Source organism: Capsicum annuum, chromosome 12 (assembly GCF_002878395.1).
Source record: "Capsicum annuum cultivar UCD-10X-F1 chromosome 12, UCD10Xv1.1, whole genome shotgun sequence".
Lineage (NCBI taxonomy): Eukaryota > Viridiplantae > Streptophyta > Magnoliopsida > Solanales > Solanaceae > Capsicum > Capsicum annuum.
Genome location: NC_061122.1, coordinates 68,575,695 through 68,719,873, shown reverse-complemented (window position 1 = coordinate 68,719,873; position 144,179 = coordinate 68,575,695). Strand labels below are relative to the sequence as shown.

At 36.6% G+C, this 144,179-nt stretch overlaps 2 protein-coding genes and 1 non-coding gene across 4 annotated transcripts; 1 reads left to right on the top strand and 2 right to left on the bottom strand.

The window, feature by feature from the left end:
• The first annotated feature begins 74,500 nt into the window (after positions 1-74,500).
• LOC107850317 (cyclin-dependent kinase C-1) lies at positions 74,501-112,136 on the top strand. Of its 2 annotated transcripts, XM_016694743.2 has the most exons (12): positions 74,501-74,852; positions 87,956-88,037; positions 88,165-88,255; positions 88,351-88,380; positions 88,474-88,589; positions 88,686-88,758; positions 88,859-88,979; positions 89,084-89,201; positions 101,014-101,153; positions 101,243-101,300; positions 111,071-111,141; positions 111,354-112,136. In XM_016694743.2, exons 1-12 carry the CDS (start codon positions 74,743-74,745, stop codon positions 111,877-111,879), a joined length of 1,536 nt encoding a protein of 511 aa, XP_016550229.1. In that variant the 5' UTR covers positions 74,501-74,742; the 3' UTR covers positions 111,880-112,136. The 2 variants fall into 2 exon arrangements, with proteins under 2 accessions (XP_016550229.1, XP_016550228.1); XM_016694742.2 differs by having other exon boundaries at positions 74,509-74,852; positions 88,351-88,589.
• Positions 112,137-112,797: 661 nt separating this feature from the next.
• LOC107850319 (ubiquitin carboxyl-terminal hydrolase 3) lies at positions 112,798-134,832 on the bottom strand. Its single transcript, XM_016694744.2, has 6 exons — positions 134,497-134,832; positions 123,693-123,809; positions 119,921-120,019; positions 118,834-119,022; positions 113,604-113,785; positions 112,798-113,457 (listed from the first exon to the last, which is right to left on the bottom strand). Exons 1-6 carry the CDS (start codon positions 134,611-134,613, stop codon positions 113,052-113,054), a joined length of 1,110 nt encoding a protein of 369 aa, XP_016550230.1. The 5' UTR covers positions 134,614-134,832; the 3' UTR covers positions 112,798-113,051.
• Positions 124,316-124,396, bottom strand: TRNAL-AAG. The gene has a single exon. It is a non-coding gene; the product is annotated as a tRNA-Leu (tRNA).
• Positions 134,833-144,179: the final 9,347 nt, after the last annotated feature.

Sequence of the window (144,179 nt, the reverse complement as noted above, 5' to 3'; positions counted from 1 at the left end):
CTAGTAAATGCCTTTTCCTTCCTGTTTTTGACGGTTGAGTGTGATAGTCCATCAAGTGTACCGTCGTAACTTTCCAGTAGCTCAAATGTACCCAATTTTCCTTTTTACAGCACTTCTGGTCCTGCACACTTCATAAACACATCAAAATTTTCCAAAAACATAAAATAGACTCTACTTATGTTACAACAACATGTTACGGGTTGCCTCCTACTAGCACCTGATTTAACATCGTGGAACGACATAGTTATCTCGAATACTCATACTTCATCGAGGTAAAAGACATCGACACTTTTTATTAGGTCTCTTGGACGAATATAAAGTTTGATTCTTTGCCCGTTCACTTTGAAGACACTACCATCTTCGTTTTCAAGCTCGAATACTCCAGATGAGTAGACTTGGCTAATTTTAAATGGTCCTAACCATTTAGACTTTAACTTACCCAGAAATAGCTTCAGTTTAGAGTTGAAAAGAAGGACCAAATCACCTTTCGTAAATTCTCTCTGTGTAATCCTTTGGTTATGGTACTTCTTCATCCTTTCTTTGTACAAGTCAGCTCTTTCATAAGCTCTGAGATGGAATTCATCCATCTTGTTAATCTGCTCCAATCTTAGATCAACTGCTTCCTTCCAATGCATATTCAGCCTTTTTAGAACCCACAAAGCCTTATTTTCCAGCTCAATTGGCAAATTACATGCCTTCCCATAAACTAGTTGATAAGGTGACATGGCAATTGGTGTCTTAAAAGAAGTTCGATACACCCACAAGGCGTCATCGACCTTTCGAGGCCAATCTTGTCTACTGGCATTCACCGTTTTAGGGAGAATGGCCTTGATCTCGCGATTTTACACCTCCACTTACCTACTAGTTTGTGGGTGGTAAGGAGTTGCTACACGGTGTTTTTCTACTCCGTACTTCGCCAGCATAGCCCTGAAGACTTTATTACAGAAATTGGATCCCCCATCACTTATGATTGTTCTTGGTACTCCAAAGTGGGAGAATATATTCTCTTTCAGAAATACCACAACTCTCTTTCCTTCATTGTCATCTAACGCCATAGCTTCTACCCATTTTGATACATAGTCTACAGCTACTAGGATGTATTTTAACCCATACGAGCTTACAAATAGGCCTAAAAAGTTAATGCCCCATAAATCAAATAACTCTACTTCCATCATCTTGGACATTGGCATCTCATGACGTTTGGAGATTGATCCTTGTCTCTGACATTGATCACATCTACGAACGAGCTCATATGCATCTCTAAATAGTGTGGGCCAATAGTAGCCACTCTGCAGTACTTTCTGAGCAGTGCAGTCGCCTGCATGGTGACCACCAACAGGTAAAGCGTGGCATGCTTCCAAAATATTCAGCATATCCACATCTGGTACACAGCACCTAATAACACCATCTGCACATCACCAAAAAAGATAGGGCTCATCCCAGAAATATTGGGTAACATCATGAAGGAACTTTTTCCTTTGATGAAAGGAAAGATTATCTGGCATCACTTCACTTACCACGTAGTTTGCAAAATTAGCATACCACGGAATCTGCTCGAACTTAGAAGCTAGTATCTTCTCATCTGGAAAGGATTTATCAATATCTAACTTATCCTTGATTGCTTGTTCGCATTCAAGTCTGGATAAGTGATCAACCACCTGATTTTCGCACCCCTTGCGATCCTTTACCTCAAAGTCCAATTCTTGAAGAAATAATACCCACCAGATCAATCTTGGCTTCGCATCTTTATTATCCATTAAGTACCTCAAAGATGTATGATCCGTGTGGACCAGCACCTTAGCAAATACACCCTGAATTTCTCAAAGGCATAAACCACAGCCAAAATTTCTTGTTCAGTGACAGTGTAGTTCTTTTGTGCCCCATTCAGGGCTTTGCTGGCATAGTAAATTGGATGAAACAACTTATCCTTTTTCTTTCCCAACACAGCTCCAAGCGCCACCCCGCTAGCATCGCACATTAGTTCAAATGGCTTTGTCCTGTTGGGAGAAATAATAACTGGAGCCTCCACTAACTTTAGCTTAATGCATTCAAACGCCTGCCTGCAGTCATCATCAAAAGAGAACTTGGTCTCTTTTTCAAGAAGTTTGAACAATGGGTTTGCAACCTTCGAGAAATCCTTTATAAATCTGCGATAGAATCCTGCATGTCTAAGAAAGCTACGTACCCCTTTTACAGAGAGGGGGGGAGGTTTTTTCTCGATAATATCAACTTTGGCCTTATCTACCTCAATATCTTTCACAAAAATTTTATGACCGAGAACAATGCCCTCTTTCACCATGAAGTGGCATTTTTCCCAGTTAAGGACCAGGTTAAACTCTTCACACCGCTGTAATGCTTGACCTAGATTCAGCAAGCATAAGTCAAAAGAATCTCCAACCACTGAAAAATCATCCATAAACACCTCCAAGGCGTCTTCAACCATATCAGAGAAAATCGACATCATGCACCTCTGGAATGTAGCTGGTGCATTACATAATCCAAAAGGCATCATTTTAAAAAAATGTCCTATATGGGCACGTGAACATCGTTTTCTCCTGATCCTCAGGAGCAATGGAGATCTAATTATACCCGGAATACCCATCCAAGAAACCGTACCGGCCTCTTCCTGCCAATCGATCAAGCATCTGATCCATGAATGGCATGGGAAAGTGATCTTTTAGTGTCCACGAATTTAGCTGTCGATAGTCCATACACACCCTCCAACCTGTGACAGGCCTGAGTGGAATTAGCTCATTCTTCTCGTTGGCCAATACCTTCATGCCCCCTTTATTGGGCTCACACTGTACAGGACTCACCCATTTACTATCAGAGATTGGGTACACCACCCCTGCATCTAGCCACTTGATGATTTCTTTCTTCACCACCTCCTGTCAAACCACAGACAGTTTCTTCGTACTCATCAATATCCTCACGATCAAAGTTTATGAGAACAGCAGCCAATGGCTCAACAGTAAACTACTCCTCCAAAGATAATTCCAACTCCTCCTCATAATAAATATCAACTATAGAGAACACATTTATTTCTGTGGGATGCTTCATTGATTTACATATATCAAAACGCACCACTTCATCGTTCATCCGAAATAAAAGCTCATTTGCTCGCAGATCAATAAGCACACTTCCAGTTGTGAGGAAAGGTCGACCCAAGATTATGGGCACCTCAAAGTCCACCTCGCAATCCAAAATAACAAAAGCTGCAGGAAAAATGAAGGTAGCCACCTTCACTAATACATTATACAAAACCCCAACAGGCTGTTTTACTGACCTATCTACCATTATAAGCCGCATGTTAGTTCGTGTAGGATCTCCCAACCCCAACTATTTATAAATGGCTAGCGGCATCAAATTAATGGTAACCCCGAGATCACATAAGGCCTTGGCAAAATCCAAAGACCCAATCGTGCAAGGAATAGTGAAAGCACCCGGATCTGCCTTCTTCTGTACTAAGGACCTTGTAGCAATCACATTGCAATGATGGAAATTATCTGCAGGTTCATAGCTTGCTGCCCTTTTCTTTGTCAAAAGGTCCTTCATGAATTCGGCATACCCTGGCATCTACTCCAGTGTCTCCACCAAAGGCATATTTATATTCAGCTACTTCAGCATAGTTATGAATTTACTGAACTTAATATCATCGGCCTTTTTCTTCAATCTCTGAGGAAAAGAGGGTGGTGGTTTTGGAAGAGTTTTCTCCATCACTTTCTTTTCATTGTGCTTCCCATTATCAATCTTTTCAGACTGTTGACAGCTAGGTGTAGTATCATGAATGACCTCATCTTAATTTTTAACTTCTATAGAATCATCATAATCCACTTCAACAACATTCTCCTCCATATTATCAATCACAGACTTACCCTTGCATGTATTTTCCAACACCTTACCACTCCTGGTAGTAATGGCCAAACATGATCCATCTTTCCTTGGATTTTGCTCAGAGTCACTTGGTAAAGTGCCAGCTTTTCTTTAATTGAATGCCGCCGATAGTTGACTCATTTGTTGTTCCAACTATTTTATTAAAGTGGAATGCGATTCAACCAATTGATTCATTGAGGACAAATTATTTTTTACCTCAGCTACTCCCGTGTTAGTTGCCTCCACTCCTTTTAACAGCTTGGCTATCATGTCCTTCATGGATATCTTCCCAGAGCTAGATGCAGCAGCTTCACGATTTCCGAGAGGGACATACAAACCGCTCCTATCATTCTTATTCTTCCAATTCCCTTGGTCTCGGTCCTTGTATCTGGATTTTTCATAATAGTTCCGACCTTGGTTTCCTTAGCCACTACCTCAAAAACCCCCTGATTGTTTAAGTAATTTTCTTCCTCTTTAGAATTAGAGTCAGCTCTTCCCTGTGTTGCAACAGCTTTAACCTTCTCTGTCTTTCCTAATAAATTTTTAGTGAGAAGGTCCATCTGTATTCTTATATAAGCCATATCTTAGTCACATTCCTCTTTCCTTCGCCTCTGTTCTACAGTCATACCAATTGATACAGTAGAACTTGTTATCCCTAAATCCCTAGTATGCCTAGCTCTACTCTGCTTTGTGATACGATCTATCATCTCAGATGCCTCAATAAAGGTGAGATCCATAATGACCCACCCACAACATTATCTACCACTGGCTTGGTCACCGAATTCAAGGCTCTATATAATATCTCCATCAAATAGACATTTGTCATCTGATGATTTGGGCACCGCATAAGCTTCTTCTTGAACCTCTCCCAAGTTTTGTGGAGAGCCTCAATTGGAAGTTGTCTGCAATTGCTTATCTCATCTCTTAATTGTGCTCTCTTGGATGGCGAAAAGAATCTTTCTAGGAAAGCGTCTTTCATTTGCCTACAATTGGTGATAGAGTCGAGAGTTAGCCCATTCAGCCATAGAGTTTCCTCTCCAGATAGAGACAATGAAAATGGGCGCAGATGAATTGCATTCTGACCAACCCCTGGATTGTCAAACAACTTGCATGTTGAGATAAAATTAATCAGATGCATATTTGGATCATCTCCTGCAAGTCAACCAAATAACCCTTTGAGTTACAGCAGCTGGATCATAGTGCTAGTAATGTTGAACTTGGCTTCGGGTGCTAAAGGTGGAGGAATAATAGCCCATGCGGCACCAGCCCCATCTAGTTCATCATCGTCATTATCAAAAGTAAACTGCACAGCTTTGCGTTTGGGTCTCATTCTAGCATGGCGATCTTTGTTGACTGGTGCAACCAAATCATCTGCATGCCTTGGGTTTAATAGCTTATCATCACCCAAATCTTCATCATCAGGATTTGGTGCCCGACCTGGGTTATCAGCGTTCTGCTGATTTACTTACACAGCTGCCAATACAACTAACCTTGCCTGCTCTTATTGAGCAGTTATTCTTTTAGGGTCTCATTGCGCATCCATTCTGCCAATGAGATGTGGTTCAGTATTTATAGGTAATAATGGTTGACTCGATCTCCATATATTTGGCATGCACAAGAGTCAACCTGTTCAAAACAAAAACAACAAACAAAAAGTAAAGTTTGAGAATCTTTGACCAAAGGGTCTATTAACTATCACAAACTTAGTTGACAACCGTATTCCCCGGCAATGGTGCCAAAATTTGATACGCCCAAATTACAACTCTCAGTAGAAAGTGTAAGCGGTCCCTGTCAAATATAGAACCCAACTCGGTTGGGTGTAGAATCCCATAGGGAATACTGTACTCACTAAGTGTCGTAATTGTTATTAGACTGTTGATTAGAGTTTCTTAACCAAAATAGGGGTTTGGTTTTTCTTTAAGTTGTAAAATGATAAATTGTAATAAGATTTGTTCAACTAATGATTTTCTCCATATTTCGTAACTTTATGAGATTAATCAAACCAGGGTTATGATCACTATAATGCCAGCATCATTTGGGTTGTGAATTATTTATGAGTTTCACTTAACAAATTCAATTGCAAGAAAGGTTGAATCCTATTCTATATCCATTAGTTTCTCAACCTAAATATATAGATTATCCTATAATTTTCTTAAACTCATAGGATGCCTTATTCTTTTAACCTAGTTCTCATATAAGCTAATCCTTTTAGGGCATTATCTATTACTCTAAAGGTTAAGGCCCTTAGAATTCATGTAAACACCTTCTTTCCCCCACAAACACTTTCCTCTCAGATAAGTGGTATTCTATGGCTTACTCCTTAAGTTTGCAACCAAGAAAAGTCATGAAATTGAAAAAAGGTTTATGCAATGTTATTCAATTATGGAACTCAAATTGATTCCCAACCCATAGATGCATTTCACATTAAGAATCCCATAACCCTAGTTATGAGATTTAGCCACAACACTCCATAGAAGATAAAGAATTCATTCTTGTATTATTTATAAATAAATGGAAAGTTTACTTACAAAGAATCCCAAGAATTATTTCTTGAATCTTCAATGATCAGTTATTTGATACTAAAATTCCCCAAAGTACTTGGATACCAAGAAGTTCAATAGATGAAAAGAAAACTTGTAAAAGCTAAAAGATGTGTTCTTAACCCTAAAAGTTGGTATTTATATGTCCCAACTAACAAAAAGAATTTAAAATTTAAAAATAGAAAAACCGCATCCCATTTAACGGACCATATGATGGACCATCAAAGATCTGACGGTCCACCATCTTTCCCGTCACTCGATTCATCCGAATGGCAGTTTCTGGATAACATCTGACGATCCACCTAGTTATCTGTTGATGCACTGACGGTCCGCCATCTTTACCGTCATGGAGTCCTTTTGGAAGGCAGCTTCTGGATAAGCATTGACAGTCAATCTGGTGGTCCGTCCCATTTCTGACGGTACGCTATATTGTCTGTCACTCAACTCCTCTAGAGGCCTTATTCTGGTTCAACTTGACAGTATATATGGCGGTCCGTCGTAAACCTGACGGTCCATCATTTTGACTGTCAATTCCCCTTTTCTGCTATTTTTTCTAGTTTTCTTCTGTGGTTATCTTCACTGAAACACTAAAAACCTTCATTAAATATCACTTTGGTTGATTGAGAACATACAATTTTCCTAAGAAAATGATGTTGAATGTTCCGTAAAACACCGGAACATCATTAGTAACTACATTCTTTTTACCCCAATATCAATCTTTATCTGAGGACGAATGAACCCAAGGGGGAAATATTATAATGCCCTACAAACTCCTAGCTAAGTTTCTAACCATTCATCAAATATTTAAAGATCCAAAAATAATTATTTTAATCATATATAAGTTTCATGATCATTTACTTAGTGTGTAAAGTTCTTTCAATGTGAATCAAGGTGATAGAAACTTTTAGAGCAAAGTTGAGTTGAGAACATTTGTTATCAATTAAGATTTGGTATTTGATCCTACAATGGTTCACTTTCAATGAGTATAAATTCAAGAATATATAGATTTTTGGATCTGAAGACCCTCAAAATGAAAAATCTTTGAGTCTTATTTCTAACGCATCTGATTATACCTTAATTTGAGATCGGAGTAGAAAGTTATGCTCTTTTTACCTGAGAGTGTAGGTCTGCATGAGATTGATGACGGAAGTTGTGAGCAGTCAACTAGTTGACGGGCTGTCAACTAAAGTCATCAACCTTAGGCAGTAACGCTCAAAATCGGCCCTAGATTGACGACGGGAGTTGACGAGTCATCAACTAGTTGACGGACCATCAACTTAAATCATCAACTGAGAAATTTCTATAACTTTGTTAAGTTTTCTTAGGGATTTGGTCTTTTCCTTAACACAAACCCTACCCCATGACATAAATCACCCTATCAATATTATTTTCTTATCATTTATAAAGATTTCAATGCTCACTCTCTTTTCCACTCTCAAAAGAAAAGTAGTTAGAGTTTCTTCCCAAAGCTCAACTCCCAAGGCTCCAATTCAAGTTTCCTTCAAGAAGTTCACTAAGTTCAGGTATGTGTGGTTTGAAAAAGGATAATCTTCCATACTTGTGTCCAAAAGTTTAATTTTTTCTTGGATTTAATAATTTAATGATTAGGGTTCATATCCACTTTTCTTATGCTTTGAATTTATGATGCTTCCTCATGAGTTAAATTTTATTTAGCACAAGATTTCATGTTTACTTATGTTTATCCACAAAATTGATCTTATGAAGTGAATTTTGGTATTTTTACATGAAATTCTATTAGTAGAAAATAGATATATGATTTAGCATGATTTACTTAGTTTACAAGAAGTTCAAGCATACTAATTTAAACTATAGAGTATTACAGCATTATTAAAGTTTTAATTTTGATATTATGATCTCAAACAAGATGTGAAATTCATACAGTTATTTTAGAATAAGATTTAGCAACAGAAACATAGTTGGTTTTCAGTATTATAAATACATATGCTACTTTAAGGTGAATTTCATAAGTATGAGCACCAGTATATATATTTTGGGAGTAGTATTTAGCACCAAGGGAAATGTGGGTTCAGTGCATCCTATCTCTCAGGAACTACATATAACCGTATTTTTATTACTCAACTTGTCTAAATGGACATATATCTTGTCCAAATGGACATGTATAGGTGATCACCAAAGTAAGGTTCTATATCAATTGTAAAGATAGAACAACTCTTCTCAACGCGGGTAAGACATTGGACTCCATCCTAGCTCACATGGTTTATGCGATTATAATAACCTTCCACAAAAGTAAAGATTTTAGAAACTAAGTGTAATGGCTCACAAGCTTTATTCAGATGTTGTTTTATGATTATGCTTATGTTATTTTAGATTTCAATTTCTTTTATGATCAAGGTGAGTTTATTTATACTTGTCACGCATGTTTTATGATTATACATTTATTTAATTTATTTATTGCATTCACCCCTAAATATTCAGTACATTTTAGAAGTATTAACCATATATATATATATATATATATCTATGTGGCTACATTGTTTCATAATGTAGGTATTAGTTGTAGCCCACAACATCTTGATCAGGAAGTTCGCAGTTTCCAACCAGTAGGTGATGATTTCTCTTTATTTGGGACTCAAATTAGTTTTTAGATTCAATATGTTATTTTATTTAGTCATATTTATTAGGGATAGTTAGGGTTCTTGTCCCGGCTGCCTATAGTTAGCATTAGTAGAGGCTCCATAGACAGTAAGTCAGAGTTGATGTATTCAGTTTTATTTTTAAGTTTTCTTTTGTATAACCAGTATTGTAAATATATTAAACAGTATTGTATTGAACAAGTTTAGTCAATTACATTATTTCCACTTAATATTTCTACTTTTATGTATTTTCATTTAGTTGCTGAAGAATAATGCCAGTTTCATGGGTTAGCTTGGGATCACTTGTGGTTTTAAGCATCTTGTGACATTCAGGGGGTAGTTTTAGGGCGTTACATGGACAAAAACTTGAAATATCAGTATTTTCCCTCCTACCTTAGGATTATATTAAGGAAAGAAAAGCAGTATAGGAGTAGGGAGTGGGACTCAAAGTGGCGGCACCAACTAGGGTTACAGTACTACCCCTCTATATCTGCTGAGGTTGTTCAGTAAGTATTAGTTTATCTGAGTGAGTTAGCGAGGACTGGAGCCATACCCATGATACTTTTCAGGCTCTAGTTATTCATCCTACTATTGCCATGGATCCTAGAATGGATAAAGCTTCAAGAAACGATGTGTTTTCTTGTTTAATTTTTGATTCAATGATGACTGGTATTGAACATGAGCTATTGATAAAATTTTTAAAGATGAAACCACCTACCTTTCAAAACATTGAGTTTGAGGATGTTTTTGAGTTCATCATTGATTGCTATGAGAGTTTAGACAAGATAGATATTATGAAGTAACATGGAGTTGAGTTTGCGACCTTTCTGCTGGAAAAAGATGCTGAGCAATAGTGGAGGTGTATGTAGAATATCAGTCACCAATTTTTCATCCATTGACTTGGGATCAGTATCATGCTTTATTCTTAGAGAAATATATGTCTCATGCTCTCTGGGATCACAAGAAGAATGAGTTTTTGGCATTGGAGCAGGGTAATATATTAGTTGCAATTGTTAACTACTAAGGAGTAGAGGATTCACATCTTTGTTAAGGGTTTGAATTATGATCTTCAGGTTTTGTCTATGCATATAACTTCTGCTGGAAAGAGGTTCAATGAAGTTTCTGAATATGTGAAAAAGTTGGAGGGGGTAACGCAAGCAGGTCAAGCTAAGATTTTATCCAAGAAGTACCACTGTTGACACCCAATTTTGACTTTTCAATACCTTTCCTAGGCTGTTATTTTACAGAAAACTATTAATTTTGAATATTAATATTTTTTACTTATGATTTTGATATCAAATAAATACCGACATGTCATATTCATGATTCGTAAGTATTCAATTTATTTTATCAAGTAATTCTATATTTTATATATAATTTAAATATAATATTTTACATAATTTTATTAATATTTATTAAATTACTTTTTCAAATATGCACACTCATAATCTACAAACACTATCTATCTATCTATCTATCTATCTATCTATCTATTATTATTATTAATATTATTATTATTATTATTATTATTATAATTTACAACTACTTTTATTGTATCATTTTCTTAAAATTTGTACCTAATTTATTTTAGATTTATTATTTGTAATTTTATATAATATTTTTATGTAATATTAATTTTACACGTGTAGTTTATTTTCAATAGCGACATCTTAATATTTTCATTATTACATTTATTAAAATAGAAGCTCAAACTTAATTGAAATTCTCAATTGTTATTCTAGCCATTTTTGTACCTGAATCATGTCAATTTTATCCTAAATTGATTTTAATTTGACCCTAAATTGATTTTAATTTGACCCTAAATTGGAATTCCCAAATTAACATTCCAATTCTTTTTTAACCCAATTTCTAATTGACCCAATTTCTGACCCTACTTGACCCAACTCATCTTTAATTTCAATCTCAATTGTTCATGCCTTTGATCTGATGGTCAGAATTAAATCCTTATTCTTTCCTATTTTTATTAACAAAAAGGAGAAACCCCTAATTATTTTTACTATTCCCCAACCATCTCTCACCATCTTCTCTCCCCTTATCTCTCTTTCTCCAGTCACCATCTCTCCGGTGAACCACGACCTCCAATCCACCACCCAGTGTCCTTCTTCTTTCTCCTCAAACCCCCGCCACCAACTCTCGCCACTGCTCCACCATCAACAAACCCATCATCGGCCTCTTCTCCTTCTTTCTCTCTCTCTTTCTCTTTAAACTGTATCAGTCACCACCACCAACTGATAATTCTTTACAAACAGCCGCCATCAACTCTAAAACCACCTCAATCCAGAAAGCAACAACAACAACCGTTAAAAAAGCAACAACAACAGCTGCCGCTGCTCAACCATCAAGCATCTCTACTCCACCATACCGCCTTTTTTTATGAAATCCACCACTTTTCTCTCTCTCGCTTTCTCTTTGATTCAAAAATTTTTAATCCAAAATATTCTTTCTTCATGGAAATTTGGCAACCTTTGATGAGTTAAGTTTCAGATAAAGCACAGATACCCCATAGATGATATCTTCATTCTGATTTTAAGACTAAATTGTTGTGACGTTGTCCCTGGTATGATTTTTGTTCGTACTCATTTATTATCCTAATTACTATGTTATATAGTCATTAGTAATACTCATAATTTTGGTAAATTTGATTAGAGACAAACATGGTAGATTCTATGGTGCTATATTAACCTAACTGGTTTGTTCATCACCATTCTCTTGGAGTTTCAATTTCAATGATGGTATGATATTTTGGTGTTAATTTTTGTGTTTGATTAGTTATTCCTCCTTCATAGACTTGATTCGGTACGAATTTAGTGTTACATTTTATTGAATACTTTTCTCATCATATTCTTATTGCTCTATATATTGTTACAAATGAATCATCCTGAATCATGGTCTAGTTTGATTCACGTGTTGACTAAAATCTATGTTCTTATTTTTTCTGTATCGATTTCGAGTATTGTAATTATATTTTTTCCCAAATCAAGTTAGAGCTTAGTAACTTTTATCTGTTTATTTTTTGTTTTCTTGAATAAAAAATCTTGTGATGGTGTCTTACTATTTTTCTCGGCTAGCTCAGCTTATATATTTTTTATTAAATAGAGATCGGAGATTATGGTAATTAATAGAATTACATGTCTTGATTCAAAATTATGTGGTATCCTTATATTTTTGGTATATACATGATCATCTGATATTATTCTTGTATCTTTTTATATGGACATACTTTTATCAGTTTATTTATGGTAAATTTGACAAAATTTTCTCTCCTAATTGATTTGTCTAAGATAATTGCATCTTCTAATTACTTTCTCTCCTTTAATAATCATCACTTCTTCACTATATAAAGAATGTCTCTCCTAACTATTCCTGACATACTTTTGGGGCTCCTCAACAAAACAACATTAATCTTCTCTACATTATAAAAATATTTTTTTGCTTTTAATCTCAAGACTTCGGTTGCTACTATTATCATGAATTTTACATTAAAAGCACGATTTTCTTATTTGTTCTTTATTTCTTTCGGCTTCTAATCATTTAGTTTTCTGTAATGATGCATTCATTTCTTTTGTATTAATTCTATGTGATTATGATCTTATTTTTATTTGCATACTTTAAATATTTGATGTCATAGTCTCCAACTTTTTTTCTCTTATTGGGTTTTTATGTTATTTGCTTTTGTTGGTTTGACGTATTTTCCTTCTATATTTGCAATTAAATGTTTGCCCCCACTAGAGTATTGTTGTATCTTAATTCAAAACTATCTTTGCTCATCTCATAACCCCTTCAGCGTGAGCCTGCCTAGGATTATTGAGACCCTTTAGGATCTCGACGGCGCCAAGAATTGATTATGGATCGTCAAAGGTACGTTTCAAATCCTAGGAGTGATTGGTGTTTTTGCTCATGTTCAATGGTTAAAGACACTTATTCAGAGGAGAGTTTCTTTGGAATTTTAGATTTTGGAGATTTTCCAATCTTTACTTTATTATACCTTGTTTATCTTTCATTTATTTGACATGGTGTAATAATATGTATAAAATTATATAATAAAAATAGAGAAATGCTTATGGGGGCGAATGTTTGATAAGAACTGCTTTATCACTAAGGCACGAATTCTAGGATCATTAATTAAATTCTATCACCTAGAAATCATGCTTTAGGTTTTCTAATTAAAGTTCAACATATAAAAATTAATTTCAAGAATTCCAATATAATTTATAGTATGTTTAGTTCATTTTTGCACATTCTTAATCCCTTTATGCTTCTTTAAATAATTTTATGCACATTACTAATTTTTCTGCATTAAAAAATAAATTTCTGCACTTTAAAAAGTAATTATTTGCACTATTGAAAACTATTTTTGCATTGTTTATTTAGTTTTCTACACTGTTTAAATATTTTTTCTGCAGTTAAAACATTTTTTCGTATAGTTTGAATATTTTCTGCACACTGGAAATATTTTTTTGTACAATTTAAATTATTTTTCTGTGTAGTTTAAATTAGTTTTCTGCATAGTTCAAACTTTTTTCTGCACCATTTAAATAATATTTTGTATAGTTTAATAAACTTTCTGCACATCATTAACAAATCTTTTGCACATTATTATTAATTTACTGCATATTTTTAGTCAAATTTTTGAAATACTATAATGAATTTTTCGCACATTTTTAATCAATTTTTTGCAACCCTTTTTGAAATTAATTGTAAGTTTGTTTACTTGTTTGGCTAAAAAAAACAATTATTTATCACTTAGATATCATATCTATAGGTTTAATCATATAAAAATAAATAATTATTTATTTAGCATGCTTGTTGCCTAACCAACCTTTAATTAATCAAGAGACTTGTTTGAAATCCATTGCATGTTACTTGTTCGTCTAATGTGTTTTGCTTGACGCAAATTTTGAGTCTAATTAGGTAACCTAGCTTTCTTTTGTCTAGATCAAATTCATAATAGTAAGTCCAACACCTCTTGGGCATTAAGTTGGAATGCGTAGGCATTTAGGAAATGCTAATTTTTGTCATTTTTAAGAACATCTTTAGGCTTAAATAATCAAACTATGTGGGAGTGGTTAGACATTTAAAAAATTATGAAAGTTGACCCGATCACAATCCAACAATGCGACATACAACATTATCACCTGTTAATAAGTCGGGCGCTGATCAAACAATAAAGAATAATAAATTCTTGTCCAACCTTTTGAATTTATTTCCTCTTTATTTACTTTGCATGGTTCAATTGTTTGGAGTAGTTTAGATTCTCTTATTTGATAAAAAAATTACTATATTTATTATGTCATCTTCTATCTTCTTTCTTATCTGAGTTATTTTTATTTTTAATGCATCTTGTCATCACCTAGATAATTAGCACTTAGAAATAATTAAGTTATTCGTCTTGTTTATTTGTTATTTTCTTTTACTTAGTAACATTAAGTTAATAAAATAGTCGACTTTTGTTTAGCATATAGAATCTCCATGTAATATACGAATTCGGTCGGGATCCACATTTGTGGACCTCAAAAGGTGCCAAACTAAATTTCTGATGAACTAGACAAAATAATAAAAATAATTCATAATAGAATGGTGTATTAACGCACCTTAATTCATTAGGTGGCGACTCTTCATTCTTTAAATTGTTGGGTTCAATTGGTGTGAATAAAAAATGAAAAGTTGCTTGAAAGGTATACAACTCTTCGAGTAAAAGACACACAATTTTGGAAAGAGGTATGACTATTTGGATGGGTGTGGCAGTTCAAAAAAGACACACTCTTTCGAATGAACAGACATGACTGTTCAGAAAGGATACACCTTTTCGGTGAACCATTGCCACCTTTCAAATGGATAACTTAATGGCTATATAAACCTACATTTTTCCACAGGTTTAGAACAAATTTTTCTGCACTTGAAAATATTTCTTTTCTTCTAAAATACTCTGTATGATCATCTAACTGTTGAGTGAGTTCAAAGAGAATTCGATTGTTTGAGGTACCACTACAGTCGGATTATTAAGCCATTTTATCCTAGGAGGAAAATTTCACAACCTCGGGCACTTAAGGGGAATTATTTCCTTAATTACACTCCGTGAATTTAGAGGGCTTGGCTTTTTCTGCTTTATCTAATTTTCTTTAAAATACTGAAAACACACTTCTCTGAAAGATCATTTTTGATCTTGTGTTGAAGGTGTTGGAAACTTCATAAGTGTTCTTGATTTATTTTTGAACTTGCGTTGAAGTTGTTTTTCCAAAATACAGATTTTTGTGTACCCAAAAAATAACAATCTTAAGGAAATAATTGCAGAGAATTTTTTTTTTGCTTGTTTGGTGAAATTTTCTTTTTAAAGTTTTTTTTTTCATAATCTGTTTTATTGGGTTTCTGGAGATTAAAGTTTTAATCTTTCTACTCCGTTTGAACTTAACAAGTGGTTTGAAGAAATAAAATACTCATCACAAGTTAAAGATCACTCGGTTGACGATTGTAAGTCATAAAAACTTCATCGTTAAACTAGAAACAGGGGGTGTTTAAAGTTGCTACAACTTTATAAGTAGTATTTTCATATACTAAAATTTACTATCTCATTGTGACAGAAAAATAACTACGGACAATCATGTGCATGATACTGCAACAACTGTACTAGCAACTAATGTTATCACAATAAGTCGTACGAGTGCTCCACAGGAAATGGTACCAGCTGATAAACCCAAAAAATTCCCAAGTGTTGATTTCGAAAGGTGGAAACAAAAGATGTTCTTATACCTTACAACTTTATGTATTCAACGATTTACATCTGAAGAAGCTCCAGAGGTGCCCGAAGGAACTTCGAACCAGGAAAAATTTGTCATTATGGAGGCGTGGAAACACTCAGATTTCCTATGCACGAATTACATTCTAAATGGCCTCCAAGATGAACTATACAATGTTTATAGTGGAATGAAGATGACAAAAGAGTTATTTGGGGCGTTGGAAAGAAAATACAAGACTGAGGATGTGGGAATCAAAAAGTTCCTCGTTGCAAGATTCCAAGAGTTTAAAATGATTGACAGCAAATCTGTAATATCTCAAGTCCAGGAACTGCAAGTAATCATCCACAATATCCTCGCGGAAGATATGAGTTTAATGAATACCTTAGTTGAACATGTTAAAAATGTTCTTAATGTTCACAAACTTTATTGTAGGTATGGTTGTGAATGAGGCATTTCAAGTCACGGCAACAATAGAGAAGTTACCACCTATGTGGAAGGACTTCAAGAACTACTTAAAACATAAGAGGAAGGAGATGACAGTCAAATATCTTATAGTAATACTGCGCATTGAAGAAGACAATAAAGCCGCAAAAGAAGGTCAAAAGGAAATTCTAAAATAAGTGGAGCAAATATTGTAAAAGACAACCACAACAATTCCAAAAAGTGGAAGAAAGTTGGACAGGAAAGCAATCATCCCAAGAAGAAATTCAAGAAAAAATGCTTTAATTGTGGTAAGATTGTCACAAGTCAACAGATTGTCATGTCCCAAAGAAAGGAAAAGTCCAAGAAAAAAATGGACGATCTGTGTGCTATGCTAACTGAACATAACTTGGTGGGAAATTCTCGAGAATGGTGAATGAATTTTGGTGCCACCCAACACATTTGTGCTAATAAGGGGTTATTTGTTGTTTTTTCTACGGATCAGGGTGAAAATAAAATATATATTGCCAACTCTGCAACTGCAAAAGTTGAAGGAACAAGAAAAATCTACCTGAAAATGACCTCAGGCAAAATGTTGACTTTAAATAATGTCCTATATGTACCGAAGTTATGAAAAAACTTGATTTCTATATCAATTCTTGACAAAATGGATTCAATGTGTATTTGTTTCTGGAAAAATTGTACTTAGTAAAAGAGAAGTGTATGTAGGAAAAGGCTACCTCACGAGGGTCTATTCAAAATGAATGTAATGCATGTTAAAATCAATAAAAGTTAGTTTCTTCTTATTTGCTTGAGTCTTATAATTTATGGCATGAACGATTAGGACATGACAATTACAAAATATTGTGAAAACTAATTAACTTAATAATTTTGCCAAAATTTGAGTGCAATAAATCAAAATGTCAAACGTGTATGGAATCAAAGTATGCTAAGCATACATATAAGTCCGTTGAAAGAAATTTCAATTCCTTAGACTTAATCCATACTGATATTTGTGACATGAAGTCAACACCATCTCGTGGTGGAAAAAAAGTATTTTATAACTTTTATTGATGATTACACTAGATATTGTTATGTCTATTTTCTAAATAGTAAGGATGAAGCAATATATGCATTTAGGTAATATAAAACAGAAGTTGAAAATCAGTTAGAGAAAAAGATCAAAATGATAAGAAGTGATAGGAGTGAAGAATATAAATCTCCCTTTGCACAAATATGTGTAGAGAATGGAATTGTCCCTCAAACTACGGACCTATATTCACCTTAATCTAATGGAATTATAAAAATAAAATAACAAAACTTATAGGAAATAATGAATGTCTTCCTTATAAGTTTAGGTTTATCACAAAACTTGTAGGGAGAAGCTATCCTTATAGCTAACCGAATACTCAATAGAGTGCCCCATAGTAAGACACAATTAATTCCATATGAAAAATGGAAAGTAAGGAAACCCAACTTGAAATATTTCAAGGTGTGGGGTTGTCTAGTGAAGGTCTAAGTTCTTATGCCTAAAAGGTAAAGATAAGACCAAGGATGGTGGACTGCGTGTTCATTTGATATGCTAAAAGTAGTAAAGCATATCAGTCTTTGGTTCATAAATCTGAACATCTTGATATCAATTAAAATATGGTAATTGAGTCAGATAATGCTGAATTATTTGAACACATTTATCTGTATAAAACTAGACATGAATAGTCTAATGGGAAGTCTAAATGACCTCGAGATGAACCAAGTGAGGATGTACATAATGATGAGAATTCAAGATGTAGTAAACATCAAAGAACGTCAACTTCTTTTGGATTGGATTTTGTAAAATTTCTCTTATAAAATGAGCCTCAAATATTTAAAAAAACGATGTCGTCGTCAAACTCATCCTTTTAGAAAGAGGCAGTTAATAGTGAGATTGATTCAATCTTAAGCAACCATATGTGGGAATTGGTTGATCTTCTTCCAGGAAATAAACCTTTAAATTCAAAATGGATCTTTAAAAGAAAAATAAAAGCAGATGGTACTATTGACAAATAAAAGGCAAGACTTATAGTAAATGGTTTCAAATGGAAAGAAGGTCTCAAATGGAAAGAAGGTCTTGATTACTTTGATACATACTTGCCAGTAACAAGGATAACGTCAATTCAGATGTTAATTACCTTGGCGACGGTATATGGTCTTGAAATCCATCAAATGGATATAAAAACAGCATTCCTGAATGGAGAATTGGAGAAAAATATATATGGAACAACCCGAGGGTTTTGTTGTTCCAGGAAAGAAAAATAAGGTGTGTAAACTTGTTAAGTCATTGTATGGACTAAAATAAGAACCTAAACAATGGTATGCAAAGTTTGACCAAACCATGTTGGTAAACGGATTAAATATACATGAATGTGATAAATGTGTATACATTAAAGACACTCCAAATCACCAAGTCATTAGTTGTTTATATATGGATGATATGTTGATCATTAGTAGAGACATTTCTAACATAAATGCTACAAAATGAATGCTCGAGAGCAAGTTTGCTATGAAAGACCTTGGAGTTGTGGATGTGATCTTAGGAATAAGAATCCATAGAACTCCACAAGGGTTGGCATTATCATAGTCTCATTACATCGAAAAGGTACTTGATAGTTCAAGTATTTGGAATTTGAAATTACCAAGACTCCATTGGATGTGAGCTTCGTACTTCTAAAGAATGAAGGTGAAAGTGACTCACAATTGGAGTATGCAAGAGTGTTGAGATATTTAATGTATATAATAAATTGTACACGACCAGACATAGAATATGCTATTAGTAAGTTGAGTTAGTACACGAGTAATCCCAACAGAACTCATTGGATGGCAATGAAAAAAGTTTTGGGGTATTTTAAATATACTCAAGACTATGCTTTACATCATAATAAATATCACACGGTAATTAAAGGATATAGTGATGCAAATTGGATCACCGAATCAAATAAAGTAAAATCTACGAGTGGATACGTATTTACAATAGGTGGAGGAGCAGTCTCTTGGAAATCATCCAAACAGACATGTATTGCTCTCTCTACGATGGAATCAAAATTTATTGCATTAAATAAAGCCGGTGAAGAAGAAGAATAGCTCCGGAATTTCTTGAAAGATGTTCCTTATTGGCCCAAACCATTGGCACCAGTATGCATACACTGTGATATTCAAGCTGCAGTAGGTATGGAAGGGAGCATGATGTACAACGGTAAATCTCATCATATAAGACGGACACATAATATCGTTAGAGAACTTCTCCCTAGTGGAATTATCACTGTTGACTATGTAAAGTCAAAGGATAATATGTCGGATCCACTTACAAAAGGCCTATCTAGAGAAGGAGTTGAAAAGACATCCAAGGGAATAAGTTTAAGACCTTGGACAAGTCAGCATGGCGGTAACTCTACCTAGCAGACTGGAGATCCCAAGAGCTAGGTTTAAGGATATCAAACAAAGTTATGTCAGACAAGTTCAATATTGTCAATATACCCAACCCATTCTCATGAGGAAGACAATGTTTACTAAACAAGGATAATACTTATGGTGTGAAGTCTTTTAATGATTATCTAAATTTGGCAGATTTGACCAAATAGTTTAATCTATAGGACTGAACATTTAGAAATCACCTATTTGAGGGCGAAGTGGAAGCCTCTTCAAGGAGAATATTAGTAAAGGCTTATTTTCTAAGCTCTCACGAGACTGGGATGTGTTCATGGATGAAACGAACAAAATTGTGAGAACCATAAATGGTAAAAGGATGATTGTGTGACATATGTTGTCTAGGTATACATTAAATCTCGATCGTTCAAAGATATCAAATCTACTGATTGACCGAGTGCATCCGATGCATGTTCACTATGGAAAGTTCAAAGGAAAACCCACTTATCCGGATGCAATCAGTCTTTTCTTGGTGATCACATACTTGTCCGTAAAGTTTTACAAAGAGTATCCATTTTCCATTCATGTGGGGTATTTTTGGGTTCAATTGGTGTAAATGGAAAATGAAAAATTTCTTGGAAGGGACACAACTCTTCGAGTAAAAGACACTATTTTGGGAAAAGGTATGACGGGTTTGGATGGGTGTGGTTGTTCCAAAAAGACACACTCTTTTGAATGAATAGACATGATTGTTCAGAAAGGATACACCTTTCTGGTGAACCATTGCCACCTTTCGGAAGGGGCACTTAATGGCTATATAAACCTGTATTTTTTCACAGGTTTAGTACAAATTTTTCTACCCTTGAAAACATTTCTTTTATTCTAAAATACTCTGTGTGATCATCTAACTATTGAGTAAGTTCGAAGAGAATTTGAACTTGTGGGTGCATGGTTATGGTGGATGAATTAGGAAATTATGATTTTACAAAACTTGCGACTTTTAAAATGGTTATGACTCCAACCCATAGTGTGAAATTGGTTTTGAGTTATGAGAAAGGTGGGAATTTGTAAAATCGATCTAGTCTTGATATATTACATGATATAAAGAGGTATTTGAAACACAATGGCCAAATTTAATAAACAAAGGGAGTTGGTGTTCCCCCACCTTGTATTAATAAACAAAGGGAGTTATTTTCGCTAATTTAATAGAAAATTGTCTTGGCATGTTATTGTTACCTTACAAGTGTAGTTGGTATGACGATACGAATAATGTATGCGTTAATTTGAAATGTGGTTCATGAATAGGATTGTATGATAAATGTTTTAGATGGTCAATAAATAGGGTTGTGTAGCTGAGTCATGAAAGTGAAGGTCCGAGTAATTGACACTAGAATCTGTATTTGCCGACGCGGGGGTCAAAGTAACTAGGGAGGTTTGAGTCCTCTTTATTATTATTTCATGATTAGGGAGGTTTGAGTCCTCTGTAAATCATTACATGATCGGATGCTTAAGTCACCTTAGTAAATGTTGGGAGGTTTGAGCCTCCGTGTCGATATATATGAGATTATTCTCTGATTCATATGGCTACACGCTTTGGGTCCCGACCAGTGGGGGTGAGAACTGGGGTCTATATAGCTCGTGGGTACAATTAATATGACAATTGAGCTACACAATCCAGACTAAAGTTTTAAAAATACATGTTAAGCCTTGTTCCCTATCCCGGCATGTGATATATATATGTGTGTGTGTATATGCATCTGATTATGTACATTGGTTTGAATGATGTTAAAATGATGATCATGTCATTATGTTATCCTTATCCCTGAGTTACATGCTAGCGTTCACCCCGCTAACCATCTTTGGACGTTGTATCCCCATGCGATGCAGGAATTGGTCATACTTCTACTCCTCCTTCTTAGTGATTAGGATTCAGGATCAGCTCATGAGTTGACATTATAGTGGTGAGCTTCCATACATTGAAATTCTATATTTTGTGTTTTGTCCTTCTTATGTCTTAGACTTATTTTTGGCTATTTTTAGGGGCATTTCCCAAGATGTTATTGAAATTCAATTTGGATCATTGTTTAGAAGGCTTTGTTTGGACTACTGTGGTTATTGGGCGGGGTCGATCAATTGTTTGTCCAGTCATCGATTGTTTGTTATAGATATGCATTAATTTTTTCTTAAGCCATTTCATGCTATCTTATTATATGTTTGAAATTCATTCGACTTTGGGGTGTGTTGTGTTTGGGTTGGTTAGGTGTAGGAGGTGATCTCCGGTCCACGTGGGACTTGAGATACCAGACATGACCAAGCCTTGGTTTAGGTCTTGTCAGATTGGTAATAGAACCTAGGTTTTGTGTCATTGGGTGTCTAACAAAGCCGTGTTGAGTAGCGTCTCTTTTATGAGTGTGTAGCGCGCGATACTTATAAAGGAGATGACACACCCCAAACTTCGGTCCATGTTGAATGGGCACCGCAAGCACACTTGTACTGGGGGTCGCCCCATAATCCAACCTAAACACCTCATCATATCATAGGAGTCGAAGGAACTCCAATGAATAAATTAAGATCATAGAATAATATCATAAGTCAACATTAGATACATTATAATAACTATGCCCAAGTTCACAGTTGTTCACAACACCTTATACAAGACCGAGTCAATGAATGAATATGTCAAGACAATCCCCCGACTATAGCCAAACCAAGTCTTAAAAAGACTTAGTCTATAGGTAGAGAAAGACTTAGTGTAAAGGTAGAGACGAAGAGATGACGTCTTCCAAAGTAAGGAAGCTCACCACTTCAAGCCAATGCATGAACTGCTTGATCGTCTAATCACTATGCATGAAAAGAAGAAGATGCTCCAGCGCCTGCGCCGTATGTGGACGTAGCGTTCGGAGACATTTAATGGTTGGAACGCTAGCATGTAACTCAAGGATAAGTGATAAGATAACATCATCAATCAACAACAAGTTAATATATCACATTTTATCACATTCATACACTTCTCCATACATATGCATATACCATATACCAATCAAGATATCAAGGCTCATCAACATTCATAAGCATTTATTCATTAAATGTAAAGTGGAGGACTACCACCTTCCACGCTGATCGATTCACCATGCTTAATACACCAAGGACTTTAGCCACATTCACATTATAATTAGACTGGGGAATTTACCTACGTACGCACATTCGTTATGCTAAAGGCTTTAGCCACACATACCACCATTCAAACAAACGACTTTAACCATACACATTCATCTAGGAGAGGTACTCCAACCTCATTCATGTTTGTTAGACAAGGGACTCTAGAAACATGCCATATTTGAACTTTACCACAAGCCTTTTCATGAGGCGAGGTACTTTGACCTTAAGAGATCTTCTTAAGCAACGGACTTTACCTTTCATTCACATTGGGTGAGGGACTTTAACTTCAAGCCATATCATGGGGCAAGGGACTTTGACCTTAAGCCATCATGTGAGGTAAGGGACTTTAACCTCAATCCATCACAACCATCATTAGTTGACATTTGTGACTTTACCCTCTTGTCTATGCATCAACACATATTCAATACAACATTTAGGAACTTTAGCCATTTAGCTAATTCAACACTATACAAGACCTCATGGTCATTATGGGAGCCTCAATTGATCAACTATCTCAATAGGCCAATGCCTTCATTCAATTCTTCACACCATTCTTTTTACGGTCCTCAAGACCCCCACAAGACATTCACATTTTAGTAGCATTTTCATGCCATACTTTAGTTTAATACACTATTTAAGTTCATCTTCATCTTAAGGGACCTCAACTCTCTATTGATCATTTAGCACAAAAAAGTTATCATCACACCTTACATAACTCACCATACTTTTATCATAACATTTATCAAACATTCATACTCATTGGGCCATTTCCCTTGTTCAACACATCATCAACAATTGACTAGACAATTCACTTAGACATTTTCACAAACACCTTTTGTGCATGCTTATATCAAGGTCATTTTCATGGTAGATATCATCAAGACTTGGATTACTCAAGACACTCATAGTAAACAACATACAAAAAGCACCCACATATGCAATCTACCATCAATAACATGTATTAACACAAGTATAAACAAGAATCATCATTATTTATTGTTAGATAGTAAAACTCTTTTTATTTAATTCAAAACCACCATGGACACTTACTAATTCAAGTGTGAAATATATGTGTTTAGAGTTATTTAAATAGGAAAGATATACAGCCTTAAACAAGATGACACACCAACGATCTTGACTCCTTCTCTTGCCACTAGATGAATACCTCCAAACCCTAGCCTCCAATCTTGCTTCAAAAGCCTTTAAAGTGTTTAAGATGTTTAAGTCTTGTAAAATGAAGACTTAAGAGGATACTATGCCATATATAGTGAGAGGGTTTAGGGTTTTAGGTGTGGGAAATAACCAAAAGGTCCTTGGATAAAATTTGGAAAGTCTACACGTGCAGGGGTACGACTCCTCCTCACTATTCAAATAACAATCGTGACCTAGGGAATGAGTCATAGCCTAACTCGTACCCTAGGATTCTCCTAGGTCAACCACACTGTTGTGGGTATGAAAGGGCACCCTTGAGCCGTGACCAAGGGTATGACTCATGCCCCAATCATGAGCTCCATTCCTGACCAGAACAGCCCACACAATTTGAGACTTTACTCTATACTGTTGGGTAGCATATGACTCATATGCATTGGTTGCGGCCAAGGGATGGCCTTGTCGTATGGAAGATAGTATACTACCTTAACATACTGCCTAGGATATGAAAGAAGAGAGGGAAAGGCTATGAATCATGACCAAGGGTACGACTCAAGCCCCTCAATTGTGACCACTCTAGAGACATCCAAAGTTGTTGTCTTCTTAAGGGTCCAAGGTCTAGGTGTTTCAATTCTCCCACACTTGGGATCATTCGTCCGTGGATTAAGGGTAAGGCAAACATGAACACAAGTTAACACATCTAACATGCATGAAAGCAACTTTACCCAAGTTACAACAAGCACACAACAAGGATTCAACACAACACATATCATAACTATCATAAAATCAACCATTTCATTTCATTTCATTTGTCTCGGGACTCCAACCTATTACTTACCCAATACTTACTCATTTCAAAACTTAGGGACTTTAACCCATCAAAACATAAAAGGTATGGATCATCTCAAAGCATTAGGGACTTTACCCCTTGTCTATCAAGACACAAATCAATTCACAGATTGGGAACTTTAATCCATTGTCTAATAAAGACATAAATCAATTCAAAGCTTGGGGACTTCAACCCATTGTCTATCAAAGGCATACATCAAAGTAAGGAGATTAACACATACCTCCATCACAAGTTTCTAGAATGGAAAACAAATGCGGGTACTTGGACTTCATGTCCTCCTCCGCCTTCCAAGTAGCTTCCTCGGACTTTTGGTTCCTCCATAGAACCTTCACCGAAGCCATCTCTTTCGTTCGCAATCGGCTAACTTGACGATCTAAGATCCTCACCAGAATCTCCTTATAGTACAAAGAGTCCGAGATACTAATCTCTTCCGAGGGAATAACCAACGAAGGATCACCCACATATTTCCGCAACATAGACATATGGAAAACTGAATGAATGGAGTTTATACTAGGAGGCAACTCCAACTCATAGGCAGCATTGCCAACCCTCTTCTCAATTATGTAAGGACCAACATAGTAGGGACTAAGCTTCCCATTTTTACCAAACCACATCACTTCTTTCATGGGAGATACTTTCAAGAATGCCTAATCACCGACACTAAACTCTGAGTCCCTACACCTTACGTCTGCATAGGACTTTTGGAGACTTTGAGCATTTTTTAATCTATCACGAATCACTTTCACCTTCTCTAAGTCTTGGTGAACTAAATCGAGGCCAAGTAACTTGCCCTCGCAAGCTTCGTACCACACAATAAGAGATCGACATCTCCTACTATACAATGCCTTAAAAGGCGTCATGCCGATTCTAGAGTGGTAGCTATTATTATAGGCAAACTCGATTAAAGGCAAGTGGTCATACCAACTACCACCATAATCAATTACACAAGTTCGTAACATATCCTTTAAAGTTTGGATAGTTCTCTTCGCTTGACCAGTCATTTGTGGGCGAAAAGCGGTGTTAAGGCACACCTTAGTTCCCAAACCTCTTTGGAACGACTTCTAAAATGGGATGAAAATTAAGGACCACGATTCAAGATAATAGACACCAGAGCACCATGCAAATTTACGATTTTCGCAAGAAATAACTTAGCATAATCTTCCATCGAGAAATTAGTCCTCACGGGTAAGAAATGAGCACACTTGGTCATTTTATCAATAATAACCCAAATAAAACCACATTGGTTCTGGGATCTAGGAAGACCGGTAACAAAATTCATATTAATCAACTCCCACTTCCAATCGGGCAACTCAATCTCTTGGTATAGGCAACCAGGCCTTAAGTGCTCAACCTTTACTTGTTAGCACACCATTCACTTAGCCACTTGGCTAGCAACATCACGCTTCATATTATTCCAGCAATAGAACTCTCCAAGGTCATTGTACATCTTGGTGGAACTGGGGTGAATAGCATAACGAGCTCCATGAGCCTCGGCCATGACCTTTTTCCCTTAATCCATCGACATCGGGAATGCATAGCCTACCTTGGTACCTCAAGATACCATCACCACCAATCACAAAGCTCGCAACCTTGTGTCGACCCACATTACTCTTGATCTTCATCAAGTCAGGGTCTAAGAGTTGCTTTTCCTTTATCTCAACAACAAGACACGATTGAGATAACAGATGCACAAATACACCACCATCCTTGGAGTCCACAAGTCAAACTTCAAGATTCTCCAATTGGTGAATATCTCTTACTAATTCCCACTTGTCCTCATCAACATGGGACAAACTCCCCATAGATAATCTCTAAGAGTGTCGACGACTACATTCTCCTTATTGAGATAGAAATGAAGACTCATATCATAGTCTTCAATAGCTCAAGCCACCTTCTTTGTCAGAGGTTCAAATCCTTTTGGGTAAATACATATTGAAGGCTCTTATGATTGAAAAATATATCAACATGAACACCATAGAGATAATGCCACCAAAATTTCAAAGCAAAGACCACGACTAATAATTATAAGTCATGAGTAGGGTAGTTCTTCTCATGAACTTTCAATTGCCTAGAAGAATAGGCCACCACCTTACCATGTTGCATCAACACGTAACCAAGACCGACACGAGATACATCACAATAAACCAAAAAACCATCACTACCCTCGATCAAGGTTAAACTTGGAGCCAAAGTTAATTTATCTTTCAACTTATTAAAACTACCCTCATAAGCATCGAACCACAAGAACTTGACCTTCTTTTGGGTCAATTTGGTCAATGGGGCAGCTATGGAGGAAAATCTCTCGACAAACCATCTACAATAACTGGCTAGACCCAAGAAGCTCTGAATATCGATTGGATTCGTAGGTCTAGTCCATTTCTTAACCACCACAATCTTTTGGGGATCCACCATGATCCTTTCACTAGAGATGACATGACCAAGAAATATTACAGCTTTCAACCAAAACTCACACTTGGGGAACTTGGCATACAAATGATGATCCCTCAAAGATTATAGCATGGCATAGAGGTAATCTACACGATCCACCTCACTCTTAGAATACACTAAGATATCATCAATAAAGACAATGACAAACACATCTAAGAATAGATAGAAGACCATATTCATCAAATCCATGAATGCCGTCGGGGTATTGGTCAACCCAAAGGACATGACAAGAAGCTCATAGTGACCATATCAGATTCTAAAGACAGTCTTAGGTCTATTCGCATCCCTAATTTTAAGTTGATGATAACTCGATCTAAGATCAATCTTAAAGAAATACTTTGCACCCTGAAGTTGATCAAACAAATAATCGATCCTAGGAAGAGGATATTTATTCTTTACGCTCACCTTGTTCAGCTGACGATAATCAATGTACATACAAAGGAAACCATCCTTCTTGCGTGCAAATAACACGGGAGCACCCCAAGGAGACACACTAGGCCGGATAAAACCCTTATCTAAGAGGTCTTCCAGTTGCTCCTTAAGTTCTTTTAGCTCCGCCAGATCTATTCTCTAAGGAGGAATAGATATCAGATAAGTGTCCAAAATAAAACTGATCCCAAAATCAATTTCCCTATCGGGAGAAACACCGAGGATATCATTAGGAAACACATCAGGAAACTTATTAACCACGAGAACAGATTCTAGAGAAGGCTCTTCTAAGTTAAAATCTTTAATTCAGACCAAATGATACAAACACCCCATTGAAATCAACCCGAGCTTTAAGATAAGAAATAAACCTTCCCTTAGGTACTAAAGGACCACCTTCCCATATAATGAACGGCTCATTAGGGAATTTAAACATGACCTACGATTCCAACAATCTAAGAAAGCATAGCAAGAGTGCAACCAATCCATTCCCAAGATGACATCAAAATCAACCATGTCTAACTCTATCAGGTTAACAAGAGTATCTCTATCACCAATAGATATCACATACCCTCTATAAACCCTTCTAACAATCACAGGGTCTCCATCCGAGGTAGAAATAGAAAATGGAACCAATAGACTCTTGGGACCATAATAAAAATACACAGCCATATAGGGGGTCACATAAGAAAGGGTAGACCCTGGATCAAGAAAACAATACACATCATGGAAGAATAGTCTTATCATACCAGTGACAACATCGGGAGATACCTCAAAATCCTGGAGAGTAGCAAGTGCAACAAGTGGTTTCGGCCAGCGTCAGTGCCAGAAATAAAAGAAGCAATAGACATAGCACCCTTTGGTATGAGAGCAAAGAGAGTAGCAACAAAGGCCCTGTTGGCCTAAGAAGTTTCTAGAGTGGGGCACTCACACTACATGCGCCCAAACTGATCATAATGAAAGCATCTGCCTCTTCCTTTCTCATACTCACCATGATGACTCTGACCATAAAATCTACAAGGTTGGCAGGGTGGAGCCGATTGGGCACCACTAGTCTGAAATTATGCATCTTGTGCCCAGGACCCACTACTGAACTAAGATCAATAACTACCCGAGAACTTTAGGTAAGGAGAGCGAACACTAGGTGGGGAGAATGAACTCGAACTCCTCCACTTATTTTGTGGCCACTTGCCACTATTTCCACCACTACCCTTGGGAGGCCTAAACTTTCTTCCTTACTTCTCACTAAGCTCAACTTGCTTCTTTTTCTCATCTTCCACTTGTTGCATATACATAACCAATCTAGAAATATCCATATTATCAATCAATAAGGCCATCTTGCTTTTAAAAACTAGCTCACGGGTCAATCTCGAGACAAACTTATGCATTCTAGCCCTCATGCTAGAAACTATCTTGGGAGCATATCTTAAAAATTGATGAAATTTCAAGGCATACTCTTGAACGGGCATCCTCCCTTGCTTTAAGTCCATGAACTCTTTCGTCTTTACCTACCTTAACTCTTGAGGAAAGAAGCGATCAAAGAAAGACTTAGAGAAATCCACCCAAGAAGCTGAACTAGCATCAATACCTCTAGACAACTGCCACCCTTCATACCACTGGTAAACCACGTCTTTCAGTTAGTAGGAAACAAGCTCAACACCCTTAATTTTTGAAATATGCATGATTCAAAAGATCTTCTCCATTTCATCAATGAAACCTTGAGGCTTCCTCAACCTTTGTACCAGAAAACATGGAAAAGCTCAACCTCATAAATTGGCAAATTCTTATAGCCTCAATAAAATGGTAGCCAGGGCACCACGCTCTTCTTGAGAGGCTACCTATTGAGTTAAGAGGTTAATAAAGCGATGAAACTCGACATTAGTAGCATTTCTTTGAGGTAACTGAGAAGGGATACCACTCTCATGATCAGGGTTAGTAAGTGGAACCCCACGAGGATGGCCAGATGCCACAACCCTAGCCTGGGTCTGAACTTGAGAAGTTGGATGAGCTTCATTCATGGGACCCTTAGTAGTGTTTGCCTGAGTTTCAAATCTCCTTTGAGGCGTGATCTGAAAGATAGCAAAAGGAATCAGAGAAATTCAAGACCTTATACTTTATAGCTTGAGATTGAAACACAAGAAAGGGAAACATTTCCTAAAATATCTCATAGCTTCTCTTTTATAAGTGTGGCGCGCTTCACACCCATGAAAGAGACTACTTGACATGGTATTATGAATACCCAATTGACTATGAACCTAGGCTCTGATACCAAGTTGACATGCCCCAAACTTTGGGCCATGTCGTATGGGCACCTCAAGCACACATGTATCGGAGGTCGCCCCATAATTCAACCTAAACACCTCATTATATCATAGGAGTCGAAGGAACTCTAATGAATTATTTAAGATCACAGAATAAGATTATAAGTCAACATTAGATACATTATAATAACTACGCCCAAGTTCACAGCTGTCACAACACCTCTATATAAGACCGAGTCAATTAATGTATATGTCGGGATAAGCCCCCAACTATAGCCAAATCAAGTATTAAAAAGACTAAGTCTAAAGATTGAGACTAAAGAGGATGCTCCAGCGCCTACGTCGCATGGGGACATAGCATTCGTAGATGGTTAAAGGTTAGAACGCTAGCATATAACTCAAGGATAAGTGATAAGACAACATCATCAATCAACAACAAGTCAATATATCATATTTTATCATATTCATACACTTATCCATACATATGCATATACCATATACCAATCAAGATATCAAGGATCATCAACATTCTCAACCATTCATTCATTAGATAAAAAGTGAAGGACTACCACCTTATACGCTTATCGGTTTACCATGCTTAATACACCAAGAACTTTATCCACATTTATATTATCATTAGACCGGGGACTTTTCCCACATTTCCACATTGTTTATGCTAAAGGCTTTAGCCATACATACCACCATTCAAATAAGGGACTTTAACCACATATATTTATCTAGGAAAGGGACTCAAACCTCATGCCCATTTGTTAGACAAGGGACTCTAGATGAGGTGAGGTACTTTGACCTCAAGATCTCTTCTTAAGTAATGGACTTTACCTTGAATTCACATTGGGCGAGGGACTTTAACTTCAAGCCATATCATGGGGCAACGGGCTTTGACTTCAAGCCATCACATAAGGCAAGGGAATTTGACCTCAAGCCATAACAACCATCATTAATTGACATTTGGGACTTTCCCCTCTTGTTTATACATCAACACATATTCAATACAATATTTAGGGACCAGTTATTTAGCCAATTCAACACTATACAAGACCTCGTGGTGATTAAGTGAGACTTTATTGCTCAACCATCTTAATAGGCCAATGCCTTCATTTAATTCATCACACCATTCTTTTTACGATCCTCAAGACCCCCACAAGACATTCACATTTTAGTAGTATTTTTATGCCACACTTTAGTTTAATACACTATTCAAGTTCATCTTTCTATTAAGGGACCTCAACTCCCTATTGGGCATTTAGCACAATAAGGTTATCATCATACCTTACATGACTCACCATAATCTTATCATAATATTTATTAAATATTCATACTTATTGGTTTATTGCCCTAGTTCAACATATCATTAATAATTGACTAGATAATTCACTTAGACATTTTCACAAACACCTTTTGTGCATACTTATATCAATGTCATTTTCATGGTAGATATCATCAAGACTAGGATTACTCAAGACCCTCATGTTAAACAACATACAACAAGCACCCACATAGTCAATCTACCATCAATAACATGTATCAACACAAGTATAAAGAAGAATCATCATTATTCATTGTTAGATAGTAAAACTCTTTTTATTTAATTCAAAACCACCATGGGCACTTACTAATTCAAGTATAAAATACATGGGTTTACAGTTATTTAAATAGGGGAAGAGATACATGCCTTAAACAAGATGAAACACCAATAATCTTGACTCCTTCTCTTGTCACTAGATGAACACCTCCAAACCCTAGCCTTAAATCTTGCTTCAAAAGCCTTTAGATTGTTTATGATGTTTAACTTTTGTAAAATGAAGACTTAGGAGGCTACTATTCATATATAGTGAAAGGTTTTAGGGTTTTAGGCATGGGAAATGACTAAAAGGTCCTTGGATAAAAGCTGGAAGTCTACACGTGCAGGGGTATAATTCCCCCTTATAGTTAACATAGCAATTGTGACATAGGGTATGAAAGGTACCCTAAATCGTACCCTAGGCTTCTCCTAGGTCAACCACAATATTGTGGGTATGAAAGAGCACCCTTGAGTCATACCAAAATAGTCCACACAGTTTGATACTTTACTCTATATAGCTGGGTAACATATGAATATTATGCATTGGTTACAACCAAGGTTTGTCCTTGTCATATAAAAGACAATATACTACCGTAATATGCTATCTAGGATACGAAAGGGGAGATGGATAAGGCTATGAGTCATGACCAAGGGTAGACCCAAGCCCTTCAATTATGACCACTCCAGAGATATCTAAAGTTGTTGTCTTCTCAAGGGTCCAAGGTTTAGGTGTTTCAGGAGAGGCTATAAGGCATTTAAGAATTCTTCTCTTTCTTGATATCTAATTTCAAGCTATAAAGTCTGAAGTCTTGAGTCTCTCTAATTCCCATGTATTCTCTTTTCAGATCATATCTCCCAGATGATTTGAAGCTCATAAAAACTCTTTTGTCCCACTTGAGGACAATGCTGATGGGACACCCCCTGCTTATGGGGTATAAACCCGATCTAGAGGTCTAGTTTCCAATTTCCCTTCTGGAGTTCTACCGGTCCCCTCTAGTCCTTCTCGAGCTCCTTAGGTCGATGTGTCAAATACAGAATTTTGTTAGTCTATTTATATGTTGGCTCAGTTGGTAGCTTCTTAGTCTGAGTGTACAGCTTTTGTTGCTCTATCTTATGAGGCCACAAGGGTTGGACAGTTTATGAGGTTGATTCCTCTTGTATTCACAAGTTCTAAAGTTGAGAAAGATCCTCAAACTTTATCGATGAGATGTAAAAAAATCTTCTGTGTGATGCATGATTTTAATGTGGAAGGTGTAGAATTTGCTGCCTATCAACTTAAGGATGTAGCATGCCAATGGTATGAGGAATGGGAACAGTCTAGGGGAAACAATGCCAATTTCTCACTATGGGATGATTTCTCTAGTGCTTTTCTGGACTGTTTCAGTCCTCATGAATTAAAAGGGAAGTGAAAGTGGAAAATTTTGTTAATTTGAAGCAAAGTAGGATAAAAATCAAGGAGTATACCTTGAAATTCGATCATTTGTCTCGATATGCTCTTGAGTTAGTGTCTAGCATGAGGGATAGAATGAGGAAATTTGCTTCTGGGTTGTCCCGTAATTTGATTCTAGAGAGTAAGGGTGCCCTATTGAACATAGATATGGATATCTCCAGATTGGTTATGTATATACAATAGGTTGAGGAAGAGAAGAAGAAGCAGACAAAGATAAGATAAAGGCAGAATAAGAAGTTTAAATTTTTCGAGCAAGGTGGAGGTCAGCAGTAAAGAGGTAGAGATAGTGGAAAGTGGTCTAAGAAGAAGCGATGGAGTTCTGGTTCCTACTCAACGGGTAGTGCTCCGTATCCAAAGTTGTTGGGTGATCTTTATTCTTGATGTCACCCAAAACTCACCTACGAGGAAGTATGTTGTGGTTGATACTAAATATAGTAATCCAACTAGGTTAGGGTCTGATCCATAGGGAAAACGCTGAACAGTCTCTTAAACTTGACAAAATCCATAAGCAGTGCGGAAAAGTAAATGGGGGAAATAAAGTAAATAGTAAGTGGTACCCAAACTTGAATAATTTGAGTTTATAAACAATAGAAGGCAAAACTAGGACTGTGTTCCCCTGGCTTTGAACTCCAAAAATTTCTCGTGTTCAACCAACCTATTCTGCTGCTCTATATGTAAAATTGCCAATTTTTGTATTATCAACCGTCTTGTGAATATGTTGATAAATCTCACCCTTTACCTTATGAATCTCAGGGTGTTACCTTATTGCTCCTTGTCTATATTTAGTTCAACTCTCATATTTTTAAGCCTCGGTTTGATTAGAGTAGATGGCAGAATAATAAGATATAAGTGAATCTCAAATTACTGTCTTAATATTTATTTCGTAATCTCAAATTTTCTTATAAGGAAGTTCTCGAATATAGGCAATCCTCAAGCTTCTGCAGTATCTCTGAGATCAATTAGTATGAAAAAGATTAAGATACATGCAACTACTTTAGAATAGATGAATCTCCCACTTTATTTACATAGTTAATCCACTAGGGTTCCCACAACCCTAGTCAAGGAAACTAGCCACTCATGTTCATAAAACAATCAATGATAATCAATAGTGAAAGAATGTAATTAATTACATAAGAATAAGAGAAAGAAAATCCGAAGTCTTCAATTGAATCAAAACCCAAAAATCTCAAGAACAAAATCTCAGTGATGAAAGTATGTAAAAAGTAGTAAAAGTATTGTAAAAGTGCATAAACTAATATAGGAATAACTATAAGGTATTTATAGTATCTCAAAATAACTCAACAATCCTAATTAAAATGGAATAGTAAAAGTAAGTCAGCATAAGGTACGACTCGCGTCATTCACTCTTAAGGTATTCTTACTAGTCGTACTGTGCTAGTCGTATGCTTTCCAGTAGCTAAGCTCCTGGACTTCAACTTTTTGTTATCCTTATGACTCAGCCTCATGAGTCATACCTATATCATATGACTCATAGACTTCACTCATTACCACCTAGGGATTTGTCTTTCAAAGTTTAGGACACTGGTATCTTTATGATTTGTCCATAAGAGTCATACTCAGACTTTTGACTTATCTTCCTCTATGACTTTAAACTAAATAGATGTTTGAGTTTCTATTCTCTTTATATTACCTTGTCATGACCTGTATCCTCAGCTTACAATTCATATGCTCCAGTCATATTTTTTTTCACTTAGCTTTTTTGCTTAGCTTTTGTCACTGTTGTCCTTATGACTCATCCTACGAGCTGTATAGTGTGTTGATGACTAGTAAGGTAACTCATATGATACTCCGATTCTATCTTTTTAATAACTTTTTCTTTCTATTTCATACCAAGACTTTTATTTACCTTTTTCACCTGCAACAATCACCAAACCACATCATATCTGAAACACCCGAGAATGTGACCTTGCAAAAATTTTAGTTGAATGGCAATGATCATGATATGTGTGTTGTGTTGTATCTTTGTTGTGTGTTGTTTCCAACGTATGAAAGGACTTCTTAGGTGAATATTGGGGTGTTAAATTGTATATATACTCACTTATCCATATGGGAAAAACTGAAACACTTAGACTTGATCCCTTGAAGAAGACAACAACCTCTTTGATATCTCTGGAGTGGATATGGTTGGGGGTACTTAAGTCATACCCTAGGTCATGATTCATACCCATCATGACCTACCCTATCATATCCTAGATAGTATTTTAGGTTATTATAGTGTCCATCAAAAGACAAGGTCATCCCTTGGTCGTAACCATGCTTACGAGACATAAACTACTCAACCGTATAGAGGGAAACCTAACCTAGAAGTGGACTACTTTGGTCATGAGTTGAGCTCACGATTGGAGGGTGATTCATACCCTTGGTTATGACTCAAAGGTCCCTTTTTGTACCCATACAACAGTGTGGTTGACCTAGGAGAAGGCTAGGGTATGAGTTAGGGTACCACTTGTACCCTAGGTTACGATTGCCAAGTAAACCGTGAGGGGGAGTCGTACCCCTACACGTGTGTGTTTTCCAGATATTAACCAAGGACCTTTTGATCATTTCCCTTGACTAAATCGTAAGTTATTGACCTATATAAGTCTTGGTAGACTTCCAATTCTTCATTTGCTAGACTTAAACACTCCTAAACACTCTTAAGATTATTTAAAGTAAGATTGGAGGCTAGGGTTTGAAGGTGTTCATCTTGTGGCAAGAAAGAGAGTCAAGATTGTTGGTGTGTCTTCTTATTTACGGCATGTATCTCTTCCCCTCTTTAAATAAATCTAGACCCATGTATTTTAAACTTGGATTAGTAAGTGTACATGGTGGTTTTGAATCAAATGAAAAGGGTTTTGATACTTAACAATAAATAATGATGATTCTTGCTTGTACTTGTGTTGATACATATTATTGATGGTAGATTGCATATGTATATTCTTTTTATATGTTTTTGAACATGAGGGTCTTAAGTAACCCTAACCTTGATGATATCTACCATGAAAATTACCTTGATAAAGGTATGCACAAAAGGTGTTTATGAAAATGTCTAAATAAAATAATTAGATGTATGTTGACAATGTGTTTAGCTAGGGAAAGGGCCAAAATGAGTATGAATAATTATTCAATGATATTATGAGACATGCATGGTATGATTATAACCGTATTGTGCTAATGACCAATAAGGGGTTGAAGTCCCTCAATGTGAAATGAACTTCCATAGTGTATTGAACTAGAGTGTGATATAAGAATGCTATTGAAATATGAATGTCTTGTGAGGGTCTTGAGGATCGTAAAATGTATTACGTGATAAATTAAATGAAGACATCAGCCTAAAGAGATGGTTGAGAAATAAAGACTCCTATAAGTACCTTGTAGTCATAAATAGTATTGAATTGGTTAAAGTCCATTGAATGTATAATGATGCATGAGTAAAGGGTTAAAGTCCCAATGTTGGTTATGATGGTTGTGATGGCTTGTAGTTGGAGTCCCTTGACTTATGAAATGGATTGGGGTTAAAGTCCCTTGGTTAATGAAATTGTATGTGGTTAGAGTCCCATGCCTAATGATATCTCATGAGGTCAAGGTACCTCGCCTAACAAAAAGGTTTTATGGTTAGAGTCCACGTGTGATATGAGGTTAGAGTCCCTTGTCTATTGAATGGGCAATAGGTTGGAGTCCCTTACCTATATAAATGTGTGTGGGTAAAGTACTTTGTTGCCTATATGAAGGTGTATGGGTAAAGTCCCTTGTTGAATGATGAATGTGTGCGGGTAAAGTCCCTTGCTTGAATTATTGTGAATGCTGTTAAAGTCCCCGGCTAATGAATGTGTGTGCACGGCTAAAGTCCCTTATATAATGATAATGTGATTGTGGTTGAAGTCCTTAGCATATTGAGAATGATGAATCTATGAGTGTGGGAGGTGGTAGTCCTCCACTTCATATCAAATGAATGAATTCTTGAGAATGATGACGAGCCTTGAGATGATATCTTGATTAGCATATGATATATCTATATGTATGGATAAGCGTGTGAATGAGATAAAATGTGATATATTGCCTTGTTGTTGAATGGTGATGTTATTTTATCACTTATATTCTAGCATTCCAACCACTAACCATCTTCGGACGCTACGTCCCCACGCGATGTAGGGCTCGGAGCATCTTCTTGTTTACCTGCACAGTAATTAGTAGATCAAGATGGTCCGTTCTTGAACTGAAGTGGTGAGTTTTCTTATGTTGGAAGACGTCATCTCTTTATCTCTACATTAGGCTTAGTCTCTTTAAGACTTGGTTTGGCTATAGTCGGGGGCTTGTCCCGACTTATACACTTATTGACTTCGATATTGTATAAAGGTATTGTGAACAACTGTAAACTTCGGCGTAGTTATTATAATGATTATAATATTGACTTATGATATATTTCTGCTATGATATACGAGTTGGAGTTCCTTCGAATCCTATGGTATGTTGAGATGCTTAGGTTGGTTTATCAGGGCGACCTTAAATTCATGTAAGTTTTAGGTGCCCATACCACATGGTCCGAAGTTTGAGTCGTGTCAATATCTACCAAAATAACCTAAGTACAAGCATAAATTCTTTGTTTTAAGAATCGAAAGTACCATGTTTCGACGGCGCATCACACCCTCAACTTTGAAAGTTTGCGTGTCCTCAGGCAAAACAAAAGTCAAAATTTCTAACACAAAATTGATGCTCAAACAGGAAGATACTAAGATGCCTATGGCAGTGACTTTTTAATTCAGTTTTCAATAACTTTATTCCCCCTCCTAGTTTTAACCTGTCAAGCCTTCAACTGTGTATATCGATTTGGCACATGGAAAAACATAAAGAAATCCAATGATGGCATTATATTAGTAACAGACAATCAGGCATAGACACAAATCTCATTAATCGAGCAGTCTAGCAACCTAACAACATAACCCATGTGCGCTCACAATTAAATAAATCTTATTCACTTAGTTTAGATCAATCAAGTTATTCAGGGATATTACAAAAAATGCTCTTGCTCACAAAGAAGTATCGGCCGGTGTATACAGAATACCATAGGCTTGCCCATATGCACTTTTCCTGGGTTTTTGGACAGTCAGGATAGGGTTACTAAAGGACTTTATCCGACTTGTAACATAGGTTTGGGGCTGGTATGGTATATTTTTAGGATTTTTTAGTGACTACGCCTCCTTGACACTACGCTTTACTTGGGGTCCACTTTTTCTTTATTTTGTTTCCGCCCTTATGTCTTTTTTTCTTTTAAAGCACATTCATACTAGACCTGGTGTGGTTTTCTTTTCTTGCTTTCTTTTTCTTTCTTTTCGTTCTCTTTTCTTGTAATTTTTCTTTTTCTTTTATCATCTTTTATTTTTACCGCACCTGTCCTTGTTTTTTCTTTCTACCCGTCTTTCTTCACACTTGTTTTTTCCCTACGCACCTCTATAATAGTCACCCTCAACTTACGCGATTTTCCTGAGTTAAGGTACACAGTGTCCAAGGAGGACCAGGGCCAATACAGGCTCATTGTAAGTGAAACGGGAAGGGAAAATCGGTGTATTCAACTAAAATGGGTCAATTAGGCTCAACTTATTGGATCAAGGGATTCATAATATGTTTCATTTGGCATTTAGTCTCAAGTGGATTTAAAATAAAAATGGCCTATGGACATCTCCTATTCAACTATCCTGAACCCTAGGTTTGAGCAACCGGTCAAGTTCTAGATTCCGACACACTGGGAACTGGGTAACACCTCACACACACTCGCACAGGGTCATATTGCTCGGTACTACATATCCAGTTATACAATTGTTTCCCATAGTTGTTATATCCTTAATTCTAATTCCTTATCAGATTCACAGTCGTCCCTCATACATACATATATTACACAATCAACAGAATTTTTGGAGGGGTATCCATTTTTCAGCACAACTTCTCAAAATCAAAACTAATTCATCATAGTCATTTAAAACCACATCTACTACCACAAGTAAAAATTTTCTTCCTATTTTTAGTTATTCCAGCACGCACACAACAAAAACAACACATCATCAAAACATGAAAAACATGTTGGTTGCTAGATAATTTTTTTAGATTGTGGCCATGGGTTTTGAAACACAACAAGTATAACTCGTGATGACCTTGGTATACCCCCACCCATAACTTAATTCCTATCTACTATCCCCAGTGCATCTAATAATGTAAATCAGGGATTGGGGATATACCTGGGTTCTCATAGTGTCAGTTCATGCAATATCATCATGTGGGCCCTCAGATCGGGTCCCACTATCCTCAATAGTAGTCCCATCAATTGTGGGGACTATCCTGCAATACTGGCACCGATTGTGGATGGTAAATTCAGTTGTACATCAGGTGTTAGGGAAACATCACTACCCCCTAAACAACAGCACTTGCCAATTTTAAGCTACCGACACCAATTTGCATCTCTTGGACTAGCACTTGCCGGTCCCTTTCACTCTATAGGCTATATTTCTTAGCTTTCTTCAGATTCTCCTTTTCGATGCTTTGGTACTTCCTATTCTTTCTCTCTAGACTTTCCTTTTAGGGTTCTGGGACTCTCCAGGTATTTTCAACATATATTTCAGGCTCAATTTCCATTACCACAGGTGCTGGGATAAACGGTCAGTCATACCGCTCATTAACCAGCTTATTTATCTCAGCCACCTCAACCTTTACTTCCACAATTTTTGGGATTCGAACACTTCCCGATTGATGGGTTATCCTTTGCTTGAAAGCATCCAAATTACCCTTCACCCGTTAGATTTGTTCTGCCAACTAGTTTTCAACCCAGGGTTTCACACCATCATCCATCAACTGGACTTTTGCTTTCATTATTCCCAATCTGTGCATAATCTCATTTAAACTAGACTGGGAAATAAGTATGTACCCAGGTGGTGTAGATCTATTTCTATAGCTCGATCTACACACCTTGACCTGTGGTGTCATCCATCTCATCCTATCCTGCAGCCTCTGAATGTCCACCTTGAATTTTGTATATCTCAGCTATCATGTCAGTTCCTCGCCTAGCTTAACTATCCATGGGGTTCGCAACATCCCGAATCAACCCTAAATCTGTAATATTTGTAGGCTCAGTGAATTGGTCGATCCCTAGATGTTCCTGCACCCCTGCAGCCAAACAAATCTAAGTCATCATACATGGATAAGCTAGAAATAGATTTTCTCCAACCACAACTCGATCTTATATTTCTCTTGCTAAAAATTCACCCACATCAAACTCATATCCCGCCATCAAACGAACTATCGATGTCGTACAAACTGGACTTAGCACGTTGTCCCCAACAGTGGGACACAATCTATGTCGGGCTAGTGTCCACCATGCCTTGGTCTCAAAATTCAGTGTATGCTTTTCAATTTTTTGTGAGGCCACTCCTGGGCTACCTATCACCCAAATGGCTTTTTTTTCATTCAATGCAATTAGACTTGCGATCCATCAAAAATATTTCATTTTGTCTTTCGACCCCAACTGCTTCTGTGTAATCTTCTGCATTTTATCCATGTGGTAATCTATCTCACCGGTGTTTACTAGTGGCTAGAAGCTTGGTCCATTCAAGAATCATGAAATAGTAAGTGGGTAGATGCTCACCCGCACTTCTTGAATTGTCAATGATGTGATTGGGTTACCACCCCTCCACTAGTTTCCTTGCGGATACTGCCTATTTAACTCTTCCTTATACGCTGCATAAACTCCCGCACTAATGCAGGACTATATTTTCCTAGTGCTATAGTCATCCATTTAAAACCAGACTATCAGAATCTAGCTTTGAATCTAGGAAACTTAGACATGCCGGTGGTGGTCAACCTTTTTTCAAGGTAGAGACTCTTCTTGATTCTTCCATTATCAGGGAGGATGCTCAGCCCATCCTTGTACATTTCCAACATACCGAGGTAACCCCACTATTCAACGATGGGCACCGAAGTAGGTTCGATAGGCAGTGGTGGATCCTGTACATCAATAGGAGTCATATTCTCCTCAGCCTCGCTTGCATATTCAAAATATACTTTATGGAACCTCAACTCTTCTTTCCCTGCATCACCCCTAAAACTTGATTCAACTTCCTTATTATCATCACTATTATCCTCTTTAGACTGGGACAGTATTTGGGGTGTGCGGTATGAGGATTCTTATTTTTGGGCCCCTGGGAGGTGTGTCCTCTGGTATGACGACCTTCTTTACCCGAGGTCATTTTTCCTATGGGTCAACTTTCTTTTTCATGGGGTACTCAATGAGGTCCCCATTACTACTGGATGATTTTGTGTCCTCGTTACCAACTGATAGTTATATTTTGGCTTCTTCTTGGTATTCTTCTTGTATGAGTCACCATTTGGAGACATAGTACCTATATGTATACACTTATTTAGTAATTACTAAGTAAAGTAAAGAAAAACAAAGAAAATTAGGTATTAATGTACAGGTTCCATTCATGTTACGACTGGGGGATAAGAGTCGTATGAGATGGGTATGACTCGTATGCCTAAGTCATAAGATAAACAGTGTATATAGGAATGTTCCCTAATCAAATTATGAGTCCTCCTAACCAGTTGAAAGGATAGTTTATGACTCGTTACCAATAGTCGTAAGTAGCCTAGAAACAAAACTATAATATGTGCTAACTCCCCAGGTCATTACGTCTTATGTTTACGAGTTATAGGGGTTAGACACAACTTACATAGGCAACTCGTACACATATCAGAACCTATACTCAGCTTAGACTTGTATGTTGTTAGTGGTTACGAGTCTCATCATGACTCGTTACTTGTAGGAACGAGTCGTAAGGAGTCTCATATCCACTGCAACATAAAGGTTTAGATTATGAGTTGAGTCCAATATGCAATCCTTAATTTACCCTTCAATGTACAACAATACCTCCCCATATCAGTCCAAAACATACATTTTCTGTACAAATTTCAAGTTCACCCTCATATCCTATTTCAAACTCAATTTCTAAGCACTAGGGTTCAAAATTTCAATACACATGGATATTCAACTCGATGAAATGCTAAGAACTCAAATTATTTTCAACTCAAAATGTACAGAATTTAATTTTAAAGACTTACTTTAGTGTTGAGATTTTTAGGTTTCTTTAATTTCACCAAGTTTCCAACCCAAATTCTTGCAAATTTCGTGAAATATGAGAGGACCCAACAAATTTGTGTGTGTTCTTGAGTGATTTCCTGCTTTAGGAGCATAAGATTTGGTCTACAATGGAGTAGAATTGCATTTACGATATTGGGTACCCGAATCGGGTGCCCTCTTTTATTTAAAATAAGGTGATCTGGGTTGAGTTGACACAACCCTGGATCTGGTATATTTATTTACGAGTTATGTGTCTGACTCGTAACCAATGCTTATGGGTCTTTTTCCTCCTTCTTAAAGACTGTGAACTTCTTACCTGGTTCTTGGGGTCGATACGACTAATGTGATGAATCATAACCTAAGGTTATGACTCATTCTAAGAGTCATAATGACTTCAGAAACTTTTACCTAGATCTGAATCAACTCCCAGGCCCTTACGACTCTTGGTCATGAGTCATCACGTTAAGGTATGACTCGTGAAGAGTCTATATGACCTTGTTTTTTGGAATTTTTGGCTCTTGTCAGCAATCTTTAACCCTGCACACTGAACACATATATTACCTTATAAATTTTTAAGTACAAAACATGGGTTGCCTCCCACGCAGCTTTTGATATAACATCGTGGCACGACGAACTATGTTGGATACTAGATTTCACCAACTAGCCGCATGAGTTGCCTCCCATGCAATGCTTGATTTAACGTCTCGGCAAGATGCAATTTCCCTGGTTACTCAAACTTCACCAAGGTCCATCTCAAAAATCACATTAATTTCCTTATTGTTACCCAGATAGTGTTTTACCCTTTGCCCATTCACTTTGAACAGGTCTTCACCATTACGTTTCAATTCCAAAGCACTATATGGAAACACTCTTGTTACCATAAATGGACCATACCATATTGACTTTAACTTACCTGGAAACAAGCGAAGCCTTGATTTGTAGAGCAATACCTGGTCACCTTTCTCAAATATCCTTTTCTCAATTTTATGATCATGATGCAACTTTATCTTTTCTCTGTAAAGTGAAGAACTTTCATAAGCCCGGAGTCGAAATTCATCAAACTCATTCATCCTTGACTTTACTGCATTCTGCCACTCAAAATTCATCTTTCTCAATGCCTGTAGTGCTTTATGTTCAAGTTCCACAGGCAAGTGACATTTCTTTCCATACACCAACTGATAAGGAGAAACACCAATGGGGGTCTTGAAAGCTGTTCGATAAGCCCATAATGCATCATCTAACTTTTGTAACCAATCAGTCCTATTGGTATTCACTGTCTTCGCCAAGATGGACTTGATTTCTCTGTTGGATACCTCAACCAATCCAATAGTCTGCTGGTGATAAGGTGTTACCACCGTGTGATTCACTCCATACTTCTCAAGCAAACTTTTGAATAGACGATTATAAAAATGTGACCCACTGCCACTAATGATTGTACATGGCATGCCCAATCTAGAAAAAATATGTTTTTTAAGAAAGTCATAACACTTCTTCCTTCATTATTGGGGAGTGCAACAACTTCCACCCATTTAGAAACATAATCTACAGCCACAAAGATGTACTTCCCAAAAGAACTAACAAAAGGTTCCATGAAATCCACACCCTATACATTGAACGATTCCAATTCTAAAATAGGAGTCATAGGAAATTCATGGATCCTAGAGATATTACCTTGGCATTGACAATGATCACAAGCTAAAGCAAAATATGTGCATCTTTGTAAATTATTAGCCAATAGTACCTATATTGCAAGAATTTATGGTTTGTGCGGGTTCCTTCATGATGAACCCCAACTGGTGAAGAATGAAAAGCCACAAGTACTCTCATATCTCTACCTCAGGTACACATCTATGAATAATCCCATCCGCACAAATTCTGAATAAATAAATCTCATCCTAGAAAAATTTCCTTACCTCATGCATAAACTTCTTTCTCTATTGGCAGGAAAGATCTTTTGGGATTAGATCACTTGCTAGGTAATTTGCATAGTCAGTAAACCATGGAATTAGATCTTGAGAATTTACCAATATCTGGTCATGTTGAAAACTATCATCAATCTCGAGTCCATCTTCAACTTTTTGCATAGCTTCTTCTTCAAGTCTAGACAAATGATCTGCAACTTGATTTTCAGTGCCTTTTCTTTCCTTGATCTCTATATCAAACTTTTGCAACAAAAGGACCCACCAAATCAGTCTAGGCTCTGCATATTTTTTGCCATTAAGTACCTCAATGCTGCATGATCTGGGTGTAAAACTACCTTCATCCCAATCAAATAAGACCAAAATTTTTCAAAGGCAAAAACCACTCCTAACAACTCTTATTCAGTAACTGTGTAGTTCTTTTGAGCAAGGTTTAGTGCCTTGCTGGTATAATAAATGGGTTGCAGGATATTTTATTTTCGTTGGCCTAGTACAACACCTAAGGCCACTCTACTTTCATCACACATAATCTCAAATGGCAAGGACCAATCAGAGGATACTATGATAAGAGTTGTCATCAACTTCTCTTTAAAACATTTAAAAAACTTCAAGCATGCTTCATCAAAATCTAAATTCACCTCTTTCTCAACAAGCCTACAAATAGGATTGACAATCTTTGAGAAATCCTTGATGAATCACCTGTAAAGTCCGGCATATCCTAAAAATCTTCGGATATCCTTCATAGAAATTGGTGGAGCAATTTCTCGATCACTTCAATTTCATCTCTATGTACCTCTATACCCTTTCTCAAAATCTTGTGCCCAAGCACAATACTTTCTTTAACCATGAAATGACACTTTTTCCAATTAAGTACCTAGTTGCATTCCTCAATCTTCGTAGAGCATTAGCCAAGTGAACCAGGTAGTCACCAAAAGAATCACTAACTACTAAGAAATCATCCATAAATACTTCAATGGTGTCTTCTACCATGTCATAGAATATCGACATCATACATCTCTAAAATATGGCAGGAGCGTTACATAACTCGAATGGCATATGTCTGAATGCAAAGGTCCCATAAGTACAAGTGAAGGTTGTCTTCTCTTGGTCTTCGGGCACAATAGTGATCTAGTTGTAACCCAAATACCCATCCAGAAAACAGTACCATCCTCTATCCATAAGTCTATCCAATATCTGGTCCATGAAGGGCATAGGAAAATGGTCCTTCAGAGCCCATACATTCAGTTTCCTGGAATCCATACACACTCTCTATCTTGTCACTGGCCTCATCAACACTAGCTCATTCTTCTCGTAAGGCACGACAGTAATACTTTCTTTCTTCAGAGCACATTGTACCAGACTAACCCACTTATTATCATCAATAGGATACACTACACCAGCATCCAACCACTTGATTATCTCTTTCTTTAACACCTCCTTCATAGGAGGATCGAGTCGACGTTGATGTTCTATACTTGGAATACAATATGGTTCAAGTTGAATTTTATGAGTATAAAGACCAGGCGGGATACCCATAATATCTGCAATGGACTAACCAATGGCCCTCTTGAATTTTTGAAGCACTGATAATAAAGTTTCCACTTCTGTATCCCTCAAATTATCTACAATAATTACCGACAAAGTGTTGTTGTCCCCCAAAAATGTATATCGCAAATAAGAAGGGAGGGCTTTCAACTCTAAGATGGGTGGCTCCTCAATAGATGGGCGAGCCGGCGAAGTGGTTCTATTTTTTAGATCTAAATCAAACTTCTTTGGTGCATAAGTATAAGAACCACTCCCATAGAGTGAATATACCATCTAATCATAGTCATTAATACCATTACTGTCGAAGTTCATGATCATGGCTGCCAAAGCTTCAACACCCAACCTTTTTTCAATAGGAACAACATCAGAAGCATCATCCTAAATAGTCGCTGAATCAATATCATAGAATGAATCCATCTCTTCATCATACACATCAATCACGAATATCACTCTTAACTTATTTGGTTGCTTCATGGATTTGTATACATTAAATATCACCTGTTCATTATTGAGTCTCAATATCAGATGTCCAAGCTCCAAATCAATCAACGTTTTACCTGTAGCCAAGAATGGTCTTCCCAAAATAATTGGAACTTGAAAGTCCACTTCATAGTCTAATATTATAAAATCTGCAGAAAAGATGAAAGTAGCCACCTTCACCAATACATCATATAAAATACCAACTAGTTTTTTCACCATTCAATCTGCCATTACTAGTCTCATGGTGGTTGGTTTGGGAGCTTCCAACCCCAACTATTTAAATACTGCTAATAGCATGACGTTGATACTAGCACCTAAATTAGATAATTCTTGAGTGAAGTGGAAAGATCCAATAGTGCAAGGAATTGTGAAAGCACCAGGATCCTCCTTCTTCTCTACCAATGATCTAGTAGCTACAACACTGCAGTGATGAATAATGTCGACTGTATCATAACTGACTGACCTCTTTTTGGTGATTAGATTCTTCATAAATTTTGCATATCCTGTCATTTTCTCTAATGCCTCTACAAGTGATATGTTGACTAATAGCTCCTTTAACATAGATAGAAATTTCTTATACTTACCCTCTTCTTGATTTTTTTCAGCCTTTGAGGAAAAAGAGGAAGAGGTCTTAGGATGGACTTCAACACAGGCTCCTCAACCTTATATTTTCCTTTAACTTACTTGCTGCTACTCTCCACATCAATAGGATCATGATCATTTTTTTTCTCATCTATAGTGGGAACAGGTGGGTCAATGGTAGTTTTACCACTCCAAGTAGTAATGGCATGGCAGTGACTATCATTTATTGGATTAACCACTGTGTTACTAGGGAGAGTGCCAGGTTGTCTTTGATTTACTGTGGTTGGCATTTGACCAAATTGCATCTTCAACTATTTGATTGCGGTAGCATGTGATTCAATTTTCTGGTTTAGCCCTGACAGATATGGCTTAATCTCCTTAAGCCAGCTTTCTTAACTCCTTTGTCCTTTGACTAATTTTGACAACATTGCCTCCATTTTGGATTCTGAATCAAGACCACCTGGTGGAAGATACCTACCATTCTTCTCCTTGTAATCATCTTTCTACTGCCAATCACCATCTCTCTCTACTTCTATCTCTGTATCTATCATTGTAATAGTTCTGACCTTTATTCCTTTCCCCTTAGGCTCGAAAACCCACCAACTGCCTATCAAGATACTTTGCTTACTTATAAAATTTAGCCTTGAAAGTCCTAGAAATAGAACCCTGTGCCCCAACTGCATTTACTTTCTCAACACTCATTGTTGCAAATTACTTCGTAAGAAGCCTAATGTCTATCTGAAGTTGAGCAACCTATTGTGTTTCCAAATTATGACCCACTCCATAATCACTATGTCACGACCCAATTTCCGAGCTATGATAACACCTACCATAACCCACGAGTAGGTAAGTCGACACCGTAACCCGGAGCTAATGTAATGGGTTACTTTGGTGGAAACATCCAACACGGACCCTATATAGGAATACAATACAATAAAAATATTCCATAAGAGAAACAATTGACTTTCGAATACCAATCCCATGACCTGATAGTATAAGTATAAGAGCAACTCTAAATCCGGCAACAGAAATTACAACTCGAAGTCTAATAAACTTAAATGTCTTAAACGATCTCATACATTCTTCTCGAATATAAAACACAGAATAAGATAGAGGGGAAAAAGGGAAACTCAAACTCTAAGAGCTTACCCTATCTCCTGATGATCAACAAGCATGATCTCGACTCAACGGCGGCAACTAGAACTTGGGTCGGCCCCAAAAAGGTATGGACGTGTAGTATGAGTACTAAAACATGGGTACTCAGTAGGCATTATCAGCCGACTGAGTTAAATTATAAAATAAGGATGATATAAAGTAAGACAATAACTTAAAGTCAAGGTATAGGATCGAATCTGCAGGGCAATAGCATAACGTATCATATCAACATATACCATAATCATCATACAAATGAGTAATTGTTTCGATAGCGTAAAGCCATATATATACAATAACAACCATGTATTTACTATAATCAACACCAACCATCATTATAATCTAAAGTACAAGAGCTTACCACGATGTCCCATACTGTCGGGAAGTACACGCAAAAGAACACAACAAAAGAACTCATCACAGCGTCCCATACCATCAAAGAGTACACCAAAAGATCAATCCATCAATACATCAAGGTACAATTACACAAGCAACTTACTAAAGCCACGGGTTGTACATTCCCGCCATAGCCTCTTACCTAGGTCTACAATCATTATCAATACCGCAATTTAGTACAACGAAATCGATATCACCACAGCATAGTTATATAGTTACTTATTCTCTATTTCATCAATTAACTCCAAGTCTAGTCTATATTAGCTAATCTTCATATCCATGAAACACTAGTTTACAAGTCTTATAGTTTACTAGTTATCAAATAAGGAAAAGCTACAAGTTACCAACACTATTATTTATCCACCTATCTCAAGGCCATTTTCTAGTTAGTATCCACATTATATAAGTCGTCAATGAAGCCACCACGGTATCACTTGCTAGATGCCAACTTAAGTATTCATCATACAATACTAAGTCCAATATCATTAGACATTTTACAACCTTAAGGACTAGTTTTCATATTTTAACCAAGTAAGGTTCACAAACTAGTTTACTAGGCTTCTAGCGCACAAGTCATAGTCATTTATTAGAGATAACTAGTTATCACATAAGGCGCTTTATTAGGCAAAATTCTATAACATGACCATTTATCCAAGCCAAGTAGATTTACTAGGTGAGCCCTTAGTTCTACACAAGATTACACATCTTAATTAGCATTACCCTAACACTCGATATAATCCACTTCTAGTTACTAATTAGAATTAATATAAGCCACACCTCTTAACTAGTGATTAGTGATGAAGAATGATTAATAATCTACCAAGGAACGCATCACGTCCTAAGTACATAAATAGGTTTATCCACACACGTCATAACCCCACATATGTCCATATATTTATATATACTCACCACACATGGTATTGTTATAACATTGTTACCTCTTTCGGATTAACCGGGCATCATCACAATAACAACATATCCTCTGGATTCACAGGGCATCATCATAAAATCATTATATCCTCTGAATTCACCAGGTATCATCATAATATCACTACCTTTTTTCGAATTAATTGGGCATCATCATAACATCAACATACCCTTCGGATTCAACGGGCATCATCATAACATCATTATATCCTCTAGATTCAACGGGTATCATCATATTATTTTTACCTCTTTCGAATTAACCAGGCATCATCATAACATCAACATATCCTCCAGATTCACTGGGCATCACCATAACATCATTATATCCTCCGGATTCATCGGGTATCATCATAATATTTTTACCTCTTCTGGATTAACTGGGCATCATCATAACATCAACATATCCTCCGAATTCACCGGGCATCATCATAACATCATTATATCCTCTGGATTCACCAGGTATCATCATAACATTTTTAGCTCTTCTAGGTTAACCGGGCATCATCATAATATTAGCATATCCTCTGGATTCACCGGGCATCATTGTAACATCATTATATCCTCCAAATTCACTGGGTATCATCATAATATTTTTACCTCTTCTAGATTAATCGGGCGTCATCCTAATATCAATATATCCTCCGGATTCACCGGGCATCATCATATTATTATCACATCTCCCAAGATAACCAATATTCACATACATATGTAGTCAAATCAATGAAAATGTACAAGCCACAATAATAGAGTATAAGTGATGCAAGGTAACACATATCACATACTTTACAATTAGTCATTACTACATAATATAAGTAGATGCATGAGCATGAATGTCTAAATAATATACGCAATCACCACTTTTCCAAGGTTATCATGTTTATTAGCAAGTCAATTATAAGTCAAGTGCATGCTTGCTAGATGCATCTTTTATTCCCATATTTCACAATACTAACCCAAAAAGGGAAATCGTTCACATAAGTATTAGCTTAATCATTACACTTGGTTCATAGCAAGAGTGGTACATTAATTAGAGGTTCACTTGGTGAACTAATCGATAAGTCAAGCAATCACATAACAATAAGTTTAATTCACAAGACTTTACAAGGCTATCCATATCATGACAACAAGATAATCAATCAAGTATACATATTATCCAACAATCGACCACATACATAGACCGACAATCGAGTTTAACCATTATAATTTTAATAATGTGATTTAGATATTCGTCAAATATCTATATCACTAGGGAATTTCATTGTTCAAGCTTAAGGTGGGTCAAGTCCCATACCTAAATCCCAATAATGCAGATTTCACTTCTATAAGGCTAACTTCTACTCGAAATTAGGCTAGGTTATCTAAATCACACCAGAAAGGATTATCTATCATTACTAGGCCTACGAGGGAAAATTCTCTTCAAGTATTCTTTCTAAGTCATCTCAACACTAAGGCTATTCCAGAACTAGTCATATCTAGGTCAAAATACTCTTAAGGTTAGCCAAAAACATTATTCTCAACTATTAGAGCAACGAGAGTATCTCATACTATTTATGAGACTACAAGTAAAACTACCCAAGGTTCTAGGCTAAAGGTCAAACATATTTTACAAGTTTAATAGCCTACAAGAATCAACTAATCCCAAGTATCACAAAATCTCAATGATCATACTACAATCAAGTTCAATCTATCTACAAGTAAGCCTAACCTACCTCGAGTCTAATTGCTCACGAACCAACAAGCTTTGCCTTCCCTTTTATTGAAGCTTCTTCTTTCACGAGTCAAGCTATCAACAACATAATCTAAACATCATTACAAGAACAACAACACCCATTATGGCACCATTATGCCATGGGTCCAAAATAACACCAAACTCCCAAGTGGGTCCCATCTTTAGAAAATGAGTTTCTGAGACCAACCCATTGTTCAAACATCATTAGAGAGTTATAACCCTTAAAAAATTTGAGTAAATCAATCAAATTTGTGGCTACAATTTAACCTCAAGGACTTAGGATTTTTGGGTCTAGAAATCAAGAAATTAATACCAAATTTGAAGGAATCTTACCTTAGATTTGTAGCAAAAATGGATTACATAAGTTATTCAGGCTCCTAATCAACCCACAAGACTAAATTTTAAGTCAAAAAATATTTTATGGATTCTAGGGTTCTTAAAAAAGTGAATAATGCCCAAAAATTGGCAAGAAGGGCCTTTTATACAATGGGCCCGCAAGGTTAAAACTTGTTTTTGATCTCCCGAACTCACTCGGAATCTGTTTTTTGTAAGAGAACTATATAAACCCACTAAATTCGACATTTTAAATGCATTGGTGAAGTGAGTGTTTCCATCTGAGGTTATTTATTCCACTTGTGAGTTCCACACCCATATATTTTGATATTTTACTTTTCGACTAACAGGTCGAAATAAGCTCGGGCGCTGTGGGATACAAACCAAGGGTCTACCTATCCTAAAATTGATATTACATAGCTACTGGAACAGTCAAAATTTTGCATCCAAAATCATTTTACTAAAGTTTTCACTCGGCGGCCATTTGGAATCGACGAAGGCTTCTAGATGGGAAATTAGCTCTAAAACCAAATGAACTTCCCAGTAAACTAGCTGTCAATTAGAATCTATGTATGAGGCATGGTTTCGATTTACGAAGAGGCTTAGTATGGTAACCAACCACCGAATATCAGGGATAACCTTATTGGAGATATTCTATATAGCCCTGACTACCAGTTCTAGAGCAATGGCACACACTATTTTTGGATGAGCCTTTATGAGATCATGATGGGAGATAGCTTCGAGAATTTTGGATCATATCTCATTAACTAATCAAGGGTGGCAAGCTCAAAAGTTAAGGAAGGTTACGATATTTTTGCCATTGAAGCTTCCGGCACACAGAGAGTAGTTGAAGACGTTGTAGTTCAGGAGATTTCATTATTATGGATGGAAATTGATGAGTTGGTCAAATAATTTACAACCATAAATTATTCTAAAGTGCATAAATTATAGATATCTGAGGAGGCGAAGTATATGGATCGTCAACTGGTGGGTTCCTAAGCCCAAGGATAGGGGAATAAAGGTCGAAACTATTATGATAAGAGGGAAAAGTACATTTCACCTAGAAAACATGAGGCTGAGTCGAGAATAGAAGAAATGTCGACCATGTTGATGAAGTGTCCAGAGAGCCAGGAGGCTTGCCTCAAAGAACTTAAAGCTGAAATTTCTGAAATATCCCAAAAAGTTGAGTCACATAAAACTACTATTAAGCAGTTGAAGTAGCAGTATAGGCAAATATCTATCACTTTGGCTAAGAGAAAGTCAAAAGCAGTACTTGGTGATAATGTACAAAATCCCACTACACTTGTTCATTGTATCACCATCGTCACGAGTGATGACTTCTAACCTGATGAGTACTATTTGCCCACTATTAATAAGCCAAAGAAGAAGTTGGTTGTCTATGACGATCCACCTGAGACAGAGTTTAAGAAGCTGAGTTATATTGAAGATGATTTTAATAGTGACTGTAATACTGACTGGATTGGAAGAGCTCAAAAACATAGTCAACAAATTTAGCTCGAGTTTTCACATAACTTGAGTTGAAAAAAAAGGCATCCAGGTGCAGTGACCATGCCATGTTTTATTGGGCCTTATGATATTAACCAAGCCCTATATGATTCGGGAGCAGGAATAAAAGTTATACCACTATTAATATACAAGGTGTTGGGATTAGAAGAATTCAAGCCTACATCTGCAAGGCTGTTGATGGTAGACTCATCTGTAAAGAAGCCAATGGGTATTGTGCATGACGTAGAGATAAAAGTTGCATCATTCATCTATCCAAAAGATTTTATGATTTTAGATTATGAAGTGGATGCCCATTCTCTAATCATATTGGGCAGACCTTTCCTAGCTACTGCCAGAGTGTAAATTGACATGGGCTTGGAAAAAATCACTTTTAAGTGGAACGATAAGCAAATTTTGTTGAATATATTCATGGTAGTACAATAACCGAATAATATGAGAGTTGTGGCAGTTATAGATGTGGGGGATGATGACATGATCAAAGTTGATGTACCTATTAAGGAAATATTAGGGGTAGAATCATTAGCCACTATAATCATGAAATTTGAGAGTGATAGAATAGCTGACTATGATGAGATGGATAGCGCCCTACACGGAACATGCTCTTAAAAGTATGCCTCTAAGAAGCTCGATCTTAACTTGAAGAACAGAACCACACCTCCTCCAAGACCATCAATTTAAGAACCGCCGATATTAGAATTGAAGGTTCTCTATCCTTATTGGCAGTATGCATTCTTGAGGGCCAATAATACCTTACCAGTGATCATTATAGCAGATTTGGTAGGAGAACAGGTGGAGGCTTTAATATCAGTATTTCAAAAGTTGAAGAATTGCATGGACCATTGCTGACATTGTAGGGATCCCACTGGGTATATGCACACATAAGATACAGCTTGAGCCGGACAACATTCCTAATATTGAACATCAGAGATAACTGAACCCATCTATGAAACAAATGGTGAAAAAGGAGATAACCAAATGGTTAGATACTGGAGTGGTTTTCCCATCACAGACAATAAGTATGTTAGTCTGGTTTAATAAGTGCAAAAGAAAGGGGGAATCACAGTGGTTCAAAATGAAAACAATAAGTTAGCACCAATGAGGCTAGATACCGGATGGAGAGTACGCATGGATTACAAAAAGCTGAACAAGTAGACACAAAATGACCACTTCCCGATATCATTCATGGATCAGATGCTAGACAGACTCGCAGGCGGGGGTTGGTACGATTTTTTTGACGGGTACTCAAGATACAAAAAGATTATGATTGCTCCCAAAGACTAAGAAAAGACTACCTTTACTTGCCTCTATGGGACCATTGCATTCAATAGGATGTCATTTAGACTTTGCAATGCACCTGCCACTTTTCAGAGATGTAGGATGTCCATATTCTCTAATATGGTGAAAGAGACGATCGAGGTATTTATGGATGACTTTTCAGTGGTCGGAGATTCTTTCAACTATTGTTTATCCCATCTGGCCAGTGCATTAAAGAGATGTAAAGAGTGCAATTTAGTGCTAAATAAGGAAAATGTCACTTTATGGTGAGAGAAGGTATAGTGATAGGGCACAAGATGTCTAAACATGGCATTGAGGTGGAAAAAACAAATATAGAGGTGATTGAGAAATTGCCAGCACCAGTATCAGTTAGAGGTAAACGAAGCTTTCTAGGTCACGCTGGGTTTTATAGAAGATTCATCAAGGACTTTTCTAAAATTGCAACTCCCCGTGCAAACTTTTACAAAAGGAGGTGAAATTTATGTTTGATGATGAATGTCTCAAGGCTTTCAAATTCTTAAAGGAGAGGTTGATTTTGGCACCTATTATTGTGTCACCATACTGGTCTCTGTCTTTTTAGGTGATGTATGATACGAGCGAAGTAGACTTGGGTGTTGTCCTATGCCAAAGAAGAGAGAAGACCTTGCATCCCATATATAATGCCAGCAAAGTTGTAAACCCCGCACAAAAAAATTATCTAGTTATAGAACAAGAGTTGTTTGCGGTGGTTTTCACTTTTAAGAAGTTTCGGTCCTACTTGATTGGCACCAAGGTGATAGTGCACACTGGCCATGCAATATTGAGGTACTTGATAACGAACAAATATTCCAAACCATAATTGATTCATTGGGTACTCTTACTGTAAGAGTTTGATTTTAAGGTCAAGGATCAAAAAGAAAAAGAGAATCAAGTCGTGGATCACTCATCCAGACATCAAGAGGAGATGATCCAGAAACTAGGGAATGATCTTAAGATAGATAATTATTTTCCAAATGAGCATGTATTAGTAGAATATCATAATTCGATCCCATGGTTTGTTGATTTTGCTAACTACTTAGCGAGTGAATTCATTCCAGAAGATTTGTCCTTCTAGCAGCGATGGAGATTTATGCTTGAGGTAAGGAAATTCTTTTGTGATGAGCCATATCAGTTTAGGGTTTGTGCTGATAGAGTAATTCAAAGATATACCAGAGGTAGAGATTATGTGCATTTTAGAGGCTTATAATTCATCACCAGTTGAGGGTCATCGTATTGGTACACAGACAACCCATAAGATTCTACAGTGTGGGTTTTATTGGACTAGAATCTGTAAGGATGATCATGATTTTGCACAGGCCTGTGACCAATATCAGCATCAAGGCAATATCTCTCGATGCCATGAACTCCTCATGACACCCATCTTGGAGTTGGAGCTATTTGATGTATGGGGAATTAATTTTATGGGTCTGTTTATTAGATCCTATGGCATGAGGTACATTCTGGTAGAATTTGACTATGTATCTAAATGGTGGAGGCAGTTGCACTCCCAGAAAATGAAGACAGAAGCGTCACTATTTTTCTAAAAAGGAATATTTTTTCTAGATTTGGCACTCAAAGTGTAATTATTAGTGATAGTGGTTCTCACTTATGTAATCGATTATGCAAGGCCCTGCTTGATATATATGGTGTGAGGCATAAGGTGGAAACACCTTACCATCCATAGACTAAGGGGAAAGTGGAGGTCTCCAACAGAGAAATAAAGTTCATATTTGCGAAGATTGTGAATGCCAACAGGACTGACTGGTCTAGAAATCTAGATGATGCATCATGGGGCCTACCGGACAGCTTATAAGATTCCCATAGGTGCTTCTCCATATCAGCTTGTATATGGTAAATTATGTCACTTATCGGTTGAGTGGGAGCATAAGGCACATTGGGCATTAAAAGGCTGAATTTTGAATGTCGTGATGCAGCAAACTTGAGGCTGAGCAAGGTAAATAAGTTGGACAAATTTTGACTACGTGCTTATGAAATCTTGGCCATATACAAAGAGAGAATGAAGTTGTATCATGATAAGAAGATCAAAAAGGATGTTCAAACCCGGTGACTTGGTCTGGTTATATAATTTAAAACTACATTTGTTTTTTGGTAAGCTAAAGTCAAGATAGACCGGACCATTCACTATGGTTAAGGTGTTACTATATGGTGTTATTAAGGTAAAGCGTGATGGTGGTGTCCCATTTAAAGTGAACGGGCAGCGTGTGAAACACTACATGGGAAACTTGGAAGAAGTTAGAGTTTGTGCTGAGATAGACCTTAACGAAGTCTACGTAGCCAAGGAAGATAATAAATCACGTATTTCTTGGGAGGCAACCCAAGGAATTTTGTTATTTGTATTCATATTGTGTGATTGTCATCAAATATTCGCACCTACGGTGCCACAAGTATGTTCCTAACTCTCTTATTTTGGTTTGATACATTGGGGATGATGCATGATTTTAAATTGGGGGTGGGGCTGCTTATGGGTCTTGATGTCCTCTTGGGGTTTTTGTTGTCGTGCCTCTTTTCCCTGGAGTTTTGTTCCTAGTAGAGCCAGCATGTTTAGGCGTATTGTGTTTTGTTTCGTGATGTTTTATGTCATTAGGAGATCTCTGAGTATTTAAGGCAGTAGTCATATTTTGACTTATTTTTTATACCTCTCCAAAAATGTATGTTTTAAAATTGTGTTGATGTATATATGTGTGAACTGTGTGGATCTTGTTATGGAATTAGGATTAGGGACATAATAACCATTTGCTGACAATTGCATGAACTGGATAGGCAGGAGTTGGTAATATTGACTTTGTGCTATTTGAGTCTGAGATACTCTACCTAGTTGTCTTTGTATGTCAAATTCAGAACTTGCCTGGTTATTTTGGCCTAGGTTGAAGGATAGTCGGTTAGGAAAGGATCACAGGTCATTTTTTATTTTAGTCCACTTTTAGCCTAAATGACCTTCCATGTGTGCATTATATCCCTTGATCCCTGTTTTGAGATTTGTAAACCTATTTTTCTTGTTTTTACCATTCACCTTCCTATTTGTATTATAATTTACCTATTTTGGCCATGGTCCTCCTTAGACATTGTGCATCTCAACACAGACAAAATGCCTAATTTGAGGGTGGCTATTATAGGGGTGTGTAGTGTAAAATGGATATAAAAAGGACAAAATAAAAGAAAAAAAATAAGGCTGGGTGTAGTAGCAAAAAACAAAGAATCATTAAAAAAAGAAAAAGAAAAATTGTGAAAATGCAAAAAAGAAAGAATAAAAGACTATACCTAACCTGAATGCGCATATAAGAATAACAAAGGAGAAATAAGGGTGAAATAAAAGTAAATTGGTTAATAAGTGAGACCCCAAGGTTAGTGTAGTGCCAAGGAGGCTTAATGACTGCACTTCTCCATATATATCATACCAGCTCCCAAGCCTACATTACAAGCCGAGAAAACTCCTATAGTGATCTTAACTTAACTATCTAAATGCTAAGGTAATGAAAATAAGGGCAAGACAATGGTATTTGACATGCATTGATTGGAACTTCTTTGTTAAGTGTGTGTCTCTTGATTGTCCCAGCATTGACATGTATATTTCATATGAGTAAGTGGGACATTTTTATTGTGAGAGCACGTGAGTCATATTGCTAGCTATTTGCTTGTTTTGATAGTGTAATTTGTATATATGAGTGGATGTCTGTCTCTAATGTAATTGCCATACCTTGATCCCATTGTGTAACATTTTTGTGCTTCATGTTCATACACAGTTGGTTTTTAAAATAGATATTGGAAGGGGATGTTGTGATTTGAACTTAATGTGACAACTGACTGCCTTGAATAGCTTAGATTCTCCTAGTTAAGCATCATTTTTGTTTTGTTGTGTTTTTGTTGCCTGAGGACTTGTAAACATTCTAAGTTGAGGATGTTGATGTGTTATAGAAATTTAGCACTTTCGATGCTTAAAAAAAGAAAAATATGCAAGATTTTTAGGCCTTTTTGTTATATATGATCTGTTTGGGTATGTTTTGAAGAAAACCATGTTTTGGATGATAAGTTCATGAAAAGGGTGAAAAAATGTGTTTTTGGCCACTTTTGGAGCGATTATGGATGTTTGGAATGTTTTTTGGCATGATCCTGATCAAAGCATATTCGAGAATCGAAGAAGAGCTGAAAAACTAACTCCCAAAACCTACTAAGTTGACCCACATACCACAGGTACACAAAGCGAGTACTAGGAATCCAAAATTCCGAGAGCTAACTTACAAGATATGTTCTATCCGCAATCTACAGTCTGCACCTGCGCCCTGTGCCAGACCACAGGTGCCACCTGCACCCAGCCAGACCGTAGGTATAAAGAGCAGGCTGACCCTATTTTTCTATTTCATTAGAGCTTTGGTTTTAGGGTTTTCTCTTGTACGATAAATACCCCTTATGTACTTTTTAGTAGGAGTTACACACTTTTGATACTCAGAAACATATTTTGATTCCAAGATCCATCTTTGATCTTGGGATTCGCTTGTATTAACTTTAGTTGATTTATCAAGTTACGATTTTGGGTTTTTATTCATCTTATCATTGTGGTTTTATCTAAACTTTCAAGCATGAATGTTATTGATTTCTTCACAAGTATGAGTGGCTAAAAACCATAGCTAGGGTTGTGCAAACCCTGGTTGATTGACGAAGTAGGGGAAGTGTAATTGTTGAACTGAACCTATACCCATGGCATGCATTGCGTTATCTTCATTATAATAGTTGTCTTAGTAGTTACAAACATTAGGATCTTGCGTAGATATTGCTACTTACTCCAAAAGAGTAGTGACTAGGAAAAGATAATAACAATGGGAGTTAATTGTTTATCAATTGCCGCACAATGAAATATAGTGAATGACCATTAGCTTTCATCTAATAACTAGAGAGTAAAAATGTAATAGTTAACTGGGATCAAGATAGGGATTAGTAATACGACATCCTGAGACTCAAAAGGTAAAAAATAAAATCCTTCTACTCGTCCAAAATACTGCAGAAGGTACATAACTTACCGATTATGTGTGTAAGGTATTGGGTTGGTTCAACATAGCACGATAAACATACAGAGCTGAGAAGCCAGGGGGAATGTAATCCTAGTGTTCACCTATAACTTCTTCAACCAAAGTTAATATTGTTACTTGCTCGAGACTACTACAAACAATTCCCCCCATTTACATTCCAGTACTACCCATATACTACAACTGCTGATAACTACAATTCCACTTGTTTCCTTGGTATTTGACCCCAACCTTAGTTGGGTTGCTATATCTTAACAGTGACCGTACCATCATCTAAAATGGGGTGTTCCTTGGACCTCATAAATACTCATCCAAAGGGAACCATCCTTCTTACGCATGAATAATACCAGTGCACCCCATGGAGACACACTAGGATGGATGAAACCCTTATCTAACAGATCCTTTAGTTGCTTCTGAAGCACTTTTAACTTAGTCGAAGCCATTCTGTATAGGGGAATAGTAATAGGAAGAGTGTCTAAAATAAGAACTATCCCAAAATCAATCTCCTATCAGGAGGAACACTAGGAAGGTCATCGGGGAAGACCATAGGAAATTCATTCACCACCGGGATGAAATATAGAGAAGGACCCTCCGAGTTAAAATCTTTACCTAGACCAGGTAATAGAGACACTCCTTGGATATTAATCTCCGATCTCTAAGATATGATATGAACCTCTCATTAGGAGCTAGGGAAGCACCCTCCCACTCAAAAATCGGCTCATTAGGGAACTTAAAAATGACCTTACGAGTCTGACAGTCTAGAGAAGCATAGCACGAGTGCAACCAATCCATCCCTAATATAATATTAAAATAAACCATGTCTATCTCAAACAAATCCACCAAAGTCTTTCAACCACCCACAGATACCACACAACCCCTATAGACTCTCCAGGCAACCACAAAGTCACTTACGAGGGTAGAAACAGAAAAAAGGGCGTGAAATACACTCGGGACCAAAACCAAAATGCTCAACCACAAATGGGGTCATATAAGAAAAAAGTAGACCCTGGATCAAGTAAACAGTATACATCATAAAAAAAGAGTTTCAACATACCATTAACGATATCAGGCGATGCCTCAGACTCCTGACGGGTAGTGAGGACATAGAGTCAATTTTGACCAGTGCCAGATCCATATGGTTCACCTTTTGGTGCCGGATCTGATAAAGAGGCAACCAAAACCTTATTTTCCCCAGAGGCAAACTTACCAATAGGACATCTTTTAAGAATATGTCCTGGATGACCATAATTGAAGTATTTGTCCTTTCTTTCATCACAGTAATCCCGATGTAATTGACCACAAAATCTACAGGAGGATAGGATAGAGTTGATTGGGCCCCACTAGCCTAAGATTGGGCACTCTGTACCCTATAATTATCGCTACCATGAAATCGTCTATCACCCGACGGCTTTGGATAGAGAGCACTAGCCGTAGAGTAAGACCTAGAATTGCCCCCACTTCTTCTTGGACCACTTTCTACCATCTCTCCACTCTGTTATTGGCCGCGGACCTTTTTATGAAGGTTTGGATTTATATTGGTGGTGAGTGAATGAGGTCGGTTTTATGGGTATGGGAAAAAAAATTAACAAAAAAAATAAACATCAAGTTAATAAGGTAAAGGTGACATATAATGAAAGATCAAACACATTAATTTGCAAGAATAAAACGTCATATATACACGAAGACTTGTTAAGTTTGAGGTAGGCCTAAAATGATAAATATATATGACTTGTTATATTATAATCTAAGTTTTAGATTGACACAATAGAAGTTTGGAATTAAACTTCCTAACTTCATTTGCTCAATTTTTGGTTTGGATTACTTTATCATGATCACATGACTCAAAACATGAATATTTGTCTTTGGATACAATCCAAACAGTGTTTTGTCGTGGTCGAGAAGAAAGATAATGAATTTTTTTTAATATTGAGCACATATCGCAGATTTTTAATTGAGCTGATGTTAAAATGTTAGACAACCTTTAAGTAAAGGTAGTAAATTGGAAAAAAAACAAGGGCCAATGTACCCCATAAAAAAATATAGTATGAGAATATGAACTACCTTATTAAAGAGGATTTTAGGACAAATGAGTGGGATAAAACTTAAGCTTAATAAGCAAATTGACATCAAATGATTGATGATAGGCTCCAAGCATGACCTAGATACTAAGTTTGTACTTAAAGCTGATAAGGTGAAAGAGTAAATAATGATATGCTATTTTAGAAAAATAGGCATAGAATATTTAAAGAAAATTGAGAAGGCTGGAGGTTAAAGATTTGAAAAGTTTTAAATTTTTTCGGAAGAATTAGTTCTATCGAAACATTTAGTGAGAAACAACTGAGAATTTACAAAATTTCAAAAAATTATTTGAATAATTCAAAAAAAGGTTCTAGTTTTCACCCTTATGACATTATGGAAAGGCGAAAAAAAAAAGAGAACATGATATGATAGAAAAACTATTTGGATGATAAAAATTATTTTACATTTTTAAATACTAGGATATTTTATAAAAGAATGGGAAAAGAAAAACCATATTCTTATAAAGAATTGTCTACGTATCTTGTTAGAACAAGAATCAAGTCAGACGTAGTTCGAAATTTGGACTTATAAAAATTTGAACATCAAGTGGAGATGGATTATAGACAAAATAATTAAGGTGTGCTGCCATACACACATAAGAACAAAAATAACAAATTTGATATATGCATATAAGTTATGAAGACACTGTAGATTTATCATGATATATTCATTAATAAAGAAATATACAATTAAGCTTTAGAGAATAAGAGTGATTTCTTGAAAAGGTCCCCTTAAGCGAACAACTTGAGAGAGGAAAAGCTAATGACTGTCAACACACCGCTGATTGACTAGTTCACAAGGCATTTTTCATAGGGTGTTTTAGGAATGAACGTTCGTGCAACCACGACCCCATTCATAAAAGAACATAAGAAAATGTTCCAAATGGAGAAAGATATGAGATGAATGTCAGTTATGCAAAGCAGTAACACATAACACATAACAACAAAAATAATAACACATTGAGTAATATAAGCACAAAATTAGAGATATATCAAATAATAAAACAACACATAGTCAATCAAAGGGGAAAAGAGGAAAGAGAATGAACATGGACAAATATTTAACTATGCATAAGAACAAATAAAGAAAAAGAAAAGTAGACTAACATGTAGAAACAAAAAATCATAATGTCAAATACAAACAATTAGGAAGAAACACAAACTTCAAAATAAAGCTCAGACAAATAGAGACAACCCTATATAAAACACAAATTCGTAATGGTTTAGAACCTAAGTATCCCTAGCAGAGTCGTCATGCAGTCGCGCTCCATTTTTCTCGCGAAAAGCGGGATTCGATATTAAACTCATTTTAGGATGTTTATGTTATTTTTGGGTACACAAAAATCTGTATTTTGGAAAAACAACTTCAACACAAGCTCAAGAATAAATCAAGAACACTTATGAAGTTTCCAACACCTTCAACACAAGATCAAAAATAACATTTAAGAGAAGTGTGTTTTAAGTATTTTAAAGAGAATTAGATGAAGCAGAAAAAGCCAAGTCCTCTGAATTCACGGAGTGTCCTTAAGGAAATAAAATTCCCCTCAAGTACCCGAGGTTGCGGAATTTTTCTCCTAGGATAAAATGGCTTAACAATCCAACTGTAGTGGTACCTCAAACAAACCATAATTAAAGCATGAATAATCATAATGAAATCATGGAAAAAACATTATTTAACAATAAGCATCCAAAACCCACAATCCTTGTTTTCAAAACCAAAATAATTTCATGTGAAAAACACTTTAATACATATGATTTTACAAAATTAACAATGAGGGAAGAGTCACATACCTGAAATAGTAAGATGTACGGAGAGAAATCACCCTTGAAAGCCCTAATTGATCAACCTCTTGAAAACCTTAAGTATTTTTTACCTTGAGGAACTTGAAAGTGTTGAAAAGTTACTTTGATGTGTTTATGAGGGTTAATGATGGCCTAATGGGGTTATAAGACATGGGTTTCAAGTTGGGTAAGAGGGAAAATATCTAGAATTCCCTTAACTTAAAATTTGAAAAAAGGTCGTCTTTGACTACAAGTCAACCCTTGACTCGTAGCCACTCCTTACGACTCGTCACCATAAGTCGTAATTGTTATCCTTACGACTCAATGGCACCATACATAATGGGACCCTATGACTCGTAGGGTGCAGTCGTAGTTAACACAAAACCCAATTTGGGACTTACTCTAGACACGCTACGATTACACCTAACGACTCGTAACATATCCTCATGACTCTTAGTGAGCCACTCGTACTTAGAGCAGAAACTAGCCACAAACTTACTGGTTTGGTTACGGCTCATCCCAACAACTTTTTAGGACACCATATGACTCATAGGGTGAGTCGTTACCATGGCAGTGAGCTCAAAGCTCAGGAAATTTCCCAGGGCCAAAAATCTAGGGTATTTCACTCTGTCACCTTAAGACCCGACCAATTTTACTTCGAGATGGTGGCTATACAACAATCGACTTATGGGTATGAGAGTTCAACTTCGCCTCCATCATCTTAAGATCCGACCAATTTTTCTTCAAGTTGGTGGCTATTCAACAATCGTCTTAGGGTGCGGAGTTTAACTTTGCCTCTGTCACCTTAAGACCCGACCAATTTTGCTTTAAGGTGGTGGATATTCAACAATCGGCTTAGGATGCGAGAGTTTAACTTTGCCTCTGTTACCTTAAGACCCAACCAATTTTGCTTCAATATGGTGGCTATGCAATAATCGGATTAGGGTACGAGATTTTAACTTTACCTTCGCCACCTTAAGACCCAACTAATTTTGCTTCAAGATGGTGGCTATACATAACAAATCCATTCAAATGTCAGTTTAAGGTGCAAAGGGACAAATCTTGTCCACCTTAAAGCATGAAAATTTTGAGATCCTTGTAAGGATAAACCCATGAGAGGCCAACTTAAGGTGCAAAAGAAAAAATTTTGTCCACCTTAAGGCATGAAAATTTTGATATCCTTCTAAGGATAAACCCATGAGAGGCCAGCTTAAGGTACAAAAGGACAAATTTTGGCCACCTTAAGACATGGAAATTTTGAGATCCTTTTAAGGATAAAATCGTGAGAGGACAGCTTAAGGTAAAAAGCGACTAATTTTGTCCAACTTAAGGCATGGAAATTTTGAGATCCTTTTAAGGATAAACCCTTGAGAGGCCAAATTAAGGTGCAAAGGGACATAATTTTGTCCACCTTAAGGCATGGAAATTTTGAGATCCTTATAAGGAGAAACCCGTGAGAGGTCAGCTTAAGGAGCAAAGGGACAAATTTTGTTCACCTTAAAGCATGAAAATTTAGGAGGCCTTAATTGAAGACTTGGAGATTTTGTCAACTCCCACTTGCAAACTTGGTGATTTAGGTGGCTCAACTTTCAAATTTGGTGAATTTAGCAACTTCAACTTACAGGCTTGATAAAAATTTCTTACTTTAAACTACAGGCTTGGTAGATTTGCGCCCTTAGTTGTAGGATTAGAGAACTTTAGCATTCCAAATCTCATTGAATAAACTCTTTTTCTTTTCGACGGGTTGCCCCCATTGAGCCACAAATATTTAGAGAAAGTTCCAAATTTTATTAGAAAATTTTTTACTTAGCGCTTATAAGACGGATACTGCAAGAACATATTTTTTTAACACTCATGCAACTAAACTCAGAATAAAATTCTAAGTGCCTACATACCACGATAAAGAGGATCAAGTCATAACATAGTTCTGAGTAAATGTTTTTTATTGCGTCTTAACTTTTGCCTAGGCTACCTCTTTCAAGGTTTTAAATGTAGTAGATTTTTTTCGAGCGATACACAGTTTATACTCTTATGGGACAAGAGTGAACATGCAGTTTATACTCGTGCCTTAAGGAATATCATCTTCTTTCAAGGATAGTATTTCTTTAAGAACTTCGCGTTAATAGAACCAAATTTCACGTAATATGAATCGACAAGCTTGTAAGAACCATTTGAATATACTTCTTGTACGACATATGGTCCATCCCACTTTGGGTGAATTTGTCTCCAAACTTGCGAGAAGTAACAATAGGCCTCTTTAGTACAAGGACTTGATCTCCAACTTGGAATAACCTCAACTAAACTCTTTTGCGAAAAGAATGAGATAGAGGGTCTTGATAAGATTTAATATTTTTCTAGCCCCCTGCCTCTTCTCATCAAGAGCTTCTAACTTCGCAAGTTGTAACTTAGCATTTTCTTCTTCGGTACGCCTTCTTGAATGGCCAGTCTTAAAAAAGTTATTTGACGCTTAAGTAGCAGGACTACTTTAACTCCAAAAAAAGTGAGCATGGATTTGTTTACATCGGTGTGCAATGAGTTGTCCTATATGCCCACAAAGTTTTTTCCATTCATTCATGCCAGTCTTATTTGGATTTGGAGATGACTTTTTTCAATAAGTTGTATAGAGTCTTATTAAATACTTTGGCTAGACCATTGGTGAAAGTATGGTATATAGAAGATTTATGATATTTGAAACCAAAGAGATCACAAATCTTGTTCATCAGCTTGTTATCAAATGGCTTGCCATTGTTAGTTATTATGTACTGGGGAATTCCAAAGCGATAGATGATATTCACTCGGATGAAGTTTGCAACATTCTCCTTCTTTACTTCTTTGGAAGCAACAACTTCGAACCCATTTGGAGAATTAATTTGTTGCGGCCATGATGCACAAGTGCCCCTAGAAGATTTTGGCAGTGGTCCGACAACATCCAATCTCCAAGCGTTAAATGGCGAGGATGCTACAGATGGATGTAATACTTTAGGAGGTTGATTTATGAAATTTGCATGGAATTGACAAGCTTTGCACCTTCTAGCATAGTCTAAGAAATCTTTTACCATCGTAGGCCAATAACATCCCATCCTTTTAATGTGAAAATAGAGCTTTGGTCCAGACTGATGAGATCCATAAACTCCCAAGTGTGTTTTTTGCAAAGCTTGAATTTCTTCTTTCTCTCCCAAATACCATAAGAGTACTCTTTCAAATGATCTTCTGTACATTGTGTCTTTATAGTAAAGAAAGCGAGGTGCACACCGACGGATGCCAGTCCTTCCTCTTGGATACTACAGAAGTATCTTATAACACAAGTAGTCAATGATAGGTTGTCGCCAATATTATTTTACAGCTTCAGACACGTCGATGAGCTGTTCAACCTTATTTTCCACATCTTCATCCTCATTTGGTGGGTTACTATCCATTCTTGGCGGATAGTAACTCGTGTATGATTTAGAAGAGTTAGGGTTAAGGCTAAAGTAGCTAGGGCATCAACTTTCTTATTTTCTTTCATTGGCTCATGCTTGAGGGTTACTTCTCCAAGCCATCCAATCAACTTCTGCGCATAATCATGATATGGCCGTAGCTCTGGCTTTCTGACTTCATAGCTTCCCAAAAGCTGCTTGATCATCAATTAGGAGTCACCAAAGACTTGTAATTGTAGTTGCTTCATGTCAAAAGTCATCTCAAGTCTGAGTATTAGAGCTTGATATTCAGCAACATTATAAGAGCAATGATTTGTCAAGGTGAAAGAGTATGGGATGACCTCTCCTTGTGGAAAGACAAATACCACACCAGCACCAGCTCTGCCTCGATTGCGGCACCATCAAAGTATATCTTTCACGGGGGTCTGTCTTCAATAACCATTGCATCTTCGCTAGGAAGTTCATCGATCAGTTCTTAGTTATCAGGTATCAGGTGGTCTGCCAAGAAGTCTACCAATGCCTGTCTCTTTACAGTCTTTTGGAGAAGATACAAAATCTTAAATTATTGAAATTGAAAGTACCATCGCGTAAGTCAGTACTAAGGACTAGTTTTGATATTACAAACTTGATGGAATTTGCCCTAGACACAAGACAGATAATATGAGCTTGAAGGTAGTATCTTATCTTTTGAATTGAGAAGGCCAATGCCAAACACAACTTTTTGATTAGAGAATAATTAAACTCATTTGGTGTCATCATTCTACTCAGATAATAAAGAGAGTTTTCTTTGCCTTTACTATTTTCTTATGCCAGTAATGCTCCAACCGACCTTTTTGGTGTTGCGATGTAGAGTATCAATGATTTTATAGGTTTAAGTGCTGCAAGAACTGGAGGATTCATCAAGTATGATTTAATACTCTCAAAGGCCTTACTACAAGCTTGGTCCCATTCGAAAAGAGAATCCTTCTTCATGAAACGGCTAAATGGTTGATATTTCCCGATCAGAATTGAGATAAACCTCCTTAAATATCTTAGCCTTCCTTGAAGACTTCTTAACTCTTAAATATTTTGAGGCTCGGGTATCTTTAACATCCCATCGACCTTGGCCTAATCAATTTCAATCCTCGGTGTCGTACAATAAAATCAAGGGACTTTCCAGAAGTAACTCCAAAGGAATATTTTGATAGATTCATCCTAAGTTGATATCTTTGAAGCAACTCGAATACCATTCTTAGGTCTTTTAAGTGGTCGTCTCTCTTTACTGACTTCACCACTAGGTCATCCACATAGCATTCAATATTTTTATAAAGTAGGCCGTCAAAGACATTTTTCATAGCCCTTTGATAAATGGCACCATCGTTCTTCAAACCAAAAGGCAACACCTTGTAGAAATAAATACCTTTGGGCGTACGAAATGCAATGAGCTCTTCATTCTTTGGTACCATCCGAATTTGGTTGTAGCCAGATGAACCATCCATGAAGGGCATTACCTTATAACCAGTGGTGGCATCAATCATCAACTCTAGTATGGGGATTCGAAAATCATCCTTAGGACAAGCATTGTTGAGATCCTGAAAGACGATACAAACTCAAATTTAGCCATTCTTCTTCCGTATTGGAACAATACTTGAAATCCACGTGGGGTATTTAACTTCACGAATAAAGCTAGCTTTAATGAGTTTGTTAACTTCATTTTCAACCAATGGAACCAACTCTGGCCTAAAGCGTCTTTGGGCTTGCTTAATAGGACGGGCCCCATTCTTAACTGCTAACTGATAGACTACTACTTTTGGATCTAAGCCAGGTATTTCCTTATAAATCCAAGTAAAGAAGTCTATGTACTCTTTGAGTATGTCCATATAAGTGATTTCCTCCTCCATTTCTAGAAATACACTCAAGTAAATTGGTCTTGGGACTTCATCGATTCCATGATTTACTTCCTTCAAGGGATCTATTGTGGCCTTCTCTTCTTCTTCAAGTATGATGGAGCATCTCTAATATCTTCCTTCTCTTGAGGATCATTATCATTGATGGATATGTGGTAATACCAAAAAGTATCTTCCATCTCTTTATCAGCCTTCATTTGTGATGAGACATCGTTCTCATTCTGGGTTGTAATATGATATGAGGAGCCAACACTTTCTTCAGCTTCCTCATGCTTCTTGGTATAAACCACAATATGCGCCTTTGATTTTACCACTTCCTTGCATGAAACCACCAATTTTATATATCGTCTTATTTTAAAAGGAATCAAACTTTGGAAATCTCTTTGTATCTTAGTTGAAGAGTGTCTTGTTATGTTTAGATCACTTCTCCAATGCTTGTTGCTTTTTTGGTATGTAGTGGACCCAACCTCTCAAAAAATAGAAGTTCTTGTAGTTGGTTCTCCTAATCAATCAAAGACAAAATGACTTTTGTTGGATGCAATAGACTTTTCTTCTACAGTAACGGAGTTACTAACTGCCCTTCTTATAGAGATGTGAATTAGAGGCAGCTGCGTGTGACCTAGGCCTTCACATGACTACCTGGTTTTACCTTCCTATGGAAGTTTTCGCAACCTTATTGTCTCATTAGGATTATATCCAGCCTTTACAAATAGCTTGTATGCATTTGGATCGAAGCTCTTTTTATATGCTTCGTATGGAGTGTTATCTCTTGTGGTGAATTTTAAGCCATAAATTCTCCCAGTATCCTTAAGGATGGATTTATTACGTCAATTCGCTCGATAGGTAGAGTTAGACCCTTTAATATATTATCTTGGGTATCAGATGAATGACTCTTGTATTTCTTTACCTTTGGTACGTAGTGGCGAACAAGAGTTGCCTTCTTTTTCGAAGATGCAATACTTTCTTTATTCGAAGTGGAAAAACATTTCTTGGTGGTGACTTTTTTGACAGTCACCGTGACCTTCTTAGCTGCAAGATCATCACACTTAGTCTTGGTGGCATCATCAACCTTTTTCTCATTGACAACATAATTCTTTAAGTAGAACTTCGCATCGACAAAGTGTGACTCAGCTTCAGTGAATGGCTTATCATCGACAACTATCTTTCTTTCCACTCCGCCTTTGAGGTACTTCAAGCATTGATAGTAATAGGACGAGATAATTTTGTTCTCGTGTACCCAAGGCCTACCAAGCAATATATTGTATGAAGTCTGTGCATCAATCACATGCATTAATGCATTTGATTGAAAATTATCCATATGAATCCCTAATTTGACAGATCTCATGGCCCTCTGACCCCCTTGGTTGAAGCTTTGGATCATCAAATAACTTTCAAAAAGTTCATCAGTAGTGATGCCAAGTTTCTTTATTATACGAATAGGCAGGATGTTAACTCTGGATCCCTCATCTATTAGTATTTTGTTTATCTCCTTTCCTAGAACTTGACCCATTATGTACAAAGGATGATTGCGTAGGGTTTTACCAAGAATAAAATCGTTATTTGTAAATGTTATTTTTGTATCACATATATGTGCCTCTTGGCCAAGAGTTTTAGCAAGCTTTTCAGAAGATGAAGGAACTTCCATAGGTAGATTTTCACCCTTTGCCCCCTCTTTGGTAGTATTAAAACAGGATGCCTCAAGGTTGACTTGAGCAGTCTTTGCACGAAACCAACTTGGTAAGAATTCTTCCAAAGTCACTAGATGTCGTGGTTTTTGGTAGTGAAGTTCCATTACCCTCGTCTTCTTCGGAAGCTCAACCAACCTCTATTTCCTTAGTTTCTTCACCATCCTTCTTCTAATTGGCTAGTTGGACGACTCCTTTCATAGACGCGTCTTCTTACGTTTGTGCCTAGTCACCAGAGTCCAACCTTCATCATTACCTTCACCAACTAAATACTTGTCATACTCTAATAGTTTTTTATTATGCTCTTCGAGACATATTTGGACCGGATCAAGCAAGCTAAAAGTGACAGAGACTTAATGAGAACTGGCTATCTCATCATAAAAAATAATCTTCTTCTCATTTTCTAATTGCATGAATTTTCCTTAAAGACAACACTTTTCCAGAGGGTGACCACAAGCCTATGATACTTGCAATAATTCAGGTCATTGATTCTTTCGGCTTTATCGGGTCGCTTTATCTCTGGAAGTTCAATGAGCTTATGCTCAAGGAGTTCATTGAAAATATCGACAACATCAGAATCAAGGAAAGAGTATTTCTTTTCTTACATCTCCTTTAAAGTTAACTTTTGATTTGGACATGCTCGATAAGTCATCTTCACGCTTTGCTTCTTGCTCACCTTCGTGGTGACCTTCACAAGAGACACGTCAACATTCATGGATTCTTTATGGTCATTTTTGGAGATAAACTTGCCCTGTCTTTTGGGTTCTTACTTATCCTTTCCCTTCGAGGGTCATTACTAGGCGTTACTCCCTTTCAGGCTGAAGACATGCTCAACTCCATATCGTGAGCACGAGTAACTAGCTCTTCGAAGGATTTTGGCTTAATGCCTTACAAGATATAGAGAGGTTTCCAGTGCATTCGTTGGATGCACATCTTTATTGCAGAAGTTTCACTAAGCCTGTCTTTGCAGTTTAGACTTGCATTTCTCCACCGATTAATAAAGGCAATGACTGGCTCATCCTTTCTTTGTCAAGTATTTGTAAGCTCTATTATGCTCACTGTACACCTTGTGCTATAAAAGAGATTCAAGAATTCATGCTCTAATTTCTCCCATCTATTGATAGAGTTAGGCTCAAGGTCCATATACCAATCGAAGGTGTTTTCCTTTAGGGAACAAACAAATTGTTTGATAAGATAGTCATCGTAAGTTCCAGCATTATTACATGTCTCAACAAAGTATACAACATATTATTTTAGGTTCTGGTTTCCCTCAAATTGTTGAAATTTAGGGGGTTGATAATCGAGAGGCATTTTGAGGCTATCAATTCTTGTAGTGTAAGGCTTGGAGTATGTCAAGAAAAACTTAGTGACAATATCAACTTAGTGACAATATCATACTTATCTTTGAGGGTTTCTTCAATAAACTCTTTCAACAGATCAATTGGGATCATTTCCTCAGAAGAAACTTATACCTTCTTAGCTGGTGGCGTTTGTTTTTCAAGATGTTCTGTCTCATGACCTTTGATGAGTGGTGAATTTACCACTCAATTATACTCAACAATCGTGCATACTACTATGATTCAAATGTATAAGTGAGATAAATTAGTTATTAAATGCACTAATTTCCACATTTTGCAGGTATACAGATTAGGAGAATAAAAGATATGGATTTGAGAGAGACCAAAAAAGAGAAAGAAGTGCAGCTACAAAACCTGAAGTAAAAATAAGCCTCAGTTACCGCGATCGCGGCAATCAAATAGGTCAAAAGGCTGCGATCACGGTGTCCTTACCACGATCTCAATAACTGTGATTGCAAACAAGCTTTTGCGATCGCAGCTAAGCGGGAATTTGCCTAAAGGCAGTTTTGTAACTTCATCCAGCTAAACCCAATTCCTCTTATAGGCTTAAATCCTTTCTCTTTTGGGCATTCTAGACTATTGAAACATTTTGGAATTTGAATTTTAACCCTAAATTGGGCAAGAATTGTAATTTGATTTGGAGAAATGGATGCCTTGAACAACCCGTATGGTATATTTTTCTCTCTTTTCTTCATGGGTAGCTAAATCCTTTAGTCTTGGGATTATGTTAAACTAAGGTGCATTTGTGTTCGGGTGATGATGTGTTTGCGTAAATCTTAGTTGTTTATTATGGATTTCACTATTGCTTGGTGTAAATAATTGGGATTTGTGGATGAAAACCCAAGTATCCAAAATGGATTTGTTAAGTGAAAACCCCAGACTCTTGAAAGCTCTTATCATTCTGTAAAGAAGGATGCGGGTGAACTTTGGGAAACCCATATCATACTTGAAAGAGGGCTATAGGGGGACAAAGCAATAGTGGACAATTGAGCACGTAGCTTACTATGTTTTGCCTTCTTAGAAATAAGGATAAATGGAGAGTAGGTTACGTCATGGGTATCTTCCCAGAGATAAGGATGCCTAATTGAGGTTTTGGGTGGCTTTCATTGATACACTCGTTAGGTACTCGAAAGAGTTAAGGAGTGACATCCTTAAGGCCTTGTTGACAAACTAGCCTCAAGGATTCTCAACCTAGCTTACCATGTCATCAACGATTAGAACTTACACCAAACCATCATGATCCCAGGCACAACTTGCCCTTAGGTAGACATAATCCTAAGATTCCTACAAAAATTAAATTTAAAATAAAAGTGTTACCATAGTGTGTTTCTTGACTTGATATTGACAACCCTATTATAAACTAAACCCCCTCCATTTTAATTTATGTGTTTTATGTCGTGTACACTTTGGGTTTCTTTTTAGTAATTTTGACACCCATAGGACTCGAAATCTAAATCTCGCTCGTCATGAATTCGACCTCAATGAAAGTTAAGCTATTGACAACGATCGTCCTCTACCACTTTAGATGGTATAGGTGAACATTACCAACCTCCTGGAGATTGCCCCGGTGCATGGCTAGACTCTCCGTCTACTAAGCCATTCATCCTATCCGCCAACTTATCAATCCGAGCATTTTGATTTTGCACATACTTAGTGAGACCTTTACCTTCGTCAGGTTTGCAAGCTGCTCTACCACAGATGATGCATCAGTCACCATGGCTTGCATAATCACTGAAGACGTTGGAGAGTAACACAGATTATCGCATAAGTTAATCTTCGAAGTTCTTAGTTTATGCGGTGTAAGTGGAGATGATGCAATAGTTGAATGACTAATATTCTTTGTGCCCAAGTATCTCGAACTAGAGTGCTCAAGTAGAGCTAGAGTCTTCTTAAGTGACTCTGCCATATTGCTTTCTTCTTCTAAAACATTTGCACAGGCCCTTTCTCCTTTTGGGGTTGAAGATCCAAAGATTGGAGTTGCCGCAAATAACACTTGATGTATTTGTTGTCCTAGAATGTTCATCTTGTTCCTTGTGACAGCTCCAAAGCTCCCAAAAATAATACCAAGGATGCTTTCTACTTCAGCAGAGAATTTGGAATCAACAACCTTGGAGGCAATTGATTGAAAATTGACCTTTTTGGAAGTTATTTTATTGTTCTTAAACTTTGATGTTGGAAAAGTTGAGATGAGAGGTAGAGATCGTTCCACTGGGCGTGCCAGAATTTATTGGACAGTAAAATTTTTGAGATAAAAAAATAAATATTCGAGAGAAGAAAAGTATTGCAACAATCATTTTATTGATTTCAATATATGAACGCTACAATATCTATGAATCCGCTGATTTCTCCTTTTCAAATATAAATTCAGGGGCTTCAAGATTGGATTTGATCTTGACTTGTACTTGAATTCAAGGGCTTTTTAGCTTGTTCTTGAATCTTATCGTCTTGATCTTTAACCTTGATGAACTAGATTTGAATGCTTGAGCTTTGTAGAAAAATTGTGGTGTTTGATCTACGAGCTTTCTCTTGTTTCTTGTTAGAGTTCTTGGTTCTTTTTTTGAATTGTGAGACCCTTATTTATAGTTGTGGAAAGGGGAGAGTAATGGTAAAGATGAATTTCTTTTGACCAATCAAATTCAAGTAACATGCCGTCTTTCATGGGTTTTTTATTTCACTAGACCTGATGCATCATTTTGACATGTGGCTTGGTCCTATTGGCTCCTTCACTTAACTTGGCATGCCACGTCATTCGACCGTGGCGCTCATTTGAGCCTTCAGAATATGACAATATCTTGGGCTTAACAAAGTACACTCATCATCTGTAGCCTAAATTAATGGGCTAGCCCAATAAAAATTGAACTTTAATTAAATACATACATGTTTGGATATAAATAATTAATTCAATTATATTAATCTGCAATATTTATTTGAGACTAATATATTTTGAATTTAATATAATTCGAATTTCGTACGAATTTTAATTTAATAAAATTTCGTTGCCCACAACCCGCTTAAGTAAAAAATGTGGCTTTTGTTCAGTTGCTAATTTCTACTATGTCAATATGAGTATATAGTAAGATTGAAATACCTTATTGAGTACAAATCTTAGTTGAGATAGTTATGTGAACTTTAAGGCGTTATGCAGATTATATAATAATTTTTAGACTAATTTATTCTACTCTAAAGATGAAATACAAATTATACTGTCCAAGCATGAACAAATAATAATATAAATCTTATTTCAAACTTAATTATGAAATGTTTCACCGGTATTAGGCATTTTTTTACAATACAAAATCTAATTCAAGTGGCAAAACAATCCCTCATTGTATGTTAAATTAACAAAAAGCCCTTCGTAAGTTCTCTTGGACACAAACAACGCCATTTTTGTTCAATAGTTTTGTGAAAAAAAAAAAAACCACAAGTTGATGGAGTAGTTTACAAAGTAATCCGAAGCCGCCTCCATTAGCGGTCCTCCTCTGTATCAACTCTACGCCCCCACACCAATCACTGTTTGTTTAATAGCCAATCACAGAGGAGGAAGAGAGGAAAGTACAGACATCATACATGGCGGTGGCTGCTTTTGGTCAGCTGAATCTTGATGAATCGCCATTATGGGGTTCGAGAAGTATCGAATGCTTTGAAAAGCTTGAACAAATCGGAGAAGGAACTTATGGGTTAGAAATTTATATTCCTTTTATCCTCTATTTTGGATCTTATTTGGATAGTTACTGCTTTATTTCCCTGTGTTATTTTTTAAACATTCGACAAGGATGGTTCTCTTTGTTTAATAACTTGAATGTTGATGGGTTGCTTTTTTTGCCTCATTGAATCAAGAAAATAACAGATTTTGGTACATCTGGGATTACGTTGTTGGCGTTAGTTTTTGTATTTTGCTGTTGTACTCTTTCTGGGTAAAGGAGAACTTGGGCGTATGACCACAGCGTGCCCAGGGGATGGGGAGTTTGTTGATTTTTTCTTAATTTGTTGTAATGCCATCACTTCATAATCTGACATCAGGTTGTTGAGTTTCAGTTTCGGCCATGTGAAGTTTTACTTCTTTATTTATTTTAAAGGGGTAACTGGGAGGTTTTGTGAAGCTTGCATAAAACACTATTGAGAAAAGGGCAGTTGTTCTTTTGATATGTTGTGTATCATTCTGACCATATTGAGAGGAGATTTAGTTGATTCAGTTCGTACATTAGCATGATTTTGGGTTTTGAACAAGGATCTCTTTTGTTTGGAATTTCTCTTGCTCGCACAATTGAGTCAAATTTAACTGTTTTGAGATGCTTTACATGAGCCGAGGGTCGGAAGCAACCTCTCTATCTTTCCGATGTAGGGTAAGGTCTGGGTACACTTTATCCTCCCCAGACCCCACTTGTGGGATCATACTGGATAGGTTGTTGTTGTTCCATTGGAAATATAATCCTTGTCAAAAAGTTAGTAATAACTTCCAATTTTATTAATTTTATTGGACTGGAGAAGGAGATGCCGGGAGCACGGATAGGTGGTGCATGTAGAGTTTAGTTAACTTTTGTTTATTAACTCTGGAGGTGGGATTCATCATGACCTAAACTTTAAGAATCATAGATACGGATCCAGGTACTATTACGCGTGTGGGGATTCGGATAACAATAATTCAAATATCTAATAGTAGAGTTATAAACCTAAATTATGAGATACGATGAGGCAAACTTGAGGAGAAAATACTGTTCAAGACGAGAATCATAGAAGGAGATAAAAGGAAAAGGAGTGACATAAAAGTTTCTATATACAAGATATTTCATTTTTTTCAATTTTACCTTAGCTTTTATTTTGACTAGAGAAATTATTGAATCTGTTCGGAGTTTCTCCATCGATTCTGGTCAAAGTACCCAAAATCGGTTGACCAGATCGGGTACGGTTCCGACACCCATGTCATGGTGCGGCACTGAAAGTGAAGAGCTCGAGCAACATTGGTGATGTGAATTCCATATGCTACATTTTAAATGAGTAGTTGTGAGAGTCCCAACAATTTATGTCTTCATTGAGGGTAACATAGGGATGCTAAGATTAAATAGTATCCAAAAAGAAAGGTGTCACTCTCTTTTAGACAAATAGATAAATAGATAAGGGAAGTGTATTACATAAAATGGGACAATTGGAATACTTACTAGTTGCTACTACTTATCATTACTGGTGTGAGAAAGCAATAATTTCTATGATTCAAATCATCCAGTGTTTGAGTGAAGTTGTTATTTGGCCCCTAATTTTCAATTATCTCCATTCAAACTTGTGTGGCAATTTGTTACAATGTTGAGGATTCTTCAACTATTTGTTTCCTAATTGAAATTAGGGTGGGGTGGGGGACCTTACTCCCATCTTCAATTATCTACGCACCCCTTTGTAAATGGTGGCATTTGGTTTAGAATTGTTCTAGTTTTGTTTTGGTTTGTTTTTTCCTGTCTGAAATTTGGTTTTAGAGAAATTAGTGTTGACTTTAAAATAATTGTTTATGTTGGGAGAACTTGCACTAGTTTTATTTTGAAAAAAAAAAACATCATTTTAATCCCTAAAACATTTTTGTGGCTTTCATATGGATTATAGTAATAGATTAAGAGTCTAAGACCGAACAATATTAGATTTATAAGAATTTAGTTTTGTTGGCGAGGTGAGGCGATGTAGACAGTTTTTGTCTTTTTTTCTCTGAGGTGAGAAGCAATCTGAAAAGGCCGACGAGGCCGCAAGGCAAGGCAAAGCATCACTTTTCAATCGCAACTCGAGAACTAGGATTTCAGTCTAAGTTATACTACTCCTATGCACCTTCTCTCTTCTTTTTTCTCTGTTTTTCGGTCAGACGATAGTCGAAGCTAGGGTTCAGGTTCATCTTTTTCTATTTTCTTCTTTTTCTTTCTCCTTTATTTTCCGACAGCTTCTTTCTTTCTTCCTTCCTTTGTCCTCTGTGTTTTCTGACTTTATCCTCTGCTTCTGCATTTATTTTTGATAACCGTGGTGTCTAGGTCAACTTGCGCTAACCTCGACTAATTCCACAGGATATCTGCCACCTTGCACTAGCAATAGGTACTAGGCAACTCTGTCCACCAAGACTAGAACAAATGGTAAGAATTCACCTAGTGTTCGTCTCAGTTGGGAATTGAACCTGAGACCTCATTGTGCTCAGCCTACTTCATTGAACCACTAGGCTACACCTCTGGGTTCCTTCAGTTTCTGCATCTTCTTACTGAACTTTTTTCTTTCAGTTTTGTTTTTCCAGTTTTTGTTGCATGATAATTAATAACTTAATTCTTTTGCTTAATTTGTTGTTAATATTGTATTTTTAGTTATTTATATGTGCAAATTTAATATTTGATTTTTCTTTGTATTTATTGGCTCTTCACATCAAAAAGGCGATTCCTTCGCTTCTCGCCTTGGTGAAGCAAGCCTCGTCGTTTTTTGTCCCCTCTTGCCTCCCACACACTTGTTGAAGGTTTCCTTCCTTTTTTTAAACGAAACTCCTAATTGAAGGTTTCCTCCGGAATAATCCAAAACTCAATCATTCCATACCAACCATAGTTAAAATTCTGGTAAACTTTATAAGTCTAAAGTTGAATTGTCCTAAAATATCAGAGTGAGGCTCTCAGAATGAGATGGTTGTGAAAGTTTTGCCCTGAAAACCAATCCTACTGGAAGGAAATCATCAGGGCAAAGTATGAAAGGGTACACCTTATGGAGTAAGCTTATGGAGGTTCATTAGATCCTTGTGGGATGAATTCAAAAACAATACAAGGATCAAAGTGGCAAATGGGAATAAACTGACTTCTAGAAGGATGTATGGCATGAGGCAGAAAGGCTAGAAAATTTGTTTCCAGACATTCGTACCTTAGTATCACACCATCAGAAGTCCATAATTGATCACTGGTCTCCTCAAGGATTGAACTTCATAGCTGATCACTGGTCTCCTCAAGGATTGAACTTCATTTTAAGAAGCCAGTTAAATGATTGGAGATTCAGAGGGTTGCTGATTTTTACTACCCCATTGGTATACTCAATGGCTTATAGGGGGTCTGGATACTTTATGGTGGAAGGGCAACAAGAAGGGTATTTTCAAGGTGAATTGTGCTTATAACTGTTTGAACCACCCCAACCAGGTGACAAGTAATTGACCTTGGAAAAGAATCTAAAACCCAAATAACCATACAAAGTGTCTTGTTTTGTGTGGTTATTAGGTAAGGAAGCAGTTTTGGCTCAAGACAACCTAATGAGGAGAGGGATCCATTGTGTTCAAGGTGCCTATTTTGTGGGGAGACTGCTGAGACAATTAACCATCTTTTTCTACACTGCAAAGTAATTTTTCAGCTCTGGAAGCTATTCCTTAACCTCAAATGCATGTAATGGGTCATGCCCGGAAAGATCACTAAAGCCATTCAGAGTTAGGAAGAAGTTGGAAGGCAGTCTTAGAGTAGAGAAAGATGGAGAATTGTCCCTGCAAGCATTTGGTGGGCAATATGGAAGGAGAGGAATTTCAGATGTGTTGATAATATTGAAAACAATATGCACAAAGTCAAGCTTAATTGCCTGTTGCTACTATGTTTTTAGTGTAATCAGCTATACTCAAATGACACATCTCCCTAATTGATGTACTGGACTCAATTTAGGATCATATAGATGGATTTGATGTGCTTCTTGTAAATATGGCTTAGTACTGCCTATGTACTGTTTTGAGAAATATATGAAATTACCTGGTTTTTTTTAATAAAAAAATTAAATTGTCCTGGCCCATCTACTGCAAGACAGTTGTGGGAACTGTTCATCAATATTTTTGGGGCAGCATTGGATAGTGCGACAGTTATCGGACTATTATTGGATGGTTGTGGGAATTGAAGGCTTCATAGATCTGTTATTATGTAGAGGAGTATCCCGGTATGTTTTTGTTGGATATGATGGATAGGGAGGAACTTTAGGTGTTTTAAGGGCCGAACTCATTCAATTTAGATAATAAAATACAGATGTTTTGGCTTGTTATCATCTTCTTGCAGTTTACTGGGTGTGTATGATAAAATTGCATGTGAGATTTTATTGATTCACTGCAGGAGTACTTTCTGTATGGGTGAGCATCTTCTTTTAGTTTTTGTGGTTTGGGGGGGGGGTCTTCTTATTTATAATTTATTTTTTTGAGAAGTAACAATTTTGTATTAAAAACCAGTACTTAGGTAGTACTGAAAACCCTTACAAGAAAGTAGTGAATCATAAAAACACAATATCAGTCCTATAATGAATCTAAAACTTCTAGGATTACTTCTGCATCTATAACGGGACTCTTTGTACACCAAAAACAAAGTAACAGAATACAATCTGTTTTAATCTTCTGTAAGGATCTACTCTTATCCTCAAAACTCCTAGAATTCTTTTCTTTCCAAATGGTCCACCAAATGCATGTTGGAATAATCCTCTAGTAGCCTGTATTCTTTGCTCCCTTCTCTGCTTCTTCCCAGCTTTAATCTTACTAGGTATTGTCCATTGGATGGATGCCTGTGAGATTGATGAAAATCCTCCATAATTGATCGGTGATTCTGCAATGAAGGAACAAATGGCTCACTGTCTTAGCTGTTTCCCCACAAAGGCAACAATGTATCACTAAAATAATGTCCCTTTTCCTCAAGTTCTCATGCGTCAAACCAACTTTTTTTGCTAACAGTCAAGTGAAACATACCACCTTGAGTGGTATCTTGGCCTTCCAGATCTGCAACCAAGACCAGTTCAGGCTCTGTGACATGTCCAAGTTCATGATTGTGTACCCTAAGCTCACTTTTTAAACCCTCTTGCTATGTTCAGTCCCCCATTAGCAGTCCACCCCTTCCTTCGTCCCTTGGAATATTTCCAGCAGTTTTAAATGCTCAACTAACCTATGTACTTCCAGTCGTTAAGATTTCTTTTGAGAGATATATTCCAACCTTGCGGAGACCACATTTCTGCCATTGATCTTCCTTTATGAAGTGCCAAGTCAAGCATATCTGGGAAGATTTCGAATAAACTTCTGTTGCCCAACCAACTATATTTTCAAAAGCTTGTTTTGTTGCCATCATTGACTCTGATGAGGGTGTGACTTTTTAGAAAAGTCCACCAATTCCTGATTGATCTCCATACTGTTACACCATATGGGTTGTGTACTTCTTCAATAACCCAAGAATTCATTTCTCCATACTTCATGTTGGTCACCTTGCAGCACAATGGTTGTGGTTCGTGACTATATCTCCATAACCACTTCAATTTTGGTGCCTTGCTTTGATTTTTCAAGTTTTAATGCCTAGACCTCTTTGTTTTTTCCCAGTAATCAATACTTTTCCACTTTAAAACCTTTTCTTTTCTTGTTACCTTGCCAGAAAAAATCCCTTCTGAGTGTGTCCAGACTTTGTACTACACCTGTAGGGATTGGAAATAAAGTTAGCATGTAAGTGGGGAGGGCATCCGGGACTGCATTGATCAGTGTAAGCCTGCCCCCATGGACCATTATTGTGCCTTCCATCTAGTTAACTTCTTCTCACATTTCTCCAAAACTGAGTCCCAAATATGTTAAGAATTTGACTTTGCCCCAAAAGGCATCCCGAGATAAATAGAGCGCAATACTCCTACGTCACCGCCTAACACAGATGTCAACTCATTCATGTTAGGAACGGAGTTTACAGGACATAGGTGGCTCTTTCCCCAATTGATGTGGACCTGAAATACCTTTAAATAGTACCAGAATGACCCTTAAATATTGTAGTTGCTCCTCATTTGCATCACAAAAAATTAGTGTCATCTGCATATTGAAGACGTGTCACCTTTAGACTCCTCTCATTGTTTGTGGATACCTCAAAACCAGTGATCCATCTATTTGCTTTTGTTGTCTTGAGGATGTTGTTCAGACCCTCCATGAAAGATGAAAAAGAAAGGACATAAAGGATCCCTTGTGATTCCTCTTTGTGCTTCGAAAAAACCTTCTGGGGCTCCGTTAATAAGAACAAAAAATTTCACAGTTGAGATACAAAAGCTTATTCATCTGATCCACTTATCCCCAAAACTCATTATTCTTAGGATATTTAGAAATAACTCCCAATTAACATCATGGTACGTTTTTTCAATGTCCAGTTTGCACAAAATTCTAGGCTTTTTTTAGGATCAATCTTGAATCTACAGCTTCATTTACTATTAGCACAACATCCATGATTTGCATGCCTCTGATAAAAGCCATTTGTTGTGAGTCTACCAATTTATCCATCACTCCTTTAATTCTCTCAGTCAACTTTAGACAATTACTTATAGAAACTGCCTATCAAGCTTATTGGTCTAAAATCTTTCAATTCTTTTGCACTTTCCTTCTTCGGAATCAAAGCAATATAGGTGGTATGTGTTTTGGACGGCGAAAGGCGATAAGAGGCGACGGTCCCGCCATGCGGCGAGGCGATCGCCTTTTGAAGTGCGGCGATAATTAATACAAAAAATTAAAATAATATATAAATGATTAAAATTTCAATACCGCTAATAGATTAGAAAATATTTCAAGTCAAGAATTAAAAATAGATAGTAGATAGATACTAAAAGTCCAGAACTTGAATAACTCAACAATTCAATATCCATAAAACAAGCAATACGAAAACGCCATTAAAATTGAAATAGTTGTAAATGATCAAGTCATTTAATTAGTATATTACTATCATACTATGTTATATAAGTTGTTAAACTAAAGATTTTTGTACATAATACATTTATGCTTACTGTTACAGTGACAGTGTTGTATGGGGCGGAGTGTTGGCCTGTTAGAAAACCCACATCCAGAAGATGAAGGTGGCGGAGATGAGATGCTTCAGTGGATATGTGGGTGTACTAGAAAAGATAGAATTAAAAATGAGGTTATTCGAGATAAGGTGGGAGTGGCTTCAGTGGAAGTTAAGATGAGGGAAACGAGGTTGAGATGGTTCGGTCATGTGATGCGGAGGAGCACGGATGCCCTAGTGCGGAGGTGTGAGAGGTTGGCTAGGGATGATTTCAAGCAAGGTAGAGGTAGACCGAAGAAATATTGGAGGGAGGTGATTAGACATGACATGGAGCATATTTAGCTTATCGAGGACATGACCCTGGATAGAAAGTTGTTGTGGAGGAGGGGAATTAGTGTAGAAGGTTAGTCTGAATTAGGATGTTGTATGTTTTGGTGTATACTTAGAGTATCTTGCTTTTGATATTATTGAATATATTAATTTCAATTGTATCTTGTTCTATTACTATTCCTTATATTATCTTAGATTGCTTTATTTTGAGCCGGGGGTCTATCGAAAACAACCTCTCTATCTCATATTTGAGGTAGTGATATGACTGGGTACACTTACCCTCCCCAGACCCCACTTGGTTGGAATATACTAGGTGTGTTATTGTATTGTTATAGTGACAGTGTAACACTGTATTACTGTTTCAAAGGAAGAAAAATAGAAGAGAAAAAAAGAAAAAAAAGTAGCTAGAGTTCAATCGTCGGATTAAGAAGAAAAAGAAAAAAGAAAAAAATAATAGAAATCAATCCTTACCGGAGTAGCTGGAGTCTCCGGAGTAGCTAATGCCAGTTGTCGAAATCGACATCGAACTTGTGAGATGGTAATGGTAGTAGCCACAGGCGCCAAATGAGTAAGTTGGTAGAGCCAAAATAGGAAAATAAGCCCTAAAATTAGCTTTTATCCCTAAAGCCCTAATTTTTTTAAAAGAAATTAAAAAGGCAACGCCATTGTCGCCTTTTCCCCTCTCTCGCAAAGGCGTCGCCTTTTGGATGTCGCAGCGCCACAACGACAAGATTTTCCAACATAATAGGATCGATGGTATCGCGAATATCATAGCGACGTGCCAATGTTCTATTGTACTTAACGTACACTAGATCATTGAGATACGATAACTCAAGCCTATTTCTCTTCTTGGAATGAATCTATACATAATAAAGTAGTTACTAATTAGTAATTAGATTCAAAAAATAATTGCTTTAATATAGAAAGTTAAATATAATAACTCATTCTCACATGTTCAAAGACCTCCAGTTCCGTTCGCATCCAGATGCACTACAAGTTAAACTCAGAACTCTCATGGCAAATCTTTGCAAATTTGGAGTCCGCTCCCAAATAGGGACCACCACTCAACTATAGAAAAAAATTGAAGGTTAAGTATAAAAAAGTCAATAACTTAAGGTGCTTTAAAATAAAGATAACTAAACCAATTCACTAACCCAGTGACCTCGTGTCTCTGGCTTTAACAGCTTGACCAGAACCAAACAATCCATCCGCACTCTTGTACTTAGCAAGCTTAGCAAGTAGTAAATCTTGTGTGGAAAGATCGGGGACCATCGTCTCAACACAAGTGTAGTAACTCTCCCACACTTTAGCAATTTTTTCCTCACTTATCGTTGATTTAAAGTACAATCCCGGATTCAAAATATACTCGGCGGAGTGCAACGGTCGCTTGAGTTGGTCAGTCCACCTTGAATCAATTATTTCGAGGACTTTCTCATAATGCCTCAAAACTCCGTTAAACCTCCGTTGAATAGTTTCCTTCGCTTTATCCATTGCTTCAAGCATATAGCCCATTGGGGGTCTTTTTTCCCCATCCACCAAGCAAAGGAACGAGACCAAAGGACCACAAACTTTAAGAGCCTTGACTACATCATTCCAAAAGTATGCAGAATAAAGAATGACAGAAACTTCTTTCCCCAAAAATTCCTTTGCAAACTTACAAGTACTCCATTCATTGGAGATGATCAAGGCTCTCATATTCTTCCTTTGTTTGTACATCGCCTCCTAAGTCAAAAAGGCCGTTGCGAATCTTGTCTTGGCCGGTTTCACCAAATTTTTCTCATTAAGTTCAACAACAACAACCTTTGACTTATGTAAGAAACCACCTTTGTGGTCTTCTTAAAAATTGTAAAAGACATTATATCAACTATTAGCTTAATAAATATTCAGACTTCAGTAATAAGTAAATAAAAGAGGTGTTGATTATTACCTGAGGCATATGGATTAATCTTGACTATGTCTTGCAACATCAAATTGATGCAATAGGCAGCACATGGAGTCCAATATATATGTGGGTACACAACCCTCATAAGATCCCCCGCTTTTACATTCTCGCTAGCATTATCCGTTACAACTTGTACAACATTTTCCGGTCCAATATTCTCAATTGTCTTCTCAAACAAGCTGTACATCTTAGTGCCAGTGGTGGACTCATTGTTAGCATCGACAGAACCAAGAAAGATTCTCCCTATCGGACAATTGACCAAAATATTAATGATCATTTTTCCACGAGCTGTCCATTTATCCATCATGATGGAACAACCATACTTTTGCCATTGCACCTTGTGCTTCTCAACAAGTTCATCAACTTTCTTTACTTCCTTCTTTAATTGAGAAAACTTCATGATAGGTAGGTGGCTCCATTCCCGGGCCATGTTGTCCTACCGCGTCTATGAAGTTAGTAAATGAATCATAATTAGCACAATTAAATGGGAGGCCCGTATCATACATGCATACTGCGAAAGCATTTACCGCCCACTCCCTTAAGATTTTTTTTGTGTCATTAATTCCTCGTCCTCGTCCTCCTCCCGCCTTTTAAAGCTGGTGTTATGTTGTGGCTTTTGTGGATAAAACTTATCTAGAGGACCTTTCGTCACATATGCCGAGAATGATACACTACCACCACTTGAAGACAATTTTTGATATTTGGAGGGAGGCATCGTTTCCTCAAGTTCATTCATATCATCATCATCATCATCAAAGATATTATATGATGGCATATATCGTTGATTCTTTGGATTAGTTGCGGCTTTGCTATCAACAAATGCCTTTACTTTATCCCTAATGTTTGCCGGACAAGATTGACATATCCTCACATTTTTGTTTCCACCTATCAAGTGTTGTTTGAATCGAGTAATGCCGCCATTTATGGTACGTCGACAAAAATTACAAATCATCGCATCTTTTGTCGGTCCTTGTGTACCATAATTCCATCTTATATCCTTTTGTTTGCTACTAGTAGATTGAGAGTGAGACGCCATTAAAATTGAAAGTTGTTATGATCAAATAATTTAATTAGTATATTACCATTATGCTATTTTAATTCTACATAAGTTATTAAAAAAAATACATAAAACAGTGGCCACTGGTTGACTGGTTATAACTGTAACAGTAAGTTCACTGTTACAGTCACTGATACAGTGACAGCCGGCCGGAATAGAAGAAGAAGATAAAACAACAACAACAACAACATACCCAGTGTATTCTTACAAGAGTGGGGTCTGGGGAGGGTAAGATGTGCGCAGTCCATACCGCTACCTCCGAGGAAGTAGAGAGGCTGTTTTCAATAGGCCTCGGCTAATAGTGGAGAACAGTAAACAAAGGGATGGAAAACATAATAGAAAATCAGGAATAAGAAATAATAAAATAGACATCAGAGAAATATGAAATACGAGACATAAGGGCGATACGGAATAAGAAAATAGGTACTAAGACATAAGACCTAGTGCACCCACCTAGTAATAACCTATACTCCCATAACAAGGACCCTGTGAACACGGACCTAGGTTTACTAACCCGGCTACACAAGACTCTCCAGACTGCAGGCTACAACCCACACACCCGCATTAGCTTTCTACCTTTATCCGCGACCTCTACACCTTCCTATCTAGGGTCATGTCCTCAGTCAGCTGGAGCTGCTCCATGTCATGTCTAATCACCTCCCTCCAGTATTTCTTCGGCCTACCTCTACCCCTCCTGAAGCAATCCAAAGCAAGCCTCTCACACCTTCGGACTGGGGCATCCACACCCCTCCTCCTCACATGCCCAAAAGAGGAAGAAAAAATAGCAGCACCAAAATACCAAGTCCAATCCAGCGATTAAGAAGAAGAAGAAGAAAGAAGCAAAAAATAGAAATCAATGCTTACCGGAGTAGCGAGGTTTCCGAAGTATGTCGCCGGAATCAAAGTTGTGAGTTGAAGGGTAGCAGCCGCAGGTACCAGTAAGTTGGTAGTGTTAAAATGTGTAAATAAACCCTAAAAATAGCTTATATACCTAAAACCCTAATTTTTTAAAAAACAATTAAAAGGCGTCGTCTTTCTCGTCGCCTTTCTCGCAAAGGCGTCGCCTTTTCATTTTCGCCACGCCATGGATTGAAGAGGCGACATAGGCTCGCCATTGGCCATTGGCGACGAGGCACTCGCCTTTTACAACACTAGCCACCACACATGTCGCCATCTTTCTGATGATCTCTTTAGACCACAAATGGACTGGAAGCCCTATAGCTCTGATCCAAGTTGACAGAGTCTTTTGTTGGTTCGGCGTGCCGTGCAGCCGACTAACTCTAACTTGACCGGGGTGTTCTTCCAAAACCCCCCCCCTTCCCCCCCCCCCCCCCCCCCCGGTAAAATCTGCTCTGTCATGTTTCTATTTAGAAATTCAAAAAGGAAAATTCCTAGTCATCTCATTAATGTTAACTCCAAAAGCTTTCATCTAGTTAGGTGATGCTCATCTCCTGACATCTATCTGCGAGAGTGGGGGGTTCAAAAGCCCCGAAAAGACCAGTTACACATCATCTGCCCTGGTACCCCTTTCTCAACATTGGTGTCCTCCCTAATTTGTGATTGCCATTTACTACTCTCTAACACCTTTGCAAAAGGGACTTCATTGCTAATCATTTTTGAGGAATGTTTGACAGTCGCATAGGAGTGCCTTTAATGAATCTTTCAATCTTAAATACTATGTCTCTCCAGCCTGCATTTATGGCTAGTTCTGGTACAATAATGACTTCTCTTTCTTCCTTTTTTAGAAACAGAATACTCATGTACCTCCCATGTTCATTGTACTTTCTGGTGCCATAGAACTCTGCCACTTGGTCTTTATTCCTCCATCTTCTCACCAAATTTTTCTGATCACTCGACGCCTCCTTGAGAATGTGACAGATCGATTCCATAATCTTCATACTCAGAGTAATTCTTCTCATCCTATTTCTGCTTCTTTCTACACATTCGAACTAGCTGGTATTTCCTGTGCTCCACAGAGTTATGTCGAAAGATTTGAAACCAGCATTGAAGTAAATTCTGTTTTCCGCCATAATACTGCTAGATCGGGGCAAAGAGATGAAGGAAAAAAGAGAGGTTGAAGCAATAATCACAGTGGGTGATTACTGATTGGCTTGGAAAGAAGGGTTAGGAGGTGCCTCAGATGGTAGAAGACCACCGGAGGAGAAAGGGATCAGAAGCCCAGAAGGGACTTCTAAAAAGTTGTCTTGGGGAATGTGCCTAGGTGTTTTTTCTATGTAGCATCATTACACCCCTAGCTTTAGTGCTTTGCTACTTTTTTTTGGACTGCTTGCGCTTTCCTCGACTAATTCCATGGGATACCTGCCACCTTCCACCACCAACAGGTACCAGGTAACTCTGTCCACCAAGGCTAGAATAGATGGGAAGAAATCACCTAGTGTTTGGCTCTATTGGGAGTTGAATCTGAGACCTCATGGTGCTCAACCCAACTTCATTGAACCACTTGGACACACCCTTGGGTTTGCTACCTTTTGTTGATAAAAATATAACTTGCTGATTAAGAAAGGGCCAAAGCCAACAAGGATGCAATTGGCACTATCACTTGGGATTCACATTGCAACTATTGTAATTGGTGACTGTAGATGAAATTGATACAATTTAGAGATGACTCCGCCAACTTTGCATTTGTTGATATTTCAAAGGTATTGCTTCATAGTTTGTATGCTTAGCATGATTGACACTCTTGCTCTTTTCCAGGCAAGTGTACATGGCCAGAGAAAAAAAAACTGGGGAAATTGTTGCTTTGAAAAAGATACGTATGGATAATGAGAAGGAGGGGGTACTGTTCTTTTCCCCAATCATTATGATGTCTTATATTTGTATTTATACCATTTAAATAGTAGAGCTTATTTTGACTAATGCATTGCTAAAATTGATAACCTGGTACCTTATGCTTATTTCTGCAGTTCCCTATAACAGCCATCCGTGAGATTAAAATTTTAAAGAAATTGCAGCATGATAATGTCATTAAGCTGAAAGAAATAGTAACCTCTCAAGGTACGTTGTCTCTTAATTCTTAGATGCTATCATTTTTGGAACTTTGGGTAAGTTTGAACTTTTATGGTCAGTTCTGACATGAATTTCTCTTCTAGGTCCTGAAGGGGATGAGCAAGAGAAGCTTGGTATTCCTGCTAAGAAAATCTTCTTATTGGCAATGAAGTTCCTCTTCCCAATATTTGCAGAAATTAACATCCATGAATTTCAATTTCCTTCAGGAGTAGATAGTAACAAGTACAAGGGAAACATCTACATGGTTTTCGAATACATGGACCATGACTTGACTGGCCTTGCTGATCGACCAGGGTTGAGATTCACAATTCCGCAGATTAAAGTATCGTAAGCCTAGCTAGCTGGAAAAATCACACTTTCTTTTATTGTGATGACTATCTATTTCCTTGCACATTTATTGATGATACTTCTTTTCCAGTGCTACATGAAGCAACTGCTTACTGGTCTTCATTACTGCCATATTAATCAAGTTCTTCACAGAGATATCAAAGGTTACTTTTGTTTTAATTCTCTGTATGTAACATGTTGATATTTGCAAGTGTTCCTGGAGGCTCGTGACACATTTGTTTCCTCTCATTCTTATGTTACCAGGCTCTAATCTTCTGATAGACAACGAAGGAAATCTTAAGCTTGCTGATTTTGGTTTAGCCCGCTCATTTTCTGGTGATCACAATGCTAATCTGACAAATCGTGTTATTACTTTGTGGTACAGGTAAATCTAAAGCCTGTTAAAGCATTCTTCTTACCACTTTGCTTGTATCACTCTTGAGTTTTTTCTGCTCTTTTTTAGACTAAATATACGATAATCTTGGACAGACCTCCGGAGTTGTTGCTTGGAGCCACAAAGTATGGTCCCGCTGTTGACATGTGGTCCGTTGGTTGTATATTTGCTGAACTTTTATTTGGAAAGCCAATCTTACCCGGAAAGAATGAGGTAATATCCGCTTAAACTTTTGTCTAGCTTCTCTAGGTGCTGTAGGTGTCTGTAGCTTCGTTTTACAAGTTTACCTGCTACTAGTGTTCCAAGGAATCTGTGCTAATGTGCTATTGCCTCTATTTCTTGAGAGTATCTTATACTTATGCTCGATAGTTTACTTTTACTAGACCATATCTCTGGCTAATCTGCTGATAGCAAAGCATTTGGCTTAGAAAGCAACTTAGGCGAACCTGATCTAACAGTTGATTGAAATATAAAATCTGAAGAGGAAAGATTTTCGTTGTTAGTTTCTTTTATTTGATCTTGTTAACTAGGCCCGTGAATAATAGTCTCCATTTTATGATAACAAGCAAATTTTTACTAGTAGCACGACCAAAACATTCTGAAAAATTAAGGGAGACCACATGAACAATAAAATATATACTTCCTCCATTCTTTTCTATATGATGATAATGGGTTAGAAAACTGAGTTTAATATGTTAATTTGACTTATGCATGATATTAATGGTGGCAGAAGAAAACATTAAATTGGCAATTGTAAAGTTTGTTGATAGATAAAATATCTTATCGAAGTTCAAAATTTGAGTAGTTAATGAACTTGAATCTTTGAAATATTGTATAGGATAATAAATATAACAAGTGGGATGATGTCAAACGTTTTGGAACATTCCAAAATAGCAAGTGTAATTAATTGGAAAAGGAATAATGTAGTCTGTGTGCAGTCGTCAACTACCTTTCTTAGAGAGTACTTCTACCTCTATATTTAATAAAAAGGAAAAGAAAGCAAGGAACATTATAAGAGAGAAGGCACATATGGAACACAATATTATATCCTTTTTTTTGTGGATCAGGCACGAGATTAGTGTCATGCCCCAACCTGGGTGAATCGGGCGGCACTCGGTTCCTTAACCATGATACCATTACTTAACAAAGCGTATTAGCTTGACCTGAACATACATACTAGCTGTACCTGTAAGCTGCAATTGATGTGAAACTGTGCCTTGGACTTCACTTAACCGAAGGATGCATTTTATATACATATGGAATCTGTTGATTTGTGAATATTTAAAATTTGATTTTGTAGGATCTTTAATTGATCTGATTTGTTATAGATAGTTTAGGTAATTAGATCAAAAAAATCACATCTTGATAGTCATATCTGCTAGAATCAAGCGATTTGATTCTGTTATGATTGCTTTCCTGTACTATAAATTTGTAGCTCTCAGATGAATAAATTGTACATTTTTGGTACCAATCTTACATGGTATCAGAGCAGCTTTATTCTTGTGTTGCTGATGACTAAAACAACATTTACTGGGCTACGTCACCCAGCAGCATTAACAGAAGCTGAGAGTTTTTTTAACAAAGTCTCGACCGAGACAACAATGAACCAAGGCGACGATTCTTCTCATTTTTCCTTTCAGCTTACTTCTCACAAGCTGAATGGAAAGAATTATTTGGAATGGGCGCAATTTGTCCGTTTGGCAATTGATGGTCGAGGAAAACTTTGTCATTTGACTGGCGAAACGAGAAAGCCTGAACGAGGAGACCCTAAAATGAATGCCTAGAGCTCAGAAAACTCGATGGTAATTGCTTGGCTACTAAACTCCATGGAACCTACCGTAGGTAAACCATATTTATTTCTTTCCACTGCTAGGGATGTCTGGGAGGCGGTTAGAGAAACTTATTCTGATGTATGAGATTTTTGAATTAAAAATTAAACTGTGCAAAGTGATGCAGGGAGAGAGAAGTGTTACTCTTTTCTATAATGAGATGGTTTCCGTGTGGCAAGAATTAGATCAGTGCTATAATGATGAATGGGAATGTTCGAAGAATAGCGTAAAAGCAATGAAAAGGGAAGAAAGTGAGAGGGTATAGCTATTTTTAGCAGGGTTGAGCCAAGATTTTGACGAACTTTGTTCGTGATTTCTTGGAAAAAATTCGCTGCCCACTTTGAGGGAAACATTTTCTGAAATTAGGCGTGAAGAAACAGGGAGGAATGTTATGCTAAAAAGAGATTTCAATCTGGAATCAAAAAAATATAGTCATTTGGTTTAGTTGCTGCGAAAAATGAGAATGATAAGAAAAAGAAGCCATGGTGTGATTTTTGCAAAAAATACTGGCACACTTGTGAGGCTTGCCAGAAGATCCATGGAAAATCGCCTATCTGGAACAAAAAAAAGGGGAAGAAAACCATGGCAATCAAGCCTTTCAGTGTACCAGCGAAGAACCGGGGTTGAAATCTTCTTCAGAAATGCCACCATTCACCGAGGAACAACAAGAGCTACTGCACAAACTTCTCCAATCCAGTAAACCTAGTCTTTCTACTCTCGTTCTTTTACCCAAATAGGTAATGTGCCCATGTGTTTTTTTTTAGTACAGATTCTACTAGTATAAGCTCTTGGATCATAGATTCAAGGGTTAGTGATCACATGACATGGAACTCATTTTTTCTCGACTTATGCTCCTTTAGCAGGGAACAAAAAAGTCAAAGTTGCTGATGGTTTCTTCTTAGCCATTGTTCGGAAAGGGACAGCCAAACTAACCCCTTCTACGACTCTTTTTGATGTCCTTCATGTTCCAAAATTGTCTCATAATATTTTGTCCATCAGCATGTTGACTCAAAACCTTAATTGTCGTGCTATCTTTCAAGTGTATTTCAGGACAAGGTCTCCGAGGTCTCCGGGAGAATGATTGGCAATGCTAGAGAGTTTGAAGGTCTTTATTTTCTTAAAGATGGCGGCAATTCAGTAAATTTTAGTTTAGCTTGTTTGAACTCTGTTCTAGCTGATAATAAGGTCATGTTATGGCACTATCGCCTTGGTCATCCTAGTTTTCATTATTTGAAACTCTTGTTACCGCAGTTGTTTATGAATAAAACTACATCCTTGTTTCAATGTGAATTTTGTGAAATGGCTAAGCACAGACGTTCATCTTTTTCATCCCAAAGTTACCATGCCACAAAACCTAAGTTAATCCATAGTGATGTTTGGGGACCTTCTAGGATAGCAACCGTAAATGGAAAAAGGTGGTTTGTATTTTTCATAGATGATCACACTAGACTAACTTGGGTGTACCTATTGAAAGACAAGGGGGAAGTAAAACATATATTTGAGGCTTTTTATGTTATGGTTGAGACACAATTTCATGAGAAGATTCAAATATTTCGAAGTGATAATGGGAGAGTTTTTTAATGACCACCTAAGCAATTTTTTCGGTTCTAAGGGAATAGTGCACCAAAGTTCATGTCCCGATACACCCCAACAAAATGGAGTAGCGGAGAGAAAAAATAGGCACCTTATGGAAGTAACCAGAGCCTTGATGTTCACAAGTGAAGTCCCTAAATTTCTTTGGGGAGAAGCTCTTCTGACATCCACCTATCTTATTAATAGGACGCCTTCTCGTGTTCTAAGTTTTAAAACCCCTTTCAATATGTTCAAGACATACTTCCCTACTTCTAGATTGACAGCTGATCTATCTTTGAGAGTTTTTGGGTGTAGTGTATTTGTTCATGTTCATGATCATAATAGGAGTAAACTTGATCCACGTGCTAAAAAATGTGTTTTTGTTGGCTATGCCTCTAGTCGAAAGGGTTACTGGTTACAAGTGTTATAACCCAATTACTAGAAAGGTTATCGTCACAATGGATGTCATCTTTTTTAAGCTCATCTTCAGGGGGAGAAACATAGTGAAGATTCGAGGGATGATAAAGATCTTCTTGATCTCACATGTGAGGAACAAAAGGATCTAGGTTTTATGATAGATACAGGAAATAGTTTTTTAGTAATAACAACCTAGATAAGGTAAGAGATCCCAACTTAAATAATGAAAATAAGAATACTGAGGCAATAGAGCATTTTCATGATACAATTAATGACAAGAACAGGGAACAAACAAAGGAATTACAGGTTTACATGAGAAAAAACCGAAATCAAGAAAAAGAGATCAGGACTCTTATCAGAACCAAATGTCCGCCCCGCAAGATCTTACGGATACACAAGGTAATTCTCCAGAACCTAAGTTTGATTTACCCCTTGTTAGTTTGGACCTTGATCTTCCAATTGCCAAACGTAAAGGGGTAAGAAAAGTCAGCAACTATCTCATGTCAAATTTTGTGTCATATAGAAACTTATCCTCTTCCTATATAACTTTTCTTTCTCAATTATCTTGAATGGAGATACCGAGAAATGTGCAAGATGCTTTGAACGTTCCCGAGTGGAAGGGGGCAATTCTTGAGGAGATGAACGCTTTGGAGAGAAATGAAATGAAACCTGGAAAATGGTGGAACTACCTCGTGGATAGATAACAGTGGGCTGCAAGTGGGTGTTCACTATCAAATTTAAATCAGATGGGTCCCTAGAGAGGTATAAGGCATGTTTGGTAGCAAAAGGATTCACTCAAACCTACCGGATTGACTATCTTGAGACATTTGCTCCAGTTGCCAAATTGAATTCAATAAGTGTTCGTCTGACTATTGCGGCCAACCTTGATTGGCCCCTCCGACAACTAGACATGAAGAATGCTTTCTTGGATGGAAAACTCGAAGAAGAAGTCTACATGGACCCTCCTCTAGGTTTTGAAGAAAGGTATGAAACTAGAGTGTGCAAGCTAAAGAAATCTCACTACGGGCTCAAACAATCTCCAAGAGCTTGGTGTGAGAGGTTTACTCAGTTTGTGAAAAAACAAAGGCACACTCAAGGGCAAGCAGATTATACCATGTTCATTCGTCATTCTATCGAGGGAATGGCACCTATTCTGATAGTGTATGTTGATGATATTATACTTACAGGAGATGACTTGTCCGAAATGGAGAATTTAAAGAAACAGTTGGCCTCGGAATTTGAGATTAAAGATCTGGGCCAGTTGAAATATTTTCTTGGCATGGAAGCAGCGAGATCAAAAGAAGTCATTATGGTGTCACAAAGGAAGTAATGTACTAGATTTTCTAAGAGAGACGGGAATGAGTGGTTGTCGTCCAACTGAAACACCCATTGATCCGAATATAAAATTCGAAAATAAAAAAGGAAATTCAGTTGACCACAGTTAATATCTAGTAGGGAAGTTGATCTACTTGTCACGTACTCGACCTGATATAGCTTTTTCAGTAAGCTTAGTCAGTTAGTTTATGCACTCTCCAAAGGAAGACCACCAAGAAACGGTCTACAGGAACCTAAGATATCTTAAAAGTTCTCCGGGAAAGGATTGTTTTTCAGAAAAAGTCAACATAGGGCGGGTTCTACTACTTACAGGATGAGTAAAAAGCAGAACGTTGTGTAGCCCGTAGTAGTGTTGAAGCTGAATGCCGATCTATGACCCATGTGATTTGTGAAATGATTTGGCTCAAGAAGATGTTGGAAGAACTCAAAAAATGTTTGGTTTACCAATGAAGTTGTACTGTGACAATAAAGCAGCCATAAGTATTGCTCACAATCCAATTCAACATGATAGAACAAAACATGTTGAAGTGGATGGACACTCCATAAAAGAGAAGATTGAAGAAGGAAGTGTGTGCATGCTTTTCCTCCCAACAAATCAACAAAGTGCTGATATTTTCACAAAAGGCTTGGTTAAATCAAAATTTGAAATTCTTGTAAGCAAGTTAGGCATGACAGATATTTACACGCCAACTTGAGGGGGAGTGTTGATTTGTGAATATTTAAGATTTGATTTTGTAGGATCTTAATTGATCTGATTTGTTGTAGATAGTTTACATAATTAGATTAAAAAGGTCACATCTTGATAGTCATATCTGCTAGAATCAAGCGATTTGATTCTGTCATGTGTGCTTTCCTATACCATAAATTTGTAGCTCTCAGATAAATAAAATGTACACTTTTGGTACCAATCTTACAGAATCTATTAGCACAAATGCTAAGACAGTAGGACTCGTATGGAAAAACTGGAGTTGTAATCAATTACATACACATGACCTGTACATACTGGTCTATGAAGCCTCTATTGTAACACATGAACTGTAAAATTGATGGGACAAGCACGTACCAAAAACCTCTACACACATGAACTGTCTCATGATAAGGCCCCTAGTAGTAGTGGGGCTTACTGACTCCAAAACTGGTGTCTGTCAAGAGAACCTATCATCCTGAACACATGTAGCTGCAGTGTGTGTGCAACGTCGCCAACATAAAAAAATGTACATGAGTACAGATGGTGTTCTACTCATATGTATGTGAGGAAGGCTGAATAACATAATACAAGTACTGAAGCTCGTAAAAGAGGTATGTGAATACATGATGTACTGATCATCTGGCAGATGGATAACATCCTACAGAACAGTATGCCTGACCTTTCTTAGTTTGTCATAAACATCTTTTGGATCGTTACATTATTAGCCTATTCCTTTGTTTCTAGACCTGCGAGTAATATGCGTCATCAAAAATCACTTAGGGCCACTAGATGGTGATTCATATCATGTGGGGTGCGCGTGCAGTACGCATCATCATTATTGGATAAGTGACACTGGGTGTCATCAGTAGCCATTCAGAGGAGGAACTGCATAGTAGCACATGTCATATGGGATCTGCATCCAGTATGCACCATCAGTATTGGATAAGTCTGCGTGTAATACACGTAATCAATAGCCTGTTAGAGTACTGGATAGGCCACAAGTTCTTATACCACCAGTGTTTCACTGCACCCTTCCTCTCTCATAGCTCACAACAGCACACCAAGCAGCTTAGGAGGCCAACCAATACCTCCCTTACAACTTAACATACAAACATCCCCTTAATCAACGCAAAAAAATAGCAAAAATTGGATTCACAACTTCCTATTACTGTCTCGTGAGTCCTTACCATAAATATACTAGAAATACTCTTATGAATCCACAAAACATCCCCTTAATCAACTCAAACAAATAGCAAAACTTGGATTCACGGCTTCCTATCACCATCGTGTGAGTACAACAACAACAACATACCCAGTGTGTTCTCACTAAGTGGGGTGGTGATGGTGGTGGTGGTGGGGAGGTTAAAGTGTACGCAGTCCATACCACTACCTCATATATGAAGTAGAGAGAGTGTTTTCGATAGACCCCTGCTTAGGACAGATAATAGTATAACAAACAAAAAACATAAAAGCAAACAACAAAAGGGGTATCGCACTGCTAGATAATAAAGGATACAAGACACTCATAAGGTAATACTATAAACTAGCTATTCGAAACCATAGACATCACCAAAACACCACGAACAAGAGACTACAAGAAACTACAGGCACAGATACAAACAAAGCACTCCTCCCTACTGTTACGGACATACTCCTACCTACTAACCCTCTACCCTAATCCGCATCCTCCACACCTTTCTATTAAGGGTCATGTCCTTCATAAGCTGTAACTGCTTCATGTCATGCCTAATCACCTCCCTTTAATATTTCTTTGGCCTACCTCTACCCTGTTTAAAACCATCCATAGCCAGCCTCTCACACCTCCATACTGGAGCATTTGTGCGCTTCCTCATCACATGCCTGAACCATCACAACCTCACTTCCCGCATCTTGTCCTCCACAGAAGCCAGTCCCACCTTCTCCCGAATAATCTCATTTCTAACCTTATCCCTCCCGGTAAGTTCACACATCCATCGCAACATCCTCATCTTCACCACCTTTAACTTTTCGATGTGGGAGTTTTCTTAACTGGCCAACACTCTGCTCCATACAACATAGCCGTTGGTCGGACTGCCACTCTATAGAACTTACTATTAAGCTTAGGAGACATCTTCTTATTACACAAGACTCTCGAAGCGAGCCTTCATTTCAATCACCCTGCACCAATACGGTGTGTGACATACTCGTCAATCTCATCATTCCCCTGAATCATAGATCCAAGATACTTGAAACTCTCCCTCTTCTGAATGACTTGAGAATCCAGCTTCACTACCACGTCAGCCTCATGCGACAAATTACTAAACTTACATTTCAAGTACTTCGTCTTGGTCTTGCTCAACCTAAATCTGTCTCCAAACCTCCAACTTATCGTTAACTCCTCTCCGAGTTTTGTCAATCATTACAACATCATCAACAAATAACATACACCAAGACACTTCCCCTTGAATACTCTGCATCAAAATATCCATCACCAAGGCAAATAAAAACGGGCTAAGAGTCGATCTCTGGTGCAACCCTATCAAAACAGGAAAGTGCTTTGAATCTTCTTTTACCATCCTCACACGAGTCTTCGCATCGTCGTACATGTCTTGAATCGACCTAGTGTATGCCATGGGCACCCCTCTAGCCTTCAAGCACCTCCATAAGATCTCCTGGGGGACTTTTATCATACGCCTTCTCAAGATCAATGAACACCACGTGCAAGTCCTTCTTTCTCTCCCTAAACTGGTTCACTAATCTCCTCACAAGGTGAATGGCCTAAGTAGTCGAGCTACCTGACATGAAGTCGAACTGATTCTCAAAAATAGTCACGATCCTCAGCGTCAACTCTACCACCCTTTCGGCCTTTCCCAAACATTCATAGTATGACTCTAACAACTTGATACCCCTATAGTTGTTGCAACTCTGGATGCCCCCTTGTTCTTATATTTGTCGCCCTAAAAATGATGTTAAACAACTTTGTCAGCCACTCCAAACTTGCCCCTCTATTGCTCTTCCAAAAATCCACTGTAATCTCTCCTGGCCCAGTCGCCCGGCCCCTCCGCATCCTACGAAAAGCACCAATGACCTCCTCAACCTTGATACGTCTACAATAACTGTAATCGCGACACCTATCTGAGTGCTCCAAGTCCCCCAACACGAAACCTTTGTCCCCTCATTGTTCGAAAGTCTATGAAAATAGGACTGTCAACGCCTCCTAATGTAGGCATCCTCTACCAACACTTTTCCATCCTCCCCATTGAAGCACTTCACTTCACCTGGTCAAGGTTACGAGCATCCTCTTTTGTTTGATTCTGGTATCCAGAGTTTCATTTGCAATGAAACAATATCCATTATTTGCTTACCTTCGATAAAAGCCATTTGATGAGAGTCCACTAACTTGTCAACCACCTTTTTCATCCTTTATGTTAGAACTTTCGAAATAAGCTTATATACACTGCCTATCAAGCTTATAGACCTGAAATCTCTCAGTTCCTTTGCCCCCGTCTTCTTGGAATTAAAGTTGTATAGGTAGCATTATAGCTTTTTCCAAAAATCCCATGAGTGTGAATGTTGTGGAAAGTTTCCATGATATCATACCTATGTATCTCCTAACATTTTATAAAGAAACCCATTGTGTAGCCATCTGAGCCAGGAGCTTTATCCATGGAACATATCTGCAAGCAAGTAAGCACCTCCTGTTCCTCAAATTCACCCTGCAAGAATTCTCCCTCTTCTTCAGTAATGGGTAGGGCAGTTGATAAGCTTGCTGTGACAGGTCTCCTTTCAACAGTTTCAGAATAGAGATTTTGATAGAATTCGATGATCTCCCTCTTAATTCCTTTTGGCTCCTTCACTGTTTCAACTTGTGTCACTAGAAGACTGATTTTGAAAGTTGTTACCTGGCCATGGTATTAGGAACTTGAGAATGTAAATGAGTGAAGTCAGATGCATGGATTTATTTATATATGGTGTAAGGAATAAGCCTGGTAGAAGTTGAGGACCTCAAGAAGTTCATGAGATACCTTTCCAATGCAATGTCTTTAAGCTAATTATAGCTTTGTTTAGGCAAGCTCTTGAGCTTTTTTTCTTTTTTACCTTTTTTAAGAAAGATGATTTTTTTTTTTTTGAGATTTGAGGTGTTTGACAAGAGTTTCTGCTTTTTCCAAGAAACAGAAATAGAAAGCTAATTTTTTCAAGATAAAATATCCTTGTCATAAATTTATATTTACCAAGCTATTCCTCATTAATTTAACACATCTATCTTTCAATTAAATACAAACACTTTTTTGGTTTCCACCATGTCTTTCCCTTTCCCTTTTCTTTTTCATGTTTTTTTTCTTGTGTTTCTCTTTGGAATAATCCATCAACTGTAAACACTAATTACATCTCCCATTTTCTACCATCTCTTTACTTTATCTCTTCTCGTCCTCTTTGGAATAGCAGAGCCATGGCTAGAAAAATATGGTTAATATCATCTTTCACGTAACTTTAACAGCTTTCATAACAAATATTTAAGATTATTTATCTCTTTAAATAATCGTAATAGTGAAATGTGTTTTGATACTTGTCTTCTTTTTTTTTTTTTTTTGGGGGGGGTAATTTAACACTTAAAAATACTTTTTGAAAAGATTGGCAAACACAATTTGCTAATCAGATACTGGAAAAAAAAGTTCTTAAATGAATTGACCAAATATGAACTGCTTTTATCTGAAATTCTATTCTAAAAGCTATTTTGACAGAAGTGCTTCTCAAAATAAGCAGTTTTTGCCACTTGACCAAACATGCTCTTAAAGCCCGTTTCGGATTGCTGTTACAAAACTGCTTATTTAAGAAGCACTTTTATAAATAGCTTTTCAGAAAAGTGCTTTTGAAAAAAGCAATTTGCGTTTGGACTTGAGCCGAGGGTCTACCGGAAACAACCTCTTTACTTCTCTGGAGGTAGCGGTATGGACTGCGTACATTCTACCCTCCCCAGACTCCACTTGGTGGGAATACAGTGGGTTTGTTGTTGTTGTTGTTTGGTAAATCCATTTGAAAAGTACTTTTGATAAACAGATTATGTTTGGATAATCTTTTTCAAAAAGTGCTTTTTTGAGACAAATAACCAAAAAGGACATGTATCAATAGACTTTTACTACTAACATCAATTTATAGAGAATTTATTTTAAATATCTATTGTAATATTTTAATTAAAATTTTATTTTTATTTAATTAAAAAGCACGTACTCTAAAATTTTCAATCAATATTTATATACACAAATACATTAAAAATATTAATAATGATATATTACTTAAATAATTTAAATATCACTTCAAAATATCAAACAAAAATAAATATAAAAATTATTTCATAAATTAAATCATTATTTAGGAATTTATACATCACAAGATTCTCAATGATTTCATACCTAATTTTATTATGCAATATCTCCACACTAGTAGAAGATCTGTCTTGTATTTCTGAAAGTATACCAGAAGGCTATCTCCTTCATATATGTAAATTATATTGTAACAAATATGTCACTTTTCATGAATTATTTATTTAAAATTAAATATTCGAGAAAAAATTTAGAGGCGTTGTCAAAATATCATTTATTCTTGTAACGTGATTCATCTGTCATTTGTTATCATTAATAATAAAAAATAAAAAGTTATATATTCTTCGGATCATCATCAGGATTTTTTAAAATTTATTTAAAGAAAATGAGCGAAAATAAAGTAATAATATATAAATCATAAATAAAATAAAGAATTATGATGTAAATATGGAGTATAAAATATTAAATCAAATTTTATTCATACTTATAAGATATGTTAATTTATATATATATATATATACACACACACACACACATTTTTGTGTGTGAGGAAGAGAGTGATAGGGATATTTTAGTCATGAAAAAAGTAATTTTTTGCTTCTGCTTTTTTTGAAAAGCAGAAAAACTGCTTCTGCTTCTTTTTAAAAACACTTTTGCAAGCTTACCAAACACCCTTCTTTTCAAAATAAGTGTTTTTCTTTGGGAAATAAGCAATCCCAAACAGGCACTTAGTGTGTTTCTTTTGATGTGTGCTCTCTCTACTGTTTTCTTTTCTGTGTTCTTGTTTCTGCTTCATGTTTATGCTCAGTTTTAGTGCAATTTTATGATTTCTGTTGGCGTCGTTGAAGATCAAGTCCATCTCTCTTAATCTTTTCTGATTACAGCCTGAACAATTGAACAAAATTTTTGAGCTTTGTGGAACCCCCGATGAGATTAACTGGCCTGGTGTATCAAAGATTCCTTGGTACAGCAAGTTTAAGCCAGCACGGCCAATGAAAAGACGAGTTAGAGAGGTCTTTAGGCAGTTAAGGGTTCACTATTTGAAATGCTGAGTAGTTTGAACTCCTTGTTTTGTACCGTGGCTAACATACTTGATTTTTATTCGTTATGCAGTTTTGATCGCCATGCTTTGGATTTATTAGACAAAATGCTGAATCTTGATCCTTCTCAGGTATTTCCCTTAATTGGTTAAACTAAATCTCAAACTACAAAGTTTTCCGTTTTTCCATACGCAGAAGATGCTTGATTTCAAGAACATAGGTTTTCTGGGCATCTGAACTTATTTATGAAGGCAATATGTACTCTCCTTTTGAGTTCCTTTTTGTCCAAAGGCACTCACTTGGTTCATTAGTGTGTGTATTCTGGGTATGTAGATTGTTTGTTGCTGCTGCAAGTTGTATGCTCAATTGATTTGCTTTTGTCTGGTGCTATCAGAATTAGAAGTGGGATGCTGGTTGTATGTTTGTTAGTTCCCGTAATGATTATACCAGAACAGTCGCCTTACTTTAATCAAAGTTCTTATCCCATAATATGATACGACACATTTTGAGACAAAATGTATGAAGTTAATACTCCCTCCATTCCAATTTTGGGGTACTCTTTCCTTTTTAGTCTGTCCCCAAAAGAATGTCACCTTTCTATTATTAGAAACAACACAATTATAAAATTTCTCTTTTAGCCCTTAATGAAATGATTTATAGCCACATAAATGTCTTAAGGTTTGATTTATACCACAAATTTCAGAAGTTCTCTTTTCGTTCTTAAACTTTGTGCCAAGTCAAGTATTGCCACATAGATTGGGTTGGATGGAGTAATGCATTTGCTATTACATATTTTGTCCCTAATTTGATGCACACTTAGACCTCAAAAGTGTTGAAAATTTTGGAAAATGAAATGGACAAATTGATGTCTATAGGATTGAAATGAATGAACGGTGAGTTGGTGCTTAAAGTTGTGCAAGTAATAGTATTGGCATACCCTTCCATAATTAGGGCGTGCAGGTTAATGAAGTGCATGATTTACAAAGGTTTGGTGATACTTGGGATGTCAGATAAGAGCTTCGCTCGAATTACCTGGTACCAGCTACAAGGCAAAACAGGCGTTGGAAAAGATTGAGAAGAGGTGTGAAAAGAGATTTGCAACCTGCTGGATTATACTTATTAATAGTGTACTCAATTCTCTTTCAACTTACCCAACCAGTGTGAGGAAAAATTTGGACGAGGTTAGGAGGAACTCTATGGGATGTAAACAAGGAGAAGATTGCTTTTCACTTGGTGAAGTGGGAGATGGTGATGCCGGATAAAAGAAAGGGAGGACTTGGAATAAGAAACTTGAAAGCCACAAAATAGGAGTCTACGGATGAAATGTTTTTGGAGATTTCATGCACAATTGTACAACAACAACAACATACCCAGTATATTCCCACCAAATGAGGTCTGGGGAGGGTAAGTGTATGCAGTCAACAAAGTCTAATATAGGCTTGTTATGGAAGCATATGTGCAGCTTGTGACCAGGCACTAGATTTTGGAACCAATATAAAGATTAAGGTTAGTCAGAGTAAGATTCTGTAAGGATGTTTGGAAAGGACATACACTACTTGCTATTCCATATAATGACCATTATAATTTCACCACCAATGTAGGAAGTTGGGTGGTATTGTTGGAACTTGGTACTGTGGCAGCTCGTGCACACACTCTAGTAGACTACTTTGATTGGGAAGTACCCAAGAGTGACTCTATTGCTAAAAGACTTGGAGCATGTGCCCCTAAATGCAGAAGAAGTTGATTGTTACCATATGGAAGAGGCAACAAGATAAAATATTTTTAACCCTCATGTTACAAGGAAATACTTTTTTTGGATGAAGATTGTCACAACGACAACATACCCAGTGAAATCCCTTAAGTGAGGTCTGGGGAAGGTAAAGTGTACGCAGACCTTACCACTGCCTCGGGGAGGTGGTGAGGTTGTTTTCGAAAGACCCTCGACTCAAGTGTAGCAAATCCAAATACAAAAAAGGAAACAGTGACGAAAATATAGCCACGAACAAGGGAACAATGCAAAGTCTACAAGATATAAACAAGGACAACAACAAAATAGTACAATACTACGACTAGAACGACGTCAAAACACCAATAAGCCTAAACCGTCGAAAAGCAAGTCAACACTCCTACCCGACTAGTCTTGTACTCCAATACGCGTCCTCCACATCCTCTTATCTAAGGTCATATCCTCGGTAACCTGAAGTTGCGCCATGTCCGGTCTAATCACCTCTTCCCAATACTTTTTCGGCCTACTTGTACCTCTCTTCGTACCCACTATATCCAACCTCTTGCTTGGGGCATCTGCACCTCACCTCTTCACATGTTCAAAACATTTCTATCCCGCGTTCACCACTAAGGCCACTCCTACCTTATGTCGACTAACTTCATTCCTAATCCTATCGCACCTAGTACGCTCACACATCCACCTCAACATCCTCATTTCCGCAGTATGCATCTGCTGAACATGAGAGTTTTTGATTGGCCAACACTTCGCCCCATACAACGTTGGCTAACCACCACTTTATAAAACTTGCCTTTAAGTTCTGATGATATACTTTTATCACACAAGACTCCGGAGGCAAGCCTCCACTTCATCCATGTCGCACCAATACAATGTGTAATATCATTGTCGATGTCCCCACTTACCTGGATCATTGACCTAAGGTACTTGAAACTATCTCTCTTGGGAATAGCCCGAGTGCGAAGCCTCACTTCCATACCTGCCTTATGCAACCCCTCACTGAATTGACCCACGTCAATGAAGAGTGTCACACGGAGATTAAATAAAGAGCTAGGCAACCCTTTATATTGGCCATGGAAGAAGAAATAGAAATCTAAGGCCTCTTATAAAGTTGCCTGCTCAGATGATATATGCCTCACCTGATGCAATCTTCAGGGAAGGGGGATGCTGATTTTTAGCCAAATGTTATGTGTAGCAGGGAGGAGAACTGCATCACCTTTTATTGCATTGCACCGTTGGTAGACAGGTTTAGAACCCGTTTTTGATTTGTTCAATGTCTTTTGTAATGCCATACACGGTGAAGGATCTGTTGACTCATGACTGGCTAGGGATGTGGGTCATCAGAAAACCATTGCATAAAAAAGGGCAGCCCGATGCACTAAAGCTACCGTTATACACGGTGTTTGGGGAAGGGCCCCATCACAAGGGTGTATTGTACGCAGTCTTACCTTGCATTCCTGCCAGAAGCTGTTTCCAAGCAGAAAACCATTGCATAATTTGTGGAAAAGAATGTCAGCTTGTGTACATTAAGTCCTGTGGGCATGAAAGGAATTACAGATGTTTCGAAAGGGGAAGATCTTGTACAAAAACTAAAGTGTAGATATTTATGTTTTTTTGTGCATACATGATGTCAAGGATGATGATAACATGTTATAGTTGATGTATTTACTACACAAGTAGAACTTTTGTACAGTTGGGACTCCTTTTTGTTTTTGTATAGGAGAGTTCCTAACTTTGTAATGTCCAAGCACATCTTAGGCTAGGCTATTTATTTTAATGTAATCACTACTTTTGCACATCAAACAATCATTACTGCCAATAATGGGGTCATATCACAATCCCATTATGTTAACTTGTGGAGATATGGATTTCAATAAGTAATATTTTAAATTTTAACAATAGTGGATGGGGGTGGAGGGTTTTAGAGACAAAGTAAAGGAATGGTGGGTTTGGCAGTCTGGCTTATATCTAACATCTAAATTGAAACTCTTAAAAGGGAAATTGAAAGAGTGGGGAAAGGAGCAAAGGAACAATTGGAGACAAAGGAGGGTGAACATCTTGAACCAAATATCTGGATTAGAAACTATCATGACCAGAGAGCATTCACGTTAACAGATGATGAATTACTCAAAAGGCTCAACTAGAAATAGAGTTTGAGGAGGTGGTCAAGAACGAGGAGATAGCATGGAGACAGAGGTTTTAAGTCCAATGGTTGAAGAATGGGGACAAGAACACAAAATACTTTCATAGAATGACCACAACACATAAGAGGTTTAATACCATTGACAAAATTGAAGAGGAGGGAACTACTATTACTGATCCAGATGCTACCAAAATGACAGTCCAAGAGTACTATCAGAACCTGTAAAGAGACAAGCATAAACTTGAAGGAACAAATCTAGATGCAGAGACAGTGTGTGGAGGAAGAAGTCTCACAGGGTATTAGGCTCTGCACTAGTGATAAGGCACCAGGGCTTGATGGGTTTCCAATGAGCTTCTACAAAGAAATTTGGGATGTTATGAAGGAAGACATCATGAAGACTATCTGTTACCTTCGTAAAAAAAAAAAGACATGATGTAGACTACGCATCACTTCCATGAGTTCCAAATTTTTGAGAAAAGTATTGACGACACTTATCCCAAAGAAAAATGGAGCTACATCACTTAGAGACTTTAGACCAATAAGTCTAATTAGTGGTTTATACAAGATTAAAGCTAAGATACTAGCTGAAAGTAAGCCTGGCAACGGACCGGAACCGGTACCGTCGGACCGGTTTAACCGGAACCGGCACAATCTTACCGGTGTATTTTACCGGAACCGGAATACCGAAAATTTTTGGCTGGTCCGCACCGGTCCGTTGGTTATTGATGTTGAACCGAGTCAGACCAGACCGGACCAGCAACCGGAGGTATACCAAAAAATTCGAACTTCACCTCTTTCTTTTAATTTAAATTATATTATATAATTAACTTATATTTTATTAATATAATTAACTTAAATATATATTAATATAACATTTTTTTAATAAGTTTAAGTTTAAATTTAATATATCTTAAAAAGTTTAAAACTTTACTTGAAAAATATATCTTTAAGTTAATAAATATAACATTTTTTAATATATCTTAAACTTAAAAAATATATCTTCAAGTTTAAGTTAATATAACATTTTTAATAAGTTAAATTATATTTATATTAAGTTTAAAAAAGAAAATCAAATGTTAATTCCAGCGCCGGACCGGAACTGGTAAACCGGAAAAATGTCACGGTCCGCACCGGTACCGGATAACGGGCCGTTGGGTACCGGGGATACCGGTTGCAACCGGTACCGTTGAGTTACCAGAACCGGACCGGTCTGGAATTACTCCAGTCCGTTGCCACCCTTAGTTGAAAGGCTCAAATAAGTGGTGAACTCTGAACAAATCCCAAATGGCTTTTATCAAAGGTAGGCAGATCATGGATGCTGCCTTAATAGCCAGTGGATACCAGGATGAGAGGAGAGGCTGCAGGCATAATGTGCAAGCTCGATCAGGAAAAGGCATATGACCATGTGAATTTGGGGGTTTCTACTTAGCATCTTAAGACAAATGGGATTTGGAGATAAATGGTTAAAATGAATAGGATTTTGTATTAAAACTATCAGGTTCTCCATTCCGTGGGTCTTTTCCCTTCTGAAAGGGGCTTGAGGCAGGGAGACCCGGTCTCCATTCTTATTCATACTAGTCATGGAAGGACTGAACGGCATGTCGAGGGTGGCTACTCAGAATGCTGGATAAGGGGATTTGAAGTCAACAACAGAGCAGGGGTGAATTTGGAGATTTGCCAATTGCTCTATGTTGATGACACTGTGATATTTTGAGGCAAAAGAAGAGCAGATCAGATTTATCAGAGTAATTTGTTGATTTTGGAAGTTGTTTCTGGTCTCAGAGTCAATTGGAGAAAGAGTAGTTTATTCCCTATTAAGATACAAAGACTTGCCAACATTTTAGTGTGCCAGATTGAAAAACTCCGAACAACCTACTTGGGAATGCCTTTGGGTAGCAAACACATAGAACTGAGGATATAGGATGATATAATTCAGAGGGCAGAAAAGAAATTAGTCATATGGAAGTCTCAATATTTGTCACTTGAGGGCAGACATACTCTAATAAATGCAGTGGTGGACTCTCCCTCCACTTATGTTATGTCTTTATTTCCCTTACCTGCAAAGGTAAGGAAGAAGTTAGACAAGTTCAGAAGAGAATTTTTGTGGTTTGGAAACAAGGAAGGGAAAGGGTACTACTTGGTAAATTGGAAAACAATACAATTACCTAAACTCTCAGGTGGTCTTGGAATTAAGAATTTGAGAATCCACAGTGATCTTGATATGGTCGTGGAGATATGGAGAGGAGGATCAAGCTCTTTGGAAAACAGTTATACAACACTAATATGGTCAAGACTCCCAATGGTGTACAAAAGAAGTCACTAATCCCATGGAGTTTCAGCTTGGAAATCAGTAAGGTCCCTCTGGACTAAACTTGCAGGAAACATCAAAATGAAAATAGGAAATGGAGCTAAAATTTAAATTTTGGAAAGATGTTTGGGTTGGACAGGAGACCTTAATGCACACTTTTCCTGTTTTCTTTTTGCAGCAATACTGAAGTCACTTTGGCAGAAAGTTGGTCAAATGGTTGGGATATATCTTTCAGGAGGAATCTAAATGATTGGGAAATAGATAGGGTGGCACAACTGTTATAGTCACTCAATGAATTTAAAGGTTTTGAGGCAGGGATAGACAGAATCTCATGGAAGCATTCAGAGGATGGAAGATTCAGTCAACAGGCTCTACAAAAAGGAACGCATCAAGCTCTCAGATTGGCTAGATGGAAACAGATCTGGACAAGTCAAGCACCAATCAAGGTCAAATGTTTTGTATGGTTGGAGGCTAAGAGGGGTTGTCTGACTCAAGAGGTACTGCAGAGGAAAGGTTGGCAACTAGTTCCCAGGTGTTTTCTTTGCAATGAGACAAGTGAGACCACCAACCATTTATTTCTACATTGTAGAGTCGCAGCTTAACTCTGGAATCTGTTTTTGAGACTCTCAGGCAATAGCTGGACAATGCCACAACACACAGCTGACCTGTTGAGCTGCTGGATTAGGAGAAGTGGAAGCAAAAGTCAAAAAAAGTGGTGGAGAATGATTCCAGCTTGCATATGGTGGTCACTATGGAAGGAAAGGAATGGAAGATGCTTTAGGAACAAATCTAACTCCATACAGAGAGTAAAGGAGAAATGTATCATATGTTGTATTTTTGGTGTAAATAGGAAGCTATAGTATAGAGGAGGTCGAACAATTGTAGATATGCTACGATCCTTGTAATTAGATTTGCTACTCTCTGAGATCCCTTTTTGGAGGTCTCCAGCATATCCTTAATGCTGAGGAATACAACAGTCTATCAATTTAAAAAAAAATAAAAATGTAATCACTACTTTTGCCTATTCTAAAGAACTTGGGGCCCACATATTCTAAACAACTTGGGGCCTGTGGGACGAGCTCAGCAGATTTTCATTCTGTAGAAAAGAGAGAAACATGAGTTCTTTATAGATTAAGGAAAGGTGATTACTATTTGAAAGATAAACATAGGAATTTTTTCTTTTTTGGGGGGTGGGGAGGGGGGAGCAGGATGGCAAAACAACTATTATTGACAAATCAGAAGCCAGTAGTAGTGGCCGAGAACTTGAGAACTTGTGTTTTTGTGTAGAAGAAAATTATACGATGAGAAAAGGTTGGATCAGTGAAAAAGAAACTTTCACTTAGTTAAATGGAGTAAAATCACTGCTAGGAAGTAAGAGGACTGGAAATGAAAACCTGAGGACGCACAATAGGAGCTTGCTCTAGAAGTAGCTATGGAGATTCAAGTACGAAACTGGGGCTGTTTGGAGGATTGTCCTCCACATGAAGTATGAAGCACATAGTGTATTGTTCAGGAACTGCCGATTTGGAATTATAACTATACTGACCACTGCTCTATAGGAGAACAATTCCCTGACTCATACCGATGGCCAGCCAACCTGATGCCACTTTGGCGTGCTACAAGAACAAGACACTTGGAACTTCACATTCAGAAGAAATTAGACGATTGGGAAATGATAAGAGTTGCTGCTTTACTATTTGTCCGGCAACCATTCCAAAGACTCATGTGAAGTTACTTTAGTTCTGTAGCCACATGATCAAGAAGATGTCTGTAATGAAATGAAGCTTGGGGCTAGCTCAACCCCAAAAGCTAACTCAAGAGGTGAGGATCCCACATCCCTTAGCTGATGTGGGAGACTCAATAGTGTCTTCATTGTAAACTCTTGTTACAAGACTTCTATGCAGACGCGCCTTTAGTAGAGTCGGTAACCCTGGTCTCTGATCTGGATACAACAGTCCCATTTCAAGTGTCTATCTTGGTTGGTGGACCCAAAATGCACGTTTGAGACTTAACCTTCTGAAAAGGGGGCATTTCTTGTGCAGTAGGTACCACTTGTATGGGAAGAATCAGAAATATAAACCACTTTTTCATTCATTGCAGAGTGTCAACAAAGCCATGAAATATAAACCACCTTTTCATTCATTGCAGAGTGACAACAAAGCCATGCACATACCCGAACATAGTAGGCCTAGAATGGGGAATACCGAGAACTACCACAGGCTGTTAGAAAGAGGAGAAAGAAGTGTAATATCACCCCAGCATGCATACAGTAGATTGGTTTGAAGACGAAGCTAATTCAGTCCAACAGCTCAAGTTTAGCTGTATTTCATTTTCTCAATGAGGAATTTGTAAATGAAGCAGAATACTTACCCTCTTGGAATCCCTGCAAGTCAAAAAAGGGATTCTTCTGTTGGGTTTCTGCTCGCCTGTAAATATTGCAGGACTTCCTTAGTGCTACTGTTATAATACATTTGTCTAAATAAGCTTATAGAAAGAGATCATAGATGGTTTAATATTTCTCAAATAACACAAATTCAAGTGTGATGTTGCTTAGCTAGTGAAAGTATCGATCACATCACAAGCTTTGGGAGCTTTTATTGTAATGTGTATTACCTTATATACAATGGTTGAAATAGAAGAACGTTGCAGGTGTTTTGTGTGCTAGGAAAATATCCTCAGTGAAAGAGTTCTTCTTTATGACAGTTGTGACGCTAGGGACGTTATGTTTTTGTGAATATTGAGATTCTAACATGTAATCCACTAGATAAATGTCATAAAAATGCAGATGTTAAAATGGGTGTCTCATTCAACTGATGGTGCATGTGGCACACGTTAAGATAAAAAGAAAGGTTGCTTGATATGATTTTGTCCATGTCATTCATGGACTTGTATCCATAGATGCACCAATATGGCAATTAAGATATGATAAAAAAGATTAGGTAACATGGACATCTCCCTCGTGACCAATGCATACTTAGAATAGAACAGAACGGGATCAAAAGATTCAAAGGGGCACGAACCATTTTGGATTTAGCTTGTTACATATACACTAGTTTGGATCAAGTGTGGGTAATAAAGCTTGCTGTTGTCACCTGGTGTTTTTCAGGAGTCTATTTCTTTTTATTGTGGTACAACGTATTGGTTTGTGCAAGGGCAAGTGAGGTTTTAGACAAACCAATTTATTGTACAAGACAAATTATTTAGTATGGATTGAAATGGACCTAAGTAGAGTGGAAAGGGTACCGGGGATTCATATGTTCAATCCCAACTAATGTGGTATTTAAGTGTTGCTTGTGTTTCAACAAACCTGAGAGAAAACTAGCACCAATAAGACTGGAAACAACTTTTATCTATCTTGGTGCATTTCCCATCTGACTGCTATTTATCTTTTACTTGTTTTACCATTATATTTATAACGGATCTAGATAATGCTTTTCTCTTTAGCAATCCAGCATGAGTCATTGAAAGCCAACAAATTGGAGATCTGTCAGTTTTGCTTTATATAATTACCTCAAAAGGACTACAGAATTTTGACATTTTTATCATCTCATGTAACCCCAATGTCGATATCTCCATTCTTACAAAGACATCTGAACTCTACTTTAAATGTCTTCAAATTCTATAATAAGTTGCTTGGCTGCATAAGCTTGGTTGCGCGTTTCTGCTCATATTCTAATTCTGGTTTTAATCAACCCCTCTTTTTTTGCAGAGAATATGTGCAAAGGATGCTCTAGATGCTGAATACTTCTGGACCGATCCCTTACCTTGTGATCCTAGAAGGTGTGCACCTCATTTACGTCATATTGTATTCCCGGCAACAATCTGGAACTTTTGGCCAATATGCTTACAGCTAACCACCTGTTATCCCAACTAATTTGCGATTTTATGGATTTATAAGCGTCAATGAAATCATATCCTGAGAAATATTATGATATGTATGCATATACATCTTTTAACCTAACAACCTGTTTCCACACTCTTGTGTTAAACAGCCTACCTAAGTATGAATCATCACATGAGTTCCAGACTAAGAAAAAGCGGCAAAAACAGAGACAGAATGAAGAAATGGCCAAACGACACAAGCTGCAGCACCCACAGCAACATTCACGCCTCCCTCCTATCCAACAGCCTGGTCATTCCCAGCACTGGGGTGGACCTAATCATCAAATGGGCAATTCCCAGCCTGCAATATCTGCTGGAGCTGGTCATCAGTATGGAAAGCCTCGTGGTCCTGGAGGGCCAAATCGGTATCCTTCAGGTGGAAACCCTGGAGGGGGGTATTATCAAGATCGTGGGGCACAGGGTGGAGGTTATAGTAGTGGGGCATATCCACCTCAGGGACGAGCCCCACCTTATCCTAGCAGTGGCGTGGCTTCCAGTGGTCCTCGGGGACCGACTGGTGGATATGGTGTTCCTCCTAATTACTCCCAAAGTGGTCAATATGGAGGTTCTGGTGCAGGGAGAGGTTCTAACCAGATGAATGGAAACCGTAACCAGCAATATGGTTGGCAGCAATAGAGCCTGATCTGTGTGTGCAATATAGAAAATTCACTGGCTAGACAACATCAAAGAAAACCAACATCAATAGTTAGAAATTGGAGGTTCATGCAACATCTTTTGCTTATCTCAAGAGCTATAACATACATGTAAAGGCGTGGTCTTTGTGAAGGAAATTTTAGTAGTGGATCATTTTTGGCTAAGGTATATACAATTTTTTGCGACAAGTTCTGCTGCCTAATTCTTTTAAATACATAGTAATTTATTGGTTTAAACTAGATATTTTTGATATTCTGGATTAATCCATAGCCTGGGATATGCATGTAGATGTAGTGATGATGGTTGGCACTACAGTCGTGCAAGCAATTAACTTTTTTCAAAATAGGCTAAACTCATTTCAGCAACTTTCATCTTTTGAATGTGAGTTTTTCACTAGTTGACATTCCCTCCATACAACATAGCCAGTTTAACCATTACTGTTGCAATTTAACTATTTCCAAAATAGATTAAAATCATTTCAAAGAAACATTAGGAATGGCATTTCAGTGTTTGGCGCATAGAGAGGATTAAAGCAAATGCAATCTCTGTTGATCTTGTATAGGTTTCCTCCACCTTTTCTGTTTGTGTTGAATACTTGAATACTTGTTTTTATTTCTTTGGAACCCTAGGGAAACTCACAACCTGTCCTTTGGGTGAGCACTGTGGAAACACGTTGCAAACTAAATTTTGAGCTCTATCTGGAGTAGTGTAACATCGTAGAGTTTGTAAAAGTTTATGCCAAGTCATCATCTCATGTGAAGCCCATTTTCATCTTTTGATATAAAGTGGAAAATGCCAACAGAAAGCTTTTTGGCTTCAACAAATTATGCATCAGAAAGAGAAGGCCAATACTTCTAAATTAGATAATGGATCACAGTAACGGATTAACACACCATAAACTGAAGAATAGTCTCTAAACTCAAGTATCACATGCACTACATATCCTTTTCCCCTTTTATTGTTGGAAATATAGATGATAAAGCTTTTACCATCCACTGTACAAAGCAACAACCTAGATACGCATTCTTCACATTTCATGTCAGCTCACTAGAAAATTTTTGAAGATACTACAAGTAGCAAATAATAAAATTTACCATTAGAGGGAGAAATTGAGTTCAAAATTGGAAAGAAAATAAACTAAACTCATAAAGCTACTAACTAGTGCTTCCATTGGAGACTCTCTCGTAAAATAAGATGTACCCGTGATCTGTATTGCTGGAATACTCTTGAGCTGACCCAAAGAATGTTTGAACGGCCGACTCATCAATCATCTCAACATTCTCATCATCAAAGAGCAACCAGTGGTTGTGACTCTTCACAAGGCTAACGTAGTGTCCGTGGTTTGGTCCACTCCCAACATGGACTACCACAGCGAATAAGGAGTACTCAGCGTCTGCGTCCTCAACTGTATTGCTCAGCTTCAGCTCAAGTGGGAAGACAACACGGTACGAAAGCTTCTTATACCGGCCAAGCTGTTCGATGTATTTGAACCGTTTCAAATGGATAACTAGGATGTGAGGGGGCTTTTTAATCTTCATCCTCTTCTGAGCTTCCTGCAAGCTAAGTTCTCAAATATGGTGAATTAGTTAGTTAGCTAGGGATAAAACAGCAAAGAGACGAATCGAGTTATTTTTCTACATCTATGTCAAATAGGACTAAGGCGTTCTTTGTAATTATTCAACAAGAAAGCAGGAAACACATCATACCTGCAACACTTGTCGCAGAAGAATTTATCCTCTGCATTCAAAGTCTCTGTAGAACTAAAGTTCTTCAGGCAGCTAGTAATTGAACTGTTTTGTTCAATGTCAAGGCTCAAATCAAGAAATGTCTCATCTCTTGCAGTTACAGTCTCACAACGCAAGCACTTCGTTTCATTTGTGAGTATACCCTGGAAGTAAATACTATTAGGATCAATAAAAGACCCTAGAAAGTACTGGTTTCAGTTGAAGAGTAGAGAGAGTACTGGTTGAGACATGAAAAGAACAGATAAAATAGTCACTCTCTTTTTCGTACTGTCAAAGAAATGATGTTAAAACCTTAGTTCTACTCATGAACACTACCTTAGTTCTACTCATGAACACTTCTTTCTTTTTCTATCTCTTTTAATTTGGACAAGACAGGTCAGATACGGAAAGAAGTATAAGGATGCAATATCAGGCACTTATTCGGACTTGCCAATTTTGTGGAGAATCTACAAGGAAAGCACATCGATCCCTGAAAATATCAATCAACTATGCCTTGATCGCCCAATAGTTGGGTCGACCAAAAGAATCCTTTAATCCCATTTCGTTCGGCTTATTTCATTCCAATACTAAATAATTGACATTTAATATATTAGAAATTCTTTAAAACTAGAAATTCTCTAACTCTTTTTTTTTAATTAAAAAGAAGGGCTCGAGAGAGACCTAATACAAAACTAAACAACACCATCAACTACTATGCCCTAGTCTCAAACAAGTTGGGACCGTCTGTGACATGTTTCTCCATTGAAACTCATCTCGGGCTAATATTATATAAAAAAAAATAACTACAAGTACCAGAAAGCGCTCTCATTTTGTAGCGGTATATGAAACTCTTGACATATAACTAAAAGATTCCTAGAAAAGTTTAAACGAACATAATTAAAACGTATTTCCAACTAATTGGCACCATATATATAGAGCTTTCTCTTCGATTGTGCCCCATCTATCGCTAACACTCTGTTTGGATGGTGGTTTGCCGTGGTTTCATAATGTATGGTACTGTATGGTATGTTATTATACTATATAGTACAATACAATACCATGTTTAGATAGACTGTATCGTTCATTGTTGTTTAATAATAGTTTTATTGTTTGGCTTGACAGTATGGTACAGTATTGTAACTGATAAGTTTACTAAAATACCCTTTAATTATTATAAATATTAAATTTATCAATAATTGTTAATAAAATAATTTTCTTCCTACTATTTTCTCATAAATTATGTCATGTAGATATATTAAGTTGTTAAATTCATGTAAATTCTAACAAAGTCAATAAACGAGTAGATCAAGATAAATATAACTGGACTCATTTTTTATAGTAACAAATTTCATTTCTTTTTGGTGTTTTAAGACGTGACACCAACGACAAGTACAAAGTTTGAATGCATCTTTTGTGTATGCTACAGGTATGTTCGGTATTGAAATCAAAAAAACATTTTTTAGGAAAATAAATTATTTCTTACTTATTTTCTTATGTTCGTTATGCAAGCAGGAAAATATTTTCTAAAAGCATTTGTATATATTTAACACAAAATAGTGAAAACGAATATGATAACGGGGAATGAAAAAACTTAATTTTTTTAAGGAAAGGGTAGTAGAGTAGGAGGTCGGGATAGGGGCTGGGGTAAGAATTTTGTTTTAAAAAAGATTATTTAAAATAAAATATTTTTTTCATTTTTTTTTTATTTTTTTTTTTGGGGGGGGGGGGGGTGGGGGAGCTGGTAGGGGTAGGGTGGTGTAAGAAAATTTTCTTAAAAGTTTTAAAAATAAAAAGAAAATTGGTGGGGGAGGGGGGGCTTGGGGTGAGGGCGGGGTAACAAAGTTTTTGAATTTTTAAAAAAAATAACTTTAAAAATAAATTAAGGCGGGGGTTATGAAAGGGGGTGGGGTCGGGTAGGGGGTGGGATAAGCAAAAGTTTGAAATTTTCTAAAAAAAAAAAGATTTAAAAAAAATTGGGGGTAGGGTGGGGGTAAGGGGGCGAGGGCCGGGGCTGGTGGGGTAGGAGGTGGAGTTAAATAATATAAGGTGAAGGGTAAAATAGGATTATATAATATTAAGTAAGGGCATAATTGAAAAAAAAAAAAAAAAAACAAACCATGAGATACCACCAGATTGATGGTTACAAAAAGTGAGGGACCAAACTATGAAACTAAACCATACCATATCATATATTTTAAAAAACAATCAAAACAAATATGGTTCTCTTAGTAACTATATTATACCATACCACAGGAAACCACTATCCAAACAGAGGGTAAGTCTACATGGATTCCAACAGATTGTAGATCCTTAGAGACACCGCCATTCTATGAAATTTTAGATCTACCTTGTTCCATTTCAACACCTGCACTCCATAATCGTACTCCTATAAACCAGTGCATCTAAAGGTCCACATTAGCCATGAACACAGCATTTCAAGAGACCTCTTATTTTATCCTCGATGGGTGCTACTTGCACGCTTTTGGTGCAATGTGATCATTTTAAATTTTGTCATCTTAACATTCACATCTCTACAACACCCATGTTGTGGACGTGTTAGACTTTAGCAGCCTAATATTAACTCCTCCCATATAACATATTTTTCTTATAATTGTTCTAAAGATCCTAATTTTGACTTTGGTAGGCAAATTCTCCCCATAACACTCAGCACTTCTTCATTTCAACCATCCGATTATCATTCTTCTTTTTGGATAAGTAAATGTATTTCATTCAAAAACAAGGCCGAGATGGCCGTATACAAAGATAAACCAAAAGGTAAAGAATCTACAAAATCTGTTTCTCTACAAAGTCAACCCGTTCCTCTCTACAACAAAGGAATTTTATGGGTTCATCAAAAGAAAATAAGTGACCGGAGGCTATTCCTCAACTGAGAAAAACTCAACTCTACCCCCTCAAAAGCTCTCCTATTTCTCTCATTCCACACAACCCACATCAATGCAAGAGGGACAAAATTCCATGCCTCACATCTTCTCATCCTATTCTCGCTTCTCCAACAAAACACTAAATCTTTCACAATTCTTGGCATTACCCAAGAAACTTCGAACCACCTAAGTATATCCCACCATAATTTCATGGTTTTGACACAATGAATAAGAAGATGATCCACGTCTTCCCATCTCCTTACACAAGAAACACCAGCTGAACCAAACAACCTTTCGTTTTCTAACAGTTCCGCTGTCAAAACCACCCCTGTAGATGCTAGCCAAGAGAAAAAGCACACCTTCCTTGGCACCGATGCTATCCAAATTATCTCACATGGAAACACAACCTCCTCCCTAATTTCTTATAGAAAGATTTAATAGAGAGAACTCCATTGCTCTCCAAACCCCACCACAAAGCATCAGGTTTATCACCGAGATGACTTGCCTGTGAAGGACGGCCATCAACCTTCGGAGCTCGGTAACATCTTCATCTATCACCCCATTCTTCAGCATCACTCTAGTCTCTAGAGACGAACGTAGATATCTGAATTGGCAATGCCGTCTAATCTCATCTCAACTTCACTCTTCTTGTGCAAACATATTTTGAAATATATACATTCAATCTTACTTCTACTTATTGTGAGTCTTACTCTCTAGAGTACTTCTCCATACTCCAAGCTTTTGGTTAACACCTCGTTGGTTTCTTCTGTTAGTACAATAGTGTCAACAAATAGCATATACCAGTGGACTACAACTTATATTGTGCAAACCCAATTGGTTGCTCTTGATATGGTCTGTAAGAATCTTTTTAGTTTCTAACTTATCCAAGTCCTTGTTTTTTATCTGCAAGGAAAAAAATTAATGTGAACTTAATTAAGTTAAGAAACAATGGAAGATTAGATTATAAATATTTTATGATGACTTTCTATGATTTTTAAATCCACCTCCTTGTTTCCATATCTTCAATCATCCGCATCTACGGACTGGTGCATAAATTACTCTCTCCTTATGTAAGATGTCATAATTCTGAATCTTTCTCAATCTATGTTATGTGGCAGTTTGACTTGGCAGGGGTTTTAAAAAAGAAAAAGGCTTTTGACACTTGTGGTCTAAAACATATCAGAGATATTTGTATGACTATAAATCTATCTCATTAAGAGTAAAATGGATATTTTAAAATTAAATTGTTACTAAATATAGAAATGTATCATTCTTTTTGAGACTGATTAAAAAGGAAAGTGTGTCATATAAATTGGAACAGAGGGAGTATGAATTTCTAGGACACCCATTTTTTTGGATACATCAAGTCTTAGATATCAAATATTAACACCTAGAAGATGTTGCTGGTCTCACGATCGTTCCATAGAACATGCCTATCACTGTTGTTACGCATCTTCCCATCATATAGCATTGCTGTAGCATTCTCCCATTTCAGCCATCATCTACATCATCAGCCTGTAAGGTCTCTTCATGCAGCATTACATTCTAGCAGAGCTCCTCCAATTTAGTAATCCCTTATTTTTTTTATTTTTGAGAAATTAACATATCTATTATCAACAAAGAAAGCTACACCAAAGGTTACAAAAAAAAAATCCTTTTTTTTCAATTGTGTTACATTGTATTTATATGTCAATTTCAGTGTAAATATCTGAATTGTTAGGAGTTAAGAACCACAATCTCGTCTCACTTTGCTTTCATTCTACTAATCGAATTCGAGGCTAAACTTATAATGCATATATTCTTAATAGATAAGAGACCCTCCACTTTAGAGTTCACATTTAGCATTTGACCGACCCCGTCGCTAATTTTGAAATCTGACATAACATCATTTCCAACTAGCATGCACCATTTCAAGTATGAGTTCGAAGCAGATCCCTAATGTAAACCAGCAGTTCATTATTATCACTCAAAATATTCTTCATTTCCTGTTTGTATCCAGAGACTGAACAAGGTACATGACAAGACTGAATGTAAGACCCAACCACGAAGTGCTGAGCACCAAAACAACCCAATTTAAACAGTCCTGGAAGATAAAACATGAAAAAAGAAAGGAAAAAGAAGAACACAGTTGCTGACATTTCAGGTGACGTACACAGCATATTCAATGTAGTGGGCCACCTGGGAGGGTAGAGTGTACGCAGACCTTAACCCTACCACAGAGACAGAGAGGCTGTTTCCGAGAGACCCTCGGCTCAAAGAAAAACAGTAAGGTCATCCATAACCAGAAATGATGGCATAAGCTGATAATTGCCAAGACAAGCAAGTTTTACCTGGAAATTTTTGTGCACCCATGTAACCAGAGGCTCCTTTTTAACACCATTAGCATGAACACTGGTTGGCCCATTCGCAATCTTTTCTGTTGGGGACGAAGTTTCTTGATCACTTTTAGTAGCACTGGCTTCTTTCTCCAGTATGTCAACCAGTTCATTCAGCAAATAGTTCAAAAATTCGTGTGCATCCTAACAAAGAAGGATATCTATAAACATGAGTGGCAGGAGTGTACATCAGAGCATATAACCACCAAAACACAGAGGGAAATGAAGAGCAAATGATGAATAAAAGTCAAAAGCATCATGACAGTTAATTTTTAGCTATCAATTATTTGGAAACACGAGTATATCTCTCTCTCTCCCTCCTCTCCTCCTGGTCAGTAGAGTTCAAGTCTTCAATTTTAAGACAAATTTCAAAGAAAGCAAGTTTTAAGTAAAGCTGGATCTGATGACCACATGCATTCCCTCCACATAGGAGAAACAATGTGGAGCAATTAGAATATTTAACCCTTTTAAATGAACTTAACCTCCTAGTCACTACATTAACATGAAAAAGAATGTTTCAGACTAGCACAACAATAATTAATTTTTAATCTGGACCAAACAAAGGCAGAGAGATATCTTCAAAGATAACAAATGGAAGTCCCTTAGGCAGGGGAGACAGGCTTTGGCATACTCCCCGGCAAGTTATTTCACTTTTGTAATGTTAGAGCTTGCAAACTAGATATTAAAGCAATACTATTCTCTTCTGCAACACAATTGACTCCAACCAAGGATTTTTTCATTTGATCTAGATCATTTGGCAGCCTCGAAACAAGATTTCCAGTTCAACACAATTAGATTTCTCATTCACACACTAGCCCAAGAAAAAAACTACCAAATGCAGCATGAAAAAAGAGGAAAATATATGAAGCAACTCATTAGTTTTTGCATTTCTAGCAATTTCACATCATACAAATGCAAATAAAAGGGAGAGAACGTTTGTTAACACTTAACAGACAAACCTAGGGGCTACCTTCCCCATACTTCATACAAAGAAGGAATATTAGTTTCTAATAGCATTTTAAAAGAAGTGACTATAGAACACCTGATGCATATAACTGCGGAAAATCTCATTCTGCTTCTTCAATCTCTGTACAAAGCGCTTGGGAGCAATGACACCAGTTTTCTTCTTTTGTGAGCTTATCTACAAAATGACAAGAATAAGCCCATTGGTTCAATGATGAAGTATAATATTGATCATGGACTAATCTATACAAAAAGATACAAGTTCTGGCAATGTGCTTTCAAGTTTCAACTATTTGCGAATAAAGGAGGGGGGCATTACTGATCCAAACTAATAATGTACAACCTTTTAAAGAGAACAAACAGATGGTAGGAAATGAATTATCTTACATGCTTAGCTAATTAAAGCCTTTTCCAAATCATAAAAGTTGGTCTCAAATTTTATGTGTGAGACAGTGAAAACCGATCTATTACTTGAACTTGTTATTTTCTAATAGTACACTCCCACCGTCCTAACTTATGCAGCACTTTCCGCTTCCTGAGAGTCAATTTAACTAATCTTTGAAGCTAATTGAATTAAACTGAATTAGATCAATTCAATTTTTAAAATTAAACTTTATTTATTCAAAAATTACACAAAAATAAGTTGCAATTTTTCACATGTCAATATGATAAAAAATACATTTTAAAATGTCGGTCAAAATAGTTTGAATCTCGAAAAAGAAGAGTGTCACATAAATTGGGACAAAGGAATCATTACCGAAGTCGTTAGTTCAGTTTAACGTTCCCAAAAGACTAGCAAAACAAACATTTACGTGCCTAAATTGCAATTGCCAACATTTAATCGGATTGGACTAAACACGTGCACTTATTTGGGGCCTACACTTTAGTAGATAAATCGTGAAACGGTGAAAGCATTTGTTCTTTTCTCTAGAAACAATAATAATAACTAAGAGAATAAACCAAGAATAATTGCACAATATACTACTCAACGACAAGAACATGACATAGATCTCAAGACAAACACTTAGCCAAGTCATATTAAAGATGAGAAACTAAGAAATAAACCAATAATTGAGAGCAACATGGCTGTTGGACGGGCCATTAACAAGCACACAAATTACTTTCTGCACACCTCTAGGAAATCATCTTCTAATTTATTTTCAGCCTTACAGCAACAAGAAACAACATTGAATTCCAGGTATTCCCCACAAATACAATAAAATTGCCTTAAGCCAATTGATGATTCTTTTTGGGTCAAACTGAAAACACTGAACCCATGACAAAACCCAAAAGGGTCAGACCAGGGAAGTGGTTTTTGAAACTGAGCTCACCGGTGCAAAAACCCAAACAGAAACCCTGAATCTGCACATCATCTGAATTCTACACATAAAGTGTGACTGGGAAACAAAACTTCAAAAGGATCACAATCCACATTCATGTCCTGAAAACAACTACCTAGCCCCATCGAAGAGCTGGCTATTGGTACTTGTCCACTCTGAGGAACATTCCTTTATCCCTTTGTGCAAGTGAGAAGTATAAAAAGCAACTAGATATGTTCTGGAGCTGATAAGCTATTTTTGCTACTCTATTTTTGTAACTATTATGCATCCCCTTGATGCCAGCAATGAAATTATTTGCTTCATCAAAAAGGAAAAAAAGTGGGAAAGGGTGGAGGAGTTGAGGTTGAGGAGGATCGTGACTATTTTCGAGAATTAGTTCGGATTTATGTCAAGTCGCTCGAACACAGAAGCCATTCATCTTGTAAGGAGACTAGCGGAGCAATATAGGGAGAGGAAGGACTTACACATGGTGTTCATTATGAAAAAGTTTCCAGCTTGGAGGCTAGAGGTGTTCTTCTGGCGTATACTAGGTCGATTAAGGACATGTACAATAGAGCCAAGACTCATATAAGAACTGTGGGAGGAGACTTGGAGCACTTTCCCGTATTGATAGGGTTGCACCAGGGATCGACTCTTAGCCCATTTTTATTTGCCTTGGTGATGGATGTATTGACATGAAAAATTCAAGGTGAGGTGCTTTAGTGTATGTTATTTGCGGATGGCATCCTGATTGACGAGTCCCGCGGAGGAGTTAACGCTAAGTTGGAGGCTTGGAGGCAAACCCTAGAGTCTAAAGGGTTTAGGTTGAGCAGGACCAAGATGGAATATTTGGAGTGCAAGTTAAGTAAGGTGACACATGAGGTTGACGTGGTAGTGAAGCTTGATACACGGGGCCATTCAAAAAGAAGATAGTTTAAAGTATCTTGGGTCTATGATCCAAGAAAATAGAAAGATTGACGATGATGTTACCCATCGTATTGGTGCAGGGTGGATGAAATTGAAGTCTCGCATCCGAAGTCTTGCGTTATAAAAAGGTGCCTCCTAATAAAGGCAAGTTCTATAGAGTGGCGGTTAGACCAGCTATAGTGTATAGGGCGGAGTGTTGGCCAGTCAAGAACTCTCACATCCAAAAGATGAAACGAAGACGAGAACACTGTGACGGATGTGTGAGTTTATTAGGAGAGATAGAATTAGAAATGAGGTTATTTGAGACAAAGTGGGAGTGACTTCGGTGGAAGAAAAGATAAAGGAAGGGAGGTTGAGATGGATTGGACATGTGATGAGGAGATGCATAGATGCTCCCGCACAGGAGTGTGAGAGATTGGCTATGGATTTCAAGCTAGGTTCAGGTAGCCAAAGATGTATTGGAGGGAGGTAATTAGTCATGACATGGAGTAGTTACAGCTTATTGAGGACATGAACTTAGATACAAAAGTGTGGACGCGATTAGTATAAAAAGTTAGTAGAAAGCAATGCATCCTTGCTAATAGGGAAGAGTGCTTTGTTGTGCTATCCATGTTAGTAGTCGTAGTGTTATGCTTGTACTGTCTTGTTCTTGGAGTTTTTGTGGTGCTTGTTTCAAATAGATCGATTGTAGTATTACTTTATCGTAGTCTTGATTCTGCTATTATCTGTCGGTTTGTTACTACCAACCGTTTCTTGTTTTTATATAATGCTTTTTTTTCTGAACTGTTTCTTTGTCGTGAGCAAGGGGTTTATCCGAAACAACCTCTCTACCTCACTGTTGAGGTAGTGGTACGGACTGCGTACACTTTACCCAACCAGACCCCACTTTGTGGGAATTTACTGGGTGTGTTGTTGCTATGTTGTTGCTGATCAAGAAGTATAAAATCAAAGAAAGAAACTTAAGAAGAACATCTCAACAAGATTCTGGTTTATCTGATTCATATAATGAGCCATAAAGAGAAACGAGCATAGTATTTTGTGTACCATACTAGTTTGTATCCGCTTACTTTTTGTATTTGTTATATTGTTATTGGTGCTAAGCTGGGGGTCTATCAGAAACAGCCTCTCTACTTCTCTTGAGGTAGTGGGATGGTCTGTGTACACTCTACCCTCCCCAGACCCCACTAGGTGGGAATACACTGGGTATGTTGTTGTTGTAAAGAGAAACGAGCAACATTTTAGTTTTATTAAAACCTGAACACGCTGATTATGCATTTAAAATTAAATTCTATTTAAATCTCTTCACTAACCTTGAAAAGAAAAAAAATCCCCATTAACGCTGAGTATTTTGGATATGTAAATTCTAATGAACACAAATTCTCTAAATAGAGAGAATGGACATTAATCCAAGGATCTATCCTAACAGCTCCTAGCTGTTACATGCAGATATGGAATTCATAACTGTTTTCTTTTTTTTGTTGATAAGGATCATAACTGTTATTTTTTAGCAGCTTAACCCATGATTCTGTTTGCTCGTGCAACATGATTAAATAATCAAGGGAAAACAATTAGGAAAAGAAAATATCAACAATAGTCATGTAATACCTGCATAAACAGGTCAGCAAGGCATGTCAAGAGATTTTCATCTGCGTCAGCAAGATTTTTGTTATTTGAATAATAATCCAGTAGCTGTTCTCGAAATGGAACACAGAAATATAGAGCCTGTTGAAAGGAACAAGAACAAGATAATGCTATCAACTTCAGGATCATACATAATAAAACGCATATAAGCAATGTTATCAATGTGGGGTTCATCTATAATTTAACATATGTATACATGCAGGGTGAGATCAACAGTCTCTTTTAGGTTTTAGCAAGCAGACAGTACATCATAAGGCTAACAATAACTAGTATCTACATTTCACACAAATAAACGGATGCAATGCATTTAAACCTCCTTTCACCATTTTCAACATTCCAAAAACTAAATCAGAACCAATCTTTTAAATATTTTCTGGTTTTTGCTTCAATCTGTATGCAAATAGGGTGCTGGTGGGTGAATTTTTTCATATCTAAATTACTGAATTATCTAACCAACAACAAACCCCGTATATTCCCACATAAGTGGGGTCTGGGGATGGTAGATTGTACGCAGTCCATATCACTACCTCTAAAGAAGTAGAGAGGTTGTTTCTGATAGACCCCCGGCTCAAGATAAAAATTGCAAATGTTGAGAGTGGGATTTAAACCCACGCCCTTTCGGACCAGAACCTTAATCTGGCGCCTTAGACCAACTCGGCCATCTCAACTTTAATAATACTGAATTATCTAACCACCTCATCTAAAAACCTAACCATCAAAAAGGCACACTTTTACTTAGTTATCCCTTCAAGTTTTTAAAAGAGGTGGTCATAAAGTTCATAAGGTATTAGAGTAGGTAGAGGTCCAAATAATATGTCTTACATCCTGCCCTTCATTAAACAATTCACCTGCCTGACACATTAAAAAGAATTTCATCTGCACACAAGGAGGCATGTTGAAGGCATAAATACTAAATAAAAATGTGAACTCAAGCAATTTAAGCTTTTAATGAGCTGATGACAATTCAATATAAATGATCGATCAAAACTATTTTCACCTTATCCTGTTCGACAATTGATAGATGGAGAACAGAAACAAGGCAGACCCGTCAATTAAGGAAGGATTAATAATGTCAAAAGATAAGTACCATAAGGTTAAACGAGAAGAAAGGTTTTCGAATACATATGAGAGAAGATCATATCTTATGATATTCATCAGAATTCACATTGCTTAGTCCACCCTTAAGACCTACCTTCACGTTCAACTACAAAAACAACTCAAACTTCCTCTATATAATTTTTTTGGTAAGTCTTCCAGTACATAATTTTCATCAACTTAAACTTTCATTTTAATCTCTCTCTCAATAACACCTACCACTTTAAGACACTCCTACTATTTATGAAGACAACAAATGTGCCAACTAGCAAAAGACTTAAAATGATTTCTCAAGAAGCAGAAAAGGTACAGCTACATGCCAAGTTTCAAGAACAGGAAGTACACAGTTGCTTGAAAAAATGTGCTGCAGACAAGGCTCCAGGAACTGATGGGTACACTATGGGATTCTTCATCAAGTGCTAGGAAGCCTTACACAATTTCTATGAACAAGATGTTTGAGAAGAGTTTCAATGCTACATGCATTGCCCTGATTCCAAAGAAGAAAGGGGCCAAGGAGCTAAAAGACTTTAGACCAATAAGCTTGATAGGAAGCTTCTACAAGCTATTGTCTAAAATACTGACCGAAAGACTAAAGAGGGTGATGGACAAGCTGGTAGACTGTCAACTTGATGAATTTTCGGAGATAGCGGTATGAACTGCGTACATTTCACCCTCCCCAGACCTCACTGTGTGGGAATATACTGGTTTGTTGTTGTTGTTGTTGAGACAGATCATGGATGCAGTGCTGATAGCTAACGAGGCTGTAGATTCTAGAATGACTCAAAGAAACCTGGAATCCTCTGTAAACTCTATAAACTGGACGTTGAAAAAGCTTATGAACATGTTAATTGGGTTGTAAACTCTGTAAACTGGACATTAAAAAAGCTTATGAACATGTTAATTGGATTTTCATCTGAACACTCTCAGAAGGATGGGGTTTGGTGAAAATGGATTAGATGAGTCAACTTTTGCATATCCAGTATTTCTGTTCTTATTAATGGTGCACTTGAAGGGTTCTTTGCAGCTCAAAGGGTAATAAGACAGGGGGATCCCTTATCCCCTTTCTTACTCACTCTTGCAATGGAGGGTCTAGGTAACATGATAAACACAACATAGATCGGTGGATGGATTTCTCGTTTTGAGGTAGCCAGCAAAGATGCAGAACGCCTGGAGGTGACACACCTCCAATATGCTGATGACACTTTGATTTTTTGTGATGCAGAAGAAGAGCAATTAAAATACCTTAAGAGTAATATTAGTGCTTTTTGAAGGAATTTCAGAACTGCATATCAATTGGAGAAAGAGTCATATCCCAAATATGGAATATCTGGCCTCTATCCTAGGAGGTGTAATGGGTGCCCTACCTTCTACTCCCTCTGTCCTATTTTACTTGTCCCAATTTGACATTGCACATTGATTTAAAAAAACAATTAATAACATGACTATTTTATCATAGTACCCCTATTAAATAATGTTTACATTTTAATTTGGAGAAAAAATAATTAATACTAAGGGTAAAAAGGGAACAAAAAAATTGTCTTGTTTTGATTAATGAAAAATGACAAGTACTATGAGAAATCAAATTAGGAAATTTGGGAAGAGTAAAATAGGACGGAGGGAGTATATACTTAAGGATGCCACTGGGGGCTAAATCAAAATCAAACAAAATCAAACAAAATCTGGGAAAATGTCTTGAAGAAATGTAAAAGAAAGTTGTCAAGATGGAAACTCAGTATTTGTTAATGGGATGCAGACTTACTTTGATCAATGTTGTTCTTGATGCCCTCCAACATACATGATGACTCTATTTCCCATCCTAGGCAGTGTTGTGCAGAGGTTAGATAAAATTAGGAGGTCCTTTTTCTGGCAAGGTAACAAGATCAGAAAAGGGTATCACTTAGTGAAGTGGAAGGTACTCATAACTAGTAAAAAGCAAGGGGATTTGGGTATTAAAAACTAGAAAAAACATAGCAAAGCTTTGAAGCTGAAGTGGTTGTGGAGATATGCTCAAGAATCACATTCCTTATGGAAAAATGTGATCAAATTGAAGTATGGTGAGATGGATGGATGGGTTACCAAGGAAGTTATAAACCCTTATGGAGTAACTGTTTGGAGATCAATCAGAAACTGGTGGCATATCATGCAAAGCCACACTGTCATCGAAGGTTAATGATGGTAGTAAAGCTATTTTTTGGAAGAATGTGGTTAGGCAATAGGAGTCTTACAGAGATGTTTCCAGATTTGATTGACATAGCCCTACACAAAGACAGAACTATATCTGCAATGTGGACTCCACAAGGTTGGGATTTAACTTTTAGAAGAGGAATGAATGACTGGGAGATCCCTAGATTGGTTGAACTCTTTAAAGCACTTTCATTCCAAGGTCTTAAAGAGGGAAGGGACAGGCTTTGATGGAATCGGCATAACAGTGGGTCTTATAAAGTTAGTTATGGGTACAAGTTCTAGGTAAAGTAATGCTTCAGTCGAGCAGGTGGCCATGAAAACAAATTTGGAGGGCCGAAACACCTTTGAAGGCGGCATGCTTCTCACGGTTGTTAGCCAAGGAGGCTATGCTAACACATAGAACTTCAGAAAAAGGAATACAGTTCTAGCTACACATTGTTGTTTGTGTAGAGAGGCAGTTGAGACAGTAAGACATTTATTCTTACATTGCAGAATTACTAATCAACTATGAAAGATTTCCATTAATCTCAGAGGCATGCAGTGGGCAATGCCTAGCAAGATTGTTGACACTATATCTAGTTGGGAGGAAGCAGGGAAGGGTGCAAAGAATAGGGACTAGTGGAGAACCATCCCAGCATGTATTTGGTGGACTGTCTGGAAAGAGAGAAATGTTAGATGTTTTGAAGACAGAAGTAGAACTTTGCAGAAGATCAAAACAGACTGTATTTTGCTTTCTCAACGACACCAAAGAGGATTGTCTTCATATATTTTTTTCACAATGTCCCTAACATAGTCAAAGTTATCTTCCTTCTTTGTAAGGTCCTGTGTGCAATAACAAGTTAAGGGGTATGGTTTGCATTGAGTTAGTCACAAAATATCACATGGAGTTGCCGGTACTATACCAATCTCTCCCACTTGATTTTTCTTTTGTGGTCCGTGACATCGTATATGTGCTAGGGTTTACTTGGGTGGCTCTACTCTTTGGATGTTTCTACTTGTGACATTACTATTCTAGCTCCGTCAACTTAAGTTTATCTTACGCACTATGTACTGTACCACAACTTGGAAGCGGCCTTCAAATAATCTTGAGGATCCAAATCATACACTGATAGGGGAATATTGATCTTTTGAAGACTATACGACTATCCTATGCTTTTTCTCTCCTTTTTTCCTCTTCCTTTTGATTTTTGTTTTTTCTTGTCTTTGACGCAATTAATATCTTTAGACATTTTCTCGTATTCTTCATAGTATTTTTTCTCCTATGTTATGATTTCTCTGTGGGGCTCTTTGGTCACAGACGGTTCTCGATTTGCTAACTTGTTTTCATAGTTCCATCATAGTGATGGAGCTTATGGGGATTGTCGAAGGGGAACACTCATTTTCATTGACATCATGAGTCATCTTCCAAATCCAAGGAAGAATGTGAGTCAAATATACTGAATGAACCATTTGAGTCAAATAGTTCAAATTCCAATAAAGGCAAAAAAATGTATGGTGATCTATTGCCATCTGTAAAAACCTTGATAGACAAGAGTTATCCGGTATTGTCATAGTGGGTGGTAGCACGTAACCAGTGAATTAGTCAAGGTGTAAACAAGTTGGCCCGGACACAATCTTTCTAGAAAAAGAATGAGAATGATGTGACATCTTTGAGCTTTTGGCCAAAAACATTCCTGAACTATACCTCAAGGTTAAACTACATCCTTGTACTACCACAGTGAACAAAAAATGTAATAACTTTTATTTATTTGTCAAACTCTGTTAAAAACTAATATAATGGAGGATGGATTTCTTCTCCATAAGTGTTGGGCCATAAGTGTGCTTGTTATGCTGGGATTTGATTTTATGAGTAGAAACAGGATGAGATGGATGGAAAATTGGTGGATAGGTGTAGATGAGCATTCTGATGCACAAAGAAATAATATTGGAGTCCCTAAAGTCATAACTAGGTATTCTGCTATCAATCAATACTTTATGAGGGGCAACAAGATCTGCTATCACACTAAGGGGTCGTTTGGTAGAGTGTATTGAAATGTTAATGCATGCATTAGTTTAATGTGTATTAGTAGTACCTTGTTTGGTATACCTTTTTACCCTATGTATAACTAATGCAAGCATTAGTTATACACTCTATTGTGTATTGAGGTGTGTATTACTAATACCTCAAAATCCATGGCATTAGTAATGCAATGGATCTAATGCATGCATTAACACGCTTAAAGACCCTATTACCCCTCAAAAAAAATTCCACATCCTTTCCAACATATATATTGAGGGTATTATGTAAAGAAAATTTTTTTTTTTAAGAAATTATGTAATTCATGTTTTTTTTAATACATCGAACCAAACACTGCATAAGAAAAATACAAACATAACTAATGCAAGCATAACTAACACAAGCATTACTAATACACCATATTTTGCATTATTCTTATACACTCTACCAAACGACCCCTAACAGATTGGCCTTCTCTATACTAATCCATTCCTGTCTGCGGGGGACATTTCTGAGGAAGCTAAAACACTGGAGGACCAATTGACTCGGGAGGAATGGCAAGCAATCAATAAATTACTAAGTTACTAGCCAGATGAGGAATTAGCGCTGCTGCATGGAAAGGAAAATATGATCTAGTATTTGATAAATGTTTCTATCAGTACGGCAGCTGCAAGGATAATTGATATCGGTGAGATAGAAATTGTTGGTGGTAGATTTGAAAATCTCTGTGTGTCCACAAAGATAAAGCATAGAAACTCTCACTGTGATCTGACACTGAAATTTTATGGATTGTACGCTCCTGAAGGCTCTCTTGCCCAGGTCTGCCTTTTCAAATGTCATCTTTTTGAATAGTCGTAATTAGCTATATATGTGAAACTAAAGTACACCATAAAGTGTCTGTATAGCTCTTTAGTTGCCTCTCCTGCTTGAGTGATTATGTGATTAGAATGTTTCATTAGATCCTGTGGCTGACGCTACCTCGGATAAAAACTGGTGATCTTTGGTACTCAAGTTCCTTTCCAATCCTCTGTCTGTAGTTCACTTTTTATTTAGGTCCTTTCCCAATCCTCTACTGTGAATTTTTCTCTTTATTATGTTTATTAATGTCACAGATCATATAATTGGCGCTGTAAAGCTTTGTAAAAAGAAGTTAACCTTTTGCATAAGTAGTCCTTGATATTTTTTCCGAATGGTGGTGTATCAACTAATCCACCATTTACCTACTATCTTTGATCAAGACACGCATGAGTCACACTATCCACCGAGGCTTGATACAGAGTTGAAAACAAATTTACCTATTGTTTTTTAAATCACTGTTGCGATTCAAACCATTATCTGTCCACACACTCCGGTGGTAGAATCATGGCTTGACTTGTGCATGAAATTGCATGTTTACATTTTCTTATGGTGTGTGTGTTTTAGAGCTTAGTTCTCTAATGTAGAAATGTTAGCAACAGAAATATGTTCTTGTTTCTGGTTATGCATTTTCTTGTTTTTGGTATTCAGCTAGACGTATTGGAAAAGGATAAATAGATACACTTCGATTGAAATGAATTCCATCATTTCCTTAATCCGTGAACTTGAGAAGAGTTTCCTTTAATATGTTCTTGCTCTGTAAACTCAGTTATCATTAGTGATTGTACTGCAGAGAGAATGCTATCTGTAATTTGCTCCCGAACAGAGGCAACTCCATTAAAGTAACCTTGTGTTTGTTCTATTATCGAAATGATTGGAAATTATATGATTAATTCCAAGGAACAGCACAAAAAAGACAAGAAAGCGGAAGCAAATAAATCCTCATAATTTGATATATGGCATAACAGGAATGCCCCACTGTAAATATTTCAATGTACACAACAACATACACAGTAAAATATTTCAATGTAATTGTTCTTTGTTATAAGTTAACTATGTTAAATTCCCTGAGTACTAAATCCGCTGGGACGTGTCCATCTATGCACGCGCTAACCTGGATAGGATGGAATTAATATCGACTATTTTACAGCTGAAGCGGGGCCTGATGAGATTCTGGTGGATTTTTGGATGTTTACAAGTAGGGCAGGTTTAAGGTGGTTGATTGATTTGTTCAACGGCATTTTCAAGACGGCGAGAATGCCTGAGGCTTGGAGGTGGAGTACGATAATTCCGTTATATAAAACAAGGGTGACATTCAGAGTTGTACCAACTATAGGGGTATCAAGCTATTGAGTCATACTATGAAGATTTGGGAAAGGGTGGTTGAGCGGAGATTGAGGAAGATCGTGTCCATTTCGAAGAATCAGTTTGGTTTTATGCCTGGTCGCTCGACGACAGAGGCAATCCACCCAGGGAAAGTAAGAGGGATTTGCACATGATGTTCATCGACTTGGAGAAGGCGTATGACAAAGTCCCTAGGGAGGTTCTTTGGAGATGCTTAGAGGCAAGAGGGGTCCCGGTGGTGTAAATTAGAGCTATTAATGACAAGTATAATGGAGGAAAGACTCGGGTGAGAACGGCAGGAGGGGACTCAGAGTATTTTCAGTCGAGACAGGGTTGCATCAGGGTTCAACTCTTAGTCTGTTCCTGTTTGCGTTGGTGATGGACGTGTTGACACGACGTATTCAAGGGGAGGTGCCGTGGTGTATGTTGTTTGCGGACGATGTAGTGTTGATTGACGAGACGCGGTGGGGGGAGGGGGGTGAATGAAAAATTGGAGGTTTGGAGGCAGACCCTGGAATCTAAGGGGTTCGGGTTGAGTAGGTCCAAGACGGAGTATATGGAATGCAAGTTTAGTGACTTGAGGCAGGAGGACGATGTGGTGGTGAGGTTGGATTCCCAAGATGTTAGTAAGAAAGATAGTTTTAAGTATCTTAGGTCTATGATTCAAGGGAATGACGAGATTGATGAGAATGTCTCTAACCGTATTAGAGCAGCTTGGATGAAGTGGAGGCTCGCCTCGAGAGTGTTGTGTGATAAAAGGTGCCACTTAAGCTTAAAGACAAATTCTACAGAGTGGCAGTCCGTCCAGCTATGCTATATGGAGCAGAGTGTTGGCCAGTCAATAACTCCAACATTCAAAAAATGAAGGTGGCGGAAATGAGATTGTTGTGTTGGATGTGTGGACTTACTAGAGGAGATAGAGTTAGGAATGAGACAGTCCGGGAGAAGGTGGGAGTGGCTTCGGTAGAGGACAAGATGCGGAAAGGAAGGCTGAGATGGTTTGGGCATGTGATGAGGAGGGGCACGGATGCTCCAGTTCGTAGGTGTGAGAGGCTAGCGTTGGATGGCTTCAGGAGGAGGAGAGGTAGGCCGAAGAAGTACTGGAGGGAAGTGATTAGACATGATATAGAGCAGCTTCAGCTTACTGAGGACATGACCCTAGATAGGAAGGTGTGGAGGTCGCAGATAAGGGTAGAAGGCTAGGACGCGTGCGTGGGTTGTAGCAAGTAGTTAGAAGAACTTATGTATAGCCGGGTTAGTAATCCTAGGATTGTCTCCATAGGTAGGAGCCCCTATTCAGGAGGGTTTTGGTGTGGCGGGTGTCTCTGGTCTGTGAGTGAATGTTACTACTAGGTGGGTGTCGTATTCCGGATGCCCTATTTCTTATCTCTTATTTCATATTGCGCTTATTTATCTCATTTCGTATTGCTCGGATTTCTATTGTATTTTAGTATGTCTTATTCCTTCTTATGTTATGCATCCATCATGCTTCATGTTTCATTACGCTCTTGTTTACTATTCTCTATCTTGAGCCGGGGGTCTATCGGAAACAACCTTTCTACTTCTTTGGAGGTAGCGGTATGGACTGCGTACATTTTACCCTCCCCAGACCCCACTTTGTATTTGTGGGAATACACTGGGTTTGTTGTTGTTGCTGTAATACAATTCACAGCTTCTTTATCGCCTACATGACAATCATTTGTGTAGCACAAAAACATTGCAACCAAATCATACTTGATCTCTTTGGCTGGCGATTGAATCATATCAACCATTGTTGCTTAAATAAGCAAAAGCACTTTGTGCTGGATGTTAGACGACAGGGTGAAACTAAGCAGACGAAAAGGAGGCATTTGTTAGGAAGTGTCTCTCTTGGTTAGAGCCGAAAGTTTTTCTAAAAAAAAAAATTTGAAACTGGTAACTGTAGGTTAGAGCCGACAGTCTGTGCCAAGAAAACTAACGGAAAGATGGATCTTGTAACATTTTGGATTGTTCAGTTGTGGTAGTACAAGAATGTACTTTAAGTTTGGAGTATAGTTAAGGGATGTTTTTTGGCCAAAAAACTCTTACCATCTTTTCACTTCTCTCTAATACACTCCACCAATGTTGCTTGCTCTATTGGACTCGAGATCACCAGCTACAACATTAGCCAAAACAAATTCCACCTCTATCTTTTCCGAGGCTCGTACCATGCCAAGAAGGAACTTGTCCTTCATTTTTCCTATTCCTAAATCTTTTTGCTTCCCTTTGATGATTAGAATTTTTTTTCGCCTGCTTCTGTTTAACTTAGACATTTTTGCATAGTACTTCCCTTTTCAACCTAAAAAGATGTCTGCTTGGTAAAACCCTTTAGCTACATGAACTTGGATCGAAAATTTTGTTACTTCCCTTTTAAGAGAAGCATTTATGTTCTCATCATTCTGTTCTAAAACTTTAAACTAACAAATTGATTAGTTCATTTCCAGATATGTTGGTTCTAATGTATGATATAGTTGGTTTAATTTTATGAAGACTGAAATATGACTGAACCAAAGTTTTTCAAGATGCCAATTTGCTTGCTTCCAATAGGTTTCACTTGGTCTTTTGAAAATATCATAGTCCTTTTTCTTCAGTGACTTTTTGGCACCACCGGTCAAAGCAAAATGCTTAGAACAAAACTGAAGCAATCCAGTACAGAACTACCTACTTACAAGTGCCAGTATATCATCCAGCAGAAACCAGAATACTCCCTCCATTCACTTTTATTTGTCAGTTCTGGATATTGCACGCCCCTTAAGAAATTAATATGAGTATTTTACCACAATACTCATATTAATTGACGTATCGTCTTAGGTCGTGGGAAATGATGTATGGAATAAGTAATAAATGCCAAGGGTAAAACAGGAAAAAAATAGTAATCGTCTTTTCTTGATATGTAAAATGTGACAAGTAAACATGAAATTGATTTTTACTGATAACCGTGGTGTCTGGACAGCTTTCGCGCACCTCAACTAAATCCACAGATACATGGCACCTCCCACTGATATCAGGTAAGTAGAAATGAAAATCTATTTTTGAAATACTGGACAATAAAAGCAAACAGAGGGAGCTTGTCTCAATCCCAAGCTAATTGAGTATGTCTATATGAAACTTCATCCACTTCAGTCAATCAATCAATCAATAGCTACAACACCATCACAAATTCCATAAAACAATTCCCCAAAAAGGTAAATCTTTTACCATAATTCCAATAATCTAAGCAAATAATAGTTGGTAGTATGAAAATGATGCAAATCAAAAGAAAAAGAAAAAAAGGACCTGAAGAACGCTGTTACAATAGCAAGTATTGCCGAAATTCTCAAGGCCAAAGTAACGTTCTCCTTCAGGAAACTGGTCACCTAAAGCTTTCTCGAGTTTCGAACCAGCTGCACCCATCTCACTTCATTCCCGGTATTAGGCGGGTTTCTTCGAGTTCTCTGCGATTTACAAAACACTGATGAAAAAAATGAATCAGACGAGGTGAAAATGAGGGCTTTTTTTCCGATGGAGAAGAATGATGAACAAACAAAAAACAATATATATATATATATATATATAATAATAAAATAATATTTCTCTATTTTCTCCTATATATAATTATATTATTATTATATTACTTTTTTACTTTATACTTATAGTACTTACTAATAGGAGGGAATGGGGAGAAAAAACAGGCAGCTATCCGTGAACCTGCTTCTTCTTCCTTCTTCATAACTTATTCATTTTATAATTTTATTATATTATTTTTAATTAATTATTATAAATTATTTATATATTAAAAATTAATTATACTTATTAATAAAAGGGAATAGAGAGAAAAAGCAGGTAGTTCTTCGTTAATATGTCTGCTTCTCCTCCCTGCTTCATCAGTTATCCTCTGTAATTTTATTATATCATCTTTAATTAATTATTAAAATAAGAGGGAATGGGAGAAAAAGCAGGCAACTCTCCGTCAACATGCCTGCTTCTCCTCACTGCTTCATCAGCTGTTTCTTTTGTAATTTTATTATATCATCTCTAATTAATTATTATAAATATTTATATATTAAAAAATTAATTATACTTACTAATAAAAGGGAATGGGGAGAAAAAACAGGCACCTTTCCGTCAACATGCCTGCTTCGTCAGCTGCTTCCTTTGTAATTTAATTATATCATCTCTAATTAATTATGATAAATTATTTATGTATTAAAAAATTAATTATATTTAATAAAAAAAAGTAAAATAGATATTTATGGCATGTCTGCTTCAGCTGCTTCACCCGTAATTTGACTATATCATCTATAGTTAATTATTATAAGTCATCTAACTACTAAAAAATTAATATAAAAAAATTATTATGAAGTCATCAAAGTATTAAAAAATTAATAATATTTAATGTTAAATTTACTGACGTTTTATATGAGGCCCATTTAATTTTTTTTGACAAGTATTTTTGTGTGGTAATTTGTTATATCGCTTCTATTTAGTTATTATAAGTCATCTAAGACATGCCTGCTTCACTGTTGCAATTGTGATTTTACTATGTCACTTGATATGAGTCAAATGGCTGCCTTAGCTTTCGATGACATCATTCAAAGTCAGTATGTGGGGCATCAAGCTTTGGTCGCATTGAGGACGCAGGATCCTACATTGAGGGGCCGATTTAAGTACACCAAAGAGCAATCTCATGTGTGAAAGATTGCTTGGAGCATTGAAAATTGAGGACTCACGGTTTTGGGCCTTCATTAAGGGTATTTTGTTCACTTAGTCTTGTCCAAGTAACACTCCATGACTACCCCTTTTCATTAAAGGTATTATGATCATTTTGTTATGTAATAAGTTAGACTATAAATAGGTTCTATTAGTTCATTTGCTAGTTAGTTTATGAAAGATGAAAGATTGAAACACTTGAAATCCTCTCTCTTGAGAGTAGACCACCTTAGTATAGTCTTAGTTAGAACTTGGAAAAGTCATCCTTAGTATAGGAATTGGAAAAGCCAATATTGTTCTTTGCTTGAAAACGGTGGATCTTGAGGTGAGTCGATTACCTTGGCGGTCACCGTAAGAGTGTGGTTTTGATTATTACATTCATTAGGGGTTAATGTTGAAATATACTTGGTTCTTAATCTTGTAATAATCTTGGTCTCACTATCTATCCTTTCATTATTTTGCAAATCCATGTGTTTTTGTGTTTGTCATCTTGTATCTTTTTGTGTTGTTTGTTTTTCTCACGTCTTCTGGAATGTTTTGGCATCTTGGTGGACTGATTTGTATCATTTGGTATCAAAGTCATCATTGATTTCGTTCCCATGAGATCAATCTTGGGTTTGTTCACTCAAAAATTAAAAAAAACCGTTGAAAAGCTGAAAAAAACTCAAAAATAGTAATATGTCCATATTTTTGTGTTTAGGCCGAAATTTGAAGCCTATTTTTCTTGTGATTTTTGTGTGTTTTGTGTGTTCTAGTGTTATATCTTTGTTTACTAACATTAGAAGAGGTGCCCAAGGTCGAAAATCTCACAAAAAGAAGTTATTCTATGGGTTTAGTTTCTTAGCCGAAGTGTTGTTGTTTGGCAAATTTGTGTCTAGATTTAGGTGTTGTTTTGATATCTTTGTTGTTTCTTGTGTTGATTTTCTTTCTCTCTAACACTACTTGAGTCTAACCCAAGTTCTTGAGATAAAAAAAAATTACAAGTTATTATGGGAAGAGTGGATGGTTTTGTTGTTGTTGTTGTTGTTGAAGTTCTTGTATTGTGTTGAAGAAGTCTTGTAAAAGGTTGTTGTTTGATCCAAATTCAAAGGGAAGAGAGTGTGGGTTCTTGTTAGTCTTGAAATAACTTTCAAGACATTACCAAAGAGGAAAAAGAACAAAAAGACCTCCCAAAAGTCTTTATACCAAAAGGGAGTAAGTTTATTTTTCTAGAAAAGCCAAAAGAGGAAAGGGGGACAAGACCTTTAAAAGGTTGTCTTGCCAAAAAGGTAAAAGTTGGCCAAGGTTTGAATTCTTTTTTTTGAAAAAAAGGACTTAAAATCTTATTTGTTAACCTACCCAAACCGAAATTCCCCATATCTTTGTGAAATTTGAATAACCAAAATTGTGGAACAAAATTTTTCAACTTCAACAATATTTTTGTCCATCGACCAATAGTCGAGTGCTACATCATCAATAGCTCAAGAACGTTGGAATTCCTAGTTTCACTTTTTTTTATTCAATTGGTTTCCATTTTGTTGGTTCTCATACTAATTAGCCAACTAGTAAATACTTACTAGATTGTAGATTAGTTTTTGAGTACGTTTTCTTTCGTATTAAGCGTTGTATTGTGTGCCTTTCTCTTTTATAAGCTGTAGTATTTTCGTTGGTCCAAGTTCGAACATCATTTCTTGAGTCGATCAAACAAGAATCCATTCCAGCCGCCGAGTAGAATTGGCATCCTATTGACTACCGGAGTATAAACAACTTTTAATATTCGCCGCTCCAATTGTGAGAATCACAAAAGTGGGTGTATACGAGTGTTGGTAAGGAGCTTTTACTACTAATCTTGTTTGTTCATTATGTAGGTACGAAGGCCATATAAGGGGAACATGTCTTCGATAGCCGAGGATTATTGTGACTACAACATGGGAGACTATGATTGTAGTGAAGGGTTTTATGGCTATGAAGTTGAGGGAGATCACAGAGGCTATGAAAATAGCCATGATCAAAACTTGGGCAGATTTGAGAGTTACGATTTTGAGGAAGAAAATGAGGTGAATGAAGTGCCTAGTACTTATGGGGAACTTGGAGATGATGTAGGACCACATGATGGATCTTATGATGATGTTGGGGCATGTGAGGAATCTTACAATTCTCACTCCGAACCTAGATTTGGTATTAGGTAGAACCCTTTCGTTCACAAAGCTTATGAGAGCTATGATGAGAGTACACGTGAGGAGTGTGAAGATTCATATTCTCCGCCTCGTAGTACTTCTTATCAAGATCAATATAGTGTGAATGGTTATACTAGCTTTAGTGAAGGTTGTCCAACGAGAAGAATAGGGTATGCATCTCCAAAACCGAGGGGTACTCGTGTGCTTTATAATGCTGATCTGAGAAGGAGTATACACTCTGGAAAGGTGATCATCCGTGGGATACCGGGCTGCCTCGTTGTATTAAATGATAGGTACTATAGTAACTACATCGTTCCATCCATGGTTGACTACTTGGGGTTGTTGTGTGAGCCTTTATTTATTCCATACTTCTTGGACGGATTTAAGATTACCGAGAGGGTCTAGGTTGTCTTCTCCCAATTTGAATACCATGAGGAGGTGTGGTGCGATATTCTTCCATTGACATATGGCCATGTATGCTTAGGTGCCGATTGGTTTGTACAACATAGAGTTCCAAACGTGCAAAATTAGCCAAATATTGTAAGAGACCAACGGGGGAATCGCCTCATGACTTACTTGCTGCCCAAGCCACGAAGAGAAATGCCTACCTACTCCAATCCGAATTATTATGAGAGATAAAAGATTGAGAGGAGTAAGGGAGTGTAAGGTGGTAATCCGAGAGTGGAAAAATGAGAGGTTGTGTGGAGCGAAGTGAGGGGATTACCACCAAACCATGCTAATATTGGTTTTCCTTCTATTTCTAAGGACATTTGTGTAGGTACCAACATGACAAGCGAAGGCGAACAATGCCGAAAGGTAGTTGCTTCCCAAGCTTGTGGAGGACCTTCACACCATGACAAAGAAGAATCTACTCAAGGACTTCAAGGCAAAATAACTTACACTTTCGTGCATGTGAATGATAATTGTATGGCTAGTAGCCCATTGAGTATGAGTTGTAGCTTGCCTATATATGAGTCTATTATTTCTTTTTGAAATGAATAAATAAATAAATCTTATCACTTCTAATTAGTTATTATAAGTCATTTAATATATGTCTGCTTTGCTGTTTCAATCGTGATTTTACTATGTTAATTCTAATTAATTATTATGATCATTTAAGCATTGTGTCGCTTAAATTGAGACTTGAGTAATTATTTTCTTTTAAAAAATAAAAATATTTTTTTTAAAATGAATAAATAAATAAATCTTATAATTTAATTATTATTATAATATTAATTTACTATAAATATTGGGCCCGTGAATTACACGGGCCACTCGTAACTAGTAATTATAATAAGTAGGGGTAGAGCTGCTCAAACAGTCTCCACTCCGTCGACATTCCTGCTTGTCAATTACCTGCTTGCTCCGTGATTTTATTATATCATTCCTAATTAATTATTATATAACATTTAATTATTAAAATAATAATAATATTTTAAAAAATAGACATTTATGACATATCTGCTCTAGCTGCTTCAACCGTAATTTTAATATATCACCCATAATTTATTCTTATGAGTCATCTAAATATTAAAAATTAATAGTATTTAATAAAAAAGATAAAATAGATGTAAAATAATAAATTACCTCATGATGTTTTGAATTTATTTGACATTTTCTATGAGGTCTACTTAGACTTTTTTCATAAGTATTTTCATAGCATCACTTCTAATTAGTTATTATGAGTCATTTAAAACATGCCTACTTTGCTACTTCAATCGTGGTATTTGGCTGACATTAAAATTATATCAACATCGCTTAATTTGGAATAGAAGAAAAATTATTATAAATTATAATAATTTAAAACTTAAATTATTTTTAAAATATAACTGACTATCAATGCCACAAAAATTTGAACGGGGAAGTATTATAAATTAGCTAATAACTTAAAATAGTAAATTACAATGTCAAAAAGGTATTATAAATTACAATAGCTAACAACTTAAAATATCTAAAAAATAATTAATTTGCTATATATTAAAAAAATTATTATTTATAAATTACATAAAAAGTACTATAAATTGTCATAGTTAACAACTTAAAATATCTAAAAAAATAATAATTAATTTGTTATATATTTCAAAAAAAATACGTAAAAATATATTAATCACAATAATCAACAACTAAAAAATTTTTAAAATATAAAATATTTGATTGACTCTCGAAATCTTATGGTGTCTTATTAACAACTTAAATTATCAACTAAATAAATGAAGGTTTTAATTAAATGCCAAAATTACACATGTCATCGAATTTTTAAATATCAACATTGGGCCCGTACGTAGCACGGCTAAGCCACTTAGTATATTAGAAGTGAAGGTTTCAACATGTCAGTTTTTTGTCTTTAAATTCAATATTGAGGGTATTAAGGTCTTTAAAATAAGTTCTAAGCTCAAATTGATAATTTTTTGTTCTTTGTTTTTTGAATCTCATCAAAAGTTTTAATAAAAGCCCATTTCTTTCTCTTTAATTGCCAACAATGCCAAGTAAAGAATTTACAATAATGCTATCACATGTGACCTTGCATATATTTCCACACATGTGGGCCCTCTATCTTCCATTTATTTTTTATTTTTATTTATCTTTTTATTATATAAAATTGTTTCAAATATATTATATTTAAGTAAATTGATTAGTAAGATGATAATTTATTGTAAAAATTAATTATTGATACAATTAAATAAATTTTATTCTTTATTTAATTTCATATCAAACATATAATTTACTTTCTTTCTTATTTGTTACTACAATTTCACCTAATTTAATTTTTTTATCCTAATATATAAAAGAGAAAATTCTGATATGCCTGCTTCAATTGCTTCAATCGTGATTTTATTATATTGCCCCTATTAATTATTATAAGTCATTTATATATTAAAAATAATAATATTTAATTTAAAAAATAAAAATAGACATTTATGACATGTTTATTTCAGTTGCTTCAGTTGTAATTTTACTTTCTATTATATCATTTTTTATTAATTATTATAAATTATTTATATATTAAAAAATAATAATATTTAATAAAAAAGTAAAATAGATATTAATGACATGTTTGTTTCATCTGCTTTAATCATAATTTTATTAAATATTGCCCCTAATTAATTATTACAAGTCATCTAATTAATTAGGGGTGATTTTCTCCGTGATTAGCCTGTCAGCTTCAGCTATTTGCTCCGTGATTTTACTATATCATTTCTAAGTAATTATTATCAATTATTTACATATTAAAAAAATAATAATATCTAATAAAACAATAGAATAGACATTTATGACATGTTTGCTTCAGCTGCTTTAATCATAATTTTACTAAATATCACCTTTAATTAATTATTATAAGTCATTTAAGTATTAAATAAATAAATAATATTTAATTAAAAATATAAAACAGATATAAAATGATAAGTTAATTCTTGATGTTTTAAATAATTTGACGTCTTATACGAGATTTCATTTACTTTTTTTTCACAAGTATCTTTTATAGTAATTTTATTATCACTTCTAATTAGTTGTTGTGATTTATTTAAGACATGTTTATTTCGCTGCTTCAATCGTGATTACTATATTACCTCTAATTAATTATTGTGGTCATCTAAGAATCATGTCACTTAAATTATAGTAGAAAAAGTTTTACACAATAATTAAAAGTTTAAATTATTTAAAAAATATAATTGACTATCAGTAATACAAAACTCTGGACAAGAGTGTAGCATATATTTTTTTAAAAATTACATAAAAATATTATAAATTACAATAACTAAAAACTTGAAATAACTAAAAAATAATTTAATCTATTATAAATTTTTATAAAATACTTAAAAATACTATAAATCACAATAATTAACAACTTAAAAAATTTAAATGATATAAATATTTGATTGACTCTCGAAATTGTATCAGTGTCACTTAAATTGAAATAAAAGAAAAATATTATAAATTATAATAATTAATAATTTAAATTATTTTAAAAATACAATTGACTATCAATGCCATAAAAGTTTGGATAGAGAGAGTAATACATATTATTTAAAAATTATACAAAAAATATTATAGATTACAATATTAACAACTTAAAATATCTAAAAACATATTAAAAATATGATTGATTATCTAAATTCAATTTGTGTCACGAAAATTGAGACAAAAAAACATATATTGAGCTCATGCTAGATCCCGAATGAATCTTAGGATGTATATGCAATCCATCTTTTTTTTTTTTTTAACTTTTGTTTAAATATATCAAAATTGAAAAATGCAAGTTCTAATACAGTACATCAAACAATGTATAAAAAATAATGTTAGCATAAATAATATCAATGTTAATAATACAAGCATTATTAATGCAAACATTATTAATACATTCTATCAGCATTATTTTTGTACACTCTAATAAACGACTCCACGTTTTAATGGAAGGAACATATACAAAAGTAATGCTGATAGAATATATTAATAATATCTACATAAGTATGTTTTATCGTGTTCTCAAAGTCAAATCATTTAAATTAATATGAAAGATGGTAGCTTATAATTTTCTTTTCTATATAATTTTTGGAACACTTAAAATTTGAATTTAAAATATTAATTTAGTTTAACTTCAAAGAACAAGTTGACAAATAAAAGAGAAGGAGAAAATGAAAGCAAATGATATTTATGACGGCTTAGTAAGGGAATACAATGTGGGTTATTAATTGCAATCCACATGTGATGTAATATACAATGACTAGACAACCCTTTATCTTTTTCAACAATTATTCCCTATTTTATACAATAAATGTCAAGTCTTATGTATCAATTTTAAGCTCAAATTTTCTACTTAATATAGCAAATATCAATCATATGATTAAAGATATAAACTTCTAAATGCATCGAATTTTGTTGTTTGTATGAGTAAGTTATACATAATTATCTTGTAAGACTTGACTCCTTAAAAAATACTACCAAGTAGTTAATATATTTTGTGTATTCATGTTTTATAATTCATAATTTGAATTAATACCAGTTTAACTTACTATACACAGTAAAAATAGCTTAACGTTGGGTCCGTCCTGACACAGGCCATGCTACTCTAGTACTAATAATAAGTAGCAGTAATAGTAGTACTGTTTACATCGTTTCCACCCCAAGCTATACACAAAAAGTCTAGGCCACACCTAAACTATATAAGTGACCTATTACACACCTAAACAATATAAAAGTGATATTATTACCTCCCCATGACACCCATGCCCAAATTTAATGAGTGGAGTACACTTCACTCGCCCTCTTGTGATACCACGTGTCTAATCTAATTTTCCTATTTTATTAAAAAACCTAACCCGACCCATCTAACCCGACCCGAACCATCCTAACCCTAATATGTTACCTTACCCCGATGAAAATGAAAGGAAAACGAAAAGTCCCAATATGATGAGAGCAACAATTAAAACCCGATAGAAGATTCTTCACCTCTCTTTTCTTTTCATTTTTTTGATCAAATTTAAACCCGATTAAAGAGATAAACAATAATTTTGCTATGTTTTTCATTGTTCACAAGCAAAAATTATTTTTATCTATTTTCATTTAAAGTTGATTTGGTTGATTTCAATGGAGGTGGTACAATCTAGGATAAACACTAAGGGTTACGATTGTTTATCTAGGAACTGCTGATTTTCAGTTAAAAGGTTAGCTTTTTTCGTTCTTAAATATAGTAGATCTAGGATCTATTTTCGTTCTTAAATTCGATCTAGGATTTTTTGAGTTAGGATTTTGCCGTCTTTAATCTGTCCAAATTAAGTTGTTTTAGTTCATTTAGATGCTCAATATGTGATAATATAACCCGTGACATTTATAATTGTTCGATTTTACTAGGGTTTTGAATTAGGGATTTTTGCTGTCTTTAATTTATCTTTAAAATTAATGTGTTATAGTTTGTATATGTGCTTCATTGTGTAACAATATGAGATGTGAGGCTTATTTTGTATATATGGTTGAATATGTGATAATATAACTTGTCAGACTTGTAATTGTTGCATAAATACTATAATTTTGTGCTCGTGTACTGTGAGACTTGTATCGTTATTGTGTTTTTGTGGTAAATGATTTTAGGTTTATAAAATGAGTTTTAAACTGATC

Excerpts from the sequence above, each read along its gene's own strand:
- LOC107850317 (XM_016694742.2), top strand. The coding sequence starts at position 74,743 with ATGGCGGTGGCTGCTTTTGGTCAGCTGAATCTTGATGAATCGCCATTA. Across the intron at positions 88,759-88,858 it reads TCTTCACAGAGATATCAAAG|GCTCTAATCTTCTGATAGAC; the intron begins GTTACTTTTGTT and ends TTATGTTACCAG. Across the intron at positions 111,142-111,353 it reads TTACCTTGTGATCCTAGAAG|CCTACCTAAGTATGAATCAT; the intron begins GTGTGCACCTCA and ends TGTGTTAAACAG.
- LOC107850319 (XM_016694744.2), bottom strand. The coding sequence starts at position 134,613 with ATGGGTGCAGCTGGTTCGAAACTCGAGAAAGCTTTAGGTGACCAGTTT. Across the intron at positions 120,020-123,692 it reads TTGCTGACCTGTTTATGCAG|ATAAGCTCACAAAAGAAGAA; the intron begins GTATTACATGAC and ends GTCATTTTGTAG. Across the intron at positions 113,786-118,833 it reads GGGTGCACAAAAATTTCCAG|GGTATACTCACAAATGAAAC; the intron begins GTAAAACTTGCT and ends ATTTACTTCCAG.